General features: G+C 47.7%; 1 protein-coding gene, 2 long non-coding RNA genes and 5 gene segments (V, D, J or C); 1 reads left to right on the top strand and 7 right to left on the bottom strand.

Moving 5' to 3' along the window:
* Window positions 1–11,575: 11,575 nt before the first annotated feature.
* LOC122101402 lies at window positions 11,576–12,315 on the bottom strand. The segment is given in 3 exon segments: window positions 11,576–11,612; window positions 11,729–12,122; window positions 12,227–12,315. Coding segments are annotated over 3 exon segments (477 nt in total).
* A 1,569-nt stretch (window positions 12,316–13,884) lies between these two features.
* LOC122101369 lies at window positions 13,885–15,884 on the bottom strand. Its single transcript, XR_006146364.1, has 3 exons — window positions 15,737–15,884; window positions 14,674–14,678; window positions 13,885–13,894 (listed from the first exon to the last, which is right to left on the bottom strand). It is a non-coding gene; the product is annotated as an uncharacterized LOC122101369 (long non-coding RNA).
* A 4,002-nt stretch (window positions 15,885–19,886) lies between these two features.
* On the bottom strand, window positions 19,887–49,717 carry LOC122101355. The segment is given in 4 exon segments: window positions 19,887–20,642; window positions 20,747–20,836; window positions 24,027–24,084; window positions 49,643–49,717. Coding segments are annotated over 2 exon segments (546 nt in total).
* Window positions 40,300–40,829, bottom strand: LOC122101401. The segment is given in 2 exon segments: window positions 40,300–40,646; window positions 40,720–40,829. Coding segments are annotated over 2 exon segments (393 nt in total).
* Window positions 46,718–90,521, bottom strand: LOC122101363. The segment is given in 4 exon segments: window positions 46,718–46,940; window positions 49,193–49,196; window positions 63,798–63,874; window positions 90,451–90,521. Coding segments are annotated over 4 exon segments (306 nt in total).
* LOC122101356 lies at window positions 59,918–60,619 on the bottom strand. The segment is given in 2 exon segments: window positions 59,918–60,433; window positions 60,538–60,619. Coding segments are annotated over 2 exon segments (522 nt in total).
* Window positions 79,382–87,601, top strand: LOC122101370. The gene is made up of 3 exons (XR_006146365.1): window positions 79,382–79,393; window positions 87,483–87,486; window positions 87,531–87,601. It is a non-coding gene; the product is annotated as an uncharacterized LOC122101370 (long non-coding RNA).
* Window positions 90,522–95,812: 5,291 nt separating the features above from the next.
* On the bottom strand, window positions 95,813–98,031 carry LOC122101400 (immunoglobulin alpha-2 heavy chain-like). Its single transcript, XM_042671746.1, has 4 exons — window positions 97,920–98,031; window positions 97,420–97,815; window positions 96,453–96,514; window positions 95,813–96,016 (listed from the first exon to the last, which is right to left on the bottom strand). The coding sequence occupies exons 1-4, from the start codon at window positions 97,963–97,965 to the stop codon at window positions 95,813–95,815; spliced, it is 708 nt and encodes a 235-aa protein (XP_042527680.1). The 5' UTR covers window positions 97,966–98,031.
* Window positions 98,032–106,644: the final 8,613 nt, after the last annotated feature.

The raw sequence follows: 106,644 nt of genomic DNA, 5'->3' as shown, positions 1-106,644 counted from the left end.
TGAGCCTCCTGAAGCTAGAATGACAGGTGTGAGCCACCAATGTGGAGCCACTTTTTCTTTTCAAATTAGCATCATTGTACCAAATTATGGGTTTTGTTATGACATTTTCACACGAGTGTGTAATGCACTTTGATTGCACACTCTCCTGCCCCTGATCAATCTTGCTGGCTTCCTCATGCTCTTGCCATTCCAATTTTATATTTATGCTTTTGATCTTCTCTAGATCTTTATTCTACCTAAGAGACAAACACGCAGTATTACTCCTTTGGTGTCTGGCTTATTTTCATCAACAAAGTGTTCTCTATTTTTTCAATTTCCCTTCCAGTGACGTAAGTTCATTCCTCTTTCTAGCTGAGTAATTCCATTCTGTATACATCATTTCTCTTTATAGCTGAGTAATTCAATTCTGTATACATTATTTCTCTTTATAGCTGAGTAATTCCATTTTGCATAGATAACAAACTTTCTAGGTTCATCCATTGAGGAATCCATGAAGGGAACCCAGTCTGATCCCCAAACCTTTCCTATTGTGGACAGTTCTAAACAAACACAACTGTGCAGTCACTATATCATAGACTGCCCGAGACCCCTTGGGTGTGTGCAGGAGTGAGGAGAAGGATCATGGTGGCTTGGCTTTTAGTCTGTGGAGGGTTTTCCATTCTGAGTCCCATAGTGCACTCGCTCACATTCTGAGGACACCATGGGAGGTTTCTTTTCCTGCATCTTTGCCAGTTCCCGTATCTTTTCTTGATGATCGTCAGGGTACAGTTGGAATGCAGTGCAGTCATGATGTGCATTTTGTTTATGACTGAGAATATTGAATGTCTTTTATGTGTTATTGGCCATAGGAGATTCTTATTTTGAGCTCTGACGAATTCCTCCATATATTTATTAATGGAATTGTGTGTATTGGTGTTTAATTATTTGAGGGATTCATGTATCCTGGAAATTCATCCTCTGTCAGATGCATGTATGGCCAAGATTTCTTCCCCTTCTGCATATGGTGTGTTTACTGTAGGAATTGAATGTTATTCTCTCCTCCGTGGCAAAATGTGAATTGAGTCTTGTCCACTTCCAGCACTACTTCTTTTGCTCAAGGTCTTTGGTATTTCCACGTGACATTTAATATCACTTTCATTTTCCATTTCTGGGAAGAAGGCCATGAGACTTTTGATGGAGGTTGATCAAGTCTTTAGACCTCTTTTGGTAATATGGCCATTTTCACAGTATCTGTTTTCTCGATCCGTGTAATTTAATGTCGTTCCATTCCCTTGATTTTTATGAGTGTCCCCTTCAATTCCGTAGATCAGTGTTTTAGAGTTGTCATTGTAGAGGGCCTTCTGTCCTTGGGTATATTTATGCTGGGCATTTTATTTTTTTATTGTTTTTGTTGTGAAAAGACTATACAGAGGGGTTAGTCTCAATTATGTGTGTATATAAGTCATACATATTTACACACACCAGCCTATAGGGAAAGATAATGAGTACATTTCTTATCAAGCATTGTAGCCTCCTCCTTTGTTTTCCCTTCCCATCCCTTTCCATCCTCTCCCACCCCTCCATCCAATCCTCCTCCTCCCCCCCTAACCAAAGTTGTAAAGTTCATTTTCAAAATAATGACTTGTACATCTCATTGTTGCAATAGGTCCACCTGTATCTCTATTTAAACGATTTGTTTTTTCCCATCCCCTCCACAAATTATACCGACATCAAATAAAGTAAAAGGAGGGGTTATAAGGTGGGGGAGGGACATAAAAACCAACAAAGAAATAATCTTATAAATGTGTTAGAAACAATCACTTGAAAGAAAAAAAAAACATTTAAATACTTATCTTAGGTTTCCTTTCCCTAACATCAACTTATCTGACCTTTTCTGCTTGACTCAGACATATACTAGTTATTGCAAATAAGGGAAACCATGGGACCTATGTTTCTTTAGGCTTGGCTTACTTCACTTAATATAATTTTTTTCCAAGCCTTTCCATTTCCTAACAAATGGGGCAATGTCATTCTTTCTGATGGAGGCATAGAATTCCATTGTGTTTATATACCACATTTTTTTGATCCATTCATCTACTGAGGGGCATCTGGGTTGGTTCCATATCTTAGCTATAGTAAATAATGCTGCAATAAACATAGTCACGCTGGTAGCTTTAGATACACAGATAGTTTAGAATGGTGTATTTGTATGTGTGCATACACATAGACATACCCATCATATATACAAACTAGAGGCTGGTGTGTGTAAATATGTATGACTTATATACACACATAATTGAGACTAACACACACATGTACACCCTTACCTATGAGCTTTCAAGACAAGGAATGAAGTAGTTCAATTGGAAAGATACTTTTCTAGTCTTTTTTTTTTTTTAAGTGTAAGATCAAAACTCAAATTGGCGCCTGATGCTTTTACTCATTGGTTGGAGCTCTACCAATGGAACCAAGCCAGCAAACTTGGAGATTATTTCCACAATGTAGCCCACACTTAATTTAATTTAATTTAATTTTTTGGGGGTCCGGTCGTGGGGCTTGAACTCGGCCTGGACGCTGTCCCTCAGCTCTTTAACTCTTCAGCTAGCGCTCTACCACTTGAGCCACACTGCCACTTCTGGCTTTTTTACTTTTTGCTTATGTGGTGCTGAGGAATTGAACCCAGGGCCTCATGCATGCAAGGCAAGCGCTTTACCACGGAGCCACCTTCCCAGCCCCCCACATTTTATTTCTGACACACTATGTAAATCCACTCACACTGTGTGCATGTGAGTACATAACAGGCTGGCAATGTTTCATTTGGGCAGCACAGCTACTGGTGTTTTCTTCAACTCGAGGCCTCAGGCCTGCCATGCAGGTGCTCTAGCACTGGGCAGAGTTCTAGACTTTGATGGTATCAGTGCCATTTTTGAGAAGGGTCTGGTGATTTTGGTCATATTCTCACCTGGAGCTCCATCTTCCTATGTGAAGTTTCCATCTGGGGATTATAGGCACATGTCAGCACACTGAGTGTCTTTCTCTGAGATGGAGTCTCATGAACTGCTTGGCCTGGCTGTGCTGACCTGGTGAGCTCCTCAATCTCAGTCTGCAGGAGTAGGGCTGTCACAAACACACACACACACACACACACACACACACACACACACACACACACACACACACACACACCACACAGCAAATGGTTGAAAAGAGTTTCCTGAAACATCTAGCTAGAATAGATCTCCACCTTCAAGCAGAACAGCTAGCCTTATCTGCCTGGACCACAGGTACCTGTCCTGGGCACTGTAAGCACAGCAGTCCCCTTCCTGTGTCCTCTCCGCTACTGTTCAGGGGATTTGCAAGAGCCTCCGGGGCCTGTGAGACACTGGCTTTGCAGAGAACAGTGAGGCTGAACCTCTTGAGGTCTGGAAATAGAGGCAGCTGGAGAAAGGCCCTCAGTGCTGGGCTGGGGAGGCCAGTGTGTGGTATTCACACGTGTCTGTGACCCAGTGATCTGCAGTGCTTTACACTACTGGGTTGTGAATTTGTTATGTTTTCTCTTCTTGGCCAAATGTGTACATTTCCATCATCAGTGTTTGACAGCTACATACACACTCCACCTGAAATCTTTGTTTTCCTGGTTCTGACATGTTTGCCTGACCAGTCCCTGAGCCCTGGTCATTCAGTGAATTCTACTTGTGAGTGTGCTGACACACTTCCATTAGTGAACAATTCTGTGTTCAGGGTCAGCCAGAACTAACTCCTCTCATGAGAGATACAAGCCTGTAGGCTGTATTTTTTTGTGCTGTCCTGGGTATTGGAACCCAGGGCCTGGACCCAGCCCATGAGCTGTTGCTGAAGGCAACACTCTACCACTTGAGCCACAGCTTCACTACTGCTGTCTTGGATCATTAGATTTAGCAGCACAGACTTGCCTGCACAGGCTGGCTTCCCACATGAGCTTCAGATGTCAGACCCCGGAATAGCTAGGATCAGAGGCTCCACTTTTCTTTTTAAAGCAGAGCCCAGGATCTCTTCATGAACATTTGGCAAGGAAGCTGAGATGTGAACTTAGAGAAGAAACAGGAAACCTCCTGAGACCCTGAGGGGAAGAGGAAAGCCCAGAGGCTGCCAGGAAAGAGCAGGTCCTGCACCTTCCTGATGCCACAGTTCCTGGTGTGTTCCAGGAGAATGGTGCTCTTCTGTGAGCTCTGCAGAGCCTCCCTCCTGACCCTAGATCAGGTGTGGCTTTGCTGCACTTTACTTCATTCTGACCACCAACCAAGATGGCCAGGGTTCAGGCAGATTCCTGATACTGGGCTCTGGTGTATCATTTCTCACTGTCAAGCTTTCCTGTTTTTTTTTTTTTTCTGGTTCATATGCATTGTGTATTTGTGACAATATCACATATATTTTTCTTTGAGGGGGGTTTGGTTTTGGGGCCTGAACTCTGGGCCTGGGCGCTGTCCCTCAGCTCTTCAGCTCAAGGCTAGCGCTCTACCACTTGATCCACAGCGCCACTTCTGGCTTTTTTCTTTTTGCTTATGTGGTGCTGAGGAATTGAACCCAGGGCCTCATGCATGCAAGGCAAGCACTCTACCACTGAGCCGCCTTCCCAGCCCCCACGTGTATTGTATATTGTCATAACCTCAATGAGTCACTGCATGTAACAGATTTCTCATAGGTAACCATTGATTTGGTAACTATCAATAAATTATTTTCATGTTCTTCCAATTGTTTTACCAACCATGTGATTCCTTATTTCATGCAATTTTGTACCCAACTTCCAATCTCCTCTAATCCCATCCTCCCTCCATCCTTCCTCATTCTCTAGTAACCAACATTTCCTTTTCTGTTCTATGCAGTCTATTTCTTTTAGATATAATGTGATACTGGTGTTTCTATGGTTGGTTTATTTCTTTTAAGCTAACTTCCTTTAGGTCTATCACAAACGACAGTCTTTCTTCCTTTCTGTGGGTTAGTTCTATTCCATTGTCTACACCTATCCCATTTACTTTTTCTATTCTTCTCTTGTTGGACCTTTACTTTCATCTCAGGACCTTACTAAAATTCAAAATGTTAAAAAAAATCCCGAAAACCAGCACAAAACTTTGGAGTGTGCATTCTCAGCAGAAGAACTCCTACCCACACTCCACCCAAAGCCAGCATTTATATCTTCCCTGTTTGTGATTAACAGTCATGCTGACTCAGGTGAGGTGATATTCCACTGTGGAATTGACTTGCATTTCATTGAGAGTAAGCATATTTTCTTGTACTTGAATATTTGTTTATCTTTTTAAGGAAGTGTCAATGAAGGATTTTGATCATTATTGTATTGAGTTCTAGACTTAGTTGTTTCCTTGAGACCTTTGTTTCCATTATACACCATGCATAGTAAACCATTTTAGAGACATTATCACTACTATCCTTATAATGAAGCTTTACTCTTTTGCATTATTTCATGTTGCTGAAGAGGTGGTTCCCAGCAATCTCTTTGTGCCTTTACGTCTTTATTTTACTCTGTTGCTGTCATATGGAGTACGAGTGCAGTCACAGGAATGAGCGTGCAGTCTACATTTTAACGTCTGACTCTGGCAGCACCAAGTTCACTTCTCTCCCTTCCCTGTGTGTCACTAGTGGACATGGATTAAGGGAGTGCTGGTTCTCCCCTCTCATGCATTCAGTGAGTGGTTCTGACCTGCTGTGTGTGCAGAGGAGGAACTCACCTTCCTCTGCCCCAGGCTGAGATGAAAACCCAAGAGCCTGTCCTTTCTAGGCTCTCCCAAGTCATTTCACAGTTTCCTGAGAGGCTTCTCTGGTCTTTCTGAAATGTCACCAACCCTTTCCTCCTCTCTGTATGTATGTGTGTGGGATTATCAGACACGACATCCACACTGAACGTTGGTCAGGTCTCGGTCTTTGCCTTGCACCATATGGATTGTGGCCTTGGCAAGAATGTTGCCACCATGGAATCTGACCTGAGCTTCGAAGGGTCCTCTGCTCCCACAGACTCATCAGTGATGGAAATGACAGTTTTTCCCTCTTCCCTGTGTAAGTGCGTGTGCAGATTATCAGACACGATATCCATCTCCAGTGTTCATCTCGTCTCTGCCTTGTGTGGCTTTATAGACAATCTGTGTTACAGGAGAGGTTCTGTGGCTGTGGTATCATGGAACTCTGTCCTGAGATTGGTTGTTGACTGTTATGCCCACAGTGATGAGCTCACTCCTTGTGCTAAGTTGTGCAGAGTCAATTCTGCCCTGAAGATGGACCTTGGGCCTCGCTGCTCTGTCAGGCCCTGCCTGGCGTTCAGATGGAAGGAGCCCAGCCTCTGCGTCCGAGCAGCAGCACAGGGGAGACACCAGCTGGGGTCCTGGAGCCCTGGGAGGGTGGAGGCCAGAACCCAGGGCCACCTCCTCACCACACCTGCAGCTGACGCGGCTCAGCGCCTGCTGGCCCAGGCCGCTGCACCTGTGTGTCTGGGCCCCACTGGCTCCTCTCACTGTGCCCTGCACAGAGACACAGGGCCGTGTCCTCGGTTCTCAGGCTGCGCATTTGCAGGTACAGCGTGCTTTGACTGTTGTCTCTGGAGATGGTGAACCGGCCCTTCACAGAGTCTGGGTACCATGTGCTACCACCCCCTGGATCAATTCATGCAACCCACTCCAGCCCATTCCCTGGAGCCTGGCGGACCCAGTCCATGTAGTAACCACTGAAGGTGAATCCGGAGGCTGCACAGGAGAGTCTCAGGGACCCCCCAGGCTGCACCAAGCCTCCCCCAGACTCCACCAGCCGCACCTCCCACATATGTCCATTTGCACACTCAGTGTCCCTTGCTCCCCATGAATCACCTTTCAACAGAGCAACAAGGAGAACCCAGCACAGCCCCAGCTCCATGGTGCTGGTCTGTGCTCAGTCACTGGTGGAATCAGCTCACAGAGCTCAGGTCAGGGCTGGGCTAGTTTTCATGGGCAGAGGGACGTCCTATTTGCATGTCCTCTGCTATAAAGCAGCTCTGGGGGGAAGTCTAGAGATTGGGCTCCCAGAGCAGAGGTGACTGTGCTGGAGGAGTTTGGTGACAATGGTCACCTTGGAGACATCATGATGCACTGACCATGCGCTGTGGTTCACACTGTACCTGCAGCTCCTTGGGAGCCTGAGGCAGAGTGTGAGGACACTGAGAGCTGTCTGGGGTGCAGAGGGACACACATGTCCTCTCACTCTGCCATTGTGCCTGGTGATCATTCTGTCAGCATTTCTGATCACACACAAAATACAAAGTGCAACACGCGTGTGACCTCCTTGTGCAATTGCAAGAGTGTAAAACTATGGTGAATGTGTTTCCACGCTGGCAGCGTCTCATGTGGTATGAGCTCCATGCCTGGTCTGGGCCTGCACAGCCAAGGAGGGCCCACAGTTCTTGTTGTGTTCCAGGAGAATGGTGCTCATCTATGAGCTCTGCAGAGCCTCCTTCTTGACCCAAGATCAGGTGGGGCTTTGCTGCACTTTACTTCCTCTGACCACAAAACAAGATGGCCAGGGTTCAGGCGTACGCTTGGCAGTGAGTGGGCTCTGGTGTATCAGTTGTCATAGTCTAGCTTTCTTGTTTGTTTATCCTGTTTATGTGCATTTGTTTGTAACAATATCGTGTGTGTTGTTAATGTCAATAATAATAATCTCAATACTTCACAATCCATAAAAATGTGCTTATAGGTAAATGGGTATTTGGTAATTATGGACAAAAGTCTTATCTTCTTCAAATTGTTTTATCAACCCTTTGACAGTTTCCTTGCATCTGTCTTTCAAGTCATTTTTTACAGTGATTCCTAGTGCTGGACAAGCTGGTGAGCTGAAGGTGAACAACACTTTTGTCCATGAACAAGAATCCACTGACACAAAGCTGAGCAGATTCTGAGGAAGAGAGGAAAGGAGAAGCGACAGGGAGTTCCTGGGACCCAGGACATGGCAGAGAAGCAGTCAGGGTGGAGAAACTGTGGCACTGAGCTCTGACCTGTGTGCAGCTCTCCTGCTGGGGAAGAGAGCTGAGCTGTCAGCTGGCAATAGTAGGTGTGCTCACAGAGGGACTGGCAGCTCCGCCATGGGACACATGGCTGAGGACCTCGCTGTCATCCCAGGGACTAGGAGGTGGAGACAGATCTGCTGTGAGAAGCTGACCTCAAGGCCTGGACTCCAGCCAGTGTGTTGATCTGTGTCCCTCAGGCCTAGGAATTGTCCTGTGGAGAGGACTTCTGTGGAGCACTAGAGATGTGGTGGTATACAGAGCAGGTTGCCATAGACCTTGTGTTTACATATGTTATGAGAAGATTGAGAAGGAAGATCAAATTGCTGGCAGGAAGCACGCACAGTTGAAGTGATGGGACGCCAGGCAGAAGGCAGAGGCTGGAGGCCTGGTGGGCTGCTGTCCTGGAGACTGTGCCTGTCAGGCCTGCCAGGGCAGACAAGGTGCACCATGATCCCAGCTGAGGGTCCTGCAGGGGAAGATCCCAGAAACCCAGCCACGGGCCTCTGTCACAGCTGCGCCGTGGTTGGAAAGAAAGCCTCTCAGTCCTGCATTAGATAAGGCAGCCGCTCCACACCGGGTGCTCAGCACACAGGAATTCCTTGCTGCGCCCACAGAGAGACTTCAGCCATTGGCCTTCAGCCAGAGCTCTGCAGCCCTTCCCAGGGAAAGTCTTCTGATGAAGCGAGGCTGTTGTGCTTGGCCTCAGGCTATTGCTATTTGCACAGAAGCCTGCGTAAATATGCAGATAAGAAAATCAAACATGCGTCATTGCTGAGTATAATTTCATTTTTCTTGTACTGGTCACTGTTAAACTGTCTTGCATTAATTTAACACTGAAGGGAAGCGTATGCTATTTACCTGCATTTGATCATTACACATTACATTAGCATATCAAATTATTAAGATCTCTCCTAAATGTGTTGTGTCAATTTAAAAGTATACAAATATATCTTAGTGGTAGAACACTCAACATAAATGATGTTCAGTTTCAAATTTTAGGAGGAAATATAATTGTGCGGGAATGGTGGGAAAGTTTAAATGGGTAAGACTGATGGACACATGTTAATCAAACTGATTTCTTTATTTTTATATCTTTGTTGTTGGTGGGGGTTGAACGCACAATGTGGGCACTGTCTGTGAGTTCCTGTGCTCAAGGCTAATGCTCTACCACTTTGAGAGACAATGCCATGTGGTTTCTGAGTGGGTAATTGGAGGTAAGAGTCTACTGAGGACTTTTCTGCCCAGGCTGTTTGAACCTTGATCCTCAGATCTCAGCCTTCTGAGTAGCTAGGATTACAAGCGTGAGCCTGGATTTAAAACCAGTCCTGTGAGACTGTCCTAAGACAGAATGCTCAGCTTCCATGGGGAGAATCCAGGAGAATCATGGAAAGCACCCGCCCTGCTTTCCACTCTCTTCTGAATCACCATCCAGGTGTCTGCCTCTGCAGAAAGAAACTTACTATCTCAAAAACACACAACGGTGAACCGTGCTGCAGGCCTGATTCTGCAGCAGATCATCGGATTAGCAAGTGTAAAGCATGGAGTTCAAATCACTGCACCACAAATAGCAAACTAGGAGGTTAGCACCATCCTCCGTTCTTCTAATTCCCTGCATCAGTGAGAAGGCTCAGGGTCCCAAATGACAGATGGTGCTCAGAAGATAGGAAGACAGAAAGAGCCCAGGAATCATGAAAGGGTAAACAGCACCATTCAAACCACGGAGAAACAGAACCAAGAAGAAAAAGGTCTACAGTTTGAAGCCCACCTCCCAGTGTAAAGAGAGGCCGAGGTCGGCAGTGCTGTGAGCCAGGCAGCTGTGGTGGCTGCAGAGGGCAGGATGAAGGCTCCTCGGCCTCTGTGGATGGTCCCATGACAGGAGACGGCTGCACTCGGTTCACTTCCTCATTGAAGCCTGGAGTCTTGGGACATCACAGTGTCTCTTTGTTTCACTTACATTTACTGGTCTCGTAGGTAAACACATTTCAGTCCCGAGCTGAGGATACTCTTGTTCGAGGGATTTTTAGTGCAATTGAGTCTGCATTGTCAACCATGTTGGAACAGCCCCTGAGAGACAGACAGGCCTCCGTTAGACCCCTGGAAACCCCTGGGTGGGAGGGCTTTCCTCTCTGCCCTTGCCTCTGCCCCCTGCTGGGGACTGAGAGCTCAGGTGGTCCTCCATCCCCCTCCATCCTGAGGGTGTAGACAGAGTGGAAATGACCCTCAGCAGCTGCTGTGTGCTGTGAAGCAGGAGTGTCCACAGAGTGGACAGCACGGGGGCTGAGGGGAAGAGGAAGGGAGGCCGCTCACCTGAGACAGGTGTGGGCATCAGGGAAGAAGGACGCAGGAAGTGGCCGTGCTCCACAGGAAGCTGATGGCTGATCCCATCTCATCCACACACAGGAATCCCTTCCCTCCCACAGTTCCCAGTGAGCACGTGAGGAAGAGGAAACAAAGGAAGGCAGGCATATCCAGAGGGACTGTGGGGTGCTGGGGAGGTGTCCAGAGGGACCCTGGGAATGGGAGGAGGCGTCACAGAACCTGACAACCAGCTCCCACCCAGCTTCTAGGGTGAGATCCAGGGCTGCTGGCCCTGAGCACCTCCGCAGCTCAGGCTCTGGGTCAGGTGGACAGTCTGTGTCAGGGCTCACGCTGATGTCTCCTGGTGTCTCTTGCACAGTAATCCGTGGCTGGGTCCCCGGTGGTCACTGTGCTCAGCTCATGGACATCTGTTTCTTGGCTGTGTCCTCAGACACTGTGACTTGAATCCTGAGAGACAGCTGTAGTTGAAGATGTCTCCTGTCCTTCCCAGCAGTTTCCCTGGGGCTGTGGGACCCGGCTCTATCACTCATGCCAGCCAGTGCCACCTACATGGTGCAGGCAGGAACAGAGACCACGGGGGCTTGGCCAGGCCAGGCTGTGGGTCGCCTGCAGCTGCTGGGACAGGACATCTGAGGACAGAGCACCTCAGTGCTGGGGATGGGGAGACACGGTGTGTTCTGAGTTTGGATGCAGCGTCCTCACAACATCCTGACTGCATCCCGATGTCCTACACCCAGGAACAGCCAGCAAGGAAACAAAGGCCCGCCCGGCATTCCAGGCGTCAGGAAGACGTCTGTGACTCTCAGGAAGTATTTCCAGGGTCTGGCAGAGGCTGAATGTAAACAAGTCAGTATGAGCCCAGTGTCGCTGTCTCATGCTTGCAAACCCAGGTACTCAGGAGCCTGAGATCGGAGGATTGTGGTTCAAAGCTAGCCCAGGCAGGAGAGTCCCTGAGAGTCTTATCTCCAACAAACCACCAGAAAACCAGAAGTGGCCTTGTGGCTCAAGCGGTAGAGTGGTCTCCTTGAGCTGAAGAGCTGAGGGACAGCGCCCAAACCCAGTGTTCAAACACTATGACCAAAAAAAAACCCCAAAACAAAACAAAACAAAAAAAAGGGTGAGCAGCTAGTGTCTGCTCTTCCTCTAGGAAGACGAAGGTCAGCATGGGGAAGCCCGATGGACTCTGCTCAGGATCTCTGCAGATGGAGATAAACCAGTGGAATTGGAGAGCAATGTCCTCACCCAGTCTGGGAGCCCTTAACACCCTAGACAGCTCTGTGGGGGACGCAGCTTCCTGTGGAGAGGCCAGGCACACAGAGGAGTCAGGGCCTGAGCTCCACAGCTGCTCCTGTGACTGCCATGACCTCAGTGTGTGCCCTGCGCCCCCTGCTGGTGCTGACTGAGCATGACCACAGTGTGTGCCCAGCGCCCCCTGCTGGTGCTGAGCGCCCTGCAGGGAGGTTTGTGTCTGGCCCACACTGGATTTCCTGCACTGTGTCTGTAGCACAGTAATAGAGGGCCGTGTCCTCCACTCTCAGGCTGTTCATCTGCAGGTAAAGTGTGTTCTTGCTGTTGTCTCTGGAGGTGGTGAAGCGACCCTTCACGGATTCTGCATACTTTAAGTAACTACTATCACTATTGATGTATGAGAGCCACTCAGGCCTCTTCCCTGGAGCCTGGCGGAGCCAGCTCATGTAGTAACTACTGAAGGTGAATCCGGAGGCTGCACAGGAGAGTCTCAGGGACCCCCCAGGCTGCACCAAGTCTCCCCCAGACTCCACCAGCTGCACCTCACACTGCACACCTGCAAACACAGAGAATCCTGGTCAGCAATGGTCACACACATCCACTGTTCCTCCCACTCATGTGCATTTGCGCACTCAGTATCCCTTGCTCCCCATGAATCACCTTTCAACAGAGCAACAAGGAGAACCCAGCGCAGCCCCAGCTCCATGGTGGTGGTCTGTGCTCAGTCACTGGTGGAATCAGCTCACAGAGCTCAGATCAGGGATGGGCTGGTTTTCATGGGCAGAGGGACATCCTATTTGCATGTCCTCTGCTATAAAGCAGCTCTGGGGGGAAGTCTAGAGATTGGGCTCCCAGAGCAGAGGTGACTGTGCTGGAGGAGTTTGGTGACAATGGTCACCTTGGAGACATCATGACGCACTGACCATGTGCTGTGGTTCACACTGTACCTTCAGCTGCTTGGGAGCCTGAGGCAGAGTGTGAGAACACTGAGAGCTGTCTGGGGTGCAGATGGACACACATGTCCTCTCACTCTGCCATTGTGCCTGGTGATTGTTCTGTCAGCATTTCTAATCACACACAAAACACAAAGTGCAACATGCCTGTGACCTCCTAGTGCACACGCAAGAATGTAAAACAATGGTGAGTTTGTTTGCACACTGGCAGCGTCTCCCATGGCATGAGCTCCATGCCTGGTCTGGGCCTGCACAGCCAAGGAGGGCCCACAGTTCCTGGTGTGTTCCAGGAGAATGGTGCTTATCTATGAGCTCTGCAGAGCCTCCTTCCTGAGCTGAGATCAGGTGTGGCTTTGCCACACTTTACTTCATTCTCACTACAAACCAGGATGGCTGGATTCAGGCAGATGCTTGATAGTGGGCTCTGGTGTATCAGTTTCACAGTCTGGCTTTCTTGTTTGTTTTTTTGGTTCATATGAACTCTGCATTTCTGACAGTATTCCATGGATTGTATATTGTGTTAACCTCAATGAGTCACTACATGTAACATACAGTGCTCGTAGGTAAACACTGATTTGGTAACTATCGATAAAGTATTTGTGTGTTCTTCAAATTGTTTTGAAAACCATGGGATTCCTTATTTGCTTGCAATTTTTTTTAATTGTTGACATACCGTACAGAGTGGTTACAATTACATGGTCAAGACCATGAGTACATTTCTTATCAAGCATTGTTGACACCTCCTTTGTTTCCACTTCCCATCCCTTCCATTCTCCTCCTCCCACATTCTCCCCACTTTTTTCTCCCCCACCCCACTTGCCCAGGCAAAAGTTGAAAAGTTTGTTTTTCGACATAACAACTTGTACATCTCATTGTTGCAACGTGTCCACCTGTATCCCTATTTAAACGATTTTTTTCCCTTCCCCTCCACAAATAATACCAACATCAATTATAGTGAAAGCAGGGGTTATACTGTGGGGGAGGGAAATACAAAGCAACAAAATATCATCTTATAAATGTGTTAGAAACAATCACAAGAAAGAACAATCATTTGAATCTTTATCTTGGGGTTCACTTCGCCTAACATCAACTTGTCTGGTAGTTTCTGTTTGTCTTAGACATATACTAGTTATTAGAAATAAGACATAACGTGATACTGGTGTTTCTATGGTTGGTTTATTTCCTTTAATCTAACTCTCTTTAGATCTATCACAAATGACAGTCTCTCTTCCAGTCTGTGGGTTAGTTCTATTCCATTGTCCACACCTTTCCCATTTCCTTTATCTGTTCTTCTCTTGTTGGACCTTTAATCTTAGCCCTCCTCTGCCACGTTCTCCCTAGGATGTCCTGTGCTCCATGCTCCACTGCCCTGTCCCTAAGTTCTATCTGAGAAACATCAGAATGGCCTTTGCCATGCATCTTGCCAACTTCCCGTTCAGAACACGTAGCTATGAGCAGCTCAGCTCACAACAATGTTTGAGCAGTGATGATCATGATATATAAAATTGTCCCACAGAATTATGGTGCAGATAAAACATTCCTATTATTAGTGACCTTGTGATTGTTGTAATATCATAGCATCACCCACCTTGGCATGTTCATGTAGATGATGGTAGCTAGCCTAAGCTGCTGCTAGTTGCCTAAAATCTAGTAATACATTGATGTACAGTTTACATTTGATATGATAGTAAATGTGTTTCCTAATAGTCTTGAATTCTGTATGTCTGTATATATGTTTCACTATGTCTCAATGTTTCTGGGAGATTTGTTAGCAGCATTTTCCGTTAGGCTTGGGTGGATTTGTGTTTTTCATCTCTAGCCTTCCTCAGATCTGATCTTGGAGATCATGGCAAAGTCAGTTTCCCCAATGCGTTATTCTCCGTGCTATGTTGAAGTGAAGTCTCCCTATGTTTAAGTAAACCTCACAGTGGAAAGCAGAACATCTGATCCAGACAGTCAAGGATGACTACAGACACGGACATGGAGAAGTGCCTGGGAGACAGTGCTCATGACGGAGCCACAGGGACCCGGCCTCCATCCCAGACGGGACATCCACAAGACTCCAGAGCCATCGTGATAGAGGAAACCCCAGGACAGACGGGGCCCAGCAAGGTCAGTCTACATGCACATGGCCTGTTTTCTGTCCAGTCCAACCCAGACTCCTCATGTCCACTTCCACATCCCTTGGAGGTCAGCAAGAGGCCCTGGTCAGGGGAGACTGAGGAGTCCACCAACTTTCCCAGGGCGCAATAGGCTGAGCTCCATGGTATCGCCAACCCCTATGTTTTATAGACTGTGTCCCCAAGTACATTTGATGGCTGGACAAAGAGGAAAAGAGGGTGTGAATCACTGAGTCAGAAAGTGAATGAATGGAGCAATTCTGTTAGCTCAGTTCTGAACCCCTGAGCAGTGCACAGGTGGAGTGGGGAGGGCAGCATTTGAGGCCTGTTAAGAGTGAGCTGTGTGGGTGCCCTCTTTCTCTCTCTCTCTCTCCCTCCCTCTCTCTCTCTCTCTCTCTCTTTCTCTCCTTCTCTCTCTCTCTCCCCAGAACTCAGGGCTAGTATTTTAGGTACACACATCCATTTCAGCCATTTCTGCATCTTTTCTGATGTGATTTATTTCTGGTACTGTGCTATGGTTTTGCCTGGGGCAGGTTGCAGACAGTGATTCCACACTTGCCTCCTGTGTAGCTGGAATCACAGGAAACAGCTGCCACAACCAGCTTATCGATTGAAATGTGTTGTCATTAAGGTTTTGCCCATTTGGCCTTCATAAATACTCATTTTAATCTCCTCCTCCCAAGTCTCTAGGATTACAGACAGCAGTCACCATGCTAGGCTTTTTCCCTCTTGTTCACAGAACAAATTCCAACTCTGTGAATCCTGGGATCTTTGTCCTGAGTCTCATGGGGTCATCAGGGTCCCTGAGCTTCTTCAGGATCAAATACTGGTCACCACTGCAGAGCCATTTTTGCTTCCACCATGATACTCTGTTCATTCTTAAAGTCCCAGCAAAGGACTGGAGACATCACAGAGGAGTGCGGGTCATGAACTCAGGAGAGATGCTGTCACACTGTGGACACAGAGGCAGGGCAGACAGCAGGAGAGCAGCCCTGGGCTCTGTGTGCAGCTGCTCCTGAGCTGGCCCGGCTCCAAACTGTGCCGAGCGCCCCCTGCTGGTGCTGAGCACCCTGCAGGGAGGTTTGTGTCTGGCCCACACTGGATTTCCTGCACTGTGTCTCTAGCACAGTAATAGATGGCCGTGTCCTCCACTCTCAGGCTGTTCATCTGCAGGTAAAGTGTGTTCTTACTGTTGTCTCTGGAGGTGGTGAAGCGACCCTTCACGGATTCTGCATACTTTAAATAACTACTATCACTATTGATGTATGAGAGCCACTCAGGCCTCTTCCCTGGAGCCTGGCGGAGCCAGCTCATGTAGTAACTACTGAAGGTGAATCCGGAGGCTGCACAGGAGAGTCTCAGGGACCCCCCAGGCTGCACCAAGCCTCCCTCAGACTCCACCAGCTGCACCTCACACTGCACACCTGCAAACACAGAGAATCCTGGTCAGCAATGGTCACACACATCCACTGTTCCTCCCACTCATGTCCATTTGCACACTCAGTGTCCCTTGCTCCCCATGAATCACCTTTCAACAGAGCAACAAGGAGAACCCAGCGCAGCCCCAGCTCCATGGTGGTGGTCTGTGCTCAGTCACTGGTGGAATCAGCTCACAGAGCTCAGGTCAGGATGGGTTGGTTTTCATGGGCAGAGGGACATCCTAGTTGCATGTCCTCTGCTATAAAGCAGCTCTGGGGGGAAGGTCTAGAGATTGGGCTCCCAGAGCAGAGGTGACTGTGTTGGAGGAGTTTGGTGACAATGGTCACCTTGGAGACATCATGATGCACTGACTATGTGCTGTGGTCACACTGTACCTCCAGCTCCTTGGGAGCCTGAGGCAGAGTGTGAGGACACTGAGAGCTGTCTGGGGTGCAGAGGGACACACATTTCCTCTCACTCTGCCATTGTGCCTGGTGATCGTTCTGTCAGCATTGCTGGTCACACACAAAAACACAAAGTGCAACATGCGTGTGACCTCCTTGTGCACATGCAAGAGTGTAAAACAATGGTGAATTGTTTCCACACTGGCAGCGTCTCCCGTGGTATGAGCTCCATGCCTGGTCTGGGCCTGCACAGCCAAGGAGGGCCCACAGTTCTTGGTGTGTTCCAGGAGAATGGTGCTCATCTGTGAGCTCTGCAGAGCCTCCTTCCTCAGCCGAGATCAGGTGTGGCTTTGACACAGTTTATTTCATTCTGACCACAAACCAAGATGGCAAGGGTTCAGGCAGATGCTTGACAGTTGGCTCTGCTGTATTAGTTTCACAGTCTGGCTTTCTTGTTTGTTTTTCTGGTTCATATGCACTCTGCATTTCTGACAGTATCCCATGTATTGTATATTGTGATAACCTCAATGAGTCACTACATGTAACATACAGTGCTCATAGGTAAACACTGATTTGGTAACTATCGATAAAGTATTTGTGTGTTCTTCAAATTGTTTTAAAAACCATGGGATCCCTTATTTGCTTGCAATTTTTTTATTGTTGAAATACTGTACAGAGTGTTTACAATTACATGATCAGGATCATGAGTACATTTCTTATCAAGCATTGTTGACACCTCCTTTGTTTCCACTTCCCATCCCTTCCATTCTCTCCCTCCCACATCCCCCTCCCCCTTGCTCCTCTCCCCCCCACCCCCTACTCCCCCACACCCAGGCAAAAGTTGATAAGTTTGTTTTTCGACATAACGACTTGTACATCTCATTGTTGCAACGTGTCCACCTGGATCCCTATTTAAACAATTTTTTTCCCTTCCCCTCCACAAATTATACCAACATCAATTACAGTGGAAGCAGGGGTTATACTGTGGGGGAGGGACATACAAAGCAACCAAAAAATCATCTTATAAACATATTAGAAACAATCGCAAGAAAGATAAATCTTTTGAATCTTTATCTTGGGGTTCACTTTGCCTAACATCAACTTGTCTGACAGTTTCTGTTTGTCTCAGATACACACTAGTTATTGCAAACAAGACATAATGTGATACTGGTGTTTCTATGGTTGGTTTATTTCCTTTAATCTAACTCTCTTTAGATCTATCACAAATGACAGTCTCTCTTCCAGTCTGTGGGTTAGTTCTATTCCATTGTCCACACCTTTCCCATTTCCTTTATCTGTTCTTCTCTTGTTGGACCTTTACATTAATCTCAGCCCTCCTCTGCCACGTTCTCCCTAGGATGTCCTGTGCTCCATGCTCCACTGCCCTGTCCATAATTTCTATCTGAGAAACATCAGAATGGCCTTTGCCATGCATCTTGCCAACTTCCCGTTCAGAACACGTAGCTATGAGCAGCTCAGCTCACAACAATGTTTTGGGCAGTGATGATCAGGATATATAAAATTTTCCCACAGAATTATGGTGCAGATAAAACATTCCTATTATTTAGTGGCATTGTTGTAATATCATAGCATCACAAACCTTGGCATGTTCATGTAGATGATGGCAGCTAGCCTAGCTGCTGCTAGATGCCTAAAATCTAGTAATACATTGATATATACAGTTTACATTTGATATGATAGTAAATGTGTTTCCTAATATTCTTGAATTCTGTATGTCTGTATATATGTTTCATTATGTCTCAATGTTTCTGGGAGATTTGTAGGCAGCATTTTCCGTTAGGCTTGGGTGGATTTGTGTTTTTCATCTCTAGCCTTCCTCAGATCTGATCTTGGAGATCATGGCAAAGTCAGTTTCCCCAATGTGTTATTCTCCGTGCTTTGTTGAAGTGAAGTCTCCCTATGTTTAAGTAAACCTCACAGTGGAAAGCAGAACATCTGATCCAGACAGTCAAGGATGACTACAGACACAGACATGGAGAAGTGCCTGGGAGACTGTCAGGGGATGAGCAGAAGTAGGGCAGACACAGAGGAGAGCTGGGGCAGGAAGAGCAGAGGCAGGGCCAGTGCATTTGTTTACCAATTAATTAATTTAGTTATTATTATAAAGGACATATGTTAACAGGTACTGGTTATTATTCAATACAGATATACATTGTTAAATGACATAGTCTAAGAAGACACATGCTCTAAAGTATTGATGATTTTGTTTTGGTGAAATCTTTCCTTTCTTCATCTTTTTACAATGATTAGTGCTGTGCTACGAGATACCAGCTCCTCCTGAGGAGTTTTCACATCCAAATGAGGACCCAAGACACCACAGTCTCCACATGGACAGAGTAATGGATGTCTCCTGGTGAGATGAATGATTTGTCTCATCATCCACAAAAACGGTCCTGGGGAAAACCTCAGAACTTGCAAGTCTTCTTCCTAAAGCCTGCAGACAAGTTCACACACACGTTCTTGTTCAGGAAGTGAAGCTTGCTCTTCTCTGATCAGGATGTAATGGAGAAATAACAAGGACCTGTTTGAGCAGGTGGGGGCGTCCGGGATGCAGGGAGCTCAGTCAGATTGCTGTGAGATCACCTGGCCCAGCCCCTCGTGCCCAAGATGCACGTGCACAGTGACAGTGCTCATGACGGAGCCACAGGGACCCGGCCTCCATCCCAGACGGGACATCCACAAGACTCCAGAGCCATCGTGATGGAGGAAACCCCAGGACAGACGGGGCCCAGCAAGGTCAGTCTACATGCACATGGCCTGTTGTCTGTCCAGTCTAACCCAGACTCCTCATATCCACTTCCACGTCCCCTGGAGGACAGCAAGAGGCCCTTGTCAGGGGAGACTGAGGAGTCCACCACGTTCCCAGGGTGCCATGGGCAGAGATCCAGGGGTATGGCCGACCCCTGTGTTTTATGACTTGGATCCCCAAGTACGTTTGGTGGTTGGACAAAGAGAAAAGGAGTCTGTGAATCACTGAGTCAGAAAGTGAATGAATGGAGCAATTCTGTTAGGTCAGTTCTGAACCCCTGAGCAGTGCTACAGGTGGAGGGAGGAGGGCAGCATTTGAGGCCTGTTAAGAGTCATGGGTCAATGGACTGTGGGTACTTTGTTTGTCTGTCTGTCTTTCTCTGTCTGTCTCTGTCTCTCTCTCTCTGTACTGTTTTGAACTCAGGGCTACTATTTTAGGAACATACCTGCATTTCAACCCTTTCTACAGCTATTTAATGTTATTTATTTTCTGGTACTGTGCTGTGTTTTTGCCTGGGGCAGGTTGCAGACAGTGATTCCACACTTGCCTCCTGTGTAGCAGGAATCACAGGAAACAGCTGCCACATAAAGCTTATCGATTGAGATGTATTGTTATTAAAGTTTAGCCCATTTGGCCTCCACAAACTCATTTTTCTCTCCTCCTCCCAAGTCTCTAGGATTACAGACACCAGTCACCATGCCAGGCGTTTTCCCTCTTGTTCACAGGACAAATTCTGACTCTGTGAATCCTGGGATCTTTGTCCTGAGTCTCATGGGGTCACCAGGGTCCCTGAGTTTCTTCAGGATCAAATACTGGTCACCACTGCAGAGCCATTTTTGCTTCCAGCATGATACTCTGTTCATTCTTAAAGTCCCAGCAAAGGACTAGAGACATCACAGAGGAGTGCGGGTCATGAACTCAGGAGAGATGCTGTCACACTGTGGGCACAGAGGCAGGGCAGACAGCAGGAGAGCAGCCCTGGGCTCTGTGTGCAGCTGCTCCTGAGCTGACCCGGCTCCAAGCTGTGCCCAGCGCCCCCTGCTGGTGCTGAGCGCCCTGCAGGGAGGTTTGTGTCTGGCCCACACTGGATTTCCTGCACTGTGTCTCTAGTACAGTAATAGATGGCCGTGTCCTCCACTCTCAGGCTGTTCATCTGCAGGTGAAGTGTGTTCTTGCTGTTGTCTCTGGAGATGGTGAACCGGCCCTTCATGGAGTCTGGGTACCATGTGCTACCACCATCTGGATTAATTCGTGCAACCCACTCCAGCCCTTTCCCTGGAGCCTGGCGGACCCAGGCCATGTAGTAACTACTGAAGGTGAATCCGGAGGCTGCACAGGAGAGTCTCAGGGACCCCCCAGGCTGCACCAAGCCTCCCTCAGACTCCACCAGCTGCACTTCACACTGCACACCTGCAAAGACAGAGAATCCTGGTCAGCAATGGTCACACACATCCACGGTTCCTCCCACTCATGTGCATTTGCACACTCAGTATCCCTTGCTCCCCATGAATCACCTTTCAACAGAGCAACAAGGAGAACCCAGCGCAGCCCCAGCTCCATGGTGCTGGTCTGTGCTCAGTCACTGGTGGAATCAGCTCACAGAGCTCAGGTCAGGGATGGGCTGGTTTTCATGGGCAGAGGTTCGTCCTATTTGCATGTCCTCTGCTATAAAGCAACTCTGGGGCAGAAGTCTCAGGAGGGCAGCGCACAGAGGAGATGCAGTGGAAGACAGAGTTTGTTAGATGGGTGAATAAACTGAAATGTCTGTAACCAATTGGCTTCAAGAAACCCACTGATGGAATATGAACTTCTTTATAGAAGTTTAACTCTGCTTCCCTTAGTCAAGATTGCTGAGCCATTTGCTTTTTAAAAACATTTTCCCTCTTCCTTTTGTATTGTTTATTGTTTGTATTTGGGAGGGTAAGGGGGTCACATAAAATCTGGAACAGGAATGAACAAATATCACAGAGATACTCACCAGACACTGTGGAAAATGAACTGGAAATCTAATGGGTGGGGCCAGGAGGGAAGGATTGGGAGAGAGCAACAGAAGGGAAGAATGGTTCATAAAGAACTGCACTGATTGTACCTGATTCACGTAACTGTAACCGCTCTGTACATCAACAACACAACATTTTTTAATTAAATAGAAAATAAAGGTGCCGTTCAGTGAGGCAGTTTATGAATACACTGAGGCTTGATCAACGTTGCCCCTTTCAACATTCCTGCCCACCCCTCCACCTCCTCTTCCCTCTCTCTGCTTAATGTTCAGGACATGTATGCTGACATCATTGAACACAGCAGTTCATGGATTCAAGGCATGTGGATCTGAGTCATTCCTTCCTCACCTTTCCTCTTTGACCCACCCTTAGCTCAGTGTTCTCAATTCTGTGGCATACGCATTGTATTCTTGCCTGCGTTCTCCACGTTGTCTCCTTCATTCTTCTACCATTTGCCCCTCATCTCTCCACTCCCAGTACCCTCTTTCTGGTGCTTACTTTGTTGGTTTTTGACTTAGTCTTTGTGAAGAGCTATACTCCTTGATCTCTCCATAGAGCCTAGCTGCGAGCTGGTGGCTCACGCCTGTAATCCTAGCTACTCAGGAGGCTGAGATCTGAGGATTGCGGTTCAAAGCCAGCCCGGGCAAGAGAGACTGTGAGACTCCTATCTCCAAAAAACCACCAGAAAACCAGAAGTGGCGCTGTAGCTCAAGTGGTAGAGCGCTCGCCTTGAGCTGAAGAGCTGAAGGATAGCACCCAAGCCCAGAGTTCAAGCCCCACGACCAACCAAAAAAAAAAATCCATAGAGTCTGTTGTATGTGTCTCCCAGTGAGACATATAATAACAGCAGGAGAGGACCATTAGCATCGTTGTTCTGGGAAGCAGGGATGACCTGAGCTCTCTCCTCTAATTGTACATGGAGCACTGCTCTCATCCACGCACATTGTGAGAAACCTGTCAGTCAGGAAGGTCACCACGCTAGACCCAGGTCCCCAGCGCCACATTGTCCCCCTTTCCCACTTGTCTCTGAGGAGCCTTTTCTCCAGGCCTTTACACAAACACAGCCTTGATACTGAGGCGTGGCAGCCTGGCTTTTGAGTGACCCAGGACTGGAAATACCCCCGGCAGATCAATGCCACACATTAAAACCAAGCCTGTTGAAGGTTGCAGTGGAGATGTTGTGTGGATGGAATGACATTCCTCACTAATTCCTCTCTGGCAACCTGGGTGGATCTGACTGGGAACAACCTAGAGAGGATGACATTCCACCACAGAGGCAGCGTCTACAGCAGGCTCTGGGGAGGTTCTAGATCTCTTCCTGATGGCCAGTCGCAGGAGCTCCCACCCACCCTGCACCTCCACAGCCCACGTGCTCCAGGAGGACCTGGCCCCAGCCGGTCCTCAGTCCCATGTGCACAGGCTCAGGACAGTGAGGTGATGCAGGTGAAATCCCAAGTGACGACTATTTTCACACTCATCCATGTGCCCTTAGCTACAGATTTCCCCTGAGCTTCCCGCCAGAGTCCATAGAGAGAAGAACAGGACAGTCCAGGGCACGCAGCCTGGGGACACCAGTGAGTTCTTCCCAGGCATGCAGGAGCCAGGGCCACAGCCTCATTGACCACCAGGTCCCAGTACCGGGCCTGGGGTCTAGAGACTGAATACAGGCCACGTCTGCAGGGGATTTAGTGTGAAGGACAGGTGTGGACAACACAGACAATTAAGAACACATATATCCTTATAGGATAAAGCAGTGACCAGATCCAGAACTGTGGCTGAGAATCCCATCCAACCTTGTCATCTACAGCATGTGTAGAAAGGGATGGAGGCAGAGGAGCTGGTGGGGGTCACTGGGCCTCTGCAGGTAGCCACAGCTCAGCGGTGCCCACGACTGGGCTCTGTGGGTCACAGAGCAGCCCCCGGTCCTGACCGATGGCCCCTCACATGTCACCAGCAAGAGGAAAGGGGACAACGGGATCAAAGCCGGGCTGGACGCTGGGCTGTGTGAGCAGAATGGTGGGCCTTGAAATCCATCAGTGACACGGAGGCCCTGGCTCTGCACAACATCCCGTGCACTCCGACCTGAGGATAAAGACTGACCTAGCCAGGGAGTCCACTGCGTCTCTCCCGAGTCTGAGAGGAAAGGACTGAGCAGGGATCTTGACCTTCCTCAGATTAGACCCCAGTGATCTCATCAGTGTCCACCGACCGTGCATGGTGCTGTGTCTGGTCCTCTCAAGGAGGCATCATCAACCACAACAGACACAGGGCAATGGAAGACAGAAAAAGCTGTGTGCTGAGGGGTTGGAGAACAGTAAGAACACAGTAGACAGCTCTGTGGGGGACGCTGCGTCCTGTGGAGAGGCCAGGCACACAGAGGAGTCAGGGCCTGAGCTCCACAGCTGCTCCTGTGACTGCCATGACCTCAGTGTGTGCCCAGCGCCCCCTGCTGGTGCTGAATGAGCATGACCTCAGTGTGTGCTGAGCGCCCCCTGTTGGTGCTGAGTTCCCTGCAGGGAGGTTTGTGTCTGGATTTCCTGCACTGTGTGTCTGTAGCACAGTAATATAGGGCCGTGTCCTCCACTCTCAGGCTGTTCATCTGCAGGTAAAGTGTGCTCTTGCTGTTGTCTTTGGAGATGGTGAAGCAGCCCTTCACAGAATCTGTGTACTGTGTGTTACTACTACATAAATGGATGAAATCCACTCCAGCCCCTTCCCTGGAGCCTGGCGCAGCCAGTTCATCCAATAACCACTGAAGGTTATTCCAGAGGCTGCACAGGAGAGTCTCAGGGACCCCCCAGGCTGCACCAAGCCTGCCCCAGACTCCACCAGCTGCACCTCACACTGCACCCCTGCAAACACAGAGAATCCAGGTCAGCAATGGTCACACACATCCACGGTTCCTCCCACTCAGCTCCACTCACATAACCAGTGTCCCTTCTTCTCTGCAAATTACCTTCTAAAATGGCCACAAGGAAAACCCAGGTCAGAGCCTCCTCCATGGTGGAGGTGTGTGCTCAGTGCTGATCTCAGGATGGAACCCCTGGAAGTCAGGCCTGACCTGCAGAGCTGCAGCTTTTCATGAGCAGAGGGAGGCCCCATTTGCATGTCCTCTTGGTATATAGGCAGCTCTGGGATGGAATCTGAGCAAAGGCAGTGCAGAGAAGACAGGAGAATCAGGCAGTCAGCAGTGACAATGATTACATGGAAGAGAACACAGACCTCATCGCACAGCAGAGCGAATGCGTTAGAAAACCTCATCTTACTGCATTTTACACAGCACAGACAGTCATTGCTCACATTAGGTGTCATGATGTGTGCATGTGTCACATTGTTGGTGGTATGAATTTGTAATTGAAGAGTCTCTTGATTGCTAGAGGTGCACTGCCCTTGAGCTGTGTGTCCAGCCGTCTTTGCTGTATTTGCTTTAGTGATTTGGGATATGGTCATGCATTTTTCCTGGTGGTATGGGCGGTGTTCTCCTATCTGTGCTTTCTGTGCAGCTGAATGGATTGCTGTGCATGACCGTGTTTATCTCTGGGCTGACACTGTGTCTCTGGGACTGGCTCCAGTCATTCCTGCCAGTCTCCCCTACCGAGGAGGGGCAACCAACCCATCTGACCATTTTGTCACTTTTAAACTATGGAAATGCACTTATTTTATTTGCTGCAAACTTGTTCAGCTTTACCACATAGAGGACTTGTTTATAACATTTCATAAGCACCACAGCACAGGGAAATCTGCTTCACCAGCAGCAGAGTCAGGAAATGGGGCATTCTTCTGGAAGCAAGTCCTTGGCTTCCGCTCTACCCCTCCTGCCACCAGCAGTGGTTGTGGGTTAAGAAAGGCTGTGTGCTTCCTACTGCAAATATGCAAATATATACTGTACTGTGTACAGGTGTGCACATACAGTGTGGACGTGTACACACGAAGTCTCAGTCATTTATATGTTGTAGTGGGTATTGGTATGCATAAACAGTGTGGACATGGACACATATGGTCTCTCTCTCTCTCTCTCTTACACACACACACACACACAGTACTGGGCACACCTGGGCAAGGAGCCCCGTGGGTGGGGTCTGTGGGTCTGCAGCTCTCCCAGGCTGGATTTTCACTGAGCTTTGTCTCCTGCAGTACTGAGCACAGGTCACAAGGGCATGCAGGGCAGTGTGGAGGGGTCTGTCCAGGGCGTCCTGAGCTGCACGGTGCCCGCACCATTCATGCCCCGCTTTGCCCTCATCCTGAGCCCTGCGTCTGTGATGGAGTGGCTGCTCCAAGGCTCCTTTCAGGTCTCAGCTCAGGGAGCTGCACTTGGCTTCCTCTTTCCATCACAGTCTCTTATCAGAGCTCCTGGACCACTCCAGCGTTCATGCCAAAGCTCATCTCTCTGCTCTGTCAGGTTTTCTGTTTACTTCTTTTTTCAAGCTAGTCCTGGGCCTTGAACCTGGGCCTGGACTCTTTCCCTGAGCTCCGTTTGCTCAAAGCTGGCACTCTTCCACCAGAGCTAGCACAACTTCTTTCTTTGTCTGTGATTAGTGGGAGATAAACATGTCACAGTATTTCTGGCATAGTGCGATTTTGAACTGTGATCCTCAGATCTGATCATCCTGAAAGCTAAGATGACAGGTGTGAGCCACCAGTGTTGGGCCATTTTTTCTTTCAAATTAGCTTCATTGTACCAAATAATGAGTTTCCTTATGACATTTTCACACGAGTGTGTAATGCACTTTGATTGCACACTCTCCTGCCCCTGACCAATCTTGCTGGCTTCTGCATGCTATTGCCATTCCAATTTTATATTCATGCTGTTGATCTTCTCCAGATCTTTATTCCACCTAAGAGACAAAAATACAGTATTACTCCTTTGGAGTCTGGCTTATTCTCATCAACAAAGTGTTCTCGATTTCTTCAATTTTTCTTCCAGTGATGTAAGTTCTTTCCTCTTTATAGCTGAATATTTCCATTCTATATACATCATTCCTCTTTATAGCTGAGTAATTCCATTCTGTATACGTAACACAATTTCTAGGTTCATGCATTGAGGAATCCATTGAAGGGACCCAGTCTGATCCCCAAACCTTTCCTATGTGGACAGTTCAAGACAAACACAACTGTGCAGTCACTATATCATAGACTGCCCGAGACCCATTGCGTGTGTGCAGGTGTGAGGAGAAGGATCATGGTGGCTTGGCTTTTAGTCTGTGGAGGGTTTTCCATTCTGAGTCCCATAGTGCACTCGCTCACATTCTGAGGGCACCATGGAAGGTTTCTTTTCCTGCATCTTTGTCAGTTCCCGTATCTTTTCTTGATGATCGTCAGGGTACAGTGTAGGGAGCCAAAGGGAGTCTCTAAGCATGCTAGGCTTGATGATCTCACTGGAACATCTTGAGGCTGTTTACAGAATCCAATCCTTTCATCCTGCCCCAAGCAAACACCCTGTAGCTGCTAACGACCACTTTTTCACACTGTTCTAAGCAAACATTCTGCAGCTGCTACGGCCAATGAAAAAGCTTCCTTATTCTAAGCATATAAATACCCCTTTGTGAAAAATAAAAATTTGCAGCGTGATCAGAATCCTTGTCTTGCTGTCATTCTTCGTGTCTCTTGTCCCTTCATTCCTTCTTGCTTAGGTTCACCGCCCTCGTTGAAGTCCTGCGGGTCGGGACAACTGGCGCCAATGTGGGGCATGAGCCTCTGACTAAGGAAGGAACGCCGTCCTCCGGGAAAACTTGGCCAAGTACAGTCCGAGATCGCCTCGACAGACCCTGCGGAGAGACAGATCCAGGAGGAGAGTGAGGACAATGCACGGTGAGTCACCCACCATGGGACAAGCAATATCGTCACATGAGCTATTTCTGTCAGACCTCAAGGAGGCCCTCAAGACATGGGGAACACGGGTTAAGAAAAGGGATTTACAGGGGCTGGGAAGGTGGCTCAGTGGTAGAGTGCTTGCCTTGCATGCATGAGGCCCTGGGTTCGATCCCTCAGCACCACATAAGCAGGAAAAAAAAGCCAGAAGTGGTGCTATGGCTCAAGTGGTAGAGCACTAGCCTTGAGCTGAAGAGCTGCGGGACAGCGCCCAGGCCCAGAGTTCAGGCCCCACGACAGGACCACCCCCCCCCCAAAAAAAAGAAAAGGGATTTACAATTATTTTTCTCATTCATAGAGAACTTGTGTCCTGTTCCCCTTTGAAGGAACCATAGATGCAAAAAGATGGCAAGGAGTAGGAGATTAACAGATTATTATGAAACTTTGGTTTGGAAAAGGTTCCTGCTACCACCTTTTCCTATTGGAATTTGATTAATGACATTTTAAAATGTTCTCTATTTGATAGTGAAATTTTAAAACTTGTAAAAATGGGAGAGGAGGTTCTCCAACATGCCTCTTGGCCCGCCGCGGCTTGCCCATCGGTTGTATTAGATATGCCTTCTGGTCCATTTACTGAAAATCCCTTCCTTTTGTGGCCTGGCCCTTCAAGGGCCCACTGCCCCTCCAGATCCAGATGTTTTTTCTCTCCCCCCTTTACCTAACCTGGCCCCTTTACGCGAGTCCCTTCAACATAGGCGAGAACACCTTCAACCTTTAAAAGAACTGCGGTCCCTTGATTATGAACTCTGCACACTGGCCTTGGCCCATATGCCAAAACCGCCTAATAAAATTAAGGTTAGATCATGCCATCAATCAGTTCTCACCTTTCCAGTAACTCAGAGCCAGACAGATAGGACCTCAGAGGGTGAGGAGGACAACTCAGAAGAAGAGGAAAAGGAGGATGAGGAACAGGATACTGGGGATGAAGAGGAACAACCCACGCAGAAAAAGGCCAACAAGAGTATAAGAGGCTTAGCCTTCAGTTTGCTGAAAAGCTTAAAAATGCATGTGTCCAATAAGGCCTGACTGCACCTTATACGTTAGCCTTGTTATAAAACCAAAGTGCGCGCTGGCTCACCCCTAATGATTGGAAGTTCCTGGCCTGCGCCACCCTTAGTGGGGGTGATTTTCTTTTATGGGATGCAGACTTTAAGGAACAATGTAGAGAGACCGTGCAAAAAAAAATTGACTAAAACATCTTCAAAAACCTGGACCTATACTAAACTTTTGGGTAATGTGCCCTTTGATACCAATGTTAAACAGGCGCGCTTTCCTACCGAACTTTTGGCACAAATTCAAAATGCTGGCCTTTATGCTTGGAAGCATCTCCCTCAAAAGGGATCGGCTACTACTTCCCTGGCAAAAGTTAGACAGGGGCCAGAGGAACCCTACAGTGACTTTGTCTCACTGCTTAACTTGGCTGCAGAAAAGCTTCTTGGGCTGAGTGAAAGTGAAGGTGCCTTTATTACATCTTGCCTTTGAAAATGCTAATCCGGCATGTCAAGATGTCCTCTGGCCACATAAAAACAAGGGTGACCTCTCTGAGTTTGTCAGGCTTTGTGCTGGATTAGGGACCACTCACGCCATGGGGCTCGCCATAGGCGCTGATTTTACTAAGGCATTTCAAAGTTCAGTCCCTGGCTAGGTACTTGCTTTAATTGTAAGCAACCTGGTCACTTAGCATGTGAATGTCCCTTGGCAAACAAAGCCAAGGGGCAATGCCCTCCCAAGCTACAGGTAGACCACTCCCTGCCACTCTTTGTCTTTTAGATCAAGAAAAAGTGGCCCCAAGGTGGCTGCCAGAATGCTTGATAAAACAGGTGAATGGCTTATCATAACCCAGGGGAAACCTTCCCCCCAAGGATGATGCCTTTTCTCTTACAGATGCAGCTAGAACTCCAGACGTGGACACTCTTGTTTGAATTTATTAAATAACGGATTAATCTCTTGGCTTCTAAGCCCACACAGGTTCATCACCATAGCCTTGATATGGCAGACCAAGGCATTGAGATCTAGGATTTACCCCAGGCTTTTAATTAGTGTTTTGCCATGAGCTTGTTCCAGTGGGAACCCTCCCCCCTTCCTTTTTCTTATTTAGAAAACCTTTCTCCTTATTCATAACTCCTGATCATTCAACGGGCAAGACCTATTGCGCCCGTGCCATAAGGGATAGGTTCGCCCCTCCTCCTATAGGCTCCTCTGCTTGGGGGAGGATGCACCTATGGGAGGAAGAAAAAATGCTCAAATCAAGGGTGCAGGTAAGACTGCAGAGGGATCCCAAAACCCAAGACCCCCTGAGTGGCAAGCTCTGGTGCATGACGGTTGGCATGCATACCCACAAGCCGTCTCCTCAAAAAACATGCCAAGGCCTGTAAAATTCCCTTCCCCGAGTGCTCACTCGGGAGTGGAGAAAAACCCTGGGCCCTTAGAGGAACAGAGCATCTGTCACCCCCTTAAAAAGAGCAGCCAACAATTGATGGTCAATTTTCTAAATAAGAAAGGGGGAGATGTTGGGAGCCAAAAGGGAGTCTCTCAGCATGATAGGCTTGACGATCTCACTGGAACATCTTGAGGCTGTTTACAGAATCCGATCTTTTCATCCTGCCCCAAGCAAACACCCTGTAGCTGCTAACGATGACCTTTTCACACTGCGCTAAGCCAACATCCTGCAGCTGCTACGGCCAATGAAAAAGCTTCCTTATTCTAAGCATATAAATACCCCTGTGTGAAAAATAAAAATTTGCCGCTTGATCAGAATCCTTGTCTTACTGTCATTCTTCATGTCTCTTGTCCCTTCATTCCTTCTTGCTTAGGTTCATTGCCCTCGTTGAAGTCCTGCGGGTCGGGACAGTACAGTTGGAATGCAATGCAGTCATGATGTGCATTTCGTTTATGACTGAGAATATTGAATATCTTTTTTGTGTTATTGGCCATAGGAGATTCTTATTTTGAGCTCTGACCAATTCCTCTATATATTTATTAATGGAATTGTATGTACTGGTGTTTAATTATTTGAGGGATTCATGTATCCTGGAAATTCATCCTCTGTCAGATGCATGTATGGCCAAGATTTCGTCCCCTTCTGCATATGGTGTGTTTACTGTAGGAATTGAATGTGATTCTCTCCTCATGGCAAAATGTGAATTGAGTCTTGTCCACTTCCAGCACTACTTCTTTTCCTCCAGGTCTTTGGTACTTCCAAGTGACAGTATCACTTTCATTTTCCATTTCTGGGAAGAAGGCCATGGGACTTTTGATGGAGGTTGATCAGTTCTTTAGACCTCTTTTGGTAATATGGCCATTTTCACAGTATCTGTTTTCTGGATCCTTGTAATTTAATGTCCTTCCACTGCCTTGATTTTTATGAGTGTCCCCTTCAATTCCTTACGTCAGTGTTTTAGAGTTGTCATTGTAGAGGGCCTTCTGTCCTTGGGTATATTTATGCTGGGCATTTTATTTTTTTATTGTTTTTGTTGTGAAAAGACTGTACAGAGGGGTTAGAATTACATGGGCAAGATAATGATTACATTTCTTATCAAGCATTATAGCCTCCTCCTTTGTTTTCCCTTCCCACCCCTTCCCATCCTCTTCCCTCACCTCCATCCAATCCTCCCCCCCCACATCAAAGTTGTAAAGTTCGTTTTCGACATAATGACTTGTAAATCTCATTGTTGTAATGGGTCCACCTGTATCCCTATTTAAACGATTTATTTTTTCCCTTTCCCTCCACAAATTATACTGACATCATAAACAAGGGTTATACCATAGGGGAGAGATATACAAAGCAACAAAGAAATAATCTTAGAAATGTGTTAGAAACAATTGCGTGAAAGAAGAAAACATTTAAATATGTATCTTAGGTATCCTTTCTCTAATATCAACTTATCTGAACTTTTCTGCTTGACTTAGACATATACTAGTTTTTTTTTGTGTTTTGTTTTTTTGGGGGGGTCCAGTTGTGGGGCCTGAACTATGGGCCTGGGCACTGTCCCTCAGCTCTTCAGCTCAAGGCTAGCACTCTACCACTTGAGCCACAGCACCACTTCCGGCTTTTTTCTTTTTGCTTTTATGTGGTGCTGAGGAATCGAACCCAGGGCCTCATGGATGCAAGGCAAGCGCTGTACCACTGAGCCACCTTCCCAGCCCAGACATATACTAGTTATTGCAAATAAGGGAAACCATGGGACCTATGTTTCTTTGGGCCTGGTTTACTTCACTTAATATAATTTTTTCCAAGCCTTTCCATTTCCTAATAAATGGGGCAATGTCATTCTTTCTGATGGAGGCATAGAATTCCATTGTGTATATATACCACATTTTCTTGATCCATTCATCTACTGAGGGGCATCTGGGTTGATTCCATATCTTAGCTATGGTAAGTAATGCTGCAATAAACACAGTCATGCTGGTAGCTTTAGTGTGGTCTTGTTTGTGATCATTTGGGTAAATGCCCAAAAGTGGGATTGGTGGGTCATAGGGGAGCTCTATGTGGTGTCCTTTGAGGAATCTCCATACTACTTTCCAAAGTGGTTGAACAAGTTTACACTCCCACCAACAATGCAGTAAGGTTCCCTTCTGGTCACATTCCCTCCAGCATCTGTTGTTATTAGAGTTCTTGAGTATAGCCATTCTAACTGGGGTGAGGTGGTATCTCAATGTTGTTTTGATTTGCATTTCTTTTATGGCTAGGGAGGTTGAACATTTCTTCATGTGTCTACTGGCCATCCTTCCTTCCTCTTCAGGGAAGTTTCTCTTTAAGTCTTGAGCCCACTTATTTATTGAGCAGTTGTGTCTTTGAAGATTTGTTGTTGGGGGATTTAGTTTTTTGAGTTCCAGGTGTATTTTAGATATGAGACCCTTGTCTGTTTTATGGCTAGTGAAGATCTTCTCCCAATCCATGGGCTTTCTATTGATCTTGCTAGCTATGTCCTTTGCCATACAGAAGCTTTGTAATTTCATGCAATCCCACTTGTGCAACCTTTCTTTGATTTGTTGTGTTTCTGGATCTCTATTAAGAAAATTTCGACCTGTGCCAAGGAGTCCTAGGGTTTCTCCTATTCCATCCTGTAATGTTTTCAGAGTGTCTGCTTTGACGCCAAGGTCTTTGATCCATTTGGAGTTGATTCTGGTGCAGGGTGATATATAAGGATCTAGCTTTAGTTTTCTACAAGTAGTTAGCCAATTTTGCCAGCACCATTTACTGAAGAGGCTGTCTTTCTTCCATTCTATTTTTTTTTTTAGCTCCCTTATGGAAGATTAGATGGCTATAGGTCTGTAGGTTCATTTCTGGGTTTTCAATTCTACTCCATTGGTCCTGAGGTCTGTTCTTGTGCCAGTACCAAGCTGTTTTGATTACTATGGCTTTGTAGTAGAGTTTGAAATTTGGTATTGATACTCCTCCAGCACTGTTCTTTCTGTTGAGGATCGCGTTTGCTATTTGGGGTCTTTTATTGTTCCATATAACTTTTTGGATTGCCTCTTCTATTTCCTTGAAGAATGAGGTTGGAATATTGATAGGTATGGCATTGAATTTGTAGATAGCCTTGGGAAGTATTGTCATTTTCACGATGTTGATCTTTCCAATCCAGGAGCATGGGAGTTTTTGCCACTTTATAAGTTCTATTTTGATTTCCTTTTTCACATTTTTAAAGCTTTCATCATAGAGGTCCTTCACTTCTTTGGTTAAGTTAATTCCTAGGTATTTTATTTTTTGTGGGGCTATTAGGAATGGAGTTGCTTTCCTAATTTCAGCCACACTTTTCTCATTGTTGGCATACAGAAAAGCCATTGATTTTTGAGGGTTAATTTTATACCGTGCTACTTTGCCAAAGTTTTGAATCAGCTTGAGTAATTTGGGAGTGGAGTCTGTGGGATTCTTTAAATACAAGATCATGTCATCTGCAAAGAGGGAGAGTTTTACTTCTTTCCCTATTTGGATCCCCTTTATGTTTGCATCTTGTCTTAATGCTGTAGCTAGGCATTCTAATACTAGATTGAAGAGAAGTGGAGAGAGTGGACAGCCTTGTCTCGTTGCTGAGTTAAGAGGAAATGGTTTTAGTTTTTCACCATTAAGTATAATGCTGACTGTAAATTTGTCATATACAGCCTTTATGGTATTGAGGAATGTTCCATGGCTTCCTAATTTTTCCAGAATCTTCATCATAATGGGGTGTTGGATCTTGTCAAATGCTTTTTCTGCATCTATTGAGATGCAGAACCATGTGGTTCTTATCTTGCTCCTGTGGATGTGGTGAATTATATTAATTGATTTGCGTATATTGAACCAGCTTTGCATCCCTGAAATGAATCCTGTTTGATCGTGGTGTATGATTTTTTGAATGAATTGTTGAAGTCAATTGACCAGAATTTTGTTGAGAAGTTTTGCATCAATGTTCATCAAAGAAATGGGTCTATAGTTCTCTTTCTTTGATGAGTCTCTGCCTGGTTTTGGGATGAGGATTATGATGGCTTCATAGAGTGAGTTCAGTAGTGAACTTTCTCTTTCAATTTCATTGAAGTGTTGGAGGAGTATTGGTGTGAGCTCTGTTTTGAATGCCTTGTAGAATTCTGCTGTAAAACCCTCTGGTCCTGGGCTTTTCTTAGATGGACAGGCCTTTTATTGCTGTTTCTATTTCAATGCTTGACATGGGCCTGTTAAGATGGTTTAACTCATCTTGGTTTAGTTTTGGCATGTCAATATTTGCTAGGAAAAGGTCCATTTCTGCCAAGTTCTCAAACTTATTAGCATAAAGTTTTGAGAAGTAGTCCCTTATAATGTTCTGAATCTTGGTTGTTTCTGTGGTGATGTTTCCATTCTCATCTATGAGTTTATTTATTTGGGTGTGTTCTCTTCTTTTTCTGATAAGATTTTCTAAGTGTCTGTCAATTTTGTTAATTTTTTTCAAAGAACCAACTCTTTGTTTTGTTGATTCTTTCTATGGTTTTTTTGGATTCTAATTCATTGAATTTAGATTTAATTGTAATTATTTCTTTTTTTTCTCATTAACAAAGTAGTCAATCCCTTTATTTTTAAAATTTTTTATGTACACATAGGAACGATCTGTATAATGTACATTCAATATAGAAAGCTTTATATAGTTGATAATGTATAGAACATTTCACAATTACACTAATCTCTTACATTAACATCTTGACATCCATTTTTACTTAAAAAAATTTTTTTTTCCATCTACTGGATTGGGGTTTATCTTGCTGCTCTTCTTCAAGGAGGCTCAGATGTCTCATTAATTTGTTGGTTTCAGATTTCTTCAATTTGTTGATGTAGGAACTCAGAGCTATAAACTTGCCCTGAGTACTGCCTTTGCTGTGTTCCAGAGGAGCTGGTAGTTTGTGTGTTCATTTTGTTGAATATCATGAACATTTGAATTTCCTTTCTAATCTCTTCCATTACCCACTGGTGATTAAATAGTGTGTTGTTCAGCCTCCATGTGGTACAGGACTTTCTTTGGTGGCTTTTGGTGTTGAGTTCTAATTTTATTCCCTTGTGGTCTGAGAGAATGCAAAGTGTAACTTCAATGTTTCTGAATTTGGACAAGTTTTCTTTGTGGCCTAAAATGTGGTCTATTTTGGAAAATGTTCCACGTGCTGCTGAGAAGAGTGTGTATTCTGATGTTTCTGGGTGAAATAATTGGTAGATGTCTGTTAAATATAGCTGATCTATGCAGTTGTTTAGGTCTGCGGTTTCTCTGTTGAGTTTTTGCCGAGTTGATCTACCTAGTGGGGAAAGTGGTGTGTTAAAGTCCCCAACGATTAATGTCTTTGGATCTATGTGGGATTTGAGGGAAAGTAGTGTTTCTTGGATAAATTTGGGTGCTCTGTTGTTTGGAAAATAGATATTTAGAATTTTAATATCCTCCTGAAGGAGAGATCCCTTAATTAGTAGGTAGCTACTTTCTTTATCTCTTCTCATTAATTTTAATTTGAAGTCTATTTTATTTGATGATGGAATGCAACTCCTGCCTGTTTATGGGTGCTGTTTGCTTGGTAGATTTTGTTCCACCCTTTCACATAGAAAATATGTTTGTTTTTATGGGCAAGATGTGGCTCCTGAAGGCAGCAGATAGAAGCATCTTGGTTTTTAATCCAACTAGACAGTCTATGTCACTTAATTGGAGAGTTAAGTCCATTAATGTTGAGAGATAGGACTGAGAGGTATTTGGGAGTTCTTGCCATTTTATCCACCTTCTTGGGGGCTGCAGCAACTGGGTTCTTCCTATGGTTCTTGGATTCTCAGTTTGGGGGCAGTTTCTTGCCCTTATTGTGGTCTTGTTGGTTTTCTATGTGTAAGACATCTTTAAGAATCTTTTGTAGGGCTGGTTTGGTGTTTCAATTTTTCTTTGGTATGGAAGGTTTTTATTTGACCTTCGGTTATGAAGGAGAGTTTAGCTGGGTACAGTATTCTTGGAGGATAGTTGTTTGTCTTTACGGCATGACATACATCATTCCAGGCTATTCTTGCTTTGATTGTCTCTGCTGAGAAATCTGAGGTGATTCTAATTCGTTTCCCTTTATAGCTGATTGATCTTTTCTCCTTGACAGCTTTAAGGATCCTTTCCTTGGTCTGAATTGATCCTGTGAGGATTATAATGTGAGGGTGTGATGTAGTGTTCTGGTCTGGCCTATTTTGAGTTCTAAAAGCTTCTTGTATCTGAATAGGCCTATCTTTTTGCAAGTTTGGGAAATTATCTGCTAAGACCTTGTTAATCGGATTTCCTAGACCATTAACTTCTGTGTCTAGGTGCTCCTCTGCACCCATTGTCCTCAGAGTAGGTCTTCTGATGGTGTCTTCCAAGTGTTGAATAGATCTGTCATAGTTCTTGGATTTGTCTTGGATGGTTGTATGTTTTTTCTCTATAATATCTAAGCTGTTTTAATCCCCGAGATTCGATCTTCTGCATGGTCTAATCTACTATCAAGATTTTCTACTTTGTTTTTTATTTCTTTTCCTTCTAGTTGGTGAGCTTTGATTGCTTCAAATTCTTTGTTGGAGCTTTGTTTTATATCTTGTATGAGCTTCCTTACTTCCTTAATTTGGTGTTCAGTGTTTATTCTCAAATCACTTAGTTGATTGGTTATGGTCCTTTGGACTCCCATTCTTTCTGTTGGGTTCCATTCAGCATTCCCTTTGTTGTCTCCCTGACTTCTTTCAGCTCTCTGTTTATGGACTCCATGAATGCCTTTAGTGAGCTTTGTGTATTCTCATCCTGCTCTCTCAATTCCTATATTACTCTTTGAATAGCCTCCTCACATTCACTCAATTTCTGTAGTTCTCTTTGAGTGTTCTCAGCCTGCTCAAGCCATTCCCGACTTTCTCTTTGTTCTCAGCCAGCTCCCTCAATTCCTGTCTATGTCTTTGACTGATCTCAGTCTGCTCAAGCCATTCCTTTATTTCTCTTTGAGTGTTCTCAAGGTGCTCATGAAATTCCTGTATCAATCTTTGAGTAGCTTCCTTATGCTCATGATATTCCTGTATTGACCTTTGTTTGCCTCCTCTCTCTCCCTATCATGCTCATACAGATTCCTTCGCAGGTTTTCAATCTTTTTATTTACCATGTTTACCAGTAGTGATTGTAGAGGTTTCTGGGAACTCTCCTCTGGATTATTCATTACCTGTTCTCTCCCCTGATTATCATGAGTGGGAGTTGAGATACCAGGACTTGCTATTTTTCTTGTGTTTTTTCTGGCTTTCCCTGCCCATTTGGGATTAAAGTTAAACCAGTTTTGTGATAGAACACTATATTAAGGCAAGCATCATCCAAAGTCTGTAGTTGTACAGTCAAAAGTCTGCAGATACAATCTAGTTCAACAGATATAGCTATTCAACATCAAACAACTATGTATTAATGGACTATGAACTGCAAAGAAGAATTTGGCAAACCAAAATTATTAGGTTTAGGGAGAGATGTGGGTAAAAATAGGAATAAGGGATATGGAAAGGCAATGGGAGAGTTAACTTAACTAAGTCCTAATCTCAAAACAAGAAATAGGTTGGATAGAATGATAGTAGAGAGAGAGAAAAGAAGATGAAAGAGAAAGAGAGAAAAAAAGAGACAAGAAAAAATAGAAAAACAAAAATTAAAAATTAAAAAGTGGATAGGATAAGAGAAGGGTAGGGCTAGAAAAAAGATGTGAAAAACTTAAAAATAAAAATGCTAAAAATATTATATAGGTATAAAGAGGTAGTACTGCTATTAAGGAATTTAAATCTAAGAAGTTTTGAATTGAGTAAAAAATTTCTGGATTAAGTGTGTACACAATGGGGGATAAGGTCTAATAATCGACTATCGGAATATCTGAGGATTAGCAGAACAGCAATTAAGTCATGCAAAGAAGAAGGAAAGAGAAGAAAAGGTGAAAAGAATGAGAAGGAAAGAAAAAAAGGATCAAAAGGTCAGTAGAGCTAAACAAAAAAATTTGAAAAAAGAAAAAAGAGATAAAGAAAAGAAAAACACACACACACACACACATACCCCTAAAATAAAAATTATAAAAGGAAGAAAAAAAAGTTAATAGGAAACAATTTTTTTAAGTTAAAAATTAAAAAAAGTTTTAGAAAAAAATTTTTGTATAAAAGTACAAAAAAAGAGTTCTTTGATTTTTTTCAGGGCAGGGGGTGGGAGATTGGGAAGATCCTGTATCTCCTTTGTGTCCATAGCCAGTCTCTAATTGGAGTCTCTGGTCTGCTTGTGGTGTTTGATTTTCCTGTGGCTTGGCTGGTTTCTTAAGTCAGTTTGTTTCAGCAGGCAGAAAAATGGTCTCTTTTACCCAGGATTTTGTGATCCTCCTCCCAGGCTAGTTCAATGGGAGGGAGATCTGCTTTGAGTATCACAAAAGAGGGAGATGGCTGTTTCCTCTAGTTTGGAGATGCTGTGATGAGGGTAGGTTCTGGGTAGAGTTGAGGCCTTTCAGCAAACAGTGGCCTTTCCCTGAGGGGCTAGATTCTGAGACACTTACAGAGCCCAGCCTGGAGCCATTCTCAGGGTTTATGTTTACTGAATTTCAATTGATTGTCAAAGCTGCTGTAGGGAGGGGCAGCCTCCACCCAGGGAAAAGTCACCCAGCCCCCACAGCCAGCCCCAGGAGTGGCTTTCTTCACTGGGTAAACAGAGCCTGGCAGGCCAGGTTAGGTTTCTGTGACCTGCTTAATGACTCTTTTGTTTTCTTCCAAGGCCTTAGTTGGAGCTAGCTGCTCAGCCAGGCCTTTGTCAGTATCAAAGATGGAGATCTCCAGTAGTGGGGAGGCATGGCATTCCCTCCTCTGCTCCCTGAGAAGGAGTGAGGATGTCAGGCTTCTACTCAAGCTGGAGTCTTGGTTCCTGGGTCATCTCGGTCTGAAAACTGAAGGATGAAGATGTCTGCTCCTTGTCAGTTCTTGCTGGTGTTGAGTAGAATCTGCTGGCCCATTGCATCTGGTGCCTTTGTCCCAGATTCCCTGTTTTGCAGGTGAAAGATTAAAAATTAGAGTTACATTTTACAATTGCTAACTGCTGGTTTTGCTTCTGTAAACTTGCTTGCGCTAGCACTGACCCTTCCCCTCCCTGGAAATAAGTTTCAGAGCCTAGATGTCGGCCCTGGGACTAGCTCTGTAGTCATAAATAAAGAACTAACAAGTAAATTCCCCAGGTGGCCAAATGGGACCCAAGATAAGGAACAAAGAGTATGCTCCTCTGCATTCCTGTGTAAAAATTCTCGGTTTAGAGGGCTCAAGATAAGGACCATCTGGTGAGCCCAACAAATTAGGCCAAATGTTAATTAATCATAAGTCTGTAACTCCGTAAACTCCCTAACCCTTATCTCCCAGAGTGACTATCTCCGTTTGATCATCCGCGCCAATTGTTTTATTACAAAGAGTGTTATAAACTTCCCCGTGTAGTAAACTGAGCCAATCCTGGGAAACCTGGGGTCTTATGCTAATCCTGTGGCTTTTGTCTTTAAAAGTGCCTGTAACCGCTGCTCCGGGCTTCCTGTCTGCCCTGGACAGAGAGCCCGTTTGCGCAAATGCCAAATAAACTCCTCTTGCTTATTGCAGCTGCTGGCTTGGAGTCTTGGTTCTTGGGGTGCCCTCCCGTTGAAGAAAGCATCCCAGGGGGTCTGGGGTCTTTCACAGGTATGGCGGCTACGGCCGCCGTCGCCGCCTCCAGTGCTGCAGTGGCGGCTGCTGGCAAGGGCTCAGATCTGTCTCCTTGCCTGGATTTTCCCTCTGTGGCCTAACTCTCTGTACTGTGATGGCACACTTGGTATGATTCTCTGGTTTAGGACTGTTCACTGGAACTCTAAAACTGCTTTCTATGTGAGAGCTTGTTTAGTCTCCAGCTTCTCCTCTGCCATCTTCCTGGAACTTCTCTCAGGGCACTTTATTTATTTTCTGAGGATCTTGTGAATGGCTGTTTTCCTGATTACTTTCTCACTAGGGTACTGGTAGAAGAGATGGAGCTGATTTTTAATGCTGATTTTCTGTGTTGCTGAAAATTACTTCTCATATCCAAAGGCTTTGGTTGGGATCTTGTGGTCTTCCAATAGTGCAATATATTCAGCATGGAAGGTATTTTAAGAGCCTCATTACTTTGTTGTCCCTTGCTTGGCATGTAGGCAGATGAGAGAATACTGTTGCTGTGAATAGCAACTTGAAAAGACTGAGTAAAATGAAATTGAGGCAGTCAGTGGGTTGTTCTATGTCTTTATACTCAGAAGGCATATAAAGGATTAATGTGGTATATCTGTTTTTAATGTATGGAGGAAGCATTATACTGTCTCCATAGTGAGTAGTCTGATCTGTGTGATTTCTACTGTTCCTGAGGAACCACTGTTCTATCTCCATAGTGAGTGGTCTAATCTGTGTGATCTCTACTGTACATGAGGAAGCCCTGTACTGTCTCCATAGTGAGTGGTCGGATCTGCCCTCTTCTTGGACTACAAGTGATGGAGTCAGAGGTCCAGCTCCTAAGAGACTCTTCAGTGTCTTTATGCTGAGAGCTGTTAAGAGAGCAATGTTTACTAAACAAATTAGTGCCTGCTGCAATCAATTTCTCTCCATTTCAGGACTTGTCAACATAATGATGAAAATATTCTGCAGAAGAGCAAAATTCCCTTTTCTACCTTTCTCAGCTCTAAATCACAACCTCCACCACAGGCTGTTTGCAGCTAGTGCTGCTGTCTGGTGAGCAGGAACAGCTTCTCCCTCAGAGTTTCTGACACCTTCTGGATGTGGTTTCCTCACCGTGTCTTGCACAGTAGTACACAGCCGTGTCCTCGGCCTTCAGGCTGCTGATCTGCAGATGAGCTGTGTTGACAGAGGTCTCCAGGGAGAAGACAAATCGTCCTTTGAAGCCCTCAGCGTAGGTTGGATTTCCAGTGTTAGTGTTGATCCACCCCATCCACTGCAGGCCACCTCTTGGCTCCTGCCTCACCCAATTAATACGGTAGCTAGTGAAGGTGTATCCGGAAGCCTTGCAGGAGACCTTCACGGCTTCTCCTGGCTTCTTCAGCTCAGGCCCAGACTGCACCAGCTGCACCTGGGAGTAGGTACCTGTGGAGGAAACACTGGAGTTAGGGCCGGGAGCTCCTCGGAGTCCTCGGCAGCCCTGGCCTGGGGTCCTCACCTGGGGCAACCACCAGCAGGAGAAGGAGCCTCCACATCCACTCCATGCTGTGGGGATGTGGACCGAGTGGCTCTGGAGACTGGAGGGTGAGGCCTGTGTGTATGTGTCAGAGGAGCCTGGCCTTTCTACTCTGTGGGCCTCAGAGATTTGCATATGGCCCTGCCCTTAAGCACCTGCTGGGCTAATCTACCCCATGGACATCCTGACTCCTTAGACCCAGGCACAGATCCCACCCCAGCGGAAGTGCAAATGGCCTCTCTGGTGGGTGGAAGATCGCAGTGTTCTCATGAGTTCCCTCTGTCCTGCCTGATGTCAGATCTATGAACTGGGATTGTGGGACCCAGTGAGCCCAGAACCACCACCACCCAGGACCCACAGCCCCCCTCGTCCACGGATGGCTTTCCACAAGTCATGAGTGGAGGAGGTGAGAGCAGGAGGGGTACATGATGACATCATCTCCTTCTTGAGAAGATCCACCATTTCCTGATGGCCAGGAGTGTCCACTATAGTTTCAAATGAATCTGTGCTGTCTAGTAAGGACAGCGTCCTGAGCAGCATGCTGAGCTTCCTTCAGTTTCACCAGCAGCATTTAATCCAGGGTGTGTGGTACCTCCTCTTCCTCCTTCCTCTGTGTCACTTGTGTGTGACCCGAGGGCCTCCATGTTGGAACTGACGGCACATGCAGAGAGCAGAGGCTGGTCACAGGTGCTGGGAGACAGTGAGGGAGAAAGCTGTGTCTCCTTTTCAGAGACCAGAACTCCAAACCTGAGCTTCTCCTGAGCTCCTGGTCAAGGTCCTGTGTCCTCAGAATGAAGTTGACCCCAAAAGAAGAAAAGCAAGCTGTGGGAATACATCCTGTTTTCCTGGACTAATTGAACAGAGGAGCTACTTTTCACCAGGCAGTATGTCTGCCCTTGAGCCATGCTTGGGACTCTGGTTATTAATGTTTACTAGTGAGTAGTGATCACATACAAGGTTTGTCACAATATCTTCATATATTCCTGCAGTTTGCCTTCATCACAGTCACCTTATCTACCCGTCTTCTCTTTTCCCCCATTAATGGTTCCATGATTCTATTTTAATTCATGGATATAATGCACTTGTTGTCCATTTCTTTCTCTGTGGACAATTCTGGGTTGTCCCCGGGGCCTGAGTTGCTGTCCTTGACCTTTGGTGCTCACGTCTGGTGCTCTATCCCTTGAGCAGCAGCTTCCTCTCTGGTTTTGGGTGAGTCGTGTGAGCTGGGATTCTCGTCAATTGCTTCCCAAGCTGGATTGGAACTTCACTGCTCAGATCACAGGCTCCCCACAGCTGGGGTCACAAGATCCTCTATCCCTGGCTCCTCTCTGAGCCAATGTTAACAGACACACATTTCACTGGCACAGGACACACCCAGGTCACCTGAGCATGCAGAGCAAGCCCCGCCCAGCTCAGCGTGTCCCCGGCGCCCCCTGCTGGTGGCCAGCGTTCCTGCAGGTGTCTGAAGCCCACATCCTCCCCAGGTGGACCGCAGAGCTCTGTGGTGTGGAGTATGGGGCTCTGCTGTCTCTCTCAGGTGCACGTGTGTCTGTGGAGGTGACTTTGATGTCACCGTGTCTCCTGTCCAGTGCAGCCCCTCCTCATGAGTCAGTGAAGCCGACGCCAGAGGCACCGCTGGTCCTGATGCAGCTGGAGGCCAGCAGTGAGCAACGGGACCTCAAGGGTTCACAGGCTGATCCTGACTCTGACCACACCTGGACAGCACACAGGGGCAAGGAGAAACACGTCTGTCCGCACCTGCAGCCACAATCCCTCCGAGTCCCACAAGTGCACCTGTGCAGCTCCACTGGCACAGAGTGCCCAGCGGTATGATCTCCTGACCGCGGTCACAGGCCAGTGTGACCTTGAGGTCAGAGGTCAGCACAGTCCCACAAGGACTGCTGGGACCCACGTCTCCTCAAAGCACACAGAGCACAATTCTGGGCTGGGGCAGTGTTCCACCCACAAGACACCCATGGGGCATTCCGTAGATCACAATGCCCCAGCCTGAAGACATCATCTTTCCAAATATACCCTTTTTTTTTTTTTTATTTTGGGGGGGTCCGGTCCTGGGGCCTGAACTCTGGGCCTGGGCGCTGTCCCTCAGCTCTTCAGCTCAAGGCGAGTGCTCTACCACTTGAGCCACAGCCCCATTTCTGGCCTTTTTTTTATCTGCTTATGTGGTGCTGAGGAATCAAACCCAGGGCCTCATGTATGCAATGCAAAGCACTCTACCACTGAGCCACCTTCCCAGCCCTCCAAATATATTCTTAAGAAAAATTATTTCAATGCAGGAGATTCTCTTTTGTAACATAAAATAGAATAAACCGTTTATCCTTTGACTCCAGTTAGACCAGGCTTTTTATTTTCAGGAAATATTGTGGTTTACACCCTTGGGCGGGTCACTTCACAGATAAAGGTTTGTTTGGTTCGCTGGGCAAGAGGGAGAGGAAAGGCGTTCACCTTGAAGGTCTTCTCTGCTTCACAGCTGAGGGAAGTCAAATATTTGGAATATCTCTGCAGGTCTCTGCAGGTGCTGGGGGCTGCCCGGCACTGCCAGGCCATTTGGAGCTTCTCCTCTGGGAAATGTAACTCAGTTCTCTCAGGCATGTTGATAAGCCCTTACCTTGTATTGGAGAGCTCTCTTCAATTCATGACTCTGAGTTCTCATCATTTCTCATCTTTAGGAAATGGAAGGAAGATGTTAGGCTACTTTGAGTCGAGGCATATGAAAATGTGTATTTAATACAAGCAGAAATTGTGTACCACTTGTCCAGTATAGAACTGACACAGGGGATGCAAAGTTCTCCAGAATACATTCTAAGAATGATGGCATTTTAACTATTGGACATCATTCTTATTTTTCCTAAGAAGGAATTCCACCTGGTCCCACACAACCCAGTCACTTTGGAGACTTGGGAGTTCACGTGACAGGAAATCATGGAGGTTCTCAAGTGCAGCAAGTTTCCATGACCATCATTTTCACCCATTTTCCTAACCCAGCAGAACACAGGACCATGACAAGACTGTGAGATGGCAGTGCGTGGCTGTTGCTCCATTCATGACCTGAGTAAGTCACAGGACTGTATGTGGTCTTGGTACACCCATGTAACACCATTTACTGAAATTCAGTTATGACCCCAGATAAGGTCACCAGGACTGTAGGAGGACACGGTACATCCATAGGTCCATGTACTCTACTCCATGTATGACCCTACAGCAGGTCCAAGTTCTGGGGAAGTCTGTGCATGGGTAGGCCTGGGAACCTGCGTAATTCTCTGATCTAGCCTCAGCATTTTGTCATGAACACCACCTGGTCTGTACATTCTGCTAAATAAAAATGGCACCGATTTTGTGGGTATTTCACAGGAATTATACTTAGACTTAATGTGTGATCAATGTTCCATTTTGTAGCAGAATAGGTTCTCTATAAGCAGAAATATTACAATGAGGATGAACCTGAAGTTAAACAAATATGGTTTGTGAATTATTTTGGTACTGCAATTGCACAGAGGTTATTCTCTTTATGTGACTGTATAAGGAAGAAAAGTGGTCCTGTGTGACGTGAATGTATAAGGGAAGAAAAGAGGTCCATTGTGAAGTGAATGTGTAAGAGGAAGGTAAGACGTTCCATGTGAAGTGAATGTGTAAGGGAAGAGAAGACATCCCGTGTGAAGTGAACATGAAAGAAGAGGGGAAGAGGTCCTGGGTGAATATTCCCTGTGGAGTAGGTGTTTGATGAGCCCGTAGTTCCTTGTCTGGCTTACACGTTCACAGGACACAAATGAGAGGAAACAGACTTTCAGGTTCTAGACATATTCCCAGCTGATAGTGCAGGGAATATAAAAACTCCCCTCATATTCTGTTGGGAGCTGACAGTAAAGCTGTAAGGTCATCTTGACCCCTGTGCTCACTTGAAGGCACGTACAAGGAACTGGCTTACTTAAAAAACACCAGGTGCCCAGGATTGCTTTGCTATGTCTGCAGAGTTTGTTTTACTTTCTACCAGTTGACCTTGTCTTGTTTTACTGCACTCTGTTTTTACTGAAATTTTCCTTGTTTTTCTGGACTACTGTAACCTTATGTTACCTCTTGACTTCTAATAGTATATATTTGGAAAAGTTAAAAATAAACGGTGCTGCAGTCTTGAGCTGCAGACCTCCCGACCCCATCCTTTGTCTTATGTCCTTATTTTTCCATCCTCGCCCCATAATTCAGGACACCCTTTCGTTGCCGGCAGGCTCTGGCAATATTCCAGTGATAAGAGGGGTAGATAAATCTCTGCATTAGTGTACATAACTGTGCATTGCAGATTTGCATATGAAAATGTGCATAGGGAAACTACATAAAAGCAAATTAGATTTGTATATGTATATAAATGTGTGAAGTTATACATAGGGTACACATTAGAGCAACATATACACACATATATAACACACATGGAATAAATGAAGTCTACATATATACACATGTGTGCATATCTACACAGAGTTGTATACCTATGTATATCTAGAACAAAAAAAATGATCATCTTGATGCAGAAAAAGCTCTTGACAAACTCCAGCATCCTTTTATGCTGAAAGCCCTATAGTAGGGGATCAGTTGACTGAAAAACGTGTTCACATGACTATTAGCTGGGAGTTTTGCCCTGGCTTTATTCACTGGGAACCCCTTGCTGTCTGTGTTTTCTGAGAATGGGACGGGTAGAACCTTTCCCACATTCAGCATGGGCTCAGGTCTGCAGCCCTTTGCTCAGAATCATCTCTGTATTCTAAGCAGCGCTCAGGGAATCAGCCTTCTCCTCACAGCCCGAGGCAGCTGCGTTGCCTCAGGTTTCTGACACACTCAGGATGTGGGTGTGCACACTGTGCCTCACACAGTAGTACATGGCCGAGTCTTCTGCTGTCAGCCTGCTCAGCTCCAGGGATGCTGTGCTGGAGGAGGTGTCTGCAGTCAGGGAGACCTTGCCCTGGACCTTCTGAGTGTATTTGGTCTCACCATCACTAGGATCGATCCTTCATCCACTCAAGCCACTGTTCTGCCTTCTGCCTCACCCAGTGCATATAATAGCTGGTGAAGGTTTATCCAGAGGCCCTGCAGGCCAGCCTGACCGAGTCTCCAGGCCTCCTCACTTCAGCCCCAGGCTGCTCCAGCTGGACCTGGGAGTGGACACCTGCAGAGGAGAGGGAGGCTGAGAATCCCATCCAACCTCGTCATCTACAGCTTGTGTAGAAAGGGATGGGTGCAGAGGAGCTGGTGGGGGTCACTGGGACTCTGCAGGTAAACACAGCTCAGCGGTGCCCACGACTGGGCTCTGTGGGTCACAGAGCAGCTCCCGGACCTGACCAATGGCCCCTCACATGTCACCAGCAAGAGGAAAGGGGACAACGGGATCAAAGCCGGGCTGGACGCTGGGCTGTGTGAATAGAACGGTGGGCCTTGAAATCCATCAGCGACATGGAGGCCCTGGCTCTGCACAACATCCCGTGCACTCCCACCTGAGGATAAAGACTGACCTAGCCAGGGAGTCCACTTTGTCTCTCCCGAGTCTGAGAGGAAAGGACTGAGCAGGGATCTTGACCTTCCTCAGATATGACCCCAGTGATCTCAGCAGTGTCCACCGACTGTGCATGGTGCTGTGTCTGATACTCTCAAGGATGCATCATCATCCACAACAGAACCACCACAATGGAAGACAGAACAAGCTGTGTGCTGAGGGGCTGGAGAAGAGTAAGGAGAACACAGTAGACAGCTCTGTGGGGAATGCTGTGTCCTGTGGAGAGGCCAGGCCCATAGAGGAGTCAGAACCAGAGTGCTCCACAGATGCTCCTGTGACTGCCATGATCTCAGTGTGAGCCGAGCGCCCCCTGCTGGTTCTGACTGAGCATGACCTCAGTGTGTGCCCAGCGCCCCCTGCTGGTGCTGAGCGCCCTGCAGGGAGGTTTGTGTCTGGCCCACACTGGATTTCCTGCACTGTGTCTCTAGCACAGTAATAGACGGCCGTGTCCTCCACTCTCAGGCTGTTCATCTGCAGGTAAAGTGTGCTCTTGCTGTTGTCTTTGGAGTGGTGAAGCGGCCCTTCATAGAGTCTGCATACTTTATGTCACTACTACTTCCACTGATGTATGAGAGCCACTCAAGCCTCTTCCCTGGAGCCTGGCGGAACCAGCTCATGTAGTTACTACTGAAGTCGAATCCGGAGGCTGCACAGGAGAGTCTCAGGGACCCCCCAGGCTGCACCAAACCTCCCCCAGACTCCACCAGCTGCACCTCACACTGCACACCTGCAAACACAGAGAAACCTGGTCAAAATGTTTACACACGTCCCCTGTCCCTCCCACTACTGTGCATTTGCACACTCAGTGTGCCTTGTCCCAATACATCACCTTTCAGCAGAACAAGGAGAACCCAGCACCGCCGCAGTTCCATGATGAGTGCTCTGTGTCAGCCTGAGCCCTGAATGGTTCACCTGGAATCCAGGGCTGACGTCTCTCCACACCTTCAGGGTCAGGATTGGCTGGTTTTAATGAGTAGAGGAAGGCCCTATTTGCATGTCTTCTGCTACATAGTGAGAGCTGGGGTGGAGGTGTCAGGGAGGGCAGTGCTGAGGCAGATGTGAGAGTCCTGAGGGGCATTGCTACAAAGATGGCCTCCCAGAACACACGGCATCCCATTGCTGCCACCTGCTGGTTATCCACATATTCATCCCACGTTGATCTGAATATTACAGTCACCTCCCTGCACAGATGGGAAAGTACACACAGGTTCCACACAGCCGTGTGCTCTGGGGAGGTACTGATGTTTTCTTCAGCTCGAGGCCTTCGGCCTGCCATGCAGGTGCTCTAGCACTGGGCAGACTTCCAGACCTTCTTTGTACTAGTGCCATTTTGAGAAGGGTCTGATTATTTTGGTCATATTCTCACCTGGAGCTCCATCTTCCTAAGTGAAGTTTCCATCATGGCTGGGATTATAGGCACATGTCAGCACACTGAGCGTCTTTCTCTGAGATGGAGTCTCATGAACTGCTTGGTCTGGCTGTGCTGCTCTGGTGATCTCCTCAATCTTAGTCTGCAGGAGTCCAGCTGACACACACACACCACACTCAGCTATTGGTTGAAAAGTGTTTCCTGAATGGTCTTGCTAGGGTAGATCTCCACCTTCAAGTACCCTGCACTGTGTCTCCAGACAGCTCTGCTTATCGGCCTGGACCATGGGTACCTGTCCTGAGCACTGTAAGCACAGCAGTCCCCTTCCTGTCTGTGTCCTGTCCGGTACTGTTCAGGGCATTTGCAAGAGCATCCAGGGCCTGTGAGACACTGGCTTGGCAGAGAACAGTGAGGCTGAACCTCTGGAGGTCTGGAAATAGAGGCACCTGGAAAAAGGCCCTCAGGGCTGGGCTGGGGAGGGCCAGTGTGTGGTCTTCACACGTGTCTGTGTCCCAGTAATCTGCAGTGCTTTACACTACTGGGTTGTGAATTTGAGGACGTCTGCGTTATGTTTTCTCTTCTTGGTCTCATGTGTACATTCCCATCATCAGTGTTGGACAGCTGCATGCACAATTCACCTGAAACTTTTGTTTTCCTGGTTCCATCATGTTTGCCTGACCAGTCCCTGAGCTCTGGACATTCAGTGAATTCTAGTTGTGAGTGTGCTGACACACTTCCATTAGTGAACAATTCTGTGTTCAGGATCAGCCAGAACTATCTTTTATCATGACAGATACAAGCCTGCAGGCTGCATTTTTTGTGCCTGTCCTGGGTTGGAGCCCAGGGCCTGCACCCAGCCCACGAACTGCTTCTGAAGGCTAACATTGTACCACTTGAGCCACAGCTTCACTACTGCTGTCTTGGATCATTAGATTTAGCAGCACAGACTTGCCCACACAGGCTGGCTTCCCACATGAGCTTCAGATGTCAGACCCTGGAATAGCTAGGGTCAGAGGATCCACTTTTCTTTTCAAAGCAGAGCCCAGGATCTGTTCATGAACATTTGGCAAGGAAGCTGAGATGTGAACTTAGAGAAGAAACAGGAAACCACCCGAGACCCGGAGGGGAAGAGGAAAGCCCAGAGGCTGCCAAGAAAGAGCAGGTCCTGTACCTTCTTGATGCCACAGTTCCTGGTGTGTTCCAAAAGAATGGTGCTCATCTGTGAGCTCTGCAGATCCTCCTTCCTGACCCTAGATCAGGTGTGGCTTTGCTGCACTTTACTTCATTCTGACCACAAACCAAGACAGCCAGGGTTCAGGCAGATTCCTGACAGTGGGCTCTGGTGTATCATTTGTTAGTCAATCTTTCCTATTGGTTTTTCTGCTTCATGTGAATTGTGTATTTGTGACAATTCCACATGTACTGTATATTGTCATCATCTCAATGTCAGTACATGTAACAGATTTCTCATAGGTAAACATTGATTTGGTAACTGATAAATTATTTTCATGTTCTTCAAGTTGTTTTACCAACCTGTGTGTCCTGGCTCCCACTGGCTCCTCTCACTGTGCCCTGCACAGTGACACAGGGCCGTGTCCTCGGTTCTCAGGCTGCTCATTTGCAGGTACAGTGTGCTTTTACTGTTGTCTCTGGAGAGGGTGAACCGGCCCTTCACAGAGTCTAGGTACCATGTGCTACCACCTCCTGGATCAATTTGTGCAACCCACTCCAGCCTATTCCCTGGAGCCTGGCGGATCCAGTCCATGTAGTAACCACTGAAGGTGAATCCGGAGGCTGCACAGGAGAGTCTCAGGGACCCCCCAGGCTGCACCAAGCCTCCCCCAGACTCCACCAGCCGCACCTCACACTGCACACCTGCAAACACAGAGAATCCTGGTCAGCAATGGTCACACACATCCACGGTTCCTCCCACTCATGTGCATTTGCACACTCAGTATCCCTTGCTCCCCATAAATCACCTTTCAACAGAGCAACAAGGAGAACCCAGCGCAGCCCCAGCTCCATGGTGCTGGTCTGTGATCAGTCACTGGTGGAATCAGCTCACAGAGCTCAGGTCAGGGATGGGCTGGTTTTCATGGGCAGAGGGACGTCCTATTGCATGTACTCTGCTATAAAGCAGCTCTGGGGGGAAGTCTAGAGATTGGGCTCCCAGAGCAGAGGTGACTGTGCTGGAGAAGTTTGGTGACAATGGTCACCTTGGAGACATCATGATGCACTGAGCATTTGCTGTGGTTCACACTGTACCTGCAGCTCCTTGGGAGCCTGAGGCAGAGTGTGAGAACACTGAGAGCTGTCTGGGGTGCAGAGGGACACACATGTCCTCTCACTCTGCCATTGTGCCTGGTGATCGTTCTGTCAGCATTTCTGATCACACACAAAACACAAAGTGCAACATGCGTGTGACCTCCATGTGCACATGCAATAGTGTAAAACAATGGTGAATTGTTTCCACACTGGCAGCGTCTCCCGTGGTATGAGCTCCATGCCTGGTCTGGGTCTGCACAGCCAATGAGGGCCCACAGTTCCTGCTGTGTTCCAGGAGAATGGTGTTCATGTGTGAGCTCTGCAGAGCCTCCTTCCTGAGATGAGATCAGGTGTGGTTTTGCCACACTTTACTTCATTCTGACCACAAACCAAGATGGCCAGGGTTCAGGCATACGCTTGGGAGTGAGTGGGCTCTGGTGTTTCACTTGTCACAGTCTAGCTTTATTGTTTGTTTATCCTGTTTATATGCATTTATTTGTAACAATATCATCTGTGTTGTCCATCTCAATAATAATAATAATCTCAATAAGTCACAATCAATAACAATGTGCTCATAGGTAAATTGGTATTTGGTAATTATGGAAAATGTCTTGTGTCTTCTTCAAATTGTTTTATCAACCCTTTGACAGTGTCCTTGAATCAGTCTTTCAATTCATTGGTTACAGTGATTCCTAGTGCTGGACAAGATGGTGAGCTAAATGTGAACAACACTTTTGTCCATGAACAAGAATCCACTGACACAAAGCTGAGCAGATTCTGAGGAAGAGAGGAAAGGAGAAGCGACAGGGAGTTCCTGGGGACCCAGGACATGGCAGAGAAGCAGTCAGGGTGGAGAACCTGTGGCACTGAGCTCTGACCTGTGTGCAGCTCCCCTGCTGGGGAAGAGAGCTGAGCCTTTACCAGGTGATATCAGGTGTGCTCACAGAGGGACTGGCAGCTCTGCTGTGGGACACATGGCTGAGGACCCGTTAAATAGCAAATACCCTGAAATGAAAGAAACAGAAAGAAATCACCAACCCTTGTGTTGGGGGTGTGGACCAGTTATTAGGCAGCTAGTCAATGAGAGAAAGCATCAGGTTCTGACATTGAGTACCAGTCATGGATCCAAAAGAGAAAAGGAAATTGAGGCCTGACTCAAATGGTAGAGAACCAGCCTTGAGTGAGAAAGCAGAGGGAGAGGGCAAGGTCCCTGTTTGTGCAAAAGTGCACAATAAAATGCTTATAAACACATGAGAGATACCGAGTGTTGGGGGCCAAGCTGGGTCATGTAAAGCAGGCTGGCTGACAGTGAGAATGTAAATAAGAACGTGACTGGAAGTTATACCACGGTCCATGAGCACACAAACACTAGAAATGCTGTAGATTCCAAACTCCAGTAATGTCCAGTGGCACATTTCCTTCTTATCTTCAGTTGCTGTGGCATTGTTTACATCACAAGCCAGGAGATTAACCCAGGTGTCCATGAGGGAAGGAATGGAGAAAGGAAATGTGGTGTCTTTGCAAAACAGGAGATTGTTCATCCATGAGAGGGAGGAAGTCCTGGCATTTGTGACAACATAGATGACTCTGGGGAGTTCACATGAAGTGTGGTAATACAGGCTCAGAAAGACAAAGGAGGGCTTTTGACACCTGTGTGGTCTGTATTTGTGAAAACGTGTAAGTCAGCAGACTGCAAGCTTCCTCACTGTCAAAGAATGGAACCTGTGCGCGGTGTATGATCCTTAGCTCTGCGTTGACAACAGTTCCACAGCATTTGTGTGCATTGTCACGTTGCACTCTAAGTCTGAATGTGCATCATTTTAATTGTCAATGTTATGTCAAGGAAGTAGACATAATTACAAAGCTTTCTGACCTTGAGAATTTTTAGCAAAGTGCTGAGGACACCAAACGTCACCATCGCAGCAGGAGCAGCGGCACTGTCGCCGTCCTTCCCTCCTCCCCAGAACCCGAAGCTCTCGGGGGCTCGGTCATCTGGAGCATGTGGGCTGAGCCCTCTCCTGAGCAGGGCCTAGACACCAGCAGCCCCTCCACAAGGTGAGCCTTAACTTTCCCAATGCTCTTCCTGATCTGTTATTTGAACTTACACTAAACAGAGTGGGCAGCCTGTCAGGTGTACTGCATGTATCTGTTGTATACTGTTTAGATGCTGTTAAACACAGTTATGTCCTCAAGCATTTATCAATTCTTAATGGTGTTTTGTCTGTGTTCTGGAATGTTCAGTCTAGAGTATTTATTTATGTCCACACATGTTGCAATATGCGGAGCCTGGGGACTGGACAGTAATGGACACAGGTCTAGAATCAGGTCTGGGGTGCCTGGGGCCTGAAGCCTTCCACCAGCTTTAGGTATCCCCCTGGTGTGAAATTAGCCTACACCAGCATAGAAATCTGCATTCCCATCAAGTCAGGACTGAGTGACCTTTTCAGGAAAGTCTCAGTGCTCTGAGGGTTCATGTGGGAGGTGGCAATGCATCCTCCCTATCCTTTTGGGTCTCAGAGCTTGTGTTTTGGGGGCTCTCACGACATAGCAATGGCATTATATGCCCTTAATATCGAAATTCCATTTCTGTGTGTAATCCTTCAGTAGCAGATACACAGTGGAAAGACCCACACAATGCAATCTTCACATCAGCCGATATGGTGGAAGGATGACACTGATAATGCCTGGAACTGTCAAAGTACGGAGCAGTGGGTTTGCTGGTGCGTCCAAAAGCTCAATGGACGTCTGCCTACCAGCCCGGAAATTAAAACCCAGAAATGAACAGACAATCACCCAACGTCCAGGAGGCTGTGGAGGGATCTTCAGGAGGATGAGGAAATCGATAGGCTCAGGGAGAACAGGGAGAACCAGGTTGACACCGATCCACCCTGGGGCAAATAAGGAAGCTTTCTCTAGAAGCTGGAGGAGCTTATAGGAGAATGGAGAGGAAATCAACAGGAAGTATCTGTACCAATGGTGGTGGTATTCACACTGCTGGTGTCTGTGTGGGGACTCCTATGCTGGGTAAACTTTTGTATGGAAATGTGGTGTGGTATGTAACAACTCAGCGTTGAGCTGGAGGAAGGCTTTGCCATCCTGGAGGCCAAAATCTGAGTTCCACAGCTTGGTGTCTTTACTGTGGTGTCTGTGGTCACCATGGCCGCGGCACACACGGGCACCTGGACCCCAGGCCAGCAGAGCACTGCCCCCCTCCTGCTCCACACACACATAGCAGGTACCTGGAGGGTGCTGTCTCCTGGTGAGGAGAAGGGTGTGTGTACTGTCCAAATGATTCCACAGGATGAAACGTTCACAAGTGTGAGACGCCTTTCCTAAGCCCATGGAGTTCAGACAAAAATCCTTCCTCAAGAAATGAGCCTTGTTCCTTCGGGTAATGGTGTGGTGAGGGAACAGGGCGAGATTTGTCTTTGTCTCAGGGAGGGTAGTATGAAAGGAGGGTGAGGAGCAGCACCACAGGGGCCAAGACACGGGGCAGATGCCTCAGGAGGCAGCTCTGCTCAGCACAAGATTCAGGGTGAGCAGCAGTGCCCAGACATGCACAGCGCCAGGACTCACGGACACCTCCCCTCAGTCCTGGACATGCACAACACCAGGACTCACAGACACCTGCCCTTGGTCCTGGACAGCACACAATTCCAGCACTCACGGACACCTGCACTTGGTCCTGGACATGCACAACGCCAGGACTCACAGACACCTGCCCTCGGTGCTGGACATGCACAATGCCAGGACTCACAGACACCTGCCATTGGTCCTGAGCATCACAGCACAACCAGGCAGCCCATGATTCCATTTCCCCAGAGACGCGGATGGTGGAGGTGAAATCATGTGGATGGAGTGGACAAGGCTGAGCTCTCCATCCCCGTCCCAGGACCACTGTTCAGCCTCCCTCCAGACCTGACCTTCACCTCCATTCCCACAGGAGGCCTGCTGAGAGGCAGCAGGAGAGGGCTGATGCACGCAGGCTGAGACGTGGCACCGGCACGTTCCTCAGGTCTGCAGAAGCCCCGGCCTGAGCAACACCTGACCCCAGCTCCCCACCTGACCTGGGGTTCAGTCCACACACTTACAACCTCCATTTCTAGCTGACCAGGGAAAAGAAGACACAAAGAGGAGAGTCTCTGAGCAGGAACATGTGTCCACTGACACTACTCCATTGTCCAGTCATGAGCTGGATGTGCACAGGCGGGAATGGGAGAAAGGGAAGGTTTGCTAGCTCCAGGGGTGGTGGTCTGGCTTTTCCTCACAGGATTTGGAAGTACTGGGTTAGAACTCAGGCCTGTGCCCTTGGGCCGTCGTGCTGTGACTGGGCCATGCCTCTCATTTTGCTGTCAGCTGTTATTCGGGCACAGCCTTGGTGTTGACTGAGGCTGGGCTTGGAGCTCAAACGCTGTGTCCATAGCTCTGGTGTAGCTGGGGGCCCTGTGTTCCTGGGCCGTCACCCCCAGCTCCTTGACTGAGATTCAGCTGGCTAGTGTTTTCACTGGCTGGATTTGAACCACGATCCTCCAGTCCCCACTTCCCACACAGCCTGGATTGCAGGGAGGACCTGTGCGTAGCCATGTACATCACGTTTTCAACGGGAATTTCAGGGCCTCCTCAGCAGGGAATCCCAGAGTGTCTCCCCAGGTCTGATGGGAAAGTGATCGTCAGGTCCCCTGGCCTTCCTCAGGTCCTGGCGACCACGGCTGGGTCATTGCCGTTTCCAGGCCGATGCCCTGGTCTCATTGATGTGGGAGCATGCTTTATCGTTTGAAGATCTTGATCACTTTGTGAACTCAGAGATGCCACGGAGTGGCAGCCTCCCAGATCCAGAGGAGATCACTGGCAGTCAGCTGTACAGATGCAGTGAGACAGTGACACCAGCCCTGGGCTGCAGGCTGTATTCTGGATGGACTCTGGGCTCGGGCGTGCTCGGCATCCGTGTGGATCCCGTGCGTCCCTGTGGCAGGCTTGTGGCAGGGCTCACACCCGGTCTCCTCAGTGTCTCCTACACAGTAGTGCAAGGCCGTGTCCTCCATGGTCACGGAGCTCAGCTGCAGGGAGCACTGGTCCTTGGAGGTGTGCACTGTCATGGTGACTCTGCTCTGGAGGCTCGGGCTATACACGGTGCTCCCACGTTTATAGATGTATCCAGTCCCCTCCAGCGTTTTCCCTGAGGCCTGTCGGGTCCAGCTCCGCAGTCACCATGCTGACGGAGTCACCAGAGACCGCAGGAGAGGGACGGCGTCTGCACGGGCCTCCGCAGGCCAGGGCCTGACTCCTGCCGCTGCACCTGGGACAGCACAGCTGTGGACAGAGGAGCAGCTGCGTCTCGGCCCAGACGCCGCATCCCACGCGCCTGCCCAGTCCCAAGTCACCACCGCTGTGAGCTGCCAGCAGGAGCCCAAAGACCACACCTGCTCCACGTTCACGAGGTCACGTCTGTCACGCGCAGACGCATTTCCAGAGCGCGGAAGAGGCTGAATTTAAGCGAGGGTAGGACTTATCTGGGTGTGAATGCGGGAATTCTCCGGGTGTGTATGCGGGAATTTGCATGTGGGGCCACCCTGCTTGTGGCTGCATACGAGGGGCAACGTCCCTGTCACCTGTCCCCTGAGAGGAGGTGATCACGGGTCTCTAGTCACCTGAGCCCTGTGACCACAGCCTCATCTCCCTGGTCCTGCAATTACCAAGAGGCAAACTTGCTGAAAGACCTGATTTTTCATTTAGATATGTAATGTGTGAACACAAACAGTGTCTTTCTTTATCACACAAACAAATACACACCGACACATACCTGTACACACACCTCACAGGTACATACATGCCCACAATACACAAGCACACATATATACACAAACACACATATACGTACATACACAGAACCTTGGAATCTTGATCAGGAAGTAGATCCACTGAGTGTCAGTGGAGGGAAAGAGAAAGAACAAGCATGCAGAAGCAGGAGAATCCTTGTGGACCAAGTGTTCTGGGACTGCAGAGCTTGTCCTGGTCTTCAGAGGTGTACTGAACTGGGAGGGAGATTGGTAGACGTGACCGCTCATGAGAAGAGCCTGCAGGATTGCATGAAGACACACGGTGGTTACTCGGGTAGTTTACTCCCAGGAAATAGAAAAGAAGGTTCCAGAGAGACCTGGAGTCCCTGGTGTACATGTATACTGTTCAAATCAGCGTGTCTGCATTCTGAGGAAGACTGGCTCACTCCCATTTCTGCCATAGCACCACTTCTGGCTTTTTGGCCGTTAATGGAGGTAAGAGTCTCACAGCCTTTCCTTCCTGCACTGGCTACAGTGTGATCCCCAGATCTGTGTGTGATCCTCTCCTCAACTGCTAGGATGAGAAGGAGAGCACTGGGGCCTGGCTCCACTTGCTTATTCTAACCCCCCCATTTCCTCATCAGTGTCACTGTTACACTGGGTTGGTGTTGAAATGCACACACTGCTGTGCAGCATCGGTCTCAAACAGTGAACAAGTAGTGACATCACTGATCCCGAGAACCGGGTCTCTCAAGGATCAGACTGTGATGGTGGAGAGGGAACGTCTTCTACCTGTGCCATGGATGTACAGAGACTTACTAACCGTTTATTCACTCCTTATTACTGACCCGTGTGCTCTTGATATTAGGGGGCAGGAGTGTCCTTATCGGCCTCGTAAGGAGAGATGATCTTGCTTCCTGGAACAAAGAGGCACAAAGCACCAGTGTATAAACCCACTCCCCATCTGCTGTGAAAAGTGCAGTGTTTCTCTTCCTGCTGATCTCTGTCTGTGGAAACGTCTGAATGAGACGGGACAGCAGGAGCCCACGGTGCTCCCTCACAGTGCTCACCCTGCCTCCATGTCACCCGGAATTCTTGGTCTCTGGAGCAGAGCTGAGCAACTCTTTCCAGAGAATTCCACATTTGACTGCTCAGCCCATGATTCTGGCAGCAGCGGGAGCAGAGGACGCACGCCGGAAGACACAGGTCAGACCACGGAGCAAACACCCTCCACCGGAGTTCATGTGTGGAATCCACGTCCCTGGAGGGTCGGCAGCAGGCTGGCCCCTGTGGTGACCCGGTGAGTCTGTCACTCGCGCCTCAGGCACAGAGTAGAACGACAGCGTCAGGCACTGGATGCGGCCTGTCCTCACCCCGCCCCCTGGAGGAGAAGCTCTGAGGAGCACAGGGCTCTGTGAGCGCTGCCGCTGCCCACACTGCGCTCTTAGGAGCCTTCCAATTATGGTGTCCGTTCCTCCTCCACTGCGCTTTCCTCGTCTTGAGTTCTTGGCTCTTTTTGAGTGGTTTGCCTTGCTGTCTCTTCTAAATATATGAATACGACTGTCATCCAATAGTGCTGAGAGGGGTCACCAAGGTGACACCACATGCTCTGTCCAGTAATGAAGTCACAGGACACGTTACTGGAGGCGGCGTCTTGACCTTCACGGTCTCTCTGGAGAAGCACCAGTCAACACGCTGTTGCTCCTTATACATGCACATGAAATACTGGAGCTAAAGTGAAGGTGACAGATGATTGCTTTTTTATTTCTGGTGGTGGTCTTGGGCCTTGAACTCCAGGACAGCCTGGGTGCAGTCTCTGAGCATTTCTGCTCCAGGCTCAGGCTCTACTACTGAGCCCCAGCTCCATTCCTCACCTTTGGTGGTTAATTGGAGATCAGAGTCCTATGGACTTTCCTGCCCAGCCTCACTTAGAACACAATCCTCAGATGCCATCCTCCTGAGTTGCTAGATTTACATGCATTATTGACAGGTTCCCAGCTAGGTGATGACAAATTCAGGATCTAACAATGTTTGCAGAACACTTAATGTAATGGCTCCAGAACACATCTTCTTGTCAGCACAGGGCCCGTCCTCCATGACAAGTCTCAGGACAAGTCTCAGAAATCCAGAAGCCTGAAACCAGGTCATTTCTTCAACAATAGGGATGATCCAAGTCTCAGAACCTAGAAGACATCATCTCTGCAGAATATGGAGGAGTCCATGTAGGGTGATGTTCTGTGGATTAGCTTCATTTGACAATGGTTTCACAGTAACTGCACCCTCGGGATCATGGGGCTGCACAGAGGGGAAGTAAAAGGCTGAGCAGAGGCAGCAGTGGTACTCTCTAGACACTATGTAGATGATGACTTATACAACTGATGGAGGGAGAAATGGGGAGAGAGCTAGAGAAGGGTTGATATTGTCCTAAGAAAACATATTCTTTATCTAACTTATTCAACTGTAACCCTGTGATCATCACATTTATAATAATAATAATTTTGGAAATGCTGCAAATCTAAATACATGAACATTTAATTATGAATTTTATACCAATAGAGGTGGAACAATATTTCCCATTCTGAAGAAACTTTGAAAAGTGTTTTCAGGAAACCCAAATGAGCACCAATATCAGAAGTATTCACACGTGCCCTGAGATGATCCTTCCCTGTCCCCGTTACCCATGAAACACAGTGTGGCACAGTGCCTGGACCCTGAGGTCTACACACCGCTGACCTGCAGGCCCCTAGACATCAGTAGAGCTCACACAGGGTTAATTGTATGTTTCCTCATTTACTCACTCATTAATTTAGTTATTTATTCATTATAATGACACATGCCAACAACAGGATGTTATAAAATACACAACACACACACACATAGATAAATGTTCAATAGGTTAAGTAGATTTTGTCTAAACTATTGATGATTTCTGTTAGGTACAAATCTTCCCATCCTGTCTTCACTCTACAATGATGAACACAGAAGTGTCTTCTACAGTCCCCTCCCTGTGTTACGGGAACCAGGGCCTCCTCACCAGGAGTTTTCTCTTCCAAATGAGGTCACATCTGTCTCCACATGGACAGAGTAATGGATGTCTCCTGATGAGATGATTGGTTTGTCTCATCATCCACAGAAATTGTCCAGGGGAAAACCTCAGAACTCTGAGTTCTTCTTCCTAAAGCCTGTAGAGTTCACCCACATGTTCTTGTTCAGGAAGTGAAGCTTGCTCTTTTCTGATCAGAATGTAATGGAGCAATAAACAAGGACCTGTTTGAGCAGGTTAGGGGACGTCCAGGATGCAGGAAGCTCAGTCAGATTGCTGTGAGATCACCTGGCCCAGCTCCTCGTGCCCAGAAAGAGGCCCTGGTCAGGGGAGACTGCAAAGTCCACCAACATTTCCCAGCTCAGCAATAGGCTGAGCTCCAGGGGTATGGCCGACCCCTGTGTTTTATGACTTGTGTCCCCAAGTACAGTTGGTGTCTGGACAAAGAGAAAAGGAGGCTGAGATACCAAGAATCCCTGAGTCAGAAAGTGAATGAATGGAGCAATTCTGTTAGGTCAGTTCTGAACCCCTGAGCAGTGCCACAGGTGGAGGGAGGAGGGCAGCATTTGAGGCCTGTTAAGAGTCATGGGACAATAGGCTGTGCGCTCTCTCTCTCTCTCTCTCTCTCTCTCTCTCTGTCTCTGTCTCTGTCTCTGTGTCTCTGTCTCTGTCTCTGTCTCTCTCTGTCTCTGTCCCTGTGTCTCTGTCTCTCCTATTTTTAATACAGAGTCTCCTTCTTGTTAGGCACATATTTCCCACTGTTGTCCTTTCTGCAGCTTTTCTGATTTTATTAATTATCTGGTACTGTGCTGTGGTTTTGCCTGGGGCAGGTTCCAGACAGTGATTCCACACTTGCCTCCTGTGTAGCAGGAATCACAGGAAACAGCTGCCACAACCAGCTTATTGATTGAGATGAGGTCCTCAAAATCATTCTTCTCTCCTCCTCCCAAGTCTTTAGGAATACAGACACCAGTCACCATGCCAGGTGGTTTCCCTCTTGCTCAGAGAAGGAATTCTGTGAAACCTGAGATCTTTGCCTTGAGTCTCATGGGGTCATCAGGGTCTCTCAGTTTCTTCAGGATCAAATACTGGTCACCACTGCAGAGCCATTTTTGCTTCCACCGTGATACTCTGTTCATTCTTAAAGTCTCAGCAAAGGACTGGAGACATCACAGAGGAGTGCGGGTCATGAACTCAGGAGAGATGCTGTCACACTGTGGACACAGAGGCAGGGCAGACAGCAGGAGAGCAGCCCTGGGCTCTGTGTGCAGCTGCTCCTGAGCTGACCTGGCTCCAAGCTGTGCCCAGCGCCCCCTGCTGGTGCTGAGCGTCCTGCAGGAGGTTTGTGTCTGGCCCACACTGGATTTCCTGCACTGTGTCTCTAGCACAGTAATAGACGGCCGTGTCCTCCACTCTCAGGCTGTTCATCTGCAGGTGAACTGTGTTCTTGCTGTTGTCTCTGGAGATGGTGAACCGGCCCTTCACAGAGTCTTGGTACCATGTGCTACCACCATCTGGATTAATTTGTGCAACCCACTCCAGCCCTTTCCCTGGAGCCTGGCGGACCCAGTCCATGTAGTAACTACTGAAGGTGAATCCGGAGGCTGCACAGGAGAGTCTCAGGGACCCCCCAGGCTGCACCAAGCCTCCCCCAGACTCCACCAGCTGCACCTCACACTGCACACCTGCAAACACAGAGAATCCTGGTCAGCCATGGTCACACACATCCATGGTTCCTCCCACTCATGTCCATTTGCACACTCAGTGTCCCTTGCTCCCCATGAATCACCTTTCAACAGAGCAACAAGGAGAACCCAGCGCAGCCCCAGCTCCATGGTGCTGGTCTGTGATCAGTCACTGGTGGAATCAGCTCACAGAGCTCAGGTCAGGGATGGGCTGGTTTTCATGGGCAGAGGTTCGTCCTATTTGCATGTCCTCTGCTATAAAGCAACTCTGGGGCAGAAGTCTCAGGAGGGCAGCGCACAGAGGAGATGCAGTGGAAGACAGAGTTTGTTAGATGGGTGAATAAACTGAAATGTCTGTAACCAATTGGCTTCAAGAAACCCACTGATGGAATATGAACTTCTTTATAGAAGTTTAACTCTGCTTCCCTTAGTCAAGATTGCTGAGCCATTTGCTTTTTAAAAACATTTTCCCTCTTCCTTTTGTATTGTTTATTGTTTGTATTTGGGAGGGTAAGGGGGTCACATATAATCTGGAACAGGAATGAACAAATATCACAGAGATACTCACCAGACACTGTGGAAAATGAACTGGAAATCTAATGGGTGGGGACAGGAGGGAAGGATTGGGAGAGAGCAACAGAAGGGAAGAATGGTTCATAAAGAACTGCACTGATGGTACCTGATTCACGTAACTGTAACCCCTCTGTACATCAACAACACAACATTTTTTAATTAAATAGAAAATAAAGGTGCCGTTCAGTGAGGCAGTTTATGAATATACTGAGGCTTGATGAACGTTGCCCATTTCAACATTCCTGCCCACCCCTCCACCTCCTCTTCCCTCTCTCTGGTTAATGGTCAGGACATGTATGCTGACATCATTGAACACAGCAGTTCATGGATTCAAGGCATGTGGATCTGAGTCATTCCTTCCTCACCTTTCCTCTTTGACCCACCTTAGCTCAGTGTTCTCAATTCTGTGGCATACGCATTGTATTCTTGCCTGCGTTCTCCACGTTGTCTCCTTCATTCTTCTACCATTTGCCCCTCATCTCTCCACTCCCAGTACCCTCTTTCTGGTGCTTACTTTGTTGGTTTTTGACTTAGTCTTTGTGAAGAGCTATACTCCTTGATCTCTCCATAGAGCCTAGCTGCGAGCTGGTGGCTCACGCCTGTAATCCTAGCTACTCAGGAGGCTGAGATCTGAGGATTGCGGTTCAAAGCCAGCCCGGGCAAGAGAGACTGTGAGACTCCTATCTCCAAAAAACCACCAGAAAACCAGAACTGGCGCTGTAGCTCAAGTGGTAGAGCGCTCGCCTTGAGCTGAAGAGCTGAAGGACAGCACCCAAGCCCAGAGTTCAAGCCCCACGACCAACCAAAAAAAAAAAATCCATAGAGTCTGTTGTATGTGTCTCCCAGTGAGACATATAATAACAGCAGGAGAGGACCATTAGCATCGTTGTTCTGGGAAGCAGGGATGACCTGAGCTCTCTCCTCTTATTGTACATGGAGCACTGCTCTCATCCACGCACATTGTGAGAAACCTGTCAGTCAGGAAGGTCACCACGCTAGACCCAGGTCCCCAGCGCCACATTGTCCCCCTTTCCCACTTGTCTCTGAGGAGCCTTTTCTCCAGGCCTTTACACAAACACAGCCTTGATACTGAGGCGTGGCAGCCTGGCTTTTGAGTGACCCAGGACTGGAAATACCCCCGGCAGATCAATGCCACACATTAAAACCAAGCCTGTTGAAGGTTGCAGTGGAGATGTTGTGTGGATGGAATGACATTCCTCACTAATTCCTCTCTGGCAACCTGGGTGGATCTGAGTGGGAACAACCTAGAGAGGATGACATTCCACCACAGAGGCAGCGTCTACAGCAGGCTCTGGGCAGGTTCTAGATCTCTTCCTGATGGCCAGTCGCAGGAGCTCCCACCCACCCTGCACCTCCACAGCCCACGAGCTCCAGGAGGACCTGGCCCCAGCCGGTCCTCAGTCCCATGTGCGCAGGCTCAGGACAGTGAGGTGATGCAGGTGAAATCCCAAGTGACGACTGTTTTTACACTCATCCATGTGCCCTTAGCTACAGATTTCCCCTGAGCTTCCCGCCAAGTCCATAGAGAGGAGGAGAGGACAGTCCAGGGCACGCAGCCTGGGGACACCAGTGAGTTCTTCCCAGGCATGCAGGAGCCAGGGCCACAGCCTCATTGACCACCAGGTCCCAGTACCGGGCCTGGGGTCTAGAGACTGAATACAGGCCACGACTGCAGGGGATTTAGTGTGAAGGACAGGTGTGGACAACACAGACAATTAAGAACACATATATCCTTATAGGATAAAGCAGTGACCAGATCCAGAACTGTGGCTGAGAATCCCATCCAACCTCGTCATCTACAGCATGTGTAGAAAGGGACGGAGGCAGAGGAGCTGGTGGGGGTCACTGCGTCTCTGCAGGTAGCCACAGCTCAGCGGTGCCCACGACTGGGCTCAGTGGGTCACAGAGCAGCCCCCGGTCCTGACCGATGGCCCCTCACATGTCACCAGCAAGAGGAAAGGGGACAACGGGATCAAAGCCGGGCTGGACGCTGGGCTGTGTGAGCAGAATGGTGGGCCTTGAAATCCATCAGTGACACGGAGGCCCTGGCTCTGCACAACATCCCGTGCACTCCGACCTGAGGATAAAGACTGACCTAGCCAGGGAGTCCACTGCGTCTCTCCCGAGTCTGAGAGGAAAGGACTGAGCAGGGATCTTGACCTTCCTCAGATTAGACCCCAGTGATCTCATCAGTGTCCACCGACTGTGCATGGTGCTGTGTCTGGTCCTCTCAAGGAGGTATCATCAACCACAACAGAACCACGACAATGGAAGACAGAAAAAGCTGTGTGCTGAGGGGTTGGAGAACAGTAAGAACATAGTAGACAGCTCTGTGGGGGAAGCTGCGTCCTGTGGAGAGGCCAGGCACACAGAGGAGTCAGGGCCTGAGCTCCACAGCTGCTCCTGTGACTGCCATGACCTCAGTGTGTGCCCAGTGCCCCCTGCTGGTGCTGACTGAGCATGACCTCAGTGTGAGCCCAGCGCCCCCTGCTGGTGCTGAGCGCCCTGCAGGGAGGTTTGTGTCTGGATTTCCTGCACTGTGTGTCTGTAGCACAGTAATATAGGGCCGTGTCCTCCACTCTCAGGCTGTTCATCTGCAGGTAAAGTGTGTTCTTGCTGTTGTCTTTGGAGATGGTGAAGCAGCCCTTCACAGAATCTGTGTACTGTATGTTACTACTACATAAATGGATGAAATCCACTCCAGCCCCTTCCCTGGAGCCTGGCGCAGCCAGTTCATCCAATAACCACTGAAGGTTATTCCAGAGGCTGCACAGGAGAGTCTCAGGGACCCCCCAGGCTGCACCAAGCCTCCCCCAGACTCCACCAGCTGCACCTCACACTGCACCCCTGCAAACACAGAGAATCCAGGTCAGCAATGGTCACACACATCCACGGTTCCTCCCACTCAGCTCCACTCACATAACCAGTGTCCCTTCTTCTCTGCAAATTACCTTCTAAAATGGCCACAAGGAAAACCCAGGTCAGAGCCTCCTCCATGGTGGAGGTGTGTGCTCAGTGCTGATCTCAGGATGGAACCCCTGGAAGTCAGGCCTGACCTGCAGAGCTGCAGCTTTTCATGAGCAGAGGGAGGCCCCATTTGCATGTCCTCTTGGTATATAGGCAGCTCTGGGATGGAATCTGAGCAAAGGCAGTGCAGAGAAGACAGGAGAATCAGGCAGTCAGCAGTGACAATGATTACATGGAAGAGAACACAGACCTCATCGCACAGCAGAGCGAATGCGTTAGAAAACCTCATCTTACTGCATTTTACACAGCACAGACAGTCATTGCTCACATTAGGTGTCATGATGTGTGCATGTGTCACATTGTTGGTGGTATGAATTTGTAATTGAAGAGTCTCTTGATTGCTAGAGGTGCACTGCCCTTGAGCTGTGTGTCCAGCCGTCTTTGCTGTATTTGCTTTAGTGATTTGGGATATGGTCATGCATTTTTCCTGGTGGTATGGGCGGTGTTCTCCTATCTGTGCTTTCTGTGCAGCTGAATGGATTGCTGTGCATGACCGTGTTTATCTCTGGGCTGACACTGTGTCTCTGGGACTGGCTCCAGTCATTCCTGCCAGTCTCCCCTACCGAGGAGGGGCAACCAACCCATCTGACCATTTTGTCACTTTTAAACTATGGAAATGCACTTATTTTATTTGCTGCAAACTTGTTCAGCTTTACCACATAGAGGACTTGTTTATAACATTTCATAAGCACCACAGCACAGGGAAATCTGCTTCACCAGCAGCAGAGTCAGGAAATGGGGCATTCTTCTGGAAGCAAGTCCTTGGCTTCCGCTCTACCCCTCCTGCCACCAGCAGTGGTTGTGGGTTAAGAAAGGCTGTGTGCTTTCTACTGCAGATATGCTAATGGGATCATTTTAGGGTGGTCGTTTTATGTTCACTTTTCATCTACTTTTATTTTTGGTATTTGGGTTTGAAATCACAGCCTTGTGTTTGCTCAGCACACTCTCTGTCATGTCTTCAGCTCCTTTAACTCTATGCTGTTTCTCACTTAGTGTGAAATGACTTTGTCCAAGGCTGGCCTCATGCTGTCATCTTCCTAGGATGCCCATTATATTTGAGTTTACAGGGTGGGCCCATGCGTGGATTATTGTGAAATACGGTCTCATCAACTTCTTGTTCAGGCTGGCCTCAATCCATAGTTTGCTGGATGTTTTCCCCTGCATAGCCTCCAAGTTCAGCTCAGTGGTGTCTTTGTCCATTTTTGGTGCTATAAACGTATCCCCAATGGGGAAACCTCTACAGGGTGACAATTTGTTTCTCGTAGTCTGGGGTCAAGGTGTTCAAGGTCAAGCACTTTTCCGTCTGTTTTGGGCTGGGTTTCTGGTTCCTAGGTGGTCTACATGCTGTGTCCTCGTGTGGCAGAAGAGACACCTGCGTCCTTCCCTTGCAGGATGGGAAGGAAAGATCAGCTCCCTTCCTCAAGGGGACAGAGGACACTCATCATCCATGAGTCGGGCAAAAGGGTTAAATTCCAGGTCATGAATGTTGGGGAGCCAAGGCACTCACCCCATACCTTCCCACCTCTGCCTGGACTCTTTTCACATTGTACCTTCCAAATGATTTATCCATAGGACCCACCGCAAAGTGCTAGTGCCCCCAGGGCTAATTTTACATTCAGATTCCAATGCTTTACTATCATCTGAAACACACAGTGTTGAGTCACAAGTTACATGTGTTGTAAATACAACATGATCCTGGAATAGGGCAGACATTCCCAGGGGGATGATGGGAAAGAAAGGGTAACTATAGTTACCAATGAAATCCAAACATCAACTAGGAGACATGAAGCCTGAGAGACCGCACCATTCTCTCCTGCTGGGCTCACACAGTGTTGACGTGCACACACGAGGTCTCACACATATATACTGTACTGTGTACAGGTGTGCACATACAGTGTGGACGTGTACACACGAAGTCTCAGTCATTTATATGTTGTAGTGGGTATAGGTATGCATAAACAGTGTGGACATGGACACATATGGTCTCTCTCTCTCTCTCTCTTACACACACACACACACAGGACTGGACACACCTGGGCAAGGAGCCCCGTGGGTGGGGTCTGTGGGTCTGCAGCTCTCCCAGGCTGGATTTTCACTGAGCTTTGTCTCCTGCAGTACTGAGCACAGGTCACAAGGGCATGCAGGGCAGTGTGGAGGGGTCTGTTCAGGGCATCCTGAGCTGCACGGTGCCCGCACCATTCATGCCCCGCTTTGCCCTCATCCTGAGCCCTGCGTCTGTGATGGAGTGGCTGCTCCAAGGCTCCATTCAGGTCTCAGCTCAGGGAGCTGCACTTGGCTTCCTCTTTCCATCACAGTCTCTTATCAGAGCTCCTGGACCACTCCAGCGTTCATGCCAAAGCTCATCTCTCTGCTCTGTCAGGTTTTCTGTTTACTTCTTTTTTCAAGCTAGTCCTGGGCCTTGAACCTGGGCCTGGACTCTTTCCCTGAGCTCCGTTTGCTCAAAGCTGGCACTCTTCCACCAGAGCTAGCACAACTTCTTTCTTTGTCTGTGATTAGTGGGAGATAAACATGTCACAGTATTTCTGGCATAGTGCGATTTTGAACTGTGATCCTCAGATCTGATCATCCTGAAAGCTAAGATGACAGGTGTGAGCCACCAGTGTTGGGCCATTTTTTCTTTCAAATTGGCTTCATTGTACCAAATAATGGGTTTCCTTATGACATTTTCACACGAGTGTGTAATGCACTTTGATTGCACACTCTCCTGCCCCTGACCAATCTTGCTGGCTTCTGCATGCTATTGCCATTCCAATTTTATATTCATGCTGTTGATCTTCTCCAGATCTTTATTCCACCTAAGAGACAAAAATACAGTATTACTCCTTTGGAGTCTGGCTTATTCTCATCAACAAAGTGTTCTCGATTTCTTCAATTTTTCCTCCAGTGATGTAAGTTCTTTCCTCTTTATAGCTGAATATTTCCACTCTATATACATCATTCCTCTTTATAGCTGAGTAATTCCATTCTGTATACGTAACACAATTTCTAGGTTCATGCATTGAGGAATCCATTGAAGGGACCCAGTCTGATCCCCAAACCTTTCCTATGTGGACAGTTCAAGACAAATACAACTGTGCAGTCACTATATCATAGACTGCCCGAGACCCATTGGGTGTGTGCAGGAGTGAGGAGAAGGATCATGGTGGCTTGGCTTTTAGTCTGTGGAGGGTTTTCCATTCTGAGTCCCATAGTGCACTCGCTCACATTCTGAGGGCACCATGGAAGGTTTCTTTTCCTGCATCTTTGTCAGTTCCCGTATCTTTTCTTGATGATCGTCAGGGTACAGTGTAGGGAGCCAAAAGGGAGTCTCTCAGCATGCTAGGCTTGATGATCTCACTGGAACATCTTGAGGCTGTTTACAGAATCCAATCCTTTCATCCTGCCCCAAGCAAACACCCTGTAGCTGCTAACGACCACTTTTTCACACTGCTCTAAGCAAACATCCTGCAGCTGCTACGGCCAATGAAGAAGCTTCCTTATTCTAAGCATATAAATACCCCTTTGTGAAAAATAAAAATTTGCAGCGTGATCAGAATCCTTGTCTTGCTGTCATTCTTCGTGTCTCTTGTCCCTTCATTCCTTCTTGCTTAGGTTCACCGCCCTCGTTGAAGTCCTGCGGGTCGGGACAACTGGCGCCAATGTTGGGCATGAGCCTCTGACTAAGGAAGGAACGCCGTCCTCCGGGAAAACTTGGCCAAGTACAGTCCGAGATCGCCTCGACAGACCCTGCGGAGAGACAGATCCAGGAGGAGAGTGAGGACAATGCACGGTGAGTCACCCACCATGGGACAAGCAATATCGTCACATGAGCTATTTCTGTCAGACCTCAAGGAGGCCCTCAAGACATGGGGAACACGGGTTAAGAAAAGGGATTTACAGGGGCTGGGAAGGTGGCTCAGTGGTAGAGTGCTTGCCTTGCATGCATGAGGCCCTGGGTTCGATCCCTCAGCACCACATAAGCAGGAAAAAAAAGCCAGAAGTGGTGCTATGGCTCAAGTGGTAGAGCACTAGCCTTGAGCTGAAGAGCTGCGGGACAGCGCCCAGGCCCAGAGTTCAGGCCCCACGACCGGACCACCCCCCCCCAAAAAAAAAGAAAAGGGATTTACAATTATTTTTCTCATTCATAGAGGACTTGTGTCCTGTTCCCCTTTGAAGGAACCATAGATGCAAAAAGATGGCAAGGAGTAGGAGATTAACAGATTATTATGAAACTTTGGTTTGGAAAAGGTTCCTGCTACCACCTTTTCCTATTGGAATTTGATTAATGACATTTTAAAATGTTCTCTATTTGATAGTGAAATTTTAAAACTTGTAAAAATGGGAGAGGAGGTTCTCCAACATGCCTCTTGGCCCGCCGCAGCTTGCCCATCGGTTGTATTAGATATGCCTTCTGGTCCATTTACTGAAAATCCCTTCCTTTTGTGGCCTGGCCCTTCAAGGGCCCACTGCCCCTCCAGATCCAGATGTTTTTTCTCTCCCCCCTTTACCTAACCTGGCCCCTTTACGCGAGTCCCTTCAACATAGGCGAGAACACCTTCAACTTTTAAAAGAACTGCGGTCCCTTGATTATGAACTCTGCACACTGGCCTTGGCCGATATGCCAAAACCGCCTAATAAAATTAAGGTTAGATCATGCCATCAATCAGTTCTCACCTTTCCAGTAACTCAGAGCCAGACAGATAGGACCTCAGAGGGTGAGGAGGACAACTCAGAAGAAGAGGAAAAGGAGGATGAGGAACAGGATACTGGGGATGAAGAGGAACAACCCACGCAGAAAAAGGCCAACAAGAGTATAAGAGGCTTAGCCTTCAGTTTGCTGAAAAGCTTAAAAATGCATGTGTCCAATATGGCCTGACTGCACCTTATACGTTAGCCTTGTTAGAAAACCAAAGTGCGTGCTGGTTCACCCCTAATGATTGGAAGTTCCTGGCCTGCGCCACCCTTAGTGGGGGTGATTTTCTTTTATGGGATGCAGACTTTAAGGAACAATGTAGAGAGACCGTGCAAAAAAAAATTGACTAAAACATCTTCAAAAACCTGGACCTATACTAAACTTTTGGGTAATGTGCCCTTTGATACCAATGCTAAACAGGCGTGCTTTCCTACCGAACTTTTGGCACAAATTCAAAATGCTGGCCTTTATGCTTGGAAGCATCTCCCTCAAAAGGGATCGGCTACTACTTCCCTGGCAAAAGTTAGACAGGGGCCAGAGGAACCCTACAGTGACTTTGTCTCATGGCTTAACTTGGCTGCAGAAAAGCTTCTTGGGCTGAGTGAAAGTGAAGGTGCCTTTATTACATCTTGCCTTTGAAAATGCTAATCCGGCATGTCAAGATGTCCTCTGGCCACATAAAAACAAGGGTGATCTCTCTGAGTTTGTCAGGCTTAGTGCTGGATTAGGGACCACTCACGCCATGGGGCTCGCCATAGGCGCTGATTTTACTAAGGCATTTCAAAGTTCAGTCCCTGGCTAGGTACTTGCTTTAATTGTAAGCAACCTGGTCACTTAGCATGTGAATGTCCCTTGGCAAACAAAGCCAAGGGGCAATGCCCTCCCAAGCTACAGGTAGACCACTCCCTGCCACTCTTTGTCTTTTAGATCAAGAAAAAGTGGCCCCAAGGTGGCTGCCAGAATGCTTGATAAAACAGGTGAATGGCTTATCATAACCCAGGGGAAACCTTCCCCCCAAGGATGATGCCTTTTCTCTTACAGATGCAGCTAGAACTCCAGACGTGGACACTCTTGTTTGAATTTATTAAATAACGGATTAATCTCTTGGCTTCTAAGCCCACACAGGTTCATCACCATCGCCTTGATATGGCAGACCAAGGCATTGAGATCTAGGATTTACCCCAGGCTTTTAATTAGTGTTTTGCCATGAGCTTGTTCCAGTGGGAACCCTCCCCCCTTCCTTTTTCTTATTTAGAAAACCTTTCTCCTTATTCATAACTCCTGATCATTCAACGGGCAAGACCTATTGCGCCCGTGCCATAAGGGATAGGTTCGCCCCTCCTCCTATAGGCTCCTCTGCTTGGGGGAGGATGCACCTATGGGAGGAAGAAAAAATGCTCAAATCAAGGGTGCAGGTAAGACTGCAGAGGGATCCCAAAACCCAAGACCCCCTGAGTGGCAAGCTCTGGTGCATGACGGTTGGCATGCATACCCACAAGCCGTCTCCTCAAAAAACATGCCAAGGCCTGTAAAATTCCCTTCCCCGAGTGAGGACGCTCACTCGGGAGTGGAGAAAAACCCTGGGCCCTTAGAGGAACAGAGCATCTGTCACCCCCTTAAAAAGAGCAGCCAACAATTGATGGTCAATTTTCTAAATAAGAAAGGGGGAGATGTTGGGCGCCAAAAGGGAGTCTCTCAGCATGATAGGCTTGACGATCTCACTGGAACATCTTGAGGCTGTTTACAGAATCCGATCTTTTCATCCTGCCCCAAGCAAACACCCTGTAGCTGCTAACGATGACCTTTTCACACTGCGCTAAGCCAACATCCTGCAGCTGCTACGGCCAATGAAAAAGCTTCCTTATTCTAAGCATATAAATACCCCTGTGTGAAAAATAAAAATTTGCCGCTTGATCAGAATCCTTGTCTTACTGTCATTCTTCATGTCTCTTGTCCCTTCATTCCTTCTTGCTTAGGTTCATTGCCCTCGTTGAAGTCCTGCGGGTCGGGACAGTACAGTTGGAATGCAATGCAGGCATGATGTGCATTTCGTTTATGACTGAGAATATTGAATATCTTTTATGTGTTATTGGCCATAGGAGATTCTTATTTTGAGCTCTGACCAATTCCTCTATATATTTATTAATGGAATTGTATGTACTGGTGTTTAATTATTTGAGGGATTCATGTATCCTGGAAATTCATCCTCTGTCAGATGCATGTATGGCCAAGATTTCGTCCCCTTCTGCATATGGTGTGTTTACTGTAGGAATTGAATGTGATTCTCTCCTCATGGCAAAATGTGAATTGAGTCTTGTCCACTTCCAGCACTACTTCTTTTCCTCCAGGTCTTTGGTACTTCCAAGTGACAGTATCACTTTCATTTTCCATTTCTGGGAAGAAGGCCATGGGACTTTTGATGGAGGTTGATCAGTTCTTTAGACCTCTTTTGGTAATATGGCCATTTTCACAGTATCTGTTTTCTGGATCCTTGTAATTTAATGTCCTTCCACTGCCTTGATTTTTATGAGTGTCCCCTTCAATTCCTTACGTCAGTGTTTTAGAGTTGTCATTGTAGAGAGCCTTCTGTCCTTGGGTATATTTATGCTGGGCATTTTATTTTTTTATTGTTTTTGTTGTGAAAAGACTGTACAGAGGGGTTAGAATTACATGGGCAAGATAATGATTACATTTCTTATCAAGCATTATAGCCTCCTCCTTTGTTTTCCCTTCCCACCCCTTCCCATCCTCTTCCCTCACCTCCATCCAATCCTCCCCCCCCACATCAAAGTTGTAAAGTTCGTTTTCGACATAATGACTTGTAAATCTCATTGTTGTAATGGGTCCACCTGTATCCCTATTTAAACGATTTATTTTTTCCCTTTCCCTCCACAAATTATACTGACATCATAAACAAGGGTTATACCATAGGGGAGAGATATACAAAGCAACAAAGAAATAATCTTAGAAATGTGTTAGAAACAATTGCGTGAAAGAAGAAAACATTTAAATATGTATCTTAGGTATCCTTTCTCTAATATCAACTTATCTGAACTTTTCTGCTTGACTTAGACATATACTAGTTTTTTTTTGTGTTTTGTTTTTTTGGGGGGGTCCAGTTGTGGGGCCTGAACTATGGGCCTGGGCACTGTCCCTCAGCTCTTCAGCTCAAGGCTAGCACTCTACCACTTGAGCCACAGCACCACTTCCGGCTTTTTTCTTTTTGCTTTTATGTGGTGCTGAGGAATCGAACCCAGGGCCTCATGGATGCAAGGCAAGCGCTGTACCACTGAGCCACCTTCCCAGCCCAGACATATACTAGTTATTGCAAATAAGGGAAACCATGGGACCTATGTTTCTTTGGGCCTGGTTTACTTCACTTAATATAATTTTTTCCAAGCCTTTCCATTTCCTAATAAATGGGGCAATGTCATTCTTTCTGATGGAGGCATAGAATTCCATTGTGTATATATACCACATTTTCTTGATCCATTCATCTACTGAGGGGCATCTGGGTTGATTCCATATCTTAGCTATGGTAAGTAATGCTGCAATAAACACAGTCATGCTGGTAGCTTTAGTGTGGTCTTGTTTGTGATCATTTGGGTAAATGCCCAAAAGTGGGATTGGTGGGTCATAGGGGAGCTCTATGTGGTGTCCTTTGAGGAATCTCCATACTACTTTCCAAAGTGGTTGAACAAGTTTACACTCCCACCAACAATGCAGTAAGGTTCCCTTCTGGTCACATTCCCTCCAGCATCTGTTGTTATTAGAGTTCTTGAGTATAGCCATTCTAACTGGGGTGAGGTGGTATCTCAATGTTGTTTTGATTTGCATTTCTTTTATGGTTAGGGAGGTTGAACATTTCTTCATGTGTCTACTGGCCATCCTTCCTTCCTCTTCAGGGAAGTTTCTCTTTAAGTCTTGAGCCCACTTATTTATTGAGCAGTTGTGTCTTTGAAGATTTGTTGTTGGGGGATTTAGTTTTTTGAGTTCCAGGTGTATTTTAGATATGAGACCCTTGTCTGTTTTATGGCTAGTGAAGATCTTCTCCCAATCCATGGGCTTTCTATTGATCTTGCTAGCTATGTCCTTTGCCATACAGAAGCTTTGTAATTTCATGCAATCCCACTTGTGCAACCTTTCTTTGATTTGTTGTGTTTCTGGATCTCTATTAAGAAAATTTCGACCTGTGCCAAGGAGTCCTAGGGTTTCGCCTATTGCATCCTGTAATGTTTTCAGAGTGTCTGCTTTGACGCCAAGGTCTTTGATCCATTTGGAGTTGATTCTGGTGCAGGGTGATATATAAGGATCTAGCTTTAGTTTTCTACAAGTAGTTAGCCAATTTTGCCAGCACCATTTACTGAAGAGGCTGTCTTTCTTCCATTCTATTTTTTTTTTTAGCTCCCTTATGGAAGATTAGATGGCTATAGGTCTGTAGGTTCATTTCTGGGTTTTCAATTCTACTCCATTGGTCCTGAGGTCTGTTCTTGTGCCAGTACCAAGCTGTTTTGATTACTATGGCTTTGTAGTAGAGTTTGAAATTTGGTATTGATACTCCTCCAGCACTGTTCTTTCTGTTGAGGATCGCGTTTGCTATTTGGGGTCTTTTATTGTTCCATATAACTTTTTGGATTGCCTCTTCTATTTCCTTGAAGAATGAGGTTGGAATATTGATAGGTATGGCATTGAATTTGTAGATAGCCTTGGGAAGTATTGTCATTTTCACGATGTTGATCTTTCCAATCCAGGAGCATGGGAGTTTTTGCCACTTTATAAGTTCTATTTTGATTTCCTTTTTCACATTTTTAAAGCTTTCATCATAGAGGTCCTTCACTTCTTTGGTTAAGTTAATTCCTAGGTATTTTATTTTTTGTGGGGCTATTAGGAATGGAGTTGCTTTCCTAATTTCAGCCACACTTTTCTCATTGTTGGCATACAGAAAAGCCATTGATTTTTGAGGGTTAATTTTATACCGTGCTACTTTGCCAAAGTTTTGAATCAGCTTGAGTAATTTGGGAGTGGAGTCTGTGGGATTCTTTAAATACAAGATCATGTCATCTGCAAAGAGGGAGAGTTTTACTTCTTTCCCTATTTGGATCCCCTTTATGTTTGCATCTTGTCTTAATGCTGTAGCTAGGCATTCTAATACTAGATTGAAGAGAAGTGGAGAGAGTGGACAGCCTTGTCTCGTTGCTGAGTTAAGAGGAAATGGTTTTAGTTTTTCACCATTAAGTATAATGCTGACTGTAAATTTGTCATATACAGCCTTTATGGTATTGAGGAATGTTCCATGGCTTCCTAATTTTTCCAGAATCTTCATCATAATGGGGTGTTGGATCTTGTCAAATGCTTTTTCTGCATCTATTGAGATGCAGAACCATGTGGTTCTTATCTTGCTCCTGTGGATGTGGTGAATTATATTAATTGATTTGCGTATATTGAACCAGCTTTGCATCCCTGAAATGAATCCTGTTTGATCGTGGTGTATGATTTTTTGAATGAATTGTTGAAGTCAATTGACCAGAATTTTGTTGAGAAGTTTTGCATCAATGTTCATCAAAGAAATGGGTCTATAGTTCTCTTTCTTTGATGAGTCTCTGCCTGGTTTTGGGATGAGGATTATGATGGCTTCATAGAGTGAGTTCAGTAGTGAACTTTCTCTTTCAATTTCATTGAAGTGTTGGAGGAGTATTGGTGTGAGCTCTGTTTTGAATGCCTTGTAGAATTCTGCTGTAAAACCCTCTGGTCCTGGGCTTTTCTTAGATGGACAGGCCTTTTATTGCTGTTTCTATTTCAATGCTTGACATGGGCCTGTTAAGATGGTTTAACTCATCTTGGTTTAGTTTTGGCATGTCAATATTTGCTAGGAAAAGGTCCATTTCTGCCAAGTTCTCAAACTTATTAGCATAAAGTTTTGAGAAGTAGTCCCTTATAATGTTCTGAATCTTGGTTGTTTCTGTGGTGATGTTTCCATTCTCATCTATGAGTTTATTTATTTGGGTGTGTTCTCTTCTTTTTCTGATAAGATTTTCTAAGTGTCTGTCAATTTTGTTAATTTTTTTCAAAGAACCAACTCTTTGTTTTGTTGATTCTTTCTATGGTTTTTTTGGATTCTAATTCATTGAATTTAGATTTAATTGTAATTATTTCTTTTTTTTCTCATTAACAAAGTAGTCAATCCCTTTATTTTTAAATTTTTTTATGTACACATAGGAACGATCTGTATAATGTACATTCAATATAGAAAGCTTTATATAGTTGATAATGTATAGAACATTTCACAATTACACTAATCTCTTACATTAACATCTTGACATCCATTTTTACTTAAAAAAATTTTTTTTTCCATCTACTGGATTGGGGTTTATCTTGCTGCTCTTCTTCAAGGAGGCTCAGATGTCTCATTAATTTGTTGGTTTCAGATTTCTTCAATTTGTTGATGTAGGAACTCATAGCTATAAACTTGCCTTGAGTACTGCCTTTGCTGTGTTCCAGAGGAGCTGGTAGTTTGTGTGTTCATTTTGTTGAATATCATGAACATTTGAATTTCCTTTCTAATCTCTTCCATTACCCACTGGTGATTAAATAGTGTGTTGTTCAGCCTCCATGTGGTACAGGACTTTCTTTGGTGGCTTTTGGTGTTGAGTTCTAATTTTATTCCCTTGTGGTCTGAGAGAATGCAAAGTGTAACTTCAATGTTTCTGAATTTGGACAAGTTTTCTTTGTGGCCTAAAATGTGGTCTATTTTGGAAAATGTTCCACATGCTGCTGAGAAGAGTGTGTATTCTGATGTTTCTGGGTGAAATAATTGGTAGATGTCTGTTAAATATAGTTGATCTATGCAGTTGTTTAGGTCTGCGGTTTCTCTGTTGAGTTTTTGCCGAGTTGATCTACCTAGTGGGGAAAGTGGTGTGTTAAAGTCCCCAACGATTAATGTCTTTGGATCTATGTGGGATTTGAGGGAAAGTAGTGTTTCTTGGATAAATTTGGGTGCTCTGTTGTTTGGAAAATAGATATTTAGAATTTTAATATCCTCCTGAAGGAGAGATCCCTTAATTAGTAGGTAGCTACTTTCTTTATCTCTTCTCATTAATTTTAATTTGAAGTCTATTTTATTTGATGATGGAATGCAACTCCTGCCTGTTTATGGGTGCTGTTTGCTTGGTAGATTTTGTTCCACCCTTTCACATAGAAAATATGTTTGTTTTTATGGGCAAGATGTGGCTCCTGAAGGCAGCAGATAGAAGCATCTTGGTTTTTAATCCAACTAGACAGTCTATGTCACTTAATTGGAGAGTTAAGTCCATTAATGTTGAGAGATAGGACTGAGAGGTATTTGGGAGTTCTTGCCATTTTATCCACCTTCTTGGGGGCTGCAGCAACTGGGTTCTTCCTATGGTTCTTGGATTCTCAGTTTGGGGGCAGTTTCTTGCCCTTATTGTGGTCTTGTTGGTTTTCTATGTGTAAGACATCTTTAAGAATCTTTTGTAGGGCTGGTTTGGTGTTTCAATTTTTCTTTGGTATGGAAGGTTTTTATTTGACCTTCGGTTATGAAGGAGAGTTTAGCTGGGTACAGTATTCTTGGAGGATAGTTGTTTGTCTTTACGGCATGACATACATCATTCCAGGCTATTCTTGCTTTGATTGTCTCTGCTGAGAAATCTGAGGTGATTCTAATTCGTTTCCCTTTATAGCTGATTGATCTTTTCTCCTTGACAGCTTTAAGGATCCTTTCCTTGGTCTGAATTGATCCTGTGAGGATTATAATGTGAGGGTGTGATGTAGTGTTCTGGTCTGGCCTATTTTGAGTTCTAAAAGCTTCTTGTATCTGAATAGGCCTATCTTTTTGCAAGTTTGGGAAATTATCTGCTAAGACCTTGTTAATCGGATTTCCTAGACCATTAACTTCTGTGTCTAGGTGCTCCTCTGCACCCATTGTCCTCAGAGTAGGTCTTCTGATGGTGTCTTCCAAGTGTTGAATAGATCTGTCATAGTTCTTGGATTTGTCTTGGATGGTTGTATGTTTTTTCTCTATAATATCTAAGCTGTTTTAATCCCCGAGATTCGATCTTCTGCATGGTCTAATCTACTATCAAGATTTTCTACTTTGTTTTTTATTTCTTTTCCTTCTAGTTGGTGAGCTTTGATTGCTTCAAATTCTTTGTTGGAGCTTTGTTTTATATCTTGTATGAGCTTCCTTACTTCCTTAATTTGGTGTTCAGTGTTTATTCTCAAATCACTTAGTTGATTGGTTATGGTCCTTTGGACTCCCATTCTTTCTGTTGGGTTCCATTCAGCATTCCCTTTGTTGTCTCCCTGACTTCTTTCAGCTCTCTGTTTATGGACTCCATGAATGCCTTTAGTGAGCTTTGTGTATTCTCATCCTGCTCTCTCAATTCCTATATTACTCTTTGAATAGCCTCCTCACATTCACTCAATTTCTGTAGTTCTCTTTGAGTGTTCTCAGCCTGCTCAAGCCATTCCCGACTTTCTCTTTGTTCTCAGCCAGCTCCCTCAATTCCTGTCTATGTCTTTGACTGATCTCAGTCTGCTCAAGCCATTCCTTTATTTCTCTTTGAGTGTTCTCAAGGTGCTCATGAAATTCCTGTATCAATCTTTGAGTAGCTTCCTTATGCTCATGATATTCCTGTATTGACCTTTGTTTGCCTCCTCTCTCTCCCTATCATGCTCATACAGATTCCTTCGCAGGTTTTCAATCTTTTTATTTACCATGTTTACCAGTAGTGATTGTAGAGGTTTCTGGGAACTCTCCTCTGGATTATTCATTACCTGTTCTCTCCCCTGATTATCATGAGTGGGAGTTGAGATACCAGGACTTGCTATTTTTCTTGTGTTTTTTCTGGCTTTCCCTGCCCATTTGGGATTAAAGTTAAACCAGTTTTGTGATAGAACACTATATTAAGGCAAGCATCATCCAAAGTCTGTAGTTGTACAGTCAAAAGTCTGCAGATACAATCTAGTTCAACAGATATAGCTATTCAACATCAAACAACTATGTATTAATGGACTATGAACTGCAAAGAAGAATTTGGCAAACCAAAATTATTAGGTTTAGGGAGAGATGTGGGTAAAAATAGGAATAAGGGATATGGAAAGGCAATGGGAGAGTTAACTTAACTAAGTCCTAATCTCAAAACAAGAAATAGGTTGGATAGAATGATAGTAGAGAGAGAGAAAAGAAGATGAAAGAGAAAGAGAGAAAAAAAGAGACAAGAAAAAATAGAAAAACAAAAATTAAAAATTAAAAAGTGGATAGGATAAGAGAAGGGTAGGGCTAGAAAAAAGATGTGAAAAACTTAAAAATAAAAATGCTAAAAATATTATATAGGTATAAAGAGGTAGTACTGCTATTAAGGAATTTAAATCTAAGAAGTTTTGAATTGAGTAAAAAATTTCTGGATTAAGTGTGTACACAATGGGGGATAAGGTCTAATAATCGACTATCGGAATATCTGAGGATTAGCAGAACAGCAATTAAGTCATGCAAAGAAGAAGGAAAGAGAAGAAAAGGTGAAAAGAATGAGAAGGAAAGAAAAAAAGGATCAAAAGGTCAGTAGAGCTAAACAAAAAAATTTGAAAAAAGAAAAAAAGAGATAAAGAAAAGAAAAACACACACACACACACATATACCCCTAAAATAAAAATTATAAAAGGAAGAAAAAAACGTTAATAGGAAACAATTTTTTTAAGTTAAAAATTAAAAAAAGTTTTAGAAAAAAATTTTTGTATAAAAGTACAAAAAAAGAGTTCTTTGATTTTTTCGGGGCAGGGGGTGGGAGATTGGGAAGATCCTGTATCTCCTTTGTGTCCATAGCCAGTCTCTAATTGGAGTCTCTGGTCTGCTTGTGGTGTTTGATTTTCCTGTGGCTTGGCTGGTTTCTTAAGTCAGTTTGTTTCAGCAGGCAGAAAAATGGTCTCTTTTACCCAGGATTTTGTGATCCTCCTCCCAGGCTAGTTCAATGGGAGGGAGATCTGCTTTGAGTATCACAAAAGAGGGAGATGGCTGTTTCCTCTAGTTTGGAGATGCTGTGATGAGGGTAGGTTCTGGGTAGAGTTGAGGCCTTTCAGCAAACAGTGGCCTTTCCCTGAGGGGCTAGATTCTGAGACACTTACAGAGCCCAGCCTGGAGCCATTCTCAGGGTTTATGTTTACTGAATTTCAATTGATTGTCAAAGCTGCTGTAGGGAGGGGCAGCCTCCACCCAGGGAAAAGTCACCCAGCCCCCACAGCCAGCCCCAGGAGTGGCTTTCTTCACTGGGTAAACAGAGCCTGGCAGGCCAGGTTAGGTTTCTGTGACCTGCTTAATGACTCTTTTGTTTTCTTCCAAGGCCTTAGTTGGAGCTAGCTGCTCAGCCAGGCCTTTGTCAGTATCAAAGATGGAGATCTCCAGTAGTGGGGAGGCATGGCATTCCCTCCTCTGCTCCCTGAGAAGGAGTGAGGATGTCAGGCTTCTACTCAAGCTGGAGTCTTGGTTCCTGGGTCATCTCGGTCTGAAAACTGAAGGATGAAGATGTCTGCTCCTTGTCAGTTCTTGCTGGTGTTGAGTAGAATCTGCTGGCCCATTGCATCTGGTGCCTTTGTCCCAGATTCCCTGTTTTGCAGGTGAAAGATTAAAAATTAGAGTTACATTTTACAATTGCTAACTGCTGGTTTTGCTTCTGTAAACTTGCTTGCGCTAGCACTGACCCTTCCCCTCCCTGGAAATAAGTTTCAGAGCCTAGATGTCGGCCCTGGGACTAGCTCTGTAGTCATAAATAAAGAACTAACAAGTAAATTCCCCAGGTGGCCAAATGGGACCCAAGATAAGGAACAAAGAGTATGCTCCTCTGCATTCCTGTGTAAAAATTCTCGGTTTAGAGGGCTCAAGATAAGGACCATCTGGTGAGCCCAACAAATTAGGCCAAATGTTAATTAATCATAAGTCTGTAACTCCGTAAACTCCCTAACCCTTATCTCCCAGAGTGACTATCTCCGTTTGATCATCCGCGCCAATTGTTTTATTACAAAGAGTGTTATAAACTTCCCCGTGTAGTAAACTGAGCCAATCCTGGGAAACCTGGGGTCTCATGCTAATCCTGTGGCTTTTGTCTTTAAAAGTGCCTGTAACCGCTGCTCCGGGCTTCCTGTCTGCCCTGGACAGAGAGCCCGTTTTCGCAAATGCCAAATAAACTCCTCTTGCTTATTGCAGCTGCTGGCTTGGAGTCTTGGTTCTTGGGGTGCCCTCCCGTTGAAGAAAGCATCCCAGGGGGTCTGGGGTCTTTCACAGGTATGGCGGCTACGGCCGCCGTCGCCGCCTCCAGTGCTGCAGTGGCGGCTGCTGGCAAGGGCTCAGATCTGTCTCCTTGCCTGGATTTTCCCTCTGTGGCCTAACTCTCTGTACTGTGATGGCACACTTGGTATGATTCTCTGGTTTAGGACTGTTCACTGGAACTCTAAAACTGCTTTCTATGTGAGAGCTTGTTTAGTCTCCAGCTTCTCCTCTGCCATCTTCCTGGAACTTCTCTCAGGGCACTTTATTTATTTTCTGAGGACCTTGTGAATGGCTGTTTTCCTGATTACTTTCTCACTAGGGTACTGGTAGAAGAGATGGAGCTGATTTTTAATGCTGATTTTCTGTGTTGCTGAAAATTACTTCTCATATCCAAAGGCTTTGGTTGGGATCTTGTGGTCTTCCAATAGTGCAATATATTCAGCATGGAAGGTATTTTAAGAGCCTCATTACTTTGTTGTCCCTTGCTTGGCATGTAGGCAGATGAGAGAATACTGTTGCTGTGAATAGCAACTTGAAAAGACTGAGTAAAATGAAATTGAGGCAGTCAGTGGGTTGTTCTATGTCTTTATACTCAGAAGGCATATAAAGGATTAATGTGGTATATCTGTTTTTAATGTATGGAGGAAGCATTATACTGTCTCCATAGTGAGTAGTCTGATCTGTGTGATTTCTACTGTTCCTGAGGAACCACTGTTCTATCTCCATAGTGAGTGGTCTAATCTGTGTGATCTCTACTGTACATGAGGAAGCCCTGTACTGTCTCCATAGTGAGTGGTCGGATCTGCCCTCTTCTTGGACTACAAGTGATGGAGTCAGAGGTCCAGCTCCTAAGAGACTCTTCAGTGTCTTTATGCTGAGAGCTGTTAAGAGAGCAATGTTTACTAAACAAATTAGTGCCTGCTGCAATCAATTTCTCTCCATTTCAGGACTTGTCAACATAATGATGAAAATATTCTGCAGAAGAGCAAAATTCCCTTTTCTACCTTTCTCAGCTCTAAATCACAACCTCCACCACAGGCTGTTTGCAGCTAGTGCTGCTGTCTGGTGAGCAGGAACAGCTTCTCCCTCAGAGTTTCTGACACCTTCTGGATGTGGTTTCCTCACCGTGTCTTGCACAGTAGTACACAGCCGTGTCCTCGGCCTTCAGGCTGCTGATCTGCAGATGAGCTGTGTTGACAGAGGTCTCCAGGGAGAAGACAAATCGTCCTTTGAAGCCCTCAGCGTAGGTTGGATTTCCAGTGTTAGTGTTGATCCACCCCATCCACTGCAGGCCACCTCTTGGCTCCTGCCTCACCCAATTAATACCGTAGCTAGTGAAGGTGTATCCGGAAGCCTTGCAGGAGACCTTCACGGCTTCTCCTGGCTTCTTCAGCTCAGGCCCAGACTGCACCAGCTGCACCTGGGAGTAGGTACCTGTGGAGGAAACACTGGAGTTAGGGCCGGGAGCTCCTCAGAGTCCTCGGCAGCCCTGGCCTGGGGTCCTCACCTGGGGCAACCGCCAGCAGGAGAAGGAGCCTCCACATCCACTCCATGCTGTGGGGATGTGGACCGAGTGGCTCTGGAGACTGGAGGGTGAGGCCTGTGTGTATGTGTCAGAGGAGCCTGGCCTTTCTACTCTGTGGGCCTCAGAGATTTGCATATGGCCCTGCCCTTAAGCACCTGCTGGGCTAATCTACCCCATGGACATCCTGACTCCTTAGACCCAGGCACAGATCCCACCCCAGCGGAAGTGCAAATGGCCTCTCTGGTGGGTGGAAGATCGCAGTGTTCTCATGAGTTCCCTCTGTCCTGCCTGATGTCAGATCTATGAACTGGGATTGTGGGACCCAGTGAGCCCAGAACCACCACCACCCAGGACCCACAGCCCCCCTCGTCCACGGATGGCTTTCCACAAGTCATGAGTGGAGGAGGTGAGAGCAGGAGGGGTACATGATGACATCATCTCCTTCTTGAGAAGATCCACCATTTCCTGATGGCCAGGAGTGTCCACTATAGTTTCAAATGAATCTGTGCTGTCTAGTAAGGACAGCGTCCTGAGAAGCATGCTGAGCTTCCTTCAGTTTCACCAGCAGCATTTAATCCAGGGTGTGTGGTACCTCCTCTTCCTCCTTCCTCTGTGTCACTTGTGTGTGACCCGAGGGCCTCCATGTTGGAACTGACGGCACATGCAGAGAGCAGAGGCTGGTCACAGGTGCTGGGAGACAGTGAGGGAGAAAGCTGTGTCTCCTTTTCAGAGACCAGAACTCCAAACCTGAGCTTCTCCTGAGCTCCTGGTCAAGGTCCTGTGTCCTCAGAATGAAGTTGACCCCAAAAGAAGAAAAGCAAGCTGTGGGAATACATCCTGTTTTCCTGGACTAATTGAACAGAGGAGCTACTTTTCACCAGGCAGTATGTCTGCCCTTGAGCCATGCTTGGGACTCTGGTTATTAATGTTTACTAGTGAGTAGTGATCACATACAAGGTTTGTCACAATATCTTCATATATTCCTGCAGTTTGCCTTCATCACAGTCACCTTATCTACCCGTCTTCTCTTTTCCCCCATTAATGGTTCCATGATTCTATTTTAATTCATGGATATAATGCACTTGTTGTCCATTTCTTTCTCTGTGGACAATTCTGGGTTGTCCCCGGGGCCTGAGTTGCTGTCCTTGACCTTTGGTGCTCACGTCTGGTGCTCTATCCCTTGAGCAGCAGCTTCCTCTCTGGTTTTGGGTGAGTCGTGTGAGCTGGGATTCTCGTCAATTGCTTCCCAAGCTGGATTGGAACTTCACTGCTCAGATCACAGGCTCCCCACAGCTGGGGTCACAAGATCCTCTATCCCTGGCTCCTCTCTGAGCCAATGTTAACAGACACACATTTCACTGGCACAGGACACACCCAGGTCACCTGAGCATGCAGAGCAAGCGCCGCCCAGCTCAGCATGTCCCCGGCGCCCCCTGCTGGTGGCCAGCGTTCCTGCAGGTGTCTGAAGCCCACATCCTCCCCAGGTGGACCGCAGAGCTCTGTGGTGTGGAGTATGGGGCTCTGCTGTCTGTCTCAGGTGTACATGTGGCTGTGAAGGTGACTTCGATGTCACTGTGTCTCCTGTCCAGTGCAGCCCCTCCTCATGAGTCAGTGAAGCTGATGCCAGAGGCACCGCTGGTCCTGATGCAGCTGGAGGCCAGCAGTGAGCAACGGGACCTCAAGGGTTCACAGGCTGATCCTGACTCTGACCACACCTGGACAGCACACAGGGGCAAGGAGAAACACGTCTGTCCGCACCTGCAGCCACAATCCCTCCGAGTCCCACAAGTGCACCTGTGCAGCTCCACTGGCACAGAGTGCCCAGCGGTATGATCTCCTGACCGCGGTCACAGGCCAGTGTGACCTTGAGGTCAGAGGTCAGCACAGTCCCACAAGGACTGCTGGGACCTGCGTCTCCTCAAAGCACACAGAGCACAATTCTGGGCTGGGGCAGTGTTCCACCCACAAGACACCCATGGGGCATTCCGTAGATCACAATGCCCCAGCCTGAAGACATCATCTTTCCAAATATACCCTTTTTTTTTTTTATTTTGGGGGGGTCCGGTCCTGGGGCCTGAACTCTGGGCCTGGGCGCTGTCCCTCAGCTCTTCAGCTCAAGGCGAGTGCTCTACCACTTGAGCCACAGCCCCATTTCTGGCCTTTTTTTTATCTGCTTATGTGGTGCTGAGGAATCAAACCCAGGGCCTCATGTATGCAATGCAAAGCACTCTACCACTGAGCCACCTTCCCAGCCCTCCAAATATATTCTTAAGAAAAATTATTTCAATGCAGGAGATTCTCTTTTGTAACATAAAATAGAATAAACCATTTATCCTTTGACTCCAGTTAGACCAGGCTTTTTATTTTCAGGAAATATTGTGGTTTACACCCTTGGGCGGGTCACTTCACAGATAAAGGTTTGTTTGGTTCGCTGGGCAAGAGGGAGAGGAAAGGCGTTCACCTTGAAGGTCTTCTCTGCTTCACAGCTGAGGGAAGTCAAATATTTGGAATATCTCTGCAGGTCTCTGCAGGTGCTGTGGGCTGCCCGGCACTGCCAGGCCATTTGGAGCTTCTCCTCTGGGAAATGTAACTCAGTTCTCTCAGGCATGTTGATAAGCCCTTACCTTGTATTGGAGAGCTCTCTTCAATTCATGACTCTGAGTTCTCATCATTTCTCATCTTTAGGAAATGGAAGAAAGATGTTAGGCTACTTTGAGTCGAGGCATATGAAAATGTGTATTTAATACAAGCAGAAATTGTGTACCACTTGTCCAGTATAGAACTGACACAGGGGATGCAAAGTTCTCCAGAATACATTCTAAGAATGATGGCATTTTAACTATTGGACATCATTCTTATTTTTCCTAAGAAGGAATTCCACCTGGTCCCACACAACCCAGTCACTTTGGAGACTTGGGAGTTCACGTGACAGGAAATCATGGAGGTTCTCAAGTGCAGCAAGTTTCCATGACCATCATTTTCACCCATTTTCCTAACCCAGCAGAACACAGGACCATGACAAGACTGTGAGATGGCAGTGCGTGGCTGTTGCTCCATTCATGACCTGAGTAAGTCACAGGAGTGTGTGTGGTCTTGGTACACCCATGTAACACCATTTACTGAAATTCAGTTATGACCCCAGATAAGGTCACCAGGACTGTAGGAGGACACGGTACATCCATAGGTCCATGTACTCTACTCCATGTATGACCCTACAGCAGGTCCAAGTTCTGGGGAAGTCTGTGCATGGGTAGGCCTGGGAACCTGCGTAATTCTCTGATCTAGCCTCAGCATTTTGTCATGAACACCACCTGGTCTGTACATTCTGCTAAATAAAAATGGCACCGATTTTGTGGGTATTTCACAGGAATTATACTTAGACTTAATGTGTGATCAATGTTCCATTTTGTAGCAGAATAGGTTCTCTATAAGCAGAAATATTACAATGAGGATGAACCTGAAGTTAAACAAATATGGTTTGTGAATTATTTTGGTACTGCAATTGCACAGAGGTTATTCTCTTTATGTGACTGTATAAGGAAGAAAAGTGGTCCTGTGTGACGTGAATGTATAAGGGAAGAAAAGAGGTCCATTGTGAAGTGAATGTGTAAGAGGAAGGTAAGACGTCCCATGTGAAGTGAATGTGTAAGGGAAGAGAAGACATCCCGTGTGAAGTGAACATGAAAGAAGAGGGGAAGAGGTCCTGGGTGAATATTCCCTGTGGAGTAGGTGTTTGATGAGCCCGTAGTTCCTTGTCTGGCTTACACGTTCACAGGACACAAATGAGAGGAAACAGACTTTCAGGTTCTAGACATATTCCCAGCTGATAGTGCAGGGAATATAAAAACTCCCCTCATATTCTGTTGGGAGCTGACAGTAAAGCTGTAAGGTCATCTTGACCCCTGTGCTCACTTTAAGGCACGTACAAGGAACTGGCTTACTTAAAAAACACCAGGTGCCCAGGATTGCTTTGCTATGTCTGCAGAGTTTGTTTTACTTTCTACCAGTTGACCTTGTCTTGTTTTACTGCACTCTGTTTTTACTGAAATTTTCCTTGTTTTTCTGGACTACTGTAACCTTATGTTACCTCTTGACTTCTAATAGTATATATTTGGAAAAGTTAAAAATAAACGGTGCTGCAGTCTTGAGCTGCAGACCTCCCGACCCCATCCTTTGTCTTATGTCCTTATTTTTCCATCCTCGCCCCATAATTCAGGACACCCTTTCGTTGCCGGCAGGCTCCGGCAATATTCCAGTGATAAGAGGGGTAGATAAATCTCTGCATTAGTGTACATAACTGTGCATTGCAGATTTGCATATGAAAATGTGCATAGGGAAACTACATAAAAGCAAATTAGATTTGTATATGTATATAAATGTGTGAAGTTATACATAGGGTACACATTAGAGCAACATATACACACATATATAACACACATGGAATAAATGAAGTCTACATATATACACATGTGTGCATATCTACACAGAGTTGTATACCTATGTATATCTAGAACAAAAAAAATGATCATCTTGATGCAGAAAAAGCTCTTGACAAACTCCAGCATCCTTTTATGCTGAAAGCTCTATAGTAGGGGATCAGTTGACTGAAAAACGTGTTCACATGACTATTAGCTGGGAGTTTTGCCCTGGCTTTATTCACTGGGAACCCCTTGCTGTCTGTGTTTTCTGAGAATGGGACGGGTAGAACCTTTCCCACATTCAGCATGGGCTCAGGTCTGCAGCCCTTTGCTCAGAATCATCTCTGTGTTCTAAGCAGCGCTCAGGGAATCAGCCTTCTCCTCACAGCCCGAGGCAGCTGCCTTGCCTCAGGTTTCTGACACACTCAGGATGTGGGTGTGCACACTGTGCCTCGCACAGTAGTACATGGCCGAGTCTTCTGCTGTCAGCCTGCTCAGCCCCAGGGATGCTGTGCTGGAGGAGGTGTCTGCTGTCAGGGAGACCTTGCCCTGGACCTTCTGAGTGTATTTGGTCTCACCATCACTAGGATCGATCCTTCATCCACTCAAGCCACTGTCCTGCCTTCTGCCTCACCCAGTGCATATAATAGCTGGTGAAGGTTTATCCAGAGGCCCTGCAGGCCAGCCTGACCGAGTCTCCAGGCCTCCTCACTTCAGCCCCAGGCTGCTCCAGCTGGACCTGGGAGTGGACACCTGCAGAGGAGAGGGAGGCTGAGAATCCCATCCAACCTCGTCATCTACAGCTTGTGTAGAAAGGTATGGATGCAGAGGAGCTGGTGGGGGTCACTGGGACTCTGCAGGTAAACACAGCTCAGCGGTGCCCACGACTGGGCTCTGTGGGTCACAGAGCAGCTCCCGGACCTGACCGATGGCCCCTCACATGTCACCAGCAAGAGGAAAGGGGACAAAGGGATCAAAGCCGGGCTGGATGCTGGGCTGTGTGAATAGAACGGTGGGCCTTGAAATCCATCAGCGACATGGAGGCCCTGGCTCTGCACAACATCCCGTGCACTCCGACCTGAGGATAAAGACTGACCTAGCCAGGGAGTCCACTGCGTCTCTCCCGAGTCTGAGAGGAAAGGACTGAGCAGGGATCTTGACCTTCCTCAGATTAGACCCCAGTGATCTCAGCTGTGTCCACCGACTGTGCATGGTGCTGTGTCTGATACTCTCAAGGATGCATCATCATCCACAACAGAACCACCACAATGGAAGACAGAACAAGCTGTGTGCTGAGGGGCTGGAGAAGAGTAAGGAGAGCACAGTAGACAGCTCTGTGTGGGACGCTGTGTCCTGTGGAGAGGCCAGGCCCATAGAGGAGTCAGAACCAGAGTGCTCCACAGATGCTCCTGTGACTGCCATGATCTCAGTGTGAGCCGAGCGCCCCCTGCTGGTGCTGACTGAGCATGACCTCAGTGTGTGCCCAGCGCCCCCTGCTGGTGCTGAGCGCCCTGCAGGGAGGTTTGTGTCTGGCCCACACTGGATTTCCTGCACTGTGTCTCTAGCACAGTAATAGACGGCCGTGTCCTCCACTCTCAGGCTGTTCATCTGCAGGTAAAGTGTGCTCTTGCTGTTGTCTTTGGAGTGGTGAAGCGGCCCTTCACAGAGTCTGCATACTTTATGTCACTACTACTTCCACTGATGTATGAGAGCCACTCAAGCCTCCTCCCTGGAGCCTGGTGGAACCAGCTCATGTAGTTACTACTGAAGTCGAATCCGGAGGCTGCACAGGAGAGTCTCAGGGACCCCCCAGGCTGCACCAAACCTCCCCCAGACTCCACCAGCTGCACCTCACACTGCACACCTGCAAACACAGAGAAACCTGGTCAAAATGTTTACACACGTCCCCTGTCCCTCCCACTACTGTGCATTTGCACACTCAGTGTGCCTTGTCCCAATACATCACCTTTCAGCAGAACAAGGAGAACCCAGCACCGCCGCAGTTCCATGATGAGTGCTCTGTGTCAGCCTGAGCCCTGAATGGTTCACCTGGAATCCAGGGCTGACGTCTCTCCACACCTTCAGGGTCAGGGCTGGCTGATTTTAATGGGTAGAGGAAGGCCCTATTTGCATGTCTTCTGCTACATAGTGAGAGCCGGGGTGGAGGTGTCAGGGAGGGCAGTGCTGAGGCAGATGTGAGAGTCCTGAGGGGCATTGCTACAAAGATGGCCTCCCAGAACACACGGCATCCCATTGCTGCCACCTGCTGGTTATCCACGTATTCGTCCCACGTTGATCTGAATATTACAGTCACCTCCCTGCACAGACGGGAAAGTACACACAGGTTCCACACAGCCGTGTGCTCTGGGGAGGTACTGATGTTTTCTTCAGCTCGAGGCCTTCGGCCTGCCATGCAGGTGCTCTAGCACTGGGCAGACTTCCAGACCTTCTTTGTACTAGTGCCATTTTGAGAAGGGTCTGATTATTTTGGTCATATTCTCACCTGGAGCTCCATTTTCCTAAGTGAAGTTTCCATCATGGCTGGGATTATAGGCACATGTCAGCACACTGAGCGTCTTTCTCTGAGATGGAGTCTCATGAACTGCTTGGCCTGGCTGTGCTGCTCTGGTGATCTCCTCAATCTTAGTCTGCAGGAGTCCAGCTGACACACACACACCACACTCAGCTATTGGTTGAAAAGTGTTTCCTGAATGGTCTTGCTAGGGTAGATCTCCACCTTCAAGTACCCTGCACTGTGTCTCCAGACAGCTCTGCTTATCGGCCTGGACCATGGGTACCTGTCCTGAGCACTGTAAGCACAGCAGTCCCCTTCCTGTCTGTGTCCTGTCCAGTACTGTTCAGGGCATTTGCAAGAGCATCCAGGGCCTGTGAGACACTGGCTTGGCAGAGAACAGTGAGGCTGAACCTCTGGAGGTCTGGAAATAGAGGCACCTGGAAAAAGGCCCTCAGGGCTGGGCTGGGGAGGGCCAGTGTGTGGTCTTCACACGTGTCTGTGTCTCAGTGATCTGCAGTGCTTTACACTACTGGGTTGTGAATTTGAGGACGTCTGCGTTATGTTTTCTCTTCTTGGTCTCATGTGTACATTCCCATCATCAGTGTTGGACAGCTGCATGCACAATTCACCTGAAACTTTTGTTTTCCTGGTTCCATCATGTTTGCCTGACCAGTCCCTGAGCTCTGGACATTCAGTGAATTCTAGTTGTGAGTGTGCTGACACACTTCCATTAGTGAACAATTCTGTGTTCAGGATCAGCCAGAACTATCTTTTATCATGACAGATACAAGCCTGCAGGCTGCATTTTTTGTGCCTGTCCTGGGTTGGAGCCCAGGGCCTGCACCCAGCCCACGAACTGCTTCTGAAGGCTAACATTGTACCACTTGAGCCACAGCTTCACTACTGCTGTCTTGGATCATTAGATTTAGCAGCATAGACTTGCCCACACAGGCTGGCTTCCCACATGAGCTTCAGATGTCAGACCCTGGAATAGCTAGGGTCAGAGGATCCACTTTTCTTTTCAAAGCAGAGCCCAGGATCTGTTCATGAACATTTGGCAAGGAAGCTGAGATGTGAACTTAGAGAAGAAACAGGAAACCACCCGAGACCCGGAGGGGAAGAGGAAAGCCCAGAGGCTGCCAAGAAAGAGCAGGTCCTGCACCTTCTTGATGCCACAGTTCCTGGTGTGTTCCAAAAGAATGGTGCTCATCTGTGAGCTCTGCAGATCCTCCTTCCTGACCCGAGATCAGGTGTGGCTTTGCTGCACTTTACTTCATTCTGACCACAAATCAAGACAGCCAGGGTTCAGGCAGATTCCTGACAGTGGGCTCTGGTGTATCATTTGTTAGTCAATCTTTCTTATTGGTTTTTCTGCTTCATATGAATTGTGTATTTGTGACAATTCCACATGTACTGTATATTGTCATCATCTCAATGTCAGTACATGTAACAGATTTCTCATAGGTAAACATTGATTTGGTAACTGATAAATTATTTTCATGTTCTTCAAGTTGTTTTACCAACCTGTGTGTCCTGGCTCCCACTGGCTCCTCTCACTGTGCCTTGCACAGTAATACAGGACCGAGTCCTCGGTTCTCAGGCTGCTCATTTGCAGGTACAGCGTGCTTTTACTGTTGTCTCTGGAGATGGTGAACCGGCCCTTCACAGAGTCTGGGTACCGTGTGCTACCACCTCCTGGATCAATTCATGCAACCCACTACAGCCTATTCCCTGGACCCTGGCGGATCCAGTCCATGTAGTAACCACTGAAGGTGAATCCGGAGGCTGCACAGGAGAGTCTCAGGGACCCCCCAGGCTGCACCAAGCCTCCCCCAGACTCCACCAGCCGCACCTCACACTGCACACCTGCAAACACAGAGAATCCTGGTCATCAATGGTCACACACATCCACGGTTCCTCCCACTCATGTGCATTTGCACACTCAGTATCCCTTGCTCCCCATGAATCACCTTTCAACAGAGCAACAAGGAGAACCCAGCGCAGCCCCAGCTCCATGGTGCTGGTCTGTGATCAGTCACTGGTGGAATCAGCTCACAGAGCTCAGGTCAGGGATGGGCTGGTTTTCATGGGCAGAGGGACGTCCTATTGCATGTACTCTGCTATAAAGCAGCTCTGGGGGGAAGTCTAGAGATTGGGCTCCCAGAGCAGAGGTGACTGTGCTGGAGAAGTTTGGTGACAATGGTCACCTTGGAGACATCATGATGCACTGAGCATTTGCTGTGGTTCACACTGTACCTGCAGCTCCTTGGGAGCCTGAGGCAGAGTGTGAGAACACTGAGAGCTGTCTGGGGTGCAGAGGGACACACATGTCCTCTCACTCTGCCATTGTGCCTGGTGATCGTTCTGTCAGCATTTCTGATCACACACAAAACACAAAGTGCAACATGCGTGTGACCTCCATGTGCACATGCAAGAGTGTAAAACAATGGTGAATTGTTTCCACACTGGCAGCATCTACCGTGGTATGAGCTCCATGCCTGGTCTGGGTCTGCACAGCCAAGGAGGTCCCACAGTTCCTGCTGTGTTCCAGGAGAATGGTGCTCATGTGTGAGCTCACAGAGCCTCCTTCCTGAGATGAGATCAGGTGTGGTTTTGCCATGCTTTACTTCATTCTGACCACAAACCAAGATGGCCAGGGTTCAGGCATACACTTGACAGTGGGCTCTGGTGTATCACTTGTCACAGTCTAGCTTTATTGTTTATCCTGTTTATATGCATTTATTTGTAACAATATCATCTGTGTTGTCCATCTCAATAATAATAATAATCTCAATAAGTCACAACCAATAACAATGTGCTCATAGGTAAATGGGTATTTGGTAATTATGGAAAATGTCTTGTGTCTTCTTCAAATTGTTTTATCAACCCTTTGACAGTGTCCTTGAATCAGTCTTTCAATTCATTGGTTACAGTGATTTCTAGTGCTGGACAAGATGGTGAGCTAAATGTGAACAACACTTTTGTCCATGAACAAGAATCCACTGACACAAAGCTGAGCAGATTCTGAGGAAGAGAGGAAAGGAGAAGCGACAGGGAGTTCCTGGGGACCCAGGACATGGCAGAGAAGCAGTCAGGGTGGAGAAACTGTGGCACTGAGCTCTGACCTGTGTGCAGCTCTCCTGCTGGGGAAGAGAGCTGAGCTGTCAGCAGGTACCATCAGGTGTGCTCACAGAGGGACTGCCAGCTCCGCCGTGGGACACATGGGCTGAGGACCCGTTAACTAGCAAAAACCCTGAAATTAAAGAAACGAAAGGAAATCACCAACCCTTGTGTTGGGGGTCTGGATCAGTTGTTAGGCGGTTCGTCAATGAGAGAAAGCATCAGGTTCTGACTTTCAGTCCTAGTCATGGATCCAAAAGAGAAAAGGAAATTGAGGCCCGACTCAAATGGTAGAGAACCAGCCTTGAGTGAGAAAGCAGAGGGAGAGGGCAAGGTCCCTGTTTGTGCAAATATGCACAATAAAAATGCGTATAACACATGAGAGATACCGAGTGTTGGGGGCCAAGCTGGGTCATGTAAGGCAGGCAGGCTGACAGTGAGAATGTAAATGAGAACGTGACTGGAAGTTATACCACGGTCCATGAGCACACAAACACTAGAAATGCTGTAGATTCCAAACTCCAGTAATGTCCAGTGGCACATTTCCTTCTTATCTTCAGTTGCTGTGGCATTGTTTACATCACAAGCCAGGAGATTAACCCAGGTGTCCATGAGACAAGGAATGGAGAAAGGAAATGTGGTATCTCTGCAAAACAGGAGATTGTTCATCCATGGAAGGGAGGAAGTCCTGGCGTTTGTGACAACATAGATGATTCTGGGGAGTTCACGTGAAGTGTGGTAATGCAGCTCAGAAAGACAAAGGAGGGCTTTTGACACCTGTGTGGTCTATATTTGTGAAAACGTGTAAGTCAGCAGACTGCAAGCTTCCTCACTGTCAAAGAATGGAACCTGTGGGTGCTGTACGATCCTTAGCTCTGCGTTGACAAGAGTTCCACAGCATTTGTGTGCATTGTCACGTTGCACTCTAAGTCTGAATGTGCATCATTTTAATTGTCAATGTTATGTCAAGGAAGTAGACATAATTACAAAGCTTTCTGACCTTGAGAATTTTTAGCAAAGTGCTGAGGACACCAAACGTCACCATCGCAGCAGGAGCAGCGGCACTGTCGCCGTCCTTCCCTCCTCCCCAGAACCCGAAGCTCTCGGGGGCTCGGTCATCTGGAGCATGTGGGCTGAGCCCTCTCCTGAGCAGGGCCTAGACACCAGCAGCCCCTCCACAAGGTGAGCCTTAACTTTCCCGATGCTCTTCCTGATCTGTTATTTGAACTGACACTAAACAGAGTGGGCAGCCTGTCAGGTGTACTGCATGTATCTGTTGTATTCTGTTTAGATCCTGTTAAACACAGTTATGTCCTCAAGCATTTATCAATTCTTAATGGTGTTTTGTCTGTGTTCTGGAATGTTCAGTCTAGAGTATTTATTTATGTCCACACATGTTGCAATATGCGGAGCCTGGGGACTGGACAGTAAGGGACACAGGTCTGGAATCAGGTCTGGGGTGCCTGGGGCCTGAAGCCTTCCACCAGCTTTAGGTATCCTGGGGCCATTTTACAAGGTATTTACTAAGTAGGGTGCAGGGTGGACCTCAGAGAGTGAGGTCACAATGTCCTTAAAGTCACAAGCACCAATTAAATGGTCTAATCACACACCAGTGATAATGACCTCTTTATCTTAAGAAGCCAAAGTAAGCAGTAATTGAGTCTTCTCTAGCCCAAGGTGCCAGAAAGCCTGGTGTGAAATTAGCCTACACCAGCATAGAAATCTGCATTCCCATCAAGTCAGGACTGAGTGACCTTTTCAGGAAAGTCTCAGTGCTCTGAGGGTTCATGTGGGAGGTGGCAATGCATCCTCCCTATCCTTTTGGGTCTCAGAGCTTGTGTTTTGGGGGCTCTCACGACATAGCAATGGCATTATATGCCCTTAATATCGAAATTCCATTCCTGTGTGCAATCCTTCAGTAGCAGATACACAGTGGAAAGACCCACACAATCCAATCTTCACATCAGCCGATATGGTGGAAGGATGACACTGATAATGCCTGGAACTGTCAAAGTACGGAGCAGTGGGTTTGCTGGTGCGTCCAAAAGCTCAATGGACGTCTGCCTACCAGCCCGGAAATTAAAACCCAGAAATGAACAGACAATCACCCAACGCCCAGGAGGCTGTGGAGGGATCTTCAGGAGGATGAGGAAATCGATAGGCTCAGGGAGAACAGGGAGAACCAGGTTGACACCGATCCACCCTGGGGCAAATAAGGAAGCTTTCTCTAGAAGCTGGAGGAGCTTATAGGAGAATGGAGAGGAAATCAACAGGAAGTATCTGTACCAATGGTGGTGGTATTCACACTGCTGGTGTCTGTGTGGGGACTCCTATGCTGGGTAAACTGTTGTATGGAAATGTGGTGTGGTATGTAACAACTCAGCGTTGAGCTGGAGGAAGGCTTTGCCATCCTGGAGGCCAAAATCTGAGTTCCACAGATTGGTGTCTTTACTGTGGTGTCTGTGGTCACCAGGGCTGCGGCACACACGGGCACCTGGACCCCAGGCCAGCAGAGCACTGCCCCCCTCCTGCTCCACACACACTCAGCAGGTACCTGGAGGGTGCTGTCTCCTGGTGAGGAGAAGGGTGTGTGTACTGTCCAAATGATTCCACAGGATGAAACGTTCACAAGTGTGAGACGCCTTTCCTAAGCCATGGAGTTCAGACAAAAATCCTTCCTCAAGAAATGAGCCTTGTTCCTTTGGGTAATGGTGTGGTGAGGGAACAGGGCGAGATTTGTCTTTGTCTCAGGGAGGGTAGTATGAAAGGAGGGTGAGGAGCAGCACCACAGGGGCCAAGACACGGGGCAGATGCCTCAGGAGGCAGCTCTGCTCAGCACAAGATTCAGGGTGAGCAGCAGTGCCCGGACATGCACAGCGCCAGGACTCACGGACACCTCCCCTCAGTCCTGGACATGCACAACGCCAGGACTCACAGACACCTGCCCTCGGTGCTGGACATGCACAATGCCAGGACTCACAGACACCTGCCATTGGTCCTGAGCATCACAGCACAACCAGGCAGCCCATGATTCCATTTCCCCAGAGACGCGGATGGTGGAGGTGAAATCATGTGGATGGAGTGGACAAGGCTGAGCTCTCCATCCCCGTCCCAGGACCACTGTTCAGCCTCCCTCCAGACCCGACGTCCACCTCCATTCCCACAGGAGGCCTGCTGAGAGGCAGCAGGAGAGGGCTGATGCACACAGGCTGAGACGTAGCACCGGCACGTTCCCCAGGTCTGCAGAAGCCCCGGCCTGAGCAACACCTGACCCCAGCTCCCCACCTGACCTGGGGTTCAGTCCACACACTTACAACCTCCATTTCTAGCTGACCAGGGAAAAGAAGACACAAAGAGGAGAGTCTCTGAGCAGGAACATGTGTCCACTGACACTACCCCATTGTCCAGTCGTGAGCTGGATGTGCACAGGCGGGAATGGGAGAAAGGGAAGGTTTGCTAGCTCCAGGGGTGGTCATCTGGCTTCTCCTCACAGGATTTGGAAGTACTGGGTTAGAACTCAGGCCTGTGCTCATTGGGCCGTCGTGCTGTGATTGGGCCATGCCTCTCATTTTGCTGTCAGCTGTCATTCGGGCAGAGCCTTGGTGTTGACTGAGGCTGGGCTCGGAGCTCAAACGCTGTGTCCATAGCTCTGGTGTAGCTGGGGGCCCTGCGGGCCTGGGCCGTCACCCCCAGCTCCTTGACTGAGATTCAGCTGGCTAGTGTTTTCCCTGGCTGGATTTGAACCATGATCCTCCAGTCCCCACTTCCCACACAGCCTGGATTGCAGGGAGGACCTGTGCGTAGCCATGTACATCACGTTTTCAACGGGAATTTCAGGGCCTCCTCAGCAGGGAATCCCAGAGTGTCTCCCCAGGTCTGATGGGAAAGTGATCGTCAGGTCCCCTGGCCTTCCTCAGGTCCTGGAGACCACGGCTGGGTCATTGCCGTTTCCAGGGCAATGCCCTGGTCTCATTGATTTTGGGAATGTGCTTTATTCTTTGAAGATCATAACAGCATGATCAAATTGTGAACTCAGAGATGCCATGGAGTGGCAGCCTCCCAGATCCAGGAAGGATCCCTGGCAATCGACTGGACAGACACAGCCAGATGGTGAAACCAGCCCTGGGCTGCAGGCTGTGTTCTGGATGGACTCTGGGCTCAGGTGTGCTGGGCGTCCTTGAGGGTCCCTTGTGTCCCTGTGGCAGGCTTGTGTCAGGGCTCACACCCGGTCTCCTCAGTGTGTCCTACACAGTAGTGCAAGGCCTTGTGCTCCGTGGTCACGGAGCTCAGCTGCAGGGAGCACTGGTCCTTGGAGGTGTGCACTGTCATGGTGACTCTGCTCTGGAGGCTCGGGCTATACACGGTGCTCCCACGTTTATAGATGTGTCCAGTCCCCTCCAGCATTTTCCCTGAGTCCTGTTGGGTCCAGCTCCGCAGTCACTATGCTGACAGAGTCACCAGAGACCACACAGGAGAGAGACGGCGTCTGCACGGGCCTCAGCAGGCCAGCACCTGACTCCTTGGGTGGATTTGTGTTTTTCATCTCTAGCCTTCCTCAGATCTGATCTTGGAGATCATGGCAAAGTCAGTTTCCCCAATGTGTTATTCTCTGTGCTTTGTTGAAGTGAAGTCTCCCTATGTTTAAGTAAACCTCACAGTGGAAAGCAGAACATCTGATCCAGACAGTCAAGGATGACCACAGACACAGACATGGAGAAGTGCCTGGGAGACTGTGCTCATGACGGAGCCACAGGGACCCAGCCTCCATGCCAGACGGGACATCCACAGGACTCCTGAGCCATCATGATGTAGGAAACCCCAGGACAGACGGGGCCCAGCAAGGTCAGTCTACATGCACATGGCCTGTTGTCTGTGTAGTCCAACCCAGACTCCTCGTGTCCACTTCCATGTCCCCTGGAGGACAGCAAGAGGCCCTGGTCAGGGGAGACTGGGGAGTCCAACAACATTTCCCAGGGTGCCATGGGCTGAGCTCCAGGGGTATGACTGACCCCTGTGTTTTATGACTTGGGTCCCCAAGTACATTTGGTGGTTGGACAAATAGAAAAGGAGGCTGAGAGTATGAGTGTCACTGAGGGAGAAAATGAATTAATGGAAGAATCTGAAGCCCCATGCCCAGTGCTACAGGTGAGGGAGGAAGGCAGGGTTTGGGGCCTGTTAAGATTCCTGAGTCAGTGAGCTGAGCTGTCTCTGTCTCTGTTTCCATCTCTGTCTCTGTCTCTCCTATTTTGAACTCAGGGCCTCTTTTGTTAGGCACACACCTCCCACGTTAGCCCTTCCTGCAGTTTTTCTGATTTTATCAATTATCTGGTACTGGCTGTGGTTTTGCCTGGGGCAGGTTCCAGACAGTGATTCCACACTTGCCTCCTGTGTAGCTGGAATCACAGGAAACAGCTGCCACACTCAGCTTATTGATTGAGATGAGGTGCTCAAAATCATTTCGCTCTTCTCCTCCCAGGTCTCTAGGATTACAGGCATGAGTAACTGTGCCAGGTGTTTTCCCTCTTGTTCACAGAACAAATTGCAACTCTGTGAATCCTGGGATCTTTGTCCTGAGTCTCATGGGGTCACCAGGGTCTCTGAGTTTCTTCAGGATCAAATACTGGTCACTACTGCAGCGCCATTTTTGCTTCCACCGTGATACTTTGTTCATTCTTAAAGTCCCAGCAAAGGACTGGAGACATCACAGAGGAGTGCGGGTCATAAACTCAGGAGAGATGCTGTCACACTGTGGGCACAGAGGCAGGGCAGACAGCAGGAGAGCAGCCCTGGGCTCTGTGTGCAGCTGCTCCTGAGCTGACCTGGCTCCAAGCTGTGCCCAGCGCCCCCTGCTGGTGCTGAGCGCCCTGCAGGGAGGTTTGTGTCTGGCCCACACTGGATTTCCTGCACTGTGTCTCTAGCACAGTAATAGACGGCCGAGTCCTCCACTCTCAGGCTGTTCATCTGCAGGTAAAGTGTGTTCTTGCTGTTGTCTCTGGAGATGGTGAAGCGGCCCTTCACGGAGTCTGCGTAGTGTATCCTACTACTATCATAGATGGAAGAAACCCACTCCAGCCCCTTCCCTGGAGCCTGGCGAAGCCAGTTCATCCAATATCCACTGATGGAGAAACCGGAGGCTGCACAGGTGAGTCTCAGGGACCCCCCAGGCTGCACCAAGCCTCCCCCAGACTCCACCAGCTGCACTTCACACTGCACACCTGCAAACACAGAGAATCCTGGTCAGCAATGGTCACACACATCCACGGTTCCTCCCACTCATGTCCATTTGCACACTCAGTATCCCTTGCTCCCCATGAATCACCTTTCAACAGAGCAACAAGGAGAACCCAGCGCAGCCCCAGCTCCATGGTGCTGGTCTGTGCTCAGTCACTGGTGGAATCAGCTCACAGAGCTCAGGTCAGGGATGGGCTGGTTTTCATGGGCAGAGGGACGGCCTATTTGCATGTCCTCTGCTATAAAGGAGCTCTGGGGGGAAGTCTAGAGATTGGGCTCCCAGAGCAGAGGTGACTGTGCTGGAGAAATTTGGTGACAATGGTCACCTTGGAGTCATCATGATGCACTGACCACGCACTCTGGTTCACACTGTACCTGCAGCTCCTTGGGAGCCTGAGGCAGAGTGTGAGAACACTGAGATCTGTCTGGGGTGCAGAGGGATACACATGTCCTCTCACTCTGCCATTGTGCCTGGTGATCGTTCTGTCAGCATTTCTGATCACACACAAAATATAAAGTGCAACATACGTGTGACCTCCTTGTGCACATGCAAGAGTGTAAAACAATGGTGAATTGTTTCCACACTGGCAGCGTCTCATGTGGTATGAGCTCCATGCCTGGTCTGGACCTGCACAGCCAAGGAGGGCCCACAGTTCCTGCTGTGTTCCAGGAGAATGGTGCTCATGTGTGAGCTCTGCAGAGCCTCCTTCCTGACCTGAGATTAGGTGTGGCTTTGCTGCATTTTACTTCATTCTGACCACCAACCAGGAAGGCCATAGTCCAGGTAGAGGCTTGCTAGTGGTCTCTGGTGTATCATTTGTTATAATCTATTTTTCTCATTCATATGTATTGTGTATTTGCAACCAAATCATGTGTATTGTGTACTTGTAATAACCTCAGTGAGTCACACACAGAACAAAACATAGGTAAATGAGTATTTGGTAAGTATTAACAAGTGACTTGTGTCTTCTTCAAATTGTTTTATAAACCTTTTGACAGTTTCCTTGCATCTGTCTTTCAATTCATTGGTTACAGTGATTCCTAGTGCTGGACAAGATGGTGAGCTGAAGGTGAACAACACGTTTGTCCATGAACAAGAATCCACTGACACAAAGCTGAGCAGATTCTGAGGAAGAGAGGAAAGGAGAAGCGACAGGGAGTTCCTGGGGACCCAGGACATGGCAGAGAAGCAGTCAGGGTGGAGAAACTGTGGCATTGAGCTCTGACCTGTGTGTAGGTCTCCTGCTGGGGAAGAGAGCTGAGCAGTCAGCAGGTACCATCAGGTGTGCTCACAGAGGGACTGGCAGCTCTGCTGTGGGACACATGGCTGAGGACCCATTAACTAGCAAAAACCCTGAAATGAAGGAAATGAAAAGAAATCACCAACCCTTGTATAGGAGGCGTGGCTCAGTTGTTAGGCTGTTAGTCAATGAGAGAACACATCAAGTTCTGACTTTGAGTCCTAGTCATGGATCCAAAAGGAAAAGGAAATTGAGGCCTGACTCAAATGGCAGAGAACCAGCCTTGAGTTTGAAAGCAGAGGGAGAGTGCAAGGTCTCTGTTTGTGCAAAAGTGCACAATAAAAATGCATATAAAACATGAGAGATACCGAGTGTTGGGGGCCAAGCTGGGTCATGTAAAGCAGGCAGGCTTACAGTGAGAATGTAAATGAGAACGTGACTGGAAGTTATACCACGGTCCATGAGCACACAAACACTAGAAATGCTGTAGATTCCATACTCCAGTAATGTCCAGTGGCACATTTGTTTCTTATCTTCAGTTGCTGTGGCATTATTTACTTCAGCAAGCCAGGAGATTAACCCAGGTGTCCATGAGAGAAGGAATTGTGAAAGGAAATGTGGTGTCTTTGCAAAACAGGAGATTGTTCATCCATGGAAGGGAGGAAGTCCTGGCGTTTGTGACAACATAGATGACTCTGGGGCGTTCACGTGAAGTGTGGTAATGCAGCTCAGAAAGACAAAGGAGGGCTTTTGACACCTGTGTGGTCTGTATTTGTGAAAACGTGTAAGTCAGCAGACTGCAAGCTTCCTCACTGTCAAAGAATGGAACCTGTGCGCGGTGTACGATCCTTAGCTCTGCGTTGACAACGGTTCCACAGCATTTGTGTGCATTGTCACGTTGCACTCTTAAGTGTGGCTGTGCATTGTTTTAATGGTCCATGTTACGTCAAGGAAATAGAAATAATTACAAAGCTTTCTGACCTTGAGAACTTTTAGGAAAGTGGTGAGGACACCAAACGTCACCATCTCAGCAGGAGCAGCGGCACTGTTGCCTTCCCTCACTCCTTCCCAGAACCCGACACTCACAGGGGCTCGGTCATCTGGAGCATGTGGGCTGAGCCCTCTCCTGAGCAGGGCCTAGACACCAGCAGCCCCTCCACAAGGTGAGCCTTAACTTTCCCAATGCTCTTCCTGATCTGTTATTTGAACTGACACTAAACAGAGTGGGCAGCCTGTCAGGTGTACTGCATGTATCTGTTGTATACTGTTTAGATGCTGTTAAACACAGTTATGTCCTCAAGCATTTATCAATTCTTAATTGTGTTTTGTCTGGGTTCTGGAATGTTCAGTCTAGAGTATTTATTTATGTCCACACATATTGCAATATGCAGTGCCTGGGGACTGGACAGTAAGGGACACAGGTCTGGAATCAGGTTTCGGGTGCCTGGGGCCTGAAGCCTTCCACCAGCTTCAGGTGCCCTGGGGCCATTTTACAAGGTATTTACTGAGTAGGGTGCAGGGCGTATCTCAAAGTGTGAGGTCACAATGTCCTTAAAGTCACAAGCACCAACCAAGTGGTATAATCACACTCCAGTGATGATGACCTCTTTATCCTAAGAGGACAATGTAATCAGTAATTGAGTCTTCTCTAGCCCAAGCTGCCAGAAAGCCTGGTGTGAAATTAGCCGACACCAGCACAGAAATCTGCATTCCCATCAAGTCAGGACCTGAGTGACCTTTTCAGGAAAGTCTCAGTGCTCTGAGGGTTCATGTGGGAGGTGGCAATGCATCCTCCCTATCCTTTTGGGTCTCAGAGCTTGAGTTTTGAGAACTCTCAAGACATAGCAATGGCATTATATGCCCTTAATATTGAAATTCCATTTCTGTGTGCAATACTTCAGTTGCAGATACACATGGGAAAGACCCACGCAATGCAATCTTCATGTCAGCCGATATGGCAGAAGGATGACACTGATAATGCCTGGAAGCCTGGAACTGTCAAAGTACAGGGTGGTGGGTTTGCTGGTGCAGCCAAAGGCTCAGTGGACGTCTGCCTACCACCCAGAAATTAAAACCCAGAAATGAACAGACAATCACCCAACATCCAGGAGTCTGTGGAGAGATCTTCAGGAGGATAGGAAATCTATGGGCTCAGGGAGAACAGGGAGAACCAGATTGCCACCCATTCACCCTGGGGCAAATGAAATTTTCTCAAGAATTTGAGAAGCTTATAGGAGAATGGAGAGGAAATCAACAGGAAGTATCTGTACCCATGGTGGTGGTATTCACACTGCTAGTGTCTGTGTGGGGACTCCTATGCTGGGTAAACTGTTATTTGTTAATGTGTTCTGATATGTAACAACTCAGCGTTGAGCTGGAGGAAGGCTTTGCCATCCTGGAGGCCAAAATCTGAGTTCCACAGCTTGGTGTCTTTACTGTGGTGTCTGCGTTCACCACAGCTGCGGCACACACGGGCACCAGGACCCCAGGCCAGCAGAGCACTGCCCCTATCCTGCCCCACACACACTCAGCAGGTACCTGGAGGGTGCTGTCTCCTGGTGAGGAGAAGGGTTTGTGTACTGTCCAAATGATTCCACAGGATGAAACCTTCACAGGTGAAAGACTCCTTTCCTAAGCCCATGGAGTTCAGACAAAAATTCTTCCTCAAGATATGAGCCTTGTTCCTTCCTGGTAATGGTGTGGTGAGGGAACAGGGTGAGATTTGTCTTTGTCTCAGGGAGGGGAGTGTGAGAGGAGGGTGAGTAGCAGCACCACAGGGGCCAGGACCTGGGACAAAGGCCTGGGGAGGCTGCTCTTCTCAGCACAAGATTCAGGGTGAGCAGCAGTGCCCGGACAGTGCACAATGCCAGGACTCACGGACACCTGCCCTCGGTCCTGGACATGCACAACGCCAGGACTCACGGACACCTGCCCTCGGTCCTGGACATGCACAACGCCAGGACTCACGGACACCTGCCCTCGGTCCTGGACATGCACAACGCCAGGACTCACGGACACCTGCCCCCAGTCCTGGACATGCACAACGCCAGGACTCACGGACACCTGCCCTTGGTCCTGGACAGTGCACAATTCCAGGACTCACGGACACCTGCCCTCGGTCCTGGACATGCACAATTCCAGGACTCACAGACACCTGCCCTTGGTCCTGAGCCCCACAGCACAAACAGGCTGCCCATGTGTCCGTTTGCCCAGAGCCGCGGACGGTGGAGGTGAAATCATGTGTTCAGAGTGGACAACGCTGAGCTCTGCATCCAGGTCTCACGACTCCTGGTCAGCCTCCCTCTAGACCCGACGTCCACCTCCATTCCCACAGGAGGCCTGCTGAGAGGCAGCAGGAGAGGGCTGATGCACGCAGGCTGAGACGTGGCACCGGTATGTTCCCCAGGTCTGCAGAAGCCCTGGCCTGAGCAACACCTGACCCCAGGTCCCCACCTGACCTGGGGTTCAGTCCACACACTTACAACCTCCATTTCTGGCTGAACAGAGAAAAGAAGACACATGGAACAGAGTCTCTGGGCAGGAAAATTAGTCCACTGACACTACCCCATTGGTCAGTTGTGAGCTGGATGTGCACAGGCGGGAATGGGAGAAAGGGAAGGTTTGCTAGCTCCAGGGGTGGTGGTCTGGCTTCTCCTCACAGGATTTGGAAGTACTAGGTTAGAACTCAGGCCTGTGCTCGTTGGGCCATCATGCTGTGACTGGCCATGCCTCTCATTTTGCTGTCAGCTGTTATTTGGGCAGAGCCTTGGTGTTGACTGAGGCTGGGCTCGGAGCTCAAACGCTGTGTCCATAGCTCTGATGTAGCTGGGGGCCCTGTGTTCCTGGGCCGTCACCCCAACCCCTTGACTGAGATTCAGCTGGCTAGTGTTTTCCCTGGCTGGATTTGAACCATGATCCTCCAGTCCCCACTTCCCACACAGCCTGGATTGCAGGGAGGACCCTGTGCGTAGCCATGTACATCACGTTTTCAACGGGAATTTCAGGGCCTCCTCAGCAGGGAATCCCAGAGTGTCTCCCCAGGCTGATGGGAAAGTGATCGTCAGGTCCCCTGGCCTTCCTCAGGTCCTGGGGACCACGGCTGGGTCATTGCCGTTTCCAGGATGATGCCCTGGTCTCATTGATGTGGGAGCATGCTTTATCGTTTGAAGATCATGATCACCTTGTGAACTCAGAGATGCCATGGAGTGGCAGCCTCCAGATCCAGGGAGGATCCCTGGCAGTTGGCTGGACAGAGGGCAGCCAGACGGCGACACCAGCCCTGGGCTGCAGGCTGTGTTCTGGATGAACTCTGGGCTCGGGCGTGCTGGGCATCCCTGAGGGTACCACATGCCCCTGTGGCAGGCTTGTGTCAGGGCTCACACCCGGTCTCCTCAGTGTGTCCTACACAGTCGTGCAAGGCCATGTCCTCCGTGGTCACGGAGCTCAGCTGCAGGGAGCAGTGGTCCTTGGAGGTGTGCACTGTCATGGTGACTCTGCTCTGGAGGCTCGGGCTGTACGCGGTGCTCCCACGTTTATAGATGTATCCAGTCCCCTCCAGCGTTTTCCCTGAGGCCTGTCGGGTACAGCTCCGCAGTCACCATGCTGACGGAGTCACCAGAGACCGCAGGAGAGGGACGGCGTCTGCACGGGCCTCAGCAGGCCAGGGCCTGACTCCTGCAGCTGCACCTGGGACAGCACAGCTGTGGACAGAGGAGCAGCTGCATCACGGGCCAGACACCGCATCCCACGCTCCTGCCCAGTCCCAAGTCACCACCGCTGTGAGCTACCAGCAGGAGCCCAAAGACCACACCTGCTCCATGTTCACGAGGTCACGTCTGTCACAAGGTCACGTCTGTCACGGGCAGACAGTATTTCCAGAGTGGGGAAGAGGCTGATTTTAAGCGAGGGTGTGACTTCTCCTGGTGTGTTTGTGGGAATTTGCATGTAGGGGCAACCTGCTTTTGGCTGCATACGAGGGGCAGCGTCCCTGTCCCCTGTCCCCTTGGGGAGGTGACCACAGGTCTCTAGAGACCTCAGCCCCCATTCTCCTGTCCCCTGTTCCCTGGACGGAGGTGACAGCGGGTCTCTAGAGACTTCAGCCCTCATTCTCCTGTCCTCTGTCCCCGGGGAGGAGGTGACCACTGGTCTCTAGAGACTCAGCCCCGTGACCACAGCCTCACCTCCCTGGTCCTTGCAATTACCAAGAGGCAAGCATACTGAAAGACCTGATTGTTCATTTAGATATGTAATGTGTGAACGCAAACAGTGTCTTTATCACACAAATACACACCTACACATACCTGTACACACACCTCACAGGTACATACATGCCCACAATACACAAGTACACATATATACACAAACACACATATATGTACATACACAGAATCTTGGAACCTTGATCAGGAAGTAGATCCAATGAGTGTCAGTGGAGGAAAAGAGAAAGAACAAGCATGCAGAAGCAGGAGAATCCTTGTGGACCAAGTGTTCTGGGACTGCAGGGCTTGTCCTGGTCTTCAGAGGTGTACTGAACTGGGAGACAGATTGGTAGAAGTGACCGCTCATGAGAAGAGCCTGCAGGATTGCATGAAGACACACGGTGGTTGCTTGGGTAGTTTACTCCCAGGAAATAGAAAAGAAGTTTCCAGAGAGACCTGGAGTCCCTGGTGTACATGTATACTGTTCAAATCAGCATGTCTGCATTCTGATGAAGACTGGCTCACTCCCATTTCTGCCATACCACCACTTCTGGCTTTTTGGCCGTTAATGGAGGTAAGAGTCTCACAGCCTTTCCTTCCTGCTCTGGCTACAGTGTGATCCCCAGATCTGTGTGTGATCCTCTCCTGAACTGCTAGGATGAGAAGGAGAGCACTGGGGCCTGGCTCCACTTGCTTGTTCTAACCCCCCCATTTCCTCATCAGTGTCACTGTGACACTGGGTTGGTGTTGAAATGCACACACTGCTGTGCAGCATCGGTCTCAAACAATGAACAAGTAGTGACATCACTGATCCCGAGAACCGGGTCTCTCAAGGATCAGATTGTGATGGTGGAGAGGGAACGTCTTCTACCTGTGCCATGGATGTACAGAGACTTACTAACCGTTTATTCACTCCTTATTGCTGACCCGTGTGCTCTTGATATTAGGGGGCAGACGCCAGTTCTGCAGGGCAGGAGTGTCCTTATCGGCCTCGTAAGGAGAGATGATCTTGCTTCCTGGAACAAAGAGGCACAAAGCACCAGTGTATGAACCCACTCCCCATCTGCTGTGAAAAGTGCAGTGTTTCTCTTCCTGCTGATCTCTGTCTGTGGAAACGTCTGAATGAGACGGGACAGCAGGAGCCCACGGTGCTCCCTCACAGTCCTCACCCTGCCTCCCTGTCACCCGGAATTCTTGGTCTCTGGAGCAGAGCTGAGCAATTCTTTCCAGAGAATTCCATATTTGACTGCTCAGCCCATGATTCTGGCAGCAGCGGAAGGCAGAGGACGCAAGCCAGAAGACACAGGTCAGACCATGGAGCAAACGCCCTCCACTGGAGTTCATGCATGGAATCCACGTCCCTGGAGGGTCGGCAGCAGGCTGGCCCCTGTGGTGACCCGGTGAGTCTGTCACTCGCGCCTCAGGCACAGGGTAGAACAACAGTGTCAGGCACTGGATGCGGCCTGTCCTCACCCCGGCCCCTGGAGGAGAAGCTCTGAGAAGCACAGGGCTCTGTGAGCGCTGCCGCTGCCCGCACTGCGCTCTTAGGAGCCTTCCAATTATGGTGTCCGTTCCTCCTCCACTGCGCTTTCCTCGTCTTGAGTTCCTGGCTCTTTTTGAGTGGTTTGCCTTGCTGTTTCCTCTAAATATGTGAATACGACTGTCATCCAATAGTGCTGAGAGGGGTCACCAAGGTGACACCACATGCTCTGTCCAGTAATGAAGTCACAGGACACGTTACTGGAGGCGGCGTCTTGACCTTCACGGTCTCTCTGGAGAAGCACCAGTCAACACGCTGTTGCTCCTTATACATGCAGATGAAATACTGGAGCTAAAGTGAAGGTGACAGATGATTGCTTTTTTATTTCTGGTGGTGGTCTTGGGCCCTGAACTCCAGGACAGCCTGGGTGCAGTCTCTGCGCATTTCTGCTCCAGGCTCAGGCTCTACTACTGAGCCCCAGCTCCATTCCTCGCCTTTGGTGGTTAATTGGAGATCAGAGTCCTATGGACTTTCCTGCCCAGCCTCACTTAGAACACAATCCTCAGATGCCAGGTTCCTGAGTTGCTAGAATTACACGCATTATTGACAGGTTCCCAGCTAGGTGATGACAAGTTCAGGATCTAACAGTGTTTGCAGAACACTTAATGTAATGGCTCCAGAACACATCTTCTCGTCAGCACAGGGCCCGTCCTCCATGAGTGATCCTACAGCAGCCTCAGGACAAGACTCAGAAATCCACAAGGCTGAAAGGAGGTCATTTCTTCAACAACAATTAGGTTCCAAGTCTCAGAACCTAGAAGACACCATCTCTGCAGAATATGGAGGAGTCCATGTAAGTCCATGTTCTGTAGATTAGCTTTATTTAGACAATGG

This window comes from Dipodomys spectabilis, unplaced genomic scaffold (genome assembly GCF_019054845.1).
Source record: "Dipodomys spectabilis isolate Male_0828 unplaced genomic scaffold, ASM1905484v1 ptg000657l, whole genome shotgun sequence".
In the NCBI taxonomy this organism is placed as follows: Eukaryota; Metazoa; Chordata; class Mammalia; order Rodentia; family Heteromyidae; genus Dipodomys; species Dipodomys spectabilis.
The sequence above is the reverse complement of the archived record's forward strand: the minus strand, read 5'-3'. Positions and strand labels throughout refer to the sequence as shown.

Coding starts and splice junctions, on each gene's coding strand:
- LOC122101400 (XM_042671746.1), bottom strand. CDS start 97,965: ATGGAGCTGGGGCTGCGCTGGGTTCTCCTTGTTGCTCTGTTGAAAG. Junction 97,816..97,919: donor CCTTGTTGCTCTGTTGAAAG/GTGATTCATGGG, acceptor CTGTGTTTGCAG/GTGTGCAGTGTGAAGTGCAG. Junction 96,515..97,419: donor TGGGCACAGCTTGGAGCCAG/GTCAGCTCAGGA, acceptor GCTGTCCTCCAG/GGGACATGGAAGTGGACACG.